General features: G+C 39.8%; 4 protein-coding genes across 8 annotated transcripts; 1 reads left to right on the top strand and 3 right to left on the bottom strand.

Annotated features, from left to right (window-relative positions):
• The first annotated feature begins 3841 nt into the window (after positions 1 to 3841).
• Positions 3842 to 38196, top strand: sntb1 (syntrophin, basic 1). The gene is made up of 8 exons (XM_080500446.1): positions 3842 to 4420; positions 15876 to 16128; positions 21207 to 21324; positions 21475 to 21564; positions 24161 to 24297; positions 24410 to 24606; positions 31740 to 31969; positions 34552 to 38196. Exons 1-8 carry the CDS (start codon positions 3880 to 3882, stop codon positions 34642 to 34644), a joined length of 1659 nt encoding a protein of 552 aa, XP_080356572.1. The 5' UTR covers positions 3842 to 3879; the 3' UTR covers positions 34645 to 38196.
• An 18808-nt stretch (positions 38197 to 57004) lies between these two features.
• Positions 57005 to 87437, bottom strand: mtbp (MDM2 binding protein; the record flags this gene model as incomplete). The annotated part of the gene is made up of 23 exons (XM_080500556.1): positions 57005 to 57749; positions 57825 to 57890; positions 59350 to 59463; positions 61225 to 61337; positions 61850 to 62019; positions 62145 to 62408; positions 62549 to 62644; positions 63139 to 63297; positions 63382 to 63475; positions 65616 to 65768; positions 68306 to 68419; positions 71135 to 71317; positions 72019 to 72136; positions 72364 to 72430; positions 72677 to 72771; positions 79128 to 79244; positions 83569 to 83683; positions 84519 to 84663; positions 85346 to 85404; positions 85580 to 85728; positions 86823 to 86896; positions 86988 to 87071; positions 87371 to 87437. 23 exons carry the CDS (start codon positions 87435 to 87437, stop codon positions 57708 to 57710), a joined length of 2658 nt encoding a protein of 885 aa, XP_080356682.1. The 3' UTR covers positions 57005 to 57707.
• Positions 87438 to 89238: 1801 nt separating this feature from the next.
• On the bottom strand, positions 89239 to 99323 carry zfat (zinc finger and AT hook domain containing). The gene is made up of 24 exons (XM_080500557.1): positions 99271 to 99323; positions 98199 to 98357; positions 97839 to 97910; positions 97370 to 97492; positions 97060 to 97146; positions 96845 to 96967; positions 96690 to 96754; positions 96136 to 96227; positions 95946 to 96020; positions 95723 to 95871; positions 95473 to 95564; positions 95110 to 95258; positions 94132 to 94954; positions 93441 to 93567; positions 92980 to 93212; positions 92673 to 92754; positions 91861 to 91980; positions 91071 to 91244; positions 90896 to 90984; positions 90362 to 90500; positions 90143 to 90249; positions 89830 to 89917; positions 89600 to 89697; positions 89239 to 89521 (listed from the first exon to the last, which is right to left on the bottom strand). The coding sequence occupies exons 1-24, from the start codon at positions 99287 to 99289 to the stop codon at positions 89339 to 89341; spliced, it is 3468 nt and encodes a 1155-aa protein (XP_080356683.1). The 5' UTR covers positions 99290 to 99323; the 3' UTR covers positions 89239 to 89338.
• Positions 99324 to 100649: 1326 nt separating this feature from the next.
• On the bottom strand, positions 100650 to 112014 carry LOC308133901 (protein tyrosine phosphatase type IVA 3). Of its 5 annotated transcripts, XM_080501443.1 has the most exons (8): positions 109194 to 109609; positions 108688 to 108755; positions 105297 to 105746; positions 103797 to 103968; positions 103521 to 103613; positions 103311 to 103441; positions 102910 to 102984; positions 100650 to 102376 (listed from the first exon to the last, which is right to left on the bottom strand). In XM_080501443.1, exons 4-8 carry the CDS (start codon positions 103914 to 103916, stop codon positions 102259 to 102261), a joined length of 537 nt encoding a protein of 178 aa, XP_080357569.1. In that variant the 5' UTR covers positions 103917 to 103968; positions 105297 to 105746; positions 108688 to 108755; positions 109194 to 109609; the 3' UTR covers positions 100650 to 102258. The 5 variants fall into 5 exon arrangements, with proteins under 5 accessions (XP_080357569.1, XP_080357571.1, XP_080357568.1 ...); XM_080501445.1 differs by lacking the exons at positions 108688 to 108755; positions 109194 to 109609 and adding an exon at positions 111733 to 112014; XM_080501442.1 differs by lacking the exon at positions 108688 to 108755.
• Between the last annotated feature and the right edge of the window lie 3073 nt (positions 112015 to 115087).

Consider the following 115087-nt stretch of genomic DNA (forward strand, 5'->3'; position numbering starts at 1 on the left):
GTACCTTTCATAATGTTGCCTTCCTGTTGACAACTTGCACTTTTTGCTTTTTCTGTCTTGAGAACTGAACCTGTTTCCTGAGACGTGACTCCTCTGCCTGAAATGTCAATTACCATCTATGTCTTACCAAAAAAAAAAAAATCACCAGTGTGCCTTGCTGACATTTTCACAATGCAAGTCTGTCATTTTGTTTTTCACCCGAAAAATAGCATTTCCACACAAACAATTAGAAAGACCATGCACGGTGTGCACCTGCTGTCAGTTTAATGCTGTTTCTCTGATCACCAGGTGGCAGAAGTAAGAATCGAACCACATTGTGTGCCTCACACCTCCAGAGAAAAAACAGCAAAGAGCTCCTCCGGGAACGATTAAATCCTAAAACCACTGTGTTGCAGTATAATGGAAAATAATATTCCTCTGACAGAAGACACTTTGTCAATCTGTTTAATCAGGTCCAAGCTTGCAAAGGTTTCCTCCTGTTAAAAGTAATAAATGAAATGTGTATTCTGGCAACACATTGAGAGCATGGAAGCATTAGTGATGGATTTGAAATACGAAGGTCTTGACAAAGAAAGAGAAGGAGGGAATGATGAGTAAGGGAAGCAGAGAATGAAACCAAGAGAACACAATACTGCAAGTGACAAACAGTCATTTTGGAAAGAAGGCTGTGAGGAGGCAAGAACAATCTACTGATGGTCTCTTGAAGTAGATCATGACATTTCTTAGTGAACAATTCCAGTGTTGGAATTACAAACACAAATTCAAGCTCGGAACTCCTTGTGTCTAGTAGGTTAAAATGCTCTTCATGCTCTGAAATAATACAGGGCAACCAACAACAATACAAATTCAGTGAGTGTTTGTTTGTAGCCGCACCTCTGTGCAGCTGCTTTCTGCAAAGACGATAATGTTTAATCAACGTGCCCGGCTGACTGAGGATTAAGAGGAGATTTATTAGCAGCCTTTAAATACCATCACCTTTAATAAGATTGTACGTTCTGTTTTGTTTGTTTGTTTGTTTGTTTGCTTTGAAGGTCATTACCACAACAAAGAATGCACATTTGATCTGATGGCTCATTTCCATATAAAAGTAAAAAAATCAATTGTGGCTCCTACACCTCATTAAACCAAAATATTCTAAGTATTTCTGTTGCCGCTGCTTTCTTGGAATAAATAAACGAATCCCCTCTTTGGTGCAGCTCAGTAGTAATGATCCTATGTATTCAGTGGGTGGGCACATGTAACAAAGCTTTACTCCTACACACGATACTTTCCACTGAAAATACAGTCTGATTAATTTTAAAAGAAACATTATATAATGCTTTTAACTTTCAGTATTCTTATTTCTTGGCATGAGTTGAATGCTTCATTTTATTGGATTTTATTGGAAGAAAACTGACTGTAATTTGAACTGAAATAGGACTCACAAAAAAATTTACTATTCCTAAGGTAAAGAAAAGTGTTGCTGATTGCTTTTTTAAATTTAGTTCATTCCTTTTACTATTGTTGTAGAAAAACCCTGACCCTCTCTGCCTTGTTTCATGCTACTGATATTAACCTGAGATTTGCATGAATGCTGAATAATATAGCATGCAGTGAGTGAGAGTGAGGCTTGCAGGTGAAAATATCCGATTTCAATAATCACTTTAATAACAAGTCAAGCAGACAAGAAAACAACATGTGTTCACCCCCATCTGACTCACGCTACAGCAGAAAACCTGAATGAGTGAATTAGACAACTATAATAATAACAGGACAATATGTACATTATTTAGACATATTAATTGTGTGTGTGTGTGTGTGGGGGGACTAATACTAGTTACTTTTACTTCTAATAACTCGTGAAATAACTTCACAACTGTTCGTTAAATACATACTCACAACTTTAATCAAGTAATTTTTGAAACAGCGTCAATGAGAAATGAGGTCATCGTCCATGACCACAATCCTATCGCGAGTCCTGGTGTCATGGTAACAACCTTCATCATAATGCTATTTCAAAGACTAGCCCTGATAAACCAAACTAGTCTCAATCCATGTTAATAGTTGTTATTAAGACAGTGACAGGAGTTTACGAACTTGAGGGTAAAACTGTGGGGGGAGTGAAAATTAGGTGAGGAAGAGGGTACACGCAGGGTGGAGTGGATGGTGACAAGTGTCAGGAGAGATCTGGTGCCAGACAGGTTAAAGGTAGAGGTCTACAGGACGGTAGTGAGATGTTGTATAGTTTTACAAACAGTGGCACTGACCCAAAGACAGGAGGCTGAGATTGAAGTGGCAGACCTGAGGATGTTGTGGTTTTCACTGGGAGTGAGCAGAAACAGACAGGAGTAAGAAAGAATACTTTCAGAGGGACAGCTGGACAATTTTGTGGGAAAGTGAGAAAGATGAGGTTGAGCTGGTTTGACAATAAAATCATAGCTATGGAAAATGATGCTGAGGATAGAGCATCCAGACAAGAGGAGAGGCAGTGAGGGAGGACATGCAAACAACTGATGTGAGGCGGAAGGATACAGGAGGCAGAGGTAATTGGAAGGAGATCAATCTCTTACAGGGAAATGCCAAAAGAAGAAGAATGTTTTATTGTTTCCCTTTTTTTTTGCCCCTATTCCCTGTGCTTCTGTGGTTTGTATTATGCAGTCAGAGACAGTCACTATTATAAAAGTGTCACCAGCAGGTGTCGTGGCTTCTTTGCGAATAAATCAGTGTGACACATGATTTCCTGCGGCCGGTTCGTCACTGCGAGCGAGATGCCAGACAGTTCAGTGTGGCAGCTGTACACATTTCAGTCAAGGCTCTTCTATGTAAAAGTATTACTCATATCAGTCACATGCGCAACTTAGTGTGCGTGTGTTTCCTCAGTGTGGCCGTGATATTTGATATCAACACCTTCTCTCACCCTGAGAGTTAGTCTTTTATCACTTTGACCCTGGGCCAGTCCGGCTGAGGGACAGAGCGTCTGCGCGCTCACGGACACAGTTCACTCACATGAACTCTCAAGTCAGGTAAGATTTGAAAGAGCGTGTGGAGGTGAATTAAGGAGATAAAAAGAAAGAAAGGGGAGGGTGATGAGTCTCTCTCTCTCTCTCTCTCTCTCTCTCTCTCTCTCTCTCTCTCTCTCTCTCTCTCTCTCTCTCTCTCTCTCTGTCAACCGGCACAGGCGCATTCCTGCACGCGCGTAACCGAGCTCACTTCTGCGACGTGAACGCGGTCTTCTGGCACAAGAGAGACATATTTTGGGACTGATCGGATATCTAAAGACTGAAAATGAGTTGCCTGGCGATTGTTGATCACTATTATTGATTTTAATGTACCACTACAATGACAGTGCGCGACCTCTTTCACTGCACTCGTGCGCGTTCAAATAGAAAGCAAAACTAAAATACGATTTAATTGATGGAACAGACTTCTATTTGTAGTTAAAGTGTATTTAACGCACAGTCTTTCTACCGGGACACCAGAGACTAGATTATGGTAAGTAGATATCAACATGTTGACATGAAACCGATTTTCTTTATGATGGTGTGTTTCAGCGCTTGTTTCGTCCACCTCTGCAGCAGTCGTCCTGTCTCAGGCGATACTCTAGGAAATGATGAACCAAATTTGTGTATGCAGGATCTGGAGATTGGATCGGCTGACGGCGGGGGGAGGAAAACTCCACCCAGCAGATAGGATCTCGGGCAGGCGGAGCGGAGGGCTACAGAAAGGGGTCGGGCACGTTGGACGGGACGCTTGAAAAGTCCCGCAGAAAACTTCATTGGGCTGGGAAGGGGGGGGGGGGGGCAAAGTCCATCCCGAGCGTCAGGGAGATAAGGTGGTGGTTAATGTGTCAGAGGGTCAACTACATCACATGTGATTTTTCTGCACAGAAATGCTCCAAAGATGGCGGTGGTAGTCGGAGTTACGCATGGCTCTGGAGTGCAAAAAAGTGGATTTGTGGAGGTTTTGGTGCGCGAGCGGTGGCACAAAGTTTTGGCCAACTTGAACGAGGAAGCGTTCACGTTGAGCTGCGAGGAGAGCAGCGGCAACGACTCATTCAATGAGAATTTCAACTCCAACGGTGTGACGAACGGATCTTACCACGATAACAGTAACGCCAATTCCAATAATGGCCCCCAAATCGTGCGCACCGCGTTCACGGACCTCCCGGAGCGAGTGCCCGAGGCGATCGCCAACAGAAAGCGGTGCGTCAAGGTGACCAAGCAGGAAGTTGGGGGACTAGGGATCAGCATCAAAGGAGGAAAGGAGAACAAGATGCCCATCCTAATAAGTAAAATATTCAAGGGGCTCGCGGCGGATCAGACCCAGGCTCTGTACGTCGGGGACGCCATCCTCTCTGTGAACGGAATGAACCTGCGGGACGCGACGCACGACGAGGCTGTGCAGGCGCTCAAACGAGCCGGGAGAGAAGTGACCCTGGAAGGTGAGCAGACTGAAGAGACGTGTGTGACGATACAAACAGGTGGAGGGAGTAAAAAACAAATAAGCAAACTTTATAATCTCACGATCCAATGAACTGAATTCTTGTTTTGGGGATCCCACATGAGAGAGTCCGTGCATAGAACCCTGTTAAAGGAGGATTGTGCATCACACCTGTTGAGACATCAAAAACGGATTACCAGGCTTAAGTGTAAAATTAGTCCAAGCACCACCATGAATATTTTTTTTTCTTGTGCATGGGTTCCTCATTTGAATTTTAAGTAAACGTTCAGACTCTTCATCATCCAGGCCATTGTCCCACTGGAGTAATTCCGAGGCTTCAAAATAGATTTACAGCTTCAAAATCCACATAATTGCCTATTTCACACTCAATTCTTAAATTGTTCAGTTCATCTTTCCCAGCACTGTAGGTTAATGGTCATCAGGATACTAAGACTTGTACATTTTCTCTCCACCTGCAAGTTGATTAATTCATTTAGCATGTCTGATGCAAATCACCCCTTGAAGGCTAATGCAGCAACAGAACAACAGCTGGGCTCTAAGTGCTGAAGTAATTGAAAGCCTCATCTGGAAGATGTAATTTACTTTACATTAAAGAGTGGAAGCTGATGTGGTTTGTAACAAGAAAGAGAAGGCCAATTACTATAATTGTAAGAGTGTATAAAACGTTTTCACATCACTTTAGTTATTTTTAAAAATCTATTTGGAATATCAGTTTGCTGGCACTATACAATCTCTGAACTGAAGCAAAGCCAAACTTTTTATACCCATGTAATACACAGCTTAAAAAGAGAAGACAATCTATTCAGTATTTTATACACTGCAGATCAGATGTGAGCACATATGAGCTTTATTCCATAACTGTGGAAACAGGTGATTGAAATCAGGTCAGCTATTGAAAGAAATGGTTATAATGCATGTGGATGTACCATTAGAGACTCCAAGATCAAAATCAAATCGTCTCACTTCCCCTGACTCGTCTCTCAAGGCCCTTTCCTCAAACATTCTGCCAATTTGGTGTTTTTTAGCCATAAGATGTGAATAAAGATTAGACTGAAAGCATTTTGATTCCTCCGCGACGGCTGGGCATCATTTACCCTCTAATCACACGTACAAAATCGCAAACATTCATTTATGCCAGACATTTTTGCACATTTTTTATTCCCACCCCTGGGAAGACTTTTGGACTCAAGATATTAAAACAAGTCTCTCTCTCTCTCTCTCTCTCTCTCTCTCTCTCTCTCTCTCTCTCTCTCTCTCTCTCTCTCTCTCTCTCTCTCTCTCACTCACTCACTCACTACTCACTCACACATACTCACGCATGCAAACTCTGATGATCCTCCCCATGGGGGACACACACCGGTTACAGTACAGAGGGGACTGCAGGTCCCAACTGAAAACGTATTGAGATATGAAGGAAAGGGAGAGAGAATAGAGCAGGGGAAAAGGAGGGGGAAAAGTGAGATGGGGGAACGGGAGGGGGTAGGCATGAAATGTGAATTTAATGGGGTAAGTGCTGGGAGGGAGTGAGATACAGAGCGAAACAGGAGGAGAGCTAACAAGGGAGGTCAAGAGGCTGATACGAAGATGGATGCGAGGATTAACATGCAGATAACGGAAAGACAGAACTTTCCTATTTCTTATTTATTGCTTCTCAATAAAATGTCTTTTGGAGTGTACAACATGCAACACCTACAAACAAGCATGGAGACTTTCATCACAATTAAACTAACATGAGTGGTAATATGTAGATCCCACAAGTCAGTGATTCATTTTTTTTTCTATTCTTTTATAGTGGATGCAACCCTGTATGATTTGAGAGAAGCAGAATGTATGACACAAGGAAAGAGATCAAGCATAAGCATCTGATTTATCTCTTAGGAGATTGTCCCCGTCTCATGGGAGAGAAGTGTGCTGCTGCATTTTTGTGCTTTTTGTGTTAGTGGGTTTTAGTGTGTGAATGAGAATTCGTATGCACGTGTGAGTGTGATTTACTGAAGCAATGACAAGTCATCCTGAAAAATCATTAGGAGGATGCAGCAGAGATTCAGCTCAGATAGGAAGTGGCTACTTATTCCTGACTGATACAGGCTGCGAGAGGGCAGAAGTTTGATCTGATGGGTTAAATATGCCCTCCAACCAGAGAATCAGGCTTCGAGCCTCAGGGTCAGGGAGCATCCACTTTGTTAAAGTGTCTTCAGAGCGAGATTCTGACTCTCCGCTGTTCTTTGCCCAGCATGAGGTCTGACAAGCCAGTGAGGAATATCTCTAAGGAGGATCAATCAGGGCTGTGCAGCAGTATCACGCAGCTCCTAGCAACCACAACCAGTGATGGTACAGTGGTCCAGAGGAAGACTGCTGTGCACAAACTGTTTTCAATTACATACTGATGCAAGGAAATGTAGAACAACAAAAAAAGAAATATCACCATTTGTATTTCAGTTTGCACAACTTAGAATTACACTGAATATACGCTTATAGCACAGTGTAATCAAGCCATTTTTAAATCACAGTTCACTGTAGGTCATATTTGCAAAGGCCATGGTTTTATATATTGTGTTGACACAAACATGTTGTTGTGTTCTGAGCACAGGAAACACCTGAGTTCTGAAATAACTGCATCTGAAGCCTCAACCTGTGGCGGGGAAATGGAATTCACACATAGAATCTGATCTACTGAAGGCTTGAGCATATCAAAATGGTCAGATAAACATGTGGAAACTCATATATTCACAGCATGTATTAAGGAATGTATCAAACAGATGATAAACCACACAATTTTCATTTAGAGCCTTTGCCTTCTTCAATACGGAATATTGGGTGCGTGCTTCAAATCTTGCAACATACAGAGAGGAACTCATACCACTAGATTTCTTCATATCATGCAATATGACTTACAACATCTGAAAAAGCATGTTCATAAATACTGTTTTGATGACTTTGGTGGAAATCAGTTCAGCCCTTTGCTGCTGTTATTGTATTGAGAGATGTTTTCTGAGGTGGCTCTCCAGCACATTTATTTACAGACTTTGTTATGAGATATTTTTCTGTATTTGCCATAAAGCTCCGATGTGTTTATGAGTTCCTCCACCAACACGTCCAACTCCATTGTATCACATTTATTTTTGTTCCTGTCCGGGTTCAGCGCTCCACCCAATTATTCCATCGCAAATGCAAGCAATAGCAGCCGAACTCATGCAAACCAAAAGTGCATAGTGTTTGCAGGAGCATGCAATTCAACATGCGTTACAAAGGATCAGAGTAAAGTAACCAAGGTGTCTTTTTGGAAAAGGCCAAATGGATGCGTGTGCAGTTTTCGAGAGAGCAGGAATGTTAGGGGATCCTCTTTAAAGATTTCTCCTTTCTACTACAGCTACTTCTTCTTTCGGATGCCTTTGTGAAGAAACGTTGTCCCATTTGCATGGCTTATTTTGTGTGGACAAAGGTTTGCAAAAGTTACAGCAGCAGAATTCTTGGAGAGAGGTTTGGAGGCAGGAGGGAGCTGTGACAGCAAAACTTTCTTTCCCCAACAGCACTTTTGCTTTTAGACACCATGGGACGCCGTGTTGTATCATCCAGTTTCTTTCGAGTGTTCCGAGACCTTACACGTTGCCGAGGGATTCTAGTTGCCCTTCAAAAGCAAACACATAAGCCCCAATCTGCCTCATCTCCAAATATCAAGCCCCCATAGGAAACTTGTGAAACATCCTGGTTAGCGACATCAAAGACGTGACCACCATTACCCGTTGTTGTCAACAACAATGAGTGAGCTTATTTTTGGCTTTCCTATTGTTTCAGTTTTGTCTCTTTCATGCACTGACGATTGAAACTTTGCTCCATGTGGGTGTTGAGTTTATTTTTTACCTCCACATAAAATGTTGTTTGGTAAAGATAAAAAGAAATGAGAGCCTTTCCTTTGGAGAATTGAGCTATTCAGTTCAATAGTGCTTGTAAACAAAATATTACTGTCCAACATGCAGAATGCTGCCAAATTAAAAGCAAAATTATGCAACTGTCAGACCTTAAAAACAACGGCTAACGTTGTGGTGATGAGCTTACTTGTAATAATAAGAGTCACACCTCTTTCATTCCCACCTTTTCTGTCTTTATGGTGATGGTGAAATGAGCTGAAAGCTTCACACCAATGGGTCACACAACAACATGAGTCTTTAGACAGTCGGAGTATGATGATTGCTTGTTATTACTACTACTACTGAGAATATGCCAGGGGCAAGAGCATAGGATGTTTCAGCTAAAAAGCAGCTTTGTTCTTAGTTCACTCCTGTTCACTGGAGGAGCATTAGTGTCATTGTCATCATGTCATCATAGACTTGATTTTATCTTTCTATGCATCAACAGTTATTACCATGTCTGTGTGTTGGTTGTTTATCCCATCTGTTATTTACTGATGAGAATACTAAAGAGACAATAACTCAAGGAAACAGGAAATTTTCATATAAATATGCAACAATGTAAACAATTGATACGTGGCTGCAAAAAGCCCACAAGGACGTGAAGAACACAATAAAGACAAAAGTCGCGGAAAAAAACCTCAACCCTTGCACAGAAACAAAATAAACATGAAGAAGCATGACGAGACGCACATCTGCACAACAGACACCCAATTTTATCAGCTTTGAGTGTTATCCCCACCAGTTGGGTCACTGCCGTCTCCAGCCATGCATAAATAGAGACTATATGCTGTGTTTTTGAAGGCGGCATAAAAAACACATTGTGGTTCGCAAACAGTATTAAAGCAGCATCCTGAATGTTGATCTAATGTTGTTTCAATTGTGTTTGCAATGTGGGAACCCTCCAAACTATTAAATTGGCAGACATAGACATAGCCTACCATGCGAGATACTACATTACGTGTTTCGGTGCAGACACACAAGTGTTTAATCTGTAGGCATCCCATTGGAGGGAAAATTAAGTATAAACTGAGAACACAATCGAGAACACCTGCTTTTTTTTACCAGGCAGGAAATGAGTCAGTGTCCTGTAAGCTCTCCTGTTGAGCTCTTAACAAGCCGACCCTGTCATCAGCTGACATCTGGATGAGCGTGTGTGTTTGTGCGTGTGTCTGCTGCTGTCAGCAGTGTGAGCTTCTGGCATGTGCTTACACTTGTGTCTATTCATGTGTGCCATCACATTTAATCAACAGCAGTGGAGTCTAGACAAGAAGGTTCAGTCAATATATGATGGTGTGTGTGTGTGTGCGTGTGTGCGTGCGTGTGTGTGTGTAAGACAGAGGCAGAGTCAGTGTGTCTACCAGCTGAGTGTTTATGTCATTAGAGAGACTATCATCTCCTTCGTTACAGCGTGTGCAGCCTGACTGAGAGCGGAAGACAATAACGACGATAATAACAGCAATGTAGCGTAGCGCTAGTGATTGTTCTGCTGGTGATAATAGATTGAAGCATTCATTTCTCTTCCATGTGAGTGAGACCCGGAGTTAGGGCTCATCTACTGGCTTCGTTTGAAGGTATACGCAGTCCAACGCAACCGTGGTGTGTTTTTTATTCATCCGTATGATCGCCATTACCAAACGTAACTTTTCTGTTGACAAAACATTATCAGTTTAGTGCTTGCATTTGGGTTTTAAACCCAGTTTTATTCGGTGACCAAGAATGTCACATAGTGGTTATGCAGCTTTAGTGACTTGTATTGAATCAGTGTCATGGTAGATGAGACTAAAGAAGGCTGGAAACTCTACCATCTGTTCACACTGTCTGTGGCTGTGGTTTTCAGTAAATGTGGAGGTTTATGTTGCCGTTTATGGAACGAGGGAACATGAACCGATCGCTTTATGGTTTTAAGTCTAATGAAACTCAGTGAATAAAGTGTATCATCACTTTTATTATAGTGGCTCGTGAATAAGTTATTTCCGAATTGTAGCTGTAAACATTAAAATGTTGGACAAACACGTACAGAATAAAATACAACTCTTATAAAAAATTAAAAGAAACCTGTAAATTAGTGGTTAACAACTCCATCTTTCCTGGTGCATTCTGTAATATGAATAATTGTAAAACTACAGTATATAATGACATCTTGTGTCTTGAACCTTAACATTATGCTCAAAGTTTGAATCAGATGAAGAACAACGTTATTTTATTACATTGAATCAACTACGAGAAATAAATAGAATACGTGTGCAATAATGTATGAATGTGAGCTATAACCTATTACACATTGGGGAACGTTTTACACAGTCGATGTGCATATAAACTGAACCTTGTGTTCCAAATACTCCAAATTACAATCTTATGACTCCTGGTTGTATTAGAGAGTGAACTTCCTGGTTCTGACTTTCATACACACTATTTCAACATGTGAAGCTTAAGCTCGACAGACCTGCTGTATTTATTTAAGTTTGCAAAGTCATCATTGAACAAATATTATTTAGGGGAGGATAACTCTGGATTAAATACACCAGCGAACAAATAAATGTGATGTTATATATTCACACTTAAAATCTCAAGTGTGTCGTGGCTCACCCTGCAGTGTAAAGGTGTGTATTTCCAAAACTTTGCACAAAAAGTAAGAGAATCTGTGTATTGTTAATCGTTTCTGTATTGTATAAATGTTAATAAAAAAAGAAAAAACATCTTATTCCACTGAAAATTAGAATGTATTTATTTACTTTATGTCTCTTTAATTTGAGTCATATTTGTGGGACGATATCTGGCCGTCACCGATTAAAGAATCTTGATGTTTCTCTGCATTGTGAAGTGACAATGACAGACACTTGATTGTCAGCACCCAAGGACACCAACGGCTTACACGAGGAGACACTGGCAAAGAAAATCTGTTTGGCAATGGCAGCTGCTCATCCCACAAATGCATGTTCCACATACTGTATAATTTATTCACAACCAGACAGCAATATCCCCACTTCTTCATAGAACGTCTCTTTCTATGGTCAATACAGACGACAGATAAGCTGTTAAAATTACCATGAGTTTAGTTATCTGCTGAATTCAGCATCAGTTGTCATTCACCTAAAAGGTCCAAAAATCAACAGTGACCTTGCTTTTATTGCTTTTTCCCCCCGCCCACCTGTGGAATATTTTGTGCCTCCAGAAGGCTGCTGAATGTATAAGTGACCTGTCAAGAAGTTCTTCTACTTGAGCAAAATTTGCAGTTTCAGCACCCAACTCCCGCTTTAATAAAGACCTTCACTTTTGCCACTGTCTATTGTTAAGCGAAGGCAGTATTTTGGATCCTCCAGATATTGTTTGAACTATAACAAAAACATGCCGTGAGGTGAGATTTGTTAAAGCCCTGTCCAGGTACCAGCACGGGTGTGAAAGAATTCATTGTGCAGTCTGAGGAGCCTCTTCTCTTCCTCCTTACTTGGGGTTGTTCGTTTCCCAGCTTCTGCTGGTATTAAACAGAATTTCTCCCATCGGCTTAATAGGACGAGATGTTTTTTTTTAATGTACCTTGGTTGCACTTTCTCACCAAATGAAGAATCCCATATGGTGGAAAGTCCATTGAATTCAGACTTCATTAAGTTCCGTTAAACTCCATTAAATAAAAGTACACAGTGAGACAGATATGTTAATCACGTCTGATGCTATTGAGCTCGCAGTGTGTGCTTGTGAAGCTGGCTGGCACTGCACAAACACACTGGCTGTGCAATGCTACTGAGCAGATGTATGCTTCCTTCAGTTGTCATTGTAAATGTGTGTTATCAACACAGTAAAACCCATAAACTGTTTAAACCGAGGAGTTTCCCCTCTTCAGATCAAATGGATTTGTGTTGTATCGTGAAGTATTTTATACAGTTTCAAACTGAGATGACGAAGTCAGACCGTCATCAGTCGCAGTGAATGAGAATTGACGGGGAGTTAAGCAGCTATTTCTCAGTGAAATTAATCTGAGTCATCATATAAAAAAAGATTTAATCGCACGTGCAGGCTCTGGCTCTTGTCTGAAGCAGACGCCAAATAAGTGGAGGACAAATTCAAACAGTTGGGGGAGGGAAGCAATTCATTCGGATCTTTTTTCTTTGACTTATGTAACAGCACCCCAGCTCGTAGCCTCGTTTCAAATGAAGGTTCAAGAAGCACAAGACTTATCCTCTCCGAATTCTGCTCCTGCTATTGAGGCTATTGTGCAAAGTTGGCTTTGTTGGCCCAGTAATGGAACAGAAACACGACCCAAGGGACTGTACACACACACGCACACACGCACACACACACACACACGCACTTCCAGTATAATGATGGTGTGATTGCGTGCATCCCACTTGTTTTCCCGTCCAGTAGAAACAATTACAGCTCCAATTCTGCACACAGTGGGCACGCTGTCTTTGTAAATGTGAACAGCAAACATATCAGTATACTAAACGGTACACGGCGAGTTCAGAGATGCATCTGTGAGTTTGTAACTAACTGCAAACTGTTGTTTTCTCGTGGAGGGAACACAAGCACAGGCCTGTGCCGTTCAACCGCAGTTCTTGTGGTTTCCTTTGTGGTTATATGTGCTTTAGCAGTGTTGCAGATACCACAGCTTAATGCATAACCACTACCCCTGCGTAGGGTCGTGAAACAAATCTTCACAAATCTTAGATCTCAGTTTGACTGGAAAGAAAAAATGTGTTTTATCAATGTAAATGCAGTATTAACACTGTTAACACTACAGCATAACCTTTAAATTGTATATTGGACTAGTTGAGAACCGGACAAACTGCATCCTCACTGGCATTACAAAAGATGTACAGTACTGTTTACCTGGTCAAATGTTCTATTTCAAAATAAGCAACACAATGGCTTTAGTTTCAGTGAATTAAGTTTGTTAAATGCATAAAAAGTTGCAGAGCCGTTGTCTCTCTCTGCATTGCTTACTTCACTGACTTTCAGCTTTCAAGTAGAGGCTGCTGTCTAAATGCTATTTTTCACTAAACTTCTGTTTACTGGAGAAATAACTAAGTCAAGCTTTCCAACGGCAAGATGTCTAACTGTAAAAGACACAATGGGCTGTACTTCCAGTATTTTAAATGGGTTTTCTTCATGAGATCAGTTTTTTTCTTTTGCTGCAGTTTCTTTTTGTCATTAGTTATTAATTAGTTCACAAATCTATTTGCAAGGACTAATAACAGCCGCATCACAAAGCATCTTCCTCACATTGATGTATCATCAGCTGAATGAAGCTGTAAGCTTCACTGTCGTGCTGCTGTAATGCAACGGCGATGTCTCATTGCTGGTAGTAACACCACTAGCTCTTATTAAAGAAGCAACGAGAATTTCTCAACCACGACTACATTTTGTGTAACTTGACTAACTGATCTTCACTGTGATTACGATCAGGGAATGAATTTGGACCTTAGGTCTAAGATGTTTGTTGAATTTCTTCTGCAGCATTTGCACAAATATATGGAAGTAGACAGTCTGTGTTTGTGTAACCATCTTTATACATGAACAACTTCAGCTCAAGTGTTAAGAATATTGGCCGTTTTTTCCTTCTCATTTAAATCCTACGCATTCCTTTATGTCATTTTGGTCTCAAATTGCGTGGCCCGAAACAAAATACCACTATTCTCAGCATTCAAGTGCACCATATTCAGTCATCTCAATCCATTGAATTTGCTCTGATTGTGTCCTGCTATGATACATTTTAAGACATAAATCTGTATTTTGTTCCGTGCTTTAACGTGAGTGTGGGGTTTGTTCTGAGCAGCGGGCTCATGTCTTCGCTGGAGGTGCGTTGACCCTCCAGTGTCTCCACTGTTATGTGTCGTCAGCCTGCCATTCCCTCGTCCACAGGTTGGCGGTTAGGCTTGTTACACCGTCTCATAGGGCTCTATAGCGCTTCTACCGAGGATAGTTCACATGCCGGATTACAAATGCCACCAGCCATATGCCAATTATACGCAGCTGTACAGTGAGATATGCCAATTACACATTTGGGCCATAGCAAGAATTCAGAGCATTGAGAAGATATAAAGCAGGGTGAGCACCTACTTTATCGCTCCAGTTCTTTTCTGCCTTTCACTAAAACATGTGTCCTGTCTTCCCCTTTCAAACCCGAGGACATGAGGAATTTAAAATAGTTGTCAAGCCTCCAGTGATTCCATTTGACTTTTACAAGTCGACTTTTCTGTTTCTCTGACTTGGAAAGTTTTTTTTTGTTTTTTTTTGTTCAGGTAGCCCTGCAGCTCCAGCTGTGAATGACCTCTCAGATTTGTTGGAGCGGGAAGGGAGAAGCTTTGTAATTGTTCATGCCACAACTTCCCTGTGGCTGCAGAGATTTACTGTCAACACATTTTAACAAATTAATTATGAGGTGAAGACCCACCTCAGCCTGTTTTGGCTTTCAGCATGTTGGCATTTGCCGTTATAATTTCACTGGGAAGCAGAGACTGACTGCAGCTCAATGTGATAGAAAGGACCTGGAGTGCTGCTGTCTGTGCTGCAAACCGAAACGTGCAACATTCAACGAGAGCACAAGATCTTTACAGATTTATTTTACTATAGCAAGCCATGCGTAACTCATTGAGTCATGCTTATTTTGCAGATAGAAGATGCACTCTGAAATATATTAATAAACAGACACAGGTTCTTAACGCTCATCTCCATAGAGGAAAATGACTCCCTGCAAGTTTTCATATTCTGCACACACACACACACACACACACACACACACACACACACACACACACACACACACACACACACACACACACACACACGCGCACACACACACACACACACACACACACACACACACACACACACACACACACACACACACACACACACACACACACACACTCTCTCTCTCTCTCTTGGGCCTTTAAACCAAAGTTCAGGCATCATTAATGCACAAAGCTGTTGTTGAAAATTATTTTTCTGCTGCTGCCCCATGACAGTTTGTAATGCTTACCCAACGCTTCAGCTGTAGTATAATTAGTTTAGATTTTGGCTGTGTATTCAAACATCTGCGGTACACACACACACACACACACACACACACACACACACACACACACACACACACACACACACACACACACACACACACACGCACACACACACACACACACACACACTCACACACACACACACACACACACACACACACACACACACACACACACACACACATCCTTCGTATGACTTGTCACACTTTCAGTTCAGCAAGTTCCAGTCTTCTCCGTGATGCTGCAATGTATGGATTTTCCATCACAAGATGGCCATGGGGTCAAACACTCTGGCGAGATTTTAATAAGCACCAAATTAAATGGGGTTAATATAATACAAGTTGGTGCCAGTGTTATGCACTGGGTCTTGATGTACAGTGTTTTTAGACATTAGTATAAGAGAGTAAAATAATCTTTGAAGCACTTCAGAAAATGGAGTCATGTGTAAAGTCAATAAAGATAATTCCCAGAGTTTAATACTATGTTCCTCTTTCTGCTCTCTCTCCAGTCAAGTACATGCGAGAGGCCACGCCGTACGTCAAAAAAGGCTCTCCTGTGTCAGAGATTGGCTGGGAGACCCCCCCTCCTGAGTCTCCCCGCCTCGGCAGCCCACCCATCACCTCCTCATCGTCGTCCTCCTCGCTTGATCCCCCAAGCCCGTCCACGCAGTCCTCCTTGTCTCTGAGCGGAGACCGGAGGTGCATACCACTGAAGATGTGTTATGTAACCAGAGCCATGACCACACCTGACCCCGAGAACAGGTAACTGAGACACACACACACGCACGCACGCACACACACACACACACACACACACACACCTCACAAACACCTGACTCTCAATACAAACTCTTTATCTTTTATTTCATCTGTGAGCTGTCCTTGTACTTGTTGCTATAATTTTTCACATCATCAGTTTTTAAATGCATACATGTTTTTCAATTGAGTTCCTCAAGTTTTAAATCGTTAAAAAACTGTAGAGTTGGACCTTTTTTTAAGGGATTTAAAGTCAAATTAATGAAAAGAAGAAATTGATTAGCTTTCAACCATCCTCTCTACCTAAAAGGCTCACCACTACACAACTGCAGCACCCATGATGCTATCTCTTTTTTTTAACTCTAATATGAGATACTGCCTTTCAAATATCAGTATGCCAGTACTCAGGCCACCATGGAGTCACTATTTCAATATCCACACAGAGAACTGGATACATGTATGTGCACTGCAACCATATAAAAGGTGCACAGCACATATATTATGAAGAGAAATGTTATGTGTGTCATGTGTGTGCGTACTATGACTGGTCTCCCAGGGCTTCTTTCACTGTTGTCTCTGGCAACTGTCCCGCAGTTCAACCCTGAAACGCCCAATCGATGGTTACTTTAATTAACGAAAGCTTAACCAGTTCCTCTCGTCTCCTTAACTCAATACTGTGACACATGGAGAATGGAAACATCTGCCCCAGGCGCTGATGTATTTCACTCCAATCCTAAAGGGATTACTCAAATGTGTTTTTTCAGATTTTTTTGGGGGGGGCCGTTTTTAGTTTTTCTTAAAGCCAGACGTTTGAAGTAGCGCTTGGATAATGCTGAGCTCGCAGGGGGTGGTCCGTTAGGAGGTGTCATCAAGCTAATTGGTTGGTATTATGACAATGACCCAGTCACACAGCAGGGGGGCAAACAGTGATTTACTCTGTCTCTTTTCTCTCTTTCTTTTTTTTCTGTATTTCATTTCACAATCCATGTGCCTTCTGGCCCGTTATCTCTACCTATTTATCTCTCTTACTGGGTCGTATTTCTTCCCACTTGTGATACATTCACTGTCACTGCTTCCCCTGTCTGCTTTTCAATCTTCGGTACTTGTTTGTGTTTTTCTGCCCTGTTTTGTCTCCTCACTCCTTTCTCCCTTTCTTTTCTTTCATCATCCCTCTTTGTGTTTGCAGCTCTGTGTGTTATCTGTCGTATGTCTGTATCAAATCTTTCTTCTATCTCCACTCCCTTCCCATCGTTGTCAGCTTCTTGATGTATTCCTTTTTCCGCTCACAACAATTCTCTCTACCGTTCTGTCCCTCCATCTGCATATGTATGATTTTCAGAATTTCAAACTCGCTAAAGCTGAAAGCTTTAGATGATGAAGGCATCATTAAAGTCAGGTCATAACAGTGAACTGTGACTTCAAACTTCCTCAGTCCTCAGTTTTAGACTCCTCAACCTGTGAATTCCAACTGTAAATGCACACAAACAAAAAAATGACCTGTAAACAAAGTGGAAAAAAAACAGTTTATCCAGAAAACCGATTGTTTTCTGGATCTCAATTGACTTCAAACTCAATTGAATCTGATGTATATTTTCGGTACATTTGTTCACAAAAGAAACATACAATTGGTAAAACACAATCACCTTCCTAAATAACATTTTTTTTGAGATACAATAATATTTTTCCTAAAATGATAATGTTTACATTCAGATTTTCCTATTTTTTCTACTTTGTTGAGTGGCTTTACAGCTGCAACTGAGCCTCATTATGCCAGAGTCAGAATAAAGTTTTTGTTCAGTAAATTTGTTGAACTATATTTATTGAGTGAGGAGCTGGTTTTGAAACTAGGCTCTATGATGAGCTACAATTTATTTTATAAATATGAAAAGAAATCAGCTCAGCTTAATGTGTATTGAAAATACAGGACGAGGCTCGATACTGCCTGCTTTTTGAAAATGTCTGTGGAGCTTTTTAACTTTGAAACAATATATAACAGGAACTAAGTAACATCTCAATGTGTCTTTCTAAATCGTAGTTTTTGCACTCAAGAGTTTTCATGCCTATTATTATCCAACCTGAAACCATATGACAACTGTGGCAATTCCACCCTGTCCAGGGTTGGTAATTCACTTTTGGTCACATAGGATGATTGAAAGATGGTCACACTGCAATACAGAGAGCAATGTCCTTTGAGTTTGTGACTCTTGTGGAAAATCTGTAATAAAACATGGATAATATATTAAACCATCTTGAGCACTCTTGAGTTGAACATTTACTGTTTTGGCCATAACCTTGGATTTAATGGAAAGCTGGTTATACAAGAGCCGGGTCAGTATCTCATCCAGTCACATGGGGGAAGTTTTGCCACCTAAAGATAACACTTTGTTTTGTGGTTTGATAAAGTTCCCGGACAGAGTCACAGACACAGCGAAAGTTCCTCGTTGAATTTAACTTGACGAGAATTGTTGTTTGTTTTTTTTGAAGAAGTTTTTTCCTCATCCTTTGTACCAGGAGAACTTCCTCTTTGACTCACCCTGTAAATGTTTGGTAAATGTTTGCATAGCAGGAAACCCAAGTTGAAATACCTTTGGTTAGGTTTAATCTATGAAACTTGAAAAAGGGGCTCACATCCATATAGGAAAGTTAGATATTTTTCAGTGTCTGTCTCTAGAGAATAGGCAGAAGTTGGAGATTACAGGGTGAGACCAAACTTACTCTCTTTTTTTTTTCTCATTTTGGGTGCAGGGATTTAATGGTTTAAGAGGCTTTACGTTAAGTGACAGGGAAATCTGGCTTATCTTTCTTCACTAGACTCAGTGTAATGTTGCATTCCTCTGAGGGCTTTCTCTTCATTTTGGCAGATGTTGTTAAAACTGTGTTTAAGCCTGAGACAAGTTCAGGAAGCATGGGATATGAGGGACACCCAACAGTGATAAAGAAAGATGATAAAAGACAAAAAAAGAGATGAGTAGATGGTGACAAAAGAAACGAGACCTAATTCATGTTTATTACCTTTTGTTTAGGATTTCCTCACCCTAAGTTCGATTGCGTTTGCGAGCATGAACATTAATCTTCTGTGACAACCATGACAGTTTGCACTGTGGGAATATGTAACTTGCAGAAATCAGAATTGGCTGTGCTAAACTACTGGCAGAATCAGCTTGAAACTTTTCAGTTTGACATTTTTCTATGGTACAGTATTAAATGTCAACCTCGACAGATTATACACCGTTGCTTCAATTCACAGGTTAGAGATCTTAAATATATACAATATAAATTTGAATGACTTATCTATGCGGATGGATTCCAGGCAAGTCAGTTTTATTCATATTGCCTAAACGAGAATCGAAGTTGCTCTATAATTAATTCAATATACAATAGCGTCAATCCAAAGCATTGTTGTAGAAAGGAGAACCCTCAACACTTTATTGAGATATAGCTCCATGCAAAGGAAGTCATTTAACTAGAACATTTTGACCTGGTTAATGACAAGAAAAAAATATATACAGCAACAGACCGAATATATAATTATAAGAACTTCAAATCATCTGTCACACACATCCAATTATTTATCTGAGTTTCATTCCACTTTATTTGATCAAAAACTAGAGTTTTCAGCTACATCATTACCTGTGTCATTGCTTTGAAATGGCTACTTGGCAATCAAAACATTCCTTCCACGGCACTGTTGTGTATGCATACAGAGTCAATCGATGAATATTTATAATCGTCACTGCATGAATCAAATCTGTATGCTGGAACCAATCTCCCGAGCTTGAAATCACACTATATGTAGTGATAATCCTGTGAGGACAACGATCCTTTGATCAAGTCAGAGATTGAACCTCATTTAAGCAGAAGCAGACTTATATAACTCCATATACAGTATACATGGGGGTCAACTTCAGGTTCTGTTTCCTGTGTCTACTCTCCACCATGCATGCAGGAGTTGGTAAACTGAGCTTTAAAGTAACACTAAACCAACCAGGAAAAGAAAAGCTCCTCTGTAGCTCATAGCAGTAAATATTACCTCCAAAACAAACACAAAGGTACTCTAAAAAACACACATCTGGACCTGTACCCCCCCACCCCCCGCCCCCACACCTCTGCACTCCCCATGTTTGTCCTCAGTCAACTTGTATTTTACAAGCAGTGCCTCTATTTTTAACTCAGAGTAACACCTGGAGCTGATCTACTGTAGACCGGTTACTACCAAGGCTTGACAGAAGAGCAAATTCATCACATTCACTGGGGCTTTTCCAGGTCTCAAGGGTACATTATAGGGGAAATTTGCACGGAGAGCATGTTTTTGCAGAGCTGGTTTGGAAGAGTGTCTGTTTAAAAACCAGGAACACCTGGTCGGTGACCTGCTATTAACAGAAACTCTACATTGGTTCAGATTTGGTAATAAAGTCACCACATCAAGGATAGATTTTCACCGTTTCCATCTTCCAGGGTGAGGATGATCCCTGACATTTCTGCTTTCTGTATTTTTTTTTTTTTTTTTAATTCTTTAACTTTATGAAGCTGAGCACTTGAGGCTATGGCATAAAGCAGCGGTGCTCTGCTCCACGCATTGCAGGCAGCCACATGTCGCTTCAAATGCAGATTCACCGAGCACACAACCAAAGAGCCATTCAGAGACATCGAGAGGCATATGCTTTTCTCCCAAGGCCAGAAGCACTCCCATATGATATAAGCAGATTAGTTATGGAAATTGACTGGGAGAGAGCATTGTGTCATATGGCCCACAGAAAATGCATGAGCAATGCCTGTTTCATGTTTTCAATTGACTTGAATAAACTCACATTTCAATGCACTTCATTTCATTGTGGCAACTGAGTGCCCATTATCGAGTGGATGAGACAAACGAGCATCTGTCGGAGCTAAAACAAAAAAATTGCGAGCATTTGGTTTCCAAAAGACCAAATCGGGGTTACCTAATAAGGCTAGCAATTTATTCTAAATATACAAAAAGGATGTGTTTTTATTCGCTTAAGGTTGTGAATTAAACAAGTTTTAGAACTCCCCTGTGATAAGACAGAGGTTGAAGCTGTTTTAACTTTTCTTATCTCCTCCTCCAGACAACTGGAGCTGCACTCCCCTGACACCAGGCACACCGTGGTGCTGCGATGCCCAGACCAACCATCTGCCCTGTCCTGGTTCGCTGCCATGCACTCGGTCACATCAACACTGGCACAGGTCTGTCTTTAATTCCACTGATTTAAAGGTAATTCTCTTCATCAAAGTTCTATTAGGTATTGCAGGGAGTATGATTCGCCTCCTTACAACAGCTCTGAATGGGGTACATCCTGAATAATCATGTCGCCTAAACCTGTCACCCGACCACAGCGAGCGCTGGCAGAGGTCGTCCAGAACACGGCCAGAACAGGAGTCGCTGGCAGCAAAGAGATACGACACTTGGGATGGCTGGCGGGGAAGGTAGGCATGTTTTTGGTTGTGTACTTTTGTTACTCAGGTTTTATTATTTGTGTAATCAGCTTCAGCTTCTTCAAGGAACATAAAAGTAAATTCGGTCTGTATTCAATTGTGTGCCCTATATTCGGATTAAGGTTAAGATACGGTTAAGTTCAGGTCAAGGTATGAAAAGACAGCAGTTGTTGAAAATGTTGCATTCAGTTATTAAATCCATGATATTTTTTCAGCACTCATTCAATAAGTGACATGAATCATTGTGTGGTGAAGAACTCAATAAAGCTGTTCAAATCCTGTTTTATTCTGCACCTTTGCACTTGTTGTGTAAACAGGAGCTTTGACATGGCCTGTGTTGGAAAGACATGGCAATTATCTGACAATGATGCTGCCGATTCGCATGTCGGCAAGAAGTAACCCTGAATGTATGAGGAGGGCAGAGAGATGTGGTCGGACATTATTGCAATAGCAGCAACTTATCCAACTATGGAAATACAAAGATGGTGATGTGTGTGTACACGTACCTGTGTTTGCATGCATATTATGCACTGTGTGTGTAAAGCAGGCACACATCTTTGGCAATCACTAAGCAGGTACACAAACAGCTAAAGCCCCACTTTCTCTTTCATATACAGTCACACACCTGTGCAAACACACACACTCAGTCACACACGCATACCTCTCCAATTTAGTCCTTGCGAATTTGCCAATATTTGATCCTTCAAATACAGTACAATATGCTGTTACTTAGCAACATATTCCCATTATGTTAAAACGATGACCTTTGACCCTCTAAGTCTCACCGTATGATTGGTTGAGGCAGAACTTCAAAGAGCAGCTTAGGATTCCATGGCTAGGCTGCAGATAAGCTCCCATAATGAGAATAGTTATGGAGCATTGTAAAATGAAACACCGGGCTGCATCAGTGTGTGTGTGCGTGTGTGTGTATGTGTGTGTGTGTTCTAAGTGTGGGGGCTTAAACGGGGCTTGGGTGGTGAGGGGGCACCGCAGAGTAATGGCAAAAAAATGTCTACCTGCATGTTTACAGCTGCCACATTTATTTTTTGCAAACCTGATATACAATAGTGAATACATGATGTCTTTATACATTGAGCACACACATCGATTTTCTCTCTGGCTCGCAGTCTCATGAACCTGACTGCTACCTATCAGCCAAAAAATTGCTTTATTCTTCATCCACCAGAGCTTTGCAAATTAGTAAAAATCAGTACTTGGTTACAGTTACTTATTCAAAACGTATTGCAGTTACTTTACAAATTCACTGGAAAAAATTTTTTTTTACTACCAAAAAAATTGGTAGTATTCTGGATATATTTTTAATGGTCTCTCAGTTTGCACTCTTGGGTTGTTGTTTTTTTATGATATGCCGGTTTACTCCAAGTTACTTGTCGGTGTGACTGTAACTGTCACTGTGCTTGTCTCTCTGTGTTGGAGTCTTGTCCTGTGTTGGACTTTTGTCCTGTGTATCCTGTCTTAACTCTGCTACCTAAAGTGATGAAGAAGATGACTGCTGCTTATTGTAGGGTTTTTGTGACACATTAGGTGAAGTGTCAGCACTGTGGGTCAATCTGATAACAGTTACTCAATCAGAAAGTTAAGTAGATGTTACTTGAGTTAATTGCAGGGAGTTATGCTATAATCTTGCGGTTAGCCCATTGTTGAAAGAAACGGATTAATATTGACAACAGACGAAGCAGCAGCATATAAAGTATAAAGTGACGCTCATGTTCAGTCATGGTTGCAAATACAGTCCATTGTCACTATTCTTCACAACTTAATGCTAACATCACTTACAGTCTGACATATTTCACGTCACTGCAACATTTATCCTCCACTAAATTAAAGTTAAGTGTTAATAGTCACTGTTTACATAACCTTGAAGCTAATAATTGGCTTGTGTGCAGCGTAACTAGACAGCAGCTCCCCAACTGTAGAACAAAAATGTCATAGTAAAATGTTTCTTTTAGTTTCTTTAACACATTTGTTTTAAAAACCAGAGAATGACTTTCGTATCGGTTAAAATGTACAATGTGACACTGGAGTTTGCCAACCTTGTGAGCTGATTAGTTTATCAGTATTGGATTTTTTTGTTCTTCAATTTAAATTATTTCACCATCATTATGTATCTGCCAAGTCGTAACAATGCCATGAGCTGCTGCCCAGACCCAGCTTTCAATTTTGATTTATTACTTCACATTACGGTTCAATCAGACCAATCTGCCTCCACTTCTCATCAGCGTGCGCCGTTAGCAGGTGCTTTTGTCATCCTGGTAATTCTCCTGATTAGTACAGCCAATTTGATGAGAATGCATCAAAACAAATGAGTGTTGAACAAGAGAGCTACAGTGAATAGAAAGAGGGCTGAATTACACAACACAATTCATGCTCCGGCAGTTTGTGCACTTCAAAATGCCACGCAATAATCCATTAAGAAAGTAACTGGTATTAGGAGTCGTTTTTGTTTCTCATCTGAATTGCAGAGTTCTCATTGACTTACACAGAATAAGTGGCTGCAGCAAATGGAAACCTGTGATGGAAAGCCATGAATGGTCTGGCCTTTTCTCATGGTTTATCTGTGTTTCAGACTGAGAGCGAGAAGCAGTGCTGGAAGCCGCTGCTGGTGGTGGTGACGGAGAAGGACCTGTTGCTATTTGATAGTTTACCTCGAGGCAAAGAGGCCTGGCAGAGCCCTGCACACAATTATCCACTCTTAGCCACTCGGTAAGTCACCGGTAGCTTTTTCCCAAACCTAGACAATTTGATATCTGTGTACAAATAAAAAACATTTCTTATTCCTCTCTGTGACTTTAATGCGTGTGAATGATTCCACCAGTCTGGTTCACTCTGGTCCAGACCGGGGATCGCCTCACTCAGGTACGGAGCTGTTCTTTGCCACACGGACCGGCACACGACTCGGCATCGAGACGCACCTGTTTCGAGCCGAGACCACCAAGGACCTCTCATTGTGGACCAGGCAGATCGTTAACGGATGCCATGCATCAGCTGAGATGATCAAAGAAGTCTCCACAAGTGAGTTTCGAGACACAACATATCAACATTGTGTCTGAGTGACACAAGCTCCTTAAAGACACATATGCAGTCAGAGCCCACGGAGACTTGGAAGAAATGCAAACATGTGGCGGCGTATGGCGCACAGAGAGCTGCACAGGTCACTGCGCTGGCTTATGCAATGCATCCTCAGACATGTTCAAGCATGCTGCAGCTGAATTTATTCAGGGAGAATTTCAGTGGCTGCAACAGGAAGCACTGCCTGAGGTGTTGTAAGCTTAAATCCAAAGCACAACGCGGAACAAAAACACGCACAAAGGCGCCACGCGCCTGCTCGTACATGGAGATAAACAGTTTGTGACATAAGTTGACAATCATATGGAAGATGTGAACGAAATGCTTACGGATATTTATAGTAAAGAATGCAGTGCTAGAGTGTGTTCGTGTGTATTGGGCATTGGTTGTCTTGGGAATTCCACCAGTATAACCCCTCCTCTCTTCCTCCTTCTCTTCCTCCTCCTCACTCTATCTTGCTCCCTCCTCTTTTTCAAAGCACAAAATGTCCTGGGAACTGCACATCTCCCCTGGGTTCCCCCTTATCTCTCCATATATAACACTATGTCTAACAGAATTTCACTTCAATCTACTCGCACGTATATGAGACGGCATGAATCCAGCAGCGAATGACATCCAACCTCAGCAGTGTTGTCACTCCACTCTCGGCGTTGTGGATCATTGAAGTCTTGCTAAAAACTTCGACACCCACTGATCCAGCTGTTGTGACATGTCGCTGAAGCAGGTCTTCTTCATTCACGTCTTCAGACCTCAATTAACACTTTGTTTTGTGTAATAACAATAATAATAATCAGAATTTGTGTGTGAGTATCTGTGAAATGTGCATGTAATCCCATGAGAAAATGCTGCTCAGACAAGTTGTGCGATATCAGTTGCTTAAATGTAGCAGTGGAATCAATAAACAAAGTCAAAGGGTCTTTGACTGTTTACTTCTACTGAATGATTAGAGAGCTTCACAGAGATGTGTGGGTTTGTAACACAGTGTTCCTCCTCATTTCCCTGTTAGCATTTTTGAAAATACCACATTTATGTTTCTTTTTGGTGCGTGCAATCTCTAGTCTCAGTGCTGCTTGGCCCACCTCCAGCCCAAGCAGAGGTCTAATCAGATTATTTAAAACGGTGAAAATCTGAACGTGAAAAGGAGTTTTTCTGTCCAGCATTATGATTGATATTTTTAGGCAATTAGGCGGAACGTCAATGTGAAATGAAGTGGGAAAACTACAAGAAATACAAACGATAGCTTCAGAAGAGCCTAAAGAAAATTGGCAATGATTTTAACATTTTGCTCAATTAGTTTATTCAACATCTGCCAAGACAACACAACACAAAGTGAAATTTCCAGTTCCACAGATGGAAATAGTTCAATGTAAAGATAATTTATGTAGTTGCACAGACAATATAAGTTGTGGATAGACAAGGTTTGATCAAATTAAAAACTATGGCATGACTGCTTTGCTTGGCTGAAACAAGTATGAACTTTGTCATTTGAATTTGAGCCAGAGGCTGCTCCACACTTTATTATTGTCCTTGTAATTTAATCCTTCATCTCACTGGGCAGCAACAAATCTGGAAAAACACTTTCCAAAATATATCAAAGCAATCTCTGGGGTTCACAGTTTCCTCGCCGTGAGTCGCAAAATTTTTAATTTTACAAGGGAACAAGACAGCTTTAATAAAAGTGTGAAGACACCCTGAAGTGACTATGTTCACCCTGCATATACCCATCCTCTGCAGATTATTGCTAAACAGACAGCATCACATGATCAGATCTAACTCAAAAGATCCTTTATCACAGTTAATGAAGAAACACATTTCTGGACCAGATAATCCAACCAAGAGCTGAGCTTGGCAGATCACAAATGTGAATAGAAATACTTTTTTTGTGAACCATGAATTTAAGAACATTGAATGACAGTGCAACACTTTTGGCTTTAGACTGACTGAAGAACAAATCACCACCACTAATCCATATTTCTGTAACTTGCCTCCGACAGAAGTACAGGCTGAAAAAGTATGGTGTAGTTTTTAATCTTTATTGCTCACTAGTTTGAAATGGATGCATTAACTTTTCTGAGACAGACTGGCGTTCACAGTTTATCACTATAAAGGTTGTAATGTAAGTTACGCTTCCCTGGGAAAGAGCACGATACTGCATCCAAAGCTTATTAACCCGTTCTTCAGCAGTTGCCGCTTGAGAAGTCATCACAGTGACCTTGTCAGCTTTTCATCTTTTTAAATCGTGGTGATGGTTTGTTCACTGTTGAAGCTCGTGATAAATATTAGCTCTGAAGATAGATTAACACTCAGTCGCTCACCGGCTACTAGGCCATTCTTGAGGGAATTTAAAGGTGAAACTAATTTGTTCGGCTTGCTGTCAGTTTTGTCATTATTGAGTCCAATATGACTTAAACCTTTTGTGTAGGTATTTTGACTAGTTGGCTCTGGTTGTTTTTTCGCAGCAGTGACATTAAAATCTGCTCCCATATGGTGCAAAATATCTCTCTCTTTCTCTCTCTCTCTCTCTTGCTCTCGCTCTCGCTCTCGCTCTCTCTCTCTCTCTCTCTCTCTCTTTCTTGGCATGTGTTGCTTCACTGCATGCTCTTCAGTTTATTGTCAACCATTGTCATAAAAATCCATAATTGAAATCACTCTGCCCTATCCACTTCAAGGAAATAGACTTTCTTTTGAAAACTGGGAGCCCACGCTTGTAAAGGCCAACTTGTGGGGGATAAAATGCAGATCATCATACTGGTTTAAGGGGTAGTTAAGATTTATGTTTAGAGTTAAACATTTATAGCCTGATCTACTAAAGGTTTGCACATACAGTATATCAAATTGTATACTAATACAATACAGAAAAGAATGTCCACTATCCATTTAGTGATTTTTCTGCATGAATAGGGAACATCAGGCATATGTTTCATATTTCATTTTGTGGGAACATTCTGGAAGGAGTTTGTGTTATTATTTAATGGACAATGGGCAATGTGATTTATGTCTAAATATTTTTATGTTGCGTGAAAAAGGTTGGTGGAAATTGGCTCATTCAGCAGAGATGCTTCTGTTATTGTGGTGCAAAGAATTTCTTCAGCTGGCTCCCCACAGCTTTTATTTAGACTTTATTGCAAGACATTTTCCGTGTTTCCTGAATATCTTCTGTTTTGTTTCCCATGGATTTCTGACCAATCACATCCTATATTGCTTTTCTTGTGTATTTATTTATTGTTCTTTGTGTGCAACCTATTCTTAATGCCCTGATGTGTTCGATAACTTCCTCCACTAACACGTCCTCCTCCATGGTGACACCTCCCATTTTGTGGTTGTGGGGACTCAGTGCACGCAAAACCCTTATTTGAATATCCCTGTTGTACGTGATCTCACTGATGTTGTTAATCTTAGTTGATCACCTGGAAACATTGCACACTAATTAAAAATAAAGCATACTTCATTAACCACATTGTGGAATTGACTCATCTGCATTTAATCCATCCTATTCATAGTTAACTTCAAATACACATACCAGGAGCAGTGGGCTGTCACTGTGGGGAACCTATACAGGTCTTGGAGGTCAAAAGTCTTGCTTAGGGACCCACGGTGGTGACCTTTCACATAACCAATGCTATTATGCTAGGGTGAGGCACTATGTTACTATAGTTAGCAGTTAGTTAGAAGTTTAGAGGGTAAATTTGTAAATAGATTAGTTTAAGTGGGCCCCAGCAGTAATATAGTACAAGTCTCTAAGGTCAAAAACACAACGTGTGACTTCAGATTTATGGCATTATTCTACATTTGGTTTCATTTTTTTTTTCTGATTACAATCAGTTATATCACCCGCTCTGCTCATTAATGTTGCTGTCAAAGTGACAGCTGTAAAACATGTTAGATTGCATTGGAGGTCAGTCAAGCCTCTGTGATGAACAGGTAAACAGCTTAATGACTTGGAAAAAGCAGAAGCAATTTTATCTCGGCGGTTGTGGAAAATCCACCTATTAACTTGCTGCGATGCTCGAAGTCAAGCAGAGGGGAGAAAGAGATTTGAAATATGATGCATGTTCCCTGCTGCGAATGCATTTACAAGTTTTAAGACAAATGGCCGTGGGAACAACTTCTGTCCTCTAATAACCTTTTGCACTTGTTGTTGCGGTAATGGAGGTAGTGTTTTCCTCATCTCTCGCTTGTCTGTCCTCTCCCTGAATCATTAGATTGCTCTCCCTCATCCTGTCTGTGCTATCACGTCCACACACACCCCCGTCCACCCCGTCCACCCCTCCTTTCCCCTCGTCTGTCTCCTCCACTCACCATCAGGCAGAAAGGAGGGCTTTTGTTGCAGCCTGAAAAGCCCCTTTATCTATGAGTGTATTCTGGTGGGGCAACTTTGCTTTCCCCACCAGAACAACGTTCTCGGGTAGTAGAGTAGAGTTTCACGTGGAATATCCCGTCTCCAGCCCGACAAAGACCTGCACTCTTTTCCCCATTTGCATCTCCATTGACGCCATTAGGGAGACATTGGTCCCACCACACTGTTTACACATCATTAGTAGAAAGTTATACTTGATAAGACTCATTTTTCATCACTTATGGGATGTCGGGGTTTAAAACTGGATATTATATGTGGATCATTTCTCTGTTTGATCCACATTGTTTTTCTTATCACCTCCCAAAGTTGCAATCAACTTGGCCTTGTTTTTATGTTTTTTTTCCACAGATGATAAAGAGCCAAGAGATTAATGTATTGGATGTTTTTTAATACTCCCATCTAGAACTTTTGTGAAGCCTGTAATTTACAACAGATTTTGAACACCAGGGAGACTTTTATTACAAATGAAAAGGACCTGAGCTGTCACGAATGCTAAATCAGCTTTGCAAACACTACTGAAAAGAGTGATTACACTTGGTTTGCAAGATAATTCATATTTGTCAATTCACATATTGTTGTTGCCATCTAACTTTTCATTCAAAGTGGTTTATTTTTGTTTAATGAAGAAAGTTCAGTCACGGGAAAATGCCTGAAGAAATTGACCGCCTATAGCAAGTAGGTGCACTGTGAGATTCAGATATTTTAGGGGGCTCTCAAAAAGGCTGATCATCAGCAAGATTCAGGATGTTGAACTAATCCCCCTTTGAAAAAACACAACATAAACATTAATGTGTGCTGAGTCAGCAATGCCAAAAATATCACACCTACTGTGGATATGGAGAGACTCATGGCCAGGGAAGCTGTAAAATCATTGTGAACCTGCTTTAATATCACTGCATGTTATTGATCAGTTGCTAGTTGACCATTTAAGGTGACAAAAATCTGACTTTGGTGTCCTGCCTGCTCTCGACCTACCATGACATGAGCCTGCGGTTTCAGTGCTGACAGTGATGATTACCCCGAGTTGCTAAGTAATATCTCACAATCAAGTGCTAATTGCTGTGCCTGTTTGACAGCTGAAAACTGTTGCCAATTGGCCGCCACCCTAAGTCAACCATCATGTCAACTCGCGGTGTTTGCCATTGTGAATATATAATTTCACACTGTGAAGTTCTAGTGTTTCTATGATGAGCAATAAAGTTAGTGATGGAATTAGGTTAGGTTTTCGCTCATGATTCACTGAGGTTAAAGACCTCTAAATCAATTCAGCGCACATCTCTATGACATGATCTGCTGTAATGTGCCAGCTGATTTATACCAGATTTATTTATTTTTTGTCACATCTGTGTATGTGTCTTACCGGATACACATTGTTTTTCATTATTTAGATTAAATTCTTATCGCCATGTATAGTGTCTGTCTAAGAGAGGATAGAGAATTGTTGGCCTGTTGGAAGCTGACGAACCCAGATTGCAGCAAGTCATGGAGAATAACAATGTCAACGCATAACATATGTTGTTAAGGGAAATGTACAAGCGTGGATATTCTGTAGCCCATTGAGAAGGAACACATTCTTTCATGGGTCTCTATTTTTCTTCCACATAGCTTCAAGCAAGAAAAGTTTTTATTCAGGCTGTACAGAGTGCACACACATGCAAACAGACCCTGGCCTCGAAATGAAGGCCGCATGTACAGGTCCTCATGCATGAGTTGTACTAAATTGGTTCCCCAGCCTCTAACTAAAACTTTGACCATCACATGTAAGAATCTGACTCTAACCATAGCTATCCACCAGCATGTTCTACTCTATGGCGGGTATAATGCACACAAAACCCCAACACTTCCATTAGTGTTTGATGTTACTCGTGTTTTTATACTTATATAATCGCACTAAAAACGGAATCTAATAATCTAATAATGCGAGCATAGAATTTAGCATACTTTATTCACAATCTTAAAAATGGCCCATGGTGTCTAACCCTAACCAGAACATAACCACTTTCAAAAATCCATAGAAACCCGTGTTACACCCTGCATTTGCCCCCCAAATTAAGTTGTATACTATAGGTATAGATTCTCAGTTCACACGCGGACACAAACACACACACGCCGCCGAGACTGGAGCCGTCAGCAAACAATTGAAAGATAACTATCTTCTCCCTTGCTGTCTCTTTGTCAAACAAACACAACACCCGGTGGATCAGACGCTGTCAAGACAGAGCAGCTTATACTGCAGTGTGGCCTTCATGTCGAGCCCAGGGAGGATCAGGGGAGTTAAGGGGACTCTGCAGTTGATGCACTGAATACGAGAATTGGCATATCTGGATGAAACTGTGTGGTGATGAGACAAAGCAGATTGATGTAATAGTTCATGACGGTAGCACAGGCAGCTTTCAGCTGAACTCGGTCTGTGAAGAGAGGGAACGGAGCAGGGAAGAAGATGCCTAGAAATGTTGTTGAACAGGAAAACGACACTATGTGCCTTCAGCAGGACAGTCGATACATGAAGAGGAGTCACGTTATGTTAAACGTCAATGTGGTATTGAAGTAAACGCACAGGCAGCACACGAGTTATGATAAATATACTTATTAGATGATGCAAGACATTCAAGCCACTCATTGTGTTTAAGTGCTAAGACAGGAGTCCATCTGCAGTCCACATTGATTTATCAATTATTACAAGAAAATGTGTTAATCAGAAATTATAATGTTCGTGTTGCAGGTTGTCTGTATCGGGGGCAGGAGTGCCGGCTGGTGATTCACTACGAGCAGGGCTTCTCAGTGCTGTCTGACCCCAAAGCAGAGGACGGCGAGCTGAACGGGGAGAGAGTCGTTCACACTCCGAGCAAGCCTCGAGCGCTCCTCTCCTACCCCTTCGAAAAACTAAAGATGTCCTCGGATGACGGCGTTCGCATGCTCCTCCTCGACTTTGGAGGGAAGGAAGGGGAGATTGTGAGTGTTATTTTCTTTCTCAAGGCATCTTTTGACACACAAAATGTAAGAATGTGTGGTCTCACAAAAGCTTGTACTCAGATGGTTCCCAAATGCAAACAACTTGAAGAGTGTGTTTCTTCTCAAAGCAAAAATATGTGAAGGTACAGTGAAATGATAATGCATAGGTCTTATATAGTGCTTTTCAGGGCACCCAAAGATGCTTTACACTGTATTATTCATTCACTCCATACTCGATGGTGGTAAGCTATGTGTAAAAAAAATCATATTTTATGTTTAGTGTCATTATCAGGTGTGACGAATCACTTTGCAGACTCAGCAATATTAAAGAAGGAATAGATTAAGCTGATAGTCTTCTTCAGTATTGTATTACAACAAAGTAAATGTAACTGCCTGCCACCCTTTATTTTTTACATCAAGTGCTTTGCTTTGTGCAGTTTGACGTGGTCTGATTCATCAGTATGGGCCAGAAATATTAGTAACTTACATAAAGTAATGCCAAAAAGACTGTGAATCTTGCAACTCAGCTATTATCAACCATTTCTCTGTCTGAGACGTGGAATTAAATGGTCTTCAACTTTTAGTGTCAATGACTCTGCTAGACATGCTGGTTTTCTTTGCTTTCTATCAGCAGATAGCTTATATAAAACGTTGACGTTAAACTCATCTCAACTTCCTAAATAGGGCTGCAACGATGGAGCAGTGGTTTGCTCTCATGCCTCACAGTGAGAAGGTCTGAGTTTGCATGTTCTGCCTGTGTGTGAGCTGTCCAGTGTGCATCGAGCACTCGCTCATAGTAAACTGAGATCAACTCCTGCGAACCTGCACAGGAGTAAGCAGTGTGCATGATGGATGGATGGAACTTTCTAATTAAATAGTCACTCAAATTTTAAAAGCATTTGTGTGCAATTCCTATTTGAAGAATTTTTGAGGGGATTACTTACAAAGTTAAACAGTGCTTAAATGCCTCTGTTTTGGCTCCTTGTTTGTGCTTTTTAGTTTCGGTGGCAAGGGATGAAACAACGATAAACATGAAGCAGATTTTGCTGTGGTCATGTGCGGCTCACAGTAAATAGAACGAGTTCATCCCCGCTCCTGGGGGAGTTTCACAACACCTCTGGGAAATGAAGCAAAACTGAAATTGCAGCGCGAGCGAACACGGCAGAAGGAAGGAAAGTGGCACAATGGAGAGGGAATTACAGCACTCCATCACACAGTAACACCTGTAATGAATGAAACTTCACACATACGTCAGTCTTTAGGAGGCAGGAGCGTTTGAATGGAGCTCTCTTGGAACAAAAAATACCCCATCGCTGATTGTAAGACTTTTAATCTGTTTAAACCACTCAGCAGGTCAAAGAATAGGAGTCCAGACACCTTGTGTTTTGCAGCGGGACTCAAAGTAATCACGGCCACATGATGTACCTCAACAAGGACCAAATGCTACCACTCCCACAATTCAGTGTGCCCATTACTGAATTTAAAGTTTCACTTTTCAGCCTCTTGTATTTTAACTGACTCGCAGCTTGTTTTTTACCTCCCTTCCTGGTCTTTATGTTCCCATACAAAGTGTTCCACACAGAAAAACCACCCCACATTTTCATCACTCAGAACCTCCGTCTTACTGTATGTTGGGAAATAAAGTGGCCGTGAAAGCTTTGGGGGATTTGGAAATTGGATACTCAAGTGTTTTACATCAACGCCGAGATCTATTATGACAGTCCACATTCAGCTGTTGTGTAAAATCTTGTCAGATTCCACTCGTGTTTGACAGCTTCACTTATGCTGAAGGCAAATAAGCAAAGACTTTTGGAGCTTTGATTCAAACCCCTTTGCTGGCTACCTTCACAGAGCAGAATCTAGCACTTCTGAATCCCTGCACAGCTATAGGCAAGGCTAGAAAACAGAAAATAAAGAGAGAGCGATAGAGGAAAAAATCCCATGGCACTTGTGGACAGCTCATTAGCTCAGGATTTGAAAGTCGAATCAGCTGGGCCTTTTTCTCTCAGTGTTGACTATACTCGCAACTTGGCAAGAGCTGTGTTTGTCTAATTTTGTCCCAGTCCACGCAAAGCCACCCGCACTGAAAGTGCATTCTCGCTGCTGAGTTGTTGTGTGGCCCAGTCACATCGTGTGGAGCCTGACTTAAGTTGCGCCCATGCAAGCTTTGCTGATGAGGTTAGCCTCAGACATTTTCCTAGTGTCAAATGTGGCCAGCGAAGCAGTCGATTAGCTGTGAATTTATAGGTTAAATCTCCCCGTAGAGCTCGGGAGCAGGATGTGAGTCAGAGCTCCGGTGAAATCACCTGCTGTTGATTCAGGCTTTTAAAGAGCCATGTTCCTGTTTGTGAGCATACGGAGCTCTGCTCCCTCTAGGCTCTTCTAATCCTTGCCACACTGTTGAATGTGGAGTTGGGTCTGAATATATTATTATGGTTTTCCGTGCTTTTAAAGACCTCCTTTCTTCTCCTTCCCTCCTATGAATCCTACAAACTTCAATTCTACAGCTATTGCTTTTTTCTTATATTCTCTCTTTGTGTTCTGTTTGTTTTAATGCTACTGTTCTTTCCTTCTCCCAACAGCAACTGGACCTCCACTCGTGTCCGAAGCCGATCGTCTTCATCCTCCACTCCTTCCTCTCTGCCAAGATCTCCCGTTTGGGTCTGGTTGCCTGACAGGATCTCTCAAAAGGGACATTTTCCTCCTCCTTTGAAAGCAGAAAACCACCATGTTTTTCTACCTATCTGCAGCCCGCGTGCAGTAAGCCACCACAAACTCCAGCTGGTGGAAACCCAAGTTAAGTGAATGTAGCCTTTGTCTGGAGAGACTTTTTTGGGGCCTAGAGTTCGATTTTGAAAGGAAAAAAAATAGAGCGAGAGCAGCTGAGATTGGTCATGCTTTGAGCTCTTGACAAGTGGCTTTTTTTAGGGAAAATGATCCCTTTAACGACTGCATGGACTGAGATGTCGACTGAAGAACCACATAAGGAAGCTTGGACTGGACTATACGCAGAAATGGAATAGAAACAGATGGACATGCTGAAGACACTGAAAGGAGCAGCTTGGGCATTACCGTCACGTCCAGGATTTGAAGGACTTGCCATGTGTAGCAGGGTTGAGATGAATTCACTTTTAATTCAATCAAATTGTAATGGCAATCTGCCTTCCATTTACCAATTATATAATTTATTTACCACTCCCTCTGGAGGGACATTCAGAGTTTCAATTGTCATTTTTCTTCTAGAATCACTTGACATACTGTGGAAAAACTTTGTGCATTCGTCTTTATTAGCATCCCCTGAGATGTCTGGTTAGCAGCGTCAGCATTCATCATTGAAACTGGGAGTCACACAATTGGCTGCACCGATTCCCTCAGTGTGACAGCTCACTCAAATCCAAAATGTCACAGTGTTTGTTTGTTTCGTTTTGTTTTCATTTCCTCAACAGGTCGTTTCCAGTGGACATATGCTGGTCAATACATTTCACCAATTGAGCAAACAGTTATTTATGCATATGATTAGTATGCAATCAGAGTTGTGGTTTTCAGAGTGTAGGGCGGGCAGAGAGCTTTGGAGGTTCAGTATGAAATTTCTGAGTAAGATTTTTTTTTTCTTTTTAAACCAAAAAGTGGCAAATTTTATCCTCTCCAAACACCAATTTTTAGAGCTGTATTTATTATGTGATGGAGACAAACAGTGCAAAACCAAATGTTTAACAACAGATGTAGACGATAGCCAAGATAACTAGCATCAGACGAGAGACATGTTATATTGCTGATGGATCCAATGCAACAATATATTGTGCCATCAAAAACTAAATATATAGATATAAATAATAAATAAAACAAATTATTATCATTATTATTATCATGAGGTTTGAACTCTGTGGGAGGCGGGTCATCATCCCACACTTTGAAAATCTCTTGGCGTAAACTGAGTAATAATTGGATATTTTGGGTAAATATGTTTTTTTTCATTTTCATCTGTTGCAATTTTATTATGAAATCCTTGTTACATCTCTGCATATGTAGATATACAGTGCAATACTGTATGTTACAAATTCTATGGCATCTATAGAAGTCAGTGACAAAAAAAAATAAAACATTGGTAAAAACCCTCTTCTGTGGAACCCCCGAAAGTAAAAACAAAAAGAAAATAAATAATGATTTGACATGTTCACTTCCACTTTGCATTAGTTATATGATTTAAAGGGAAATTTCAAAATGCAACAATATAAAGCAAACACAGCGCTTCAATTTTGATCTCAGCAAAACAAATGTTTCTGAACACAAGCTCATTATTTTTTGTACAGTTTCGGGCCTGAACATTCACAGTCAAGTAGAACATTTTGCTCTATATTGTAGAGAGTGTCAGGCTTTTGTTTGGCATGACATAATATTGATTACCACAGAAGAGCTTAAAAAATGTGTCATTCACTGTAATATTGGTAACATTTCTACCACAATTGTTAACAGATATGGTTGCAATAACATCAATATAGTTGATTTGTGGCATCATGGTTTAACAGTGTGACAATGTCTCAGCACAACAGCATATTTGTAAACCTGCAAGAACAGTGATGAATACCAGTCAAATATATATAAAAAAAAGACAGCTCAGTATAGACTGATTTTAATTATGAATTTAAAACATTCCCAAAAGAACATACCAGTAAAACTTGCAGTGACCGGTAATATCTGACCTCTAAAAGAAACATGACCAGTGTTGGAAACCACGACATTTCTGTATCACCACAGACTCTTTTGAACTACATCAAGCAGATGAAGTTTCTGACAACATCAAGGAAAACATGAAAAGTAGCCATTACCTTCAAAGAAATAGAAAGTATAGTTAAGCTGTAATGTATTGCAGAGGTGTGCATAATAAAGTGCTTGTGAGTGTCCGAATCGACAGCCAGTATCCAGTAAATGGAGCTTTGATGACTGACGGCACAGAGGAAGCAGTGAGCCTGGCTCCGCAGTGTGTCGTTTGATCTATCCTGGGTTTGTAGGAGGAGTTTGTGAGCAACTCAGGCTCGCTGGTTCCAGAAAAACAGCTATCCTGAAGAGAGATCAATCCAAAACTGAGTGTTGTGTAATACCAGGAATCCTTAAAGTTACTTGACCTTGTTTTGAGGAAACTATTTCAACAACAAGGTCAACTTAGTGGTGAGGTTTTTTGGTTTTTTTTTTTTAGATTAATAAATAGCATAGAGACTGTCACCCTCTCATGATTTAGCCTGGCACCTAACACAGACATTTCTTTCAAAGTTGTTTTCTTACATAACGAACTTCTGATAAATCGTGTGTCAATTATTGAGCTGGAGAGATGCAGTTGAGGGAACAAACTTTTTTCAAAGATCGAAACAGATTCAAGCAAGCTGTTTCCCTCGTCGCAGTCTTAAAGCTCAGCAGCTGGCTGTTGCTTTCCTTTCACAAAACAGATTTCTTCTTATTCACATTTCAACACGGAAGTGAGTAAGCATATTTCCCGAAATTGTTGAACTGTGCCTCTGAGGGCTTCCACTCGAATCAGCCATGACGGTGCTGTTCCCTCCCTCTTGTCTTCATTTCAGGGAAGATAATTTACCGACTCGAATCAGTCCAGATCATGTTCGCCTGCTCGTGCTCAGCCTTGTGGAGGAAATATCTGTCATGACTGATTTGGCAATCCTCGGAGATCATATTGGAAGCAGGGCTCGATCAAAAAGATGCCACGAGCACCTGTAGCAGCCGCACTGGTCTTTCTGCCGGGTTTTTCCTCGTGCCTTCAGATGACAGAAGAAAATAAATGACAGAACCTTTGAAGAAATGAATCAGAGATCCCCGTTGAGGCAACGTGACTTCTACGATGTCTACATGACTTTTGTTTACAAGCTGAGAGATGTTTAGCCAGCAGTTGATTTATGTTCCTCCCATGTGTCATAAACACCCCGAGACATTTCCAGTGGTCATTTAAACACACTGTGAACAATAATTTACAAGTTGTAATCTCACGACACTGGAGAAGAATGATGTATTTTGTTGCTACTAAAAAATAGCGGAGACATTGTAACACAAACACATACCGGGAATCCAGCACTTACTGATAATGTCAAATCGAGAGAAACTCTTTGAACAAAGGCTGCTTTGATATGTAGAATAGTTTGATGCCTTGGTCAGCTACTGTACTTTCACTCAGAATGATAAAGCCTAGTTTTTGATTCAAATGGTGCACATAAATCATGTAATTAACAACAATGGCATGATGAGTTTGGTTTCTTTGGTCCCCTCGCCTCTTTTGATTTAATCATCACATCAAACAGAAGTAGAACTCAACATTGATGTCCCATTGGAATGTAAATGACATTTATGAGCTGATGGTGCTTTTTTTTTTTTTCACAACTGAGCAGATCTTGACCTGTAGTGTGTGAGACAAGTAGTGTTTTACTCAGGGAGCAGCTGAGATGAAACACAATGCGTTAAATTACGGCACATTAGTGACAGTTCAGCGGGGCTTGGGATGTGTTTTATTGACCAGTTCAGCAGAAAGGATTCATGAAGCAATCGAGCTGCAGGCAGAGCTCAACGCAGCCGTAACTCTCAACGTTGTTTACCCTGGCTCCTTGGTAATGAGTCGCCATCTTTTCTCCCACACAAACAGATGGATGGACACATTTATGTTATCGAGGGTAAAGAGTTTTGACCTCAAGCACAGTCACAGATGTCAGCGTCATTTATGAGTCGACATCCTTCACCCGGCAGACTTTCCTACCCTTTTCCACCTTCTTTTGTTTATCCCCGTTTCCTCACTGAATCACGTCAGATGCTCAGTGGGACACTAAACGTCTGCAGAAGGCAACGGTTGCATCATGTGGAAGCACAATACAAAAGAAAAGCCTCCAGGTCAGTTTTCCCATTGAGGCACACACAAGAAACTACATTTGCTCCAATCTCAAGACTGGAAAACTCACCACAAAGGGACCAGCGGGCTGCTGTTGAACTTTTAACACACAATTCCACCCAAACGTGCCACTGGCTCACTCATAGCCAGTTGGCTCGTTGAGAGACAAGACCGTATTGACTGAGACTGCCGGCTTTTCATTTTAAGGGTCTGGAAAGGAGCCAGATCAATTAGCAATCAGTCATAAACTCTATGCGTGTGTGTGTGTGTGTGTGTGTGTGTGTGTGTGTGTGTGTGTGTGTGTGTGTGTGTGTGTGTGTGTGTGTGTGTGTGTGTGTGTGTGTGTGTGTGTGTGTGTGTGTGTGTGTGTGTGTGTGTGTGTGTGTGTGTGTGTGTGGTGTGGGTGGGTGCGTGCATGTTGTCCTACGCTGTGTTCATGTGCACAAAGTGGATTCCGTTCTCAGTGGCATGCAGGCACATTCTGCTAAAGTTTGTGTGTGTGCGTGTGTGTGTGTGTGTGTGTGTGTGTGTGTGTGTGTGTGTGTGTGTGTGTGTGTGTGTGTGTGTGTGTGTGTGTGTGTGTGTGTGTGTGTGTGTGTGTGTGTGTGTGTGTGTGTGTGTGTGTGCGTACGTGCGTGTGTGTATGTGCGTGCGTGCGTGCGTGCGTGCGTGTGTTGAGAGAGGACATAAGTGGGACCAGAATGAATAGCTTTCCTCTTGGCTTAGTCTCTTGTTGCATTCCTCGGCTGTGGCAGGTCCTCACAGGTTTCAGGGCCACTTTGTTTACGTGCTTTTTTGTGCTACATTCTAAGCTCCCACCAGAGGACGAGGACGAAAAGAGGGTAGCCAGAGAAAGGGCAAAGTCAAAACAAGTGCAACAACAAATCAATTAGCAATGATTGTCTGGTCGGGATTGTTCGTCTCCACTAGCTGTTCACAGGGTGGACGGCGTCACTCGGCTCACCCATTACAGGAACATTTTTGTTCAAAAAATTGTTTTCAACATAGTTTTAAAAGTCAGAAATGTTTAATTCATGTGTAATCACAACAGAACAAAAGACAGAAACTGAATCTCACTTTTAAATGTTCTAAAGTTCTGAGTTTAAAAAGTACAGGTTATAAACTCAGCAATAGCAGAGCTACTGATCAGCAAGTTTGATTCAATGCTCCAGTGTAATTGCCTAGTGGGACATAGTGAGAATAGTGTGATTCAAAAGGTAGAATGATTGAATAACCAATACACTTCACTTTATTCCTCTATTCTAGTGAAATATTTTATTCCCCTGCTTCTGATTTTCTTCAGATTTTCTTTTTTTTTTGTTTAAGATTTTACATGTCACGGTACAATACTTCATCTCCCAATGTGATATGCCTCATGAATTTCACAAATCAGATTTAAAGGAGCTGCAATAACACTCTTGTCTGAGGTGCCCCTTTACCAAGGCACGGAGGGCTGCAAGACTCCTACATTAAATCGGTTTCTTCAATCTCCTTGAAAGTCATGCCTAAGAAGCTGCATCACTCAACACTATCAAGCCAATGAAAACACATCTGAGCTTCGGGTGCTTTGAGTAATCTAATTGCACTCTTGCAGAGCACAACAGAAATTGGACAGAAATCTTCTTTCATTACGCAAGTCCAATCAGTGAACCACCTGAAGATAACCCTTAATTGTAAGTGTGACAAATGCATTGGTGAAAGCGCTTCTTTACAAGTCCGGCATACAAAAAAGCAGCTTAATCAACCACTGGGAGCTGTTTGTGAATCGCGTACATCAAATCAACTGTCGATTCTTACTCTCTTAATTTTAGTCTCTAGGTTTGGTAGTTACACTATAGGTTTGGCAGTATCCATCCATTTATCAAAACTGCAAATCATCTAATCATTTATCCATCCATCCATCCATCCAACCATCCATCCAGCCCATCCCACTAATCTGCTTGGTTATTTTTCATTGTAGAAGCATGTATCAGGCCACTGACTTCATGCCAAATCTATTCTTAATCATATCATGACAATTCTTACGCTTGATTGAGATGAAGGCTCATACTGTCAATCTCTACAGTGTTCAATTTAATGGGTGTTGGTGTTTTGTAAACTGTGGTTCCCCGCTGCAATGAATTCAACACTATTAAAGCAACTGTCTCGATCAGTAAGTGACACATCCTGGACCACCGGAAGGCCACTGTCTCGTGTCCTCTGTGTCTCCTCGAGGCAGTCAACCAAGTCTCATAAATCAATCATCACAAAGCTGCACGGTATCAGCCACCTATTACAATAAAAAACACGCAGGACTGTGGCCTTCCAGAACCATATCTTGACAGCTCAGAGTTACATAAATAATGTTTCGATTACAGCTCATCATCTTCTTTACTTGTCCACTCTCAAGTCTTCTTGAACTTCTTAACAGAATGTATAATCAGTATGTTCAGGCGGAGATTAAACAGATGCAAAGCAGGGCTGAAAACTAGCACCCAGTGACTTCTCTTCATTAAAGGAACACATTTGACTGCTGTTGTATTTCACTGCAGTTTCTTAAGCAGACATCGACAACTGGTGGAGGCTGATGAGAGGAGGGAGACCACTGAGCTGTTGTTGGCAAGGCTCAAGTGGGATATGAAGGAGAAAATTGCACCCAGTGGTGTTTTCAACCATCATGTCATTATTCAAACCTCCATCTCAGTGCATGGCAACTGTGAGTGGCTCTTATAGCAACTTATAGCTTATGTCATATATGCAGTCTTTGGCAAACGCACTCTCACTGTGCTCAATATTTCAACAAAAAAGAATCTTATCTTTTTGGGCTGTTTTTTTTTTTTTTCTTCTTTTTTAACAAGTCTGCAACTTCAACTCACACAAAACTAGTCAGAAACGAAAATGATTTAGGGGTCGGTACAGTTTTTTTTTTATCAGATTCAAAATCTGATAAACATGTAGGATGTAGAGCAGAATAAAGATAAAAGGTGGAAAGATCAACACAGAATGTTGAATAATGTGTTCACTGGTGTTAAAAAAGCATTTATAATGTCAAGCATAATTTGAAGAATACCCTGTTCTGCATATGTGTTTGGAGATATATTGACTTTGCAGGAGGAAATCAGCCATATTTCTGTTTGAAAGCTCACACATTTTTCAAGGCAGGTAAAAGTGGAACCACAAACCCACAAAGGAAACCGATCAATCATTGATTTAAATGGCTGTCTGAGAGTTTTGCATCCAAGAGGTGAAAATATTAAATAGCATTTTTTGGAAGAATACAAAAATCCCTTTACTTCCACTGAAATAAATCTATTGCAATTAAAAATAGACAAAAGAAAAGCGTATCAGTGAAGCATGGAAAGCATCAGTGTTCAGCAAACAGCCGAGAGACACCATGGTCACAATCTGTTTTCATGCCTCTAGTTTAAGATCCTGGGTTAATTGCATAAATAGTCCCTATCACAAAAAGCCAGTTATTGTTGCATTGGAATTTCATTAATTAATCGAGTCATCCATCAGTCCCATGTTTAATGAGAAGTTTAAACTGTAATTTTCCAGAGGAATGCAGTTTTGTGATTTCTACTAATATTTACTGAACAAAATTTATTGGAACTGCTTCACATTAGCTGCATCAAATGTTACGTTTGCGAAACAAGTCTGGAAATTATATGAATATTTGCAAAAGAAATGGTAGATATCTGTTTGGAAGTGGTCTCTCTGAAGCGCTGCACAATCTCCTGGGTCTGGTGTTATCAGCACAGCCAAGGCGATATCTGTTCATCCAGACAAAATGAAAATGTTATCTTGAAATAGCAACACTTGTTATCTTGAGGGAAAAAGATAATCATTTCATTTAGTCATAATAATATAAAGGTGAGGAGATAAAGATAGTTATCTTCATCAGGTCAAAACATGAAGAAAAGCCTTGTTCTCTGTTTAAGTGAATAAAGTGAAACATTTTGGAAATAATCCATGGTAACAATCTGTGTGCAGAATCATTTGTTATTTACTTTGTTATTTGAATGGATTTTATCAGCTCTTTTTTAAGTGTCACGGCTCATCGAAATTAATTCTAATCTAATTTCATTTCCTTTCTCAAAGCCAAAACTTAATGTTTTTGTGTTACTGTAACCACCACCAGACTGTAATTAGAAGGGACAACTAAATGAGATGGGACTAGAAGTACAGGCCGTAGCAGGACGGTTTGGACTCAACTGCAAAAAGAAGAAGTTCAATGGTTCAATCACCCTCCTCACCTGGTGTATATGTTGATGTATCAATGGGAAAGACACTGAACCCCAAGTTCCTCCCACATAACATACAAGTGAGCTAATTTACCATGACGTCTATTTCAATCCAAACACTCCTCTACCATGAAATGAGAGTTGGTGCATTGACCAGAAATCTGAGGGTCTGATGACAGAATGTGGTCCACTGGAATTGAAAAGTTGAAATTTAAAAAAAAAATTATGAAAAAGAATCAGCTGCACAGTGACACAGCTCCCTCTGTTATTTTAGTATTCGACATTCAATGCTTCCCATGACATAGAATTGATGATCCAATCTCATTGTATTACTCACTATTATATTAACTAAAGGTAAAATGCAAATAGTATGTAGGGGATTAATATTGCTATTCTGTGTGAAGGTGTGGGGTCAAATCATTTAAAATTCCCTTAATAATGGTTTTCCAACAGTAATATACCTGCATACCTGCCTATTATGCCAGAGAAATGACTTGTTTCAATTATTAAAAAGTGTGTTGGGCGGAGCCAGTCCAGTTCACACAGACAAAGCAGATTCTGAATGCAGCTCATATGATCCAATATTCAAATAGATGAAAGCTAGATTAGGGAGAATTAACTTTGAATGCGACGTTTTTGGACCAATGAGACCATGTGAAAGTGTTGAACAACTGAATAATGTGACACCTTTTCGGGCCAAGTGATCTGATGCCATTTGTCAATGGTTTGACTCTCTCTGTGGTGACGACATTCCCAAGGTTGTGTCCCTGAACAGGACACTTTGATGTATTTTGACCTTAGAGAATGGGACTTTTTTGAGTGCCCGAAAAAAAACCAACAACTTATAAGCAGTTTTAATTTTCTTTCACATGAATTAAACATAAATTGCGTTCGACTCTGAACAATATTGTGTGCTGCTGGTGAAATGAAGTGAACTAAATTACATTAGTTTAAGTTAGAAGATACCAAACCCGAAGTGAAAAATGTTTAATTGTAAGGTTTGTATAAGACTGAAGCAGGTTACAAAGTAACTTCAAAGACTTGAGGTATTCACATTTCCACATTAAGTCAGTGTCTACAAATAGCACCATTTAGCTGCTCTCCTCAGAGGTTTGAAGGACACCACAGGGAGAACACGCCGCTTTCTCCTACCATCATCTGAAAAAATAATTTAACATGTGTCGTTTAAATGCCTTTTGGATGATTGAACTGCAGATGGCGAGCGTCTGACAGACATATCAATATGGTAATCAAGTTCAAATCAGATTTAAATACAATCTGGATACGAGACATTTTAATAGCAGATGTGAGTCGACTCAGAGTAAGAGATGACCCTGAAAAAAAAAAGACAATGTTTGTTTGTGTAAAGCACTTTGAATTGCTTGTCCATACAAGTAAAGTTTCCTTGTCCTCATAATGACACACATTTAACTGAAAATGTTCTTACGCTCTGGCAACATGACTTTATTCCTTCATTCCTTTTGAGTCGCACAATCGATTTTCATCAGCAAAGGTTACTCATGGACAAAAGAGACACCTCCCAGGATGAGTCAAACTCTGTGCTTGTTATTGTTTTGATTGAGATCGCTATTTCAAAGAAAACTATTTCACTTAGACAAAGTCAATGCTAGAACGTCTTCACATTAAATATACTTTTTGCTTTTTTTTTTTTTTTTTTAAACTCTCCCTATTTTTTTTTTTAACTACATCCAAAAATAAACATATTTCACTTTTGTATGTTACACTGGAGTCCCATGTAGATTCACTACCATCTATAAAGTCCTATTTCTGACAGATTACTTTCTATGCTCTTTTTAAAGTAACCTGCTGGGGCTGAGGATCCTGCGGCATGTCAACAGTGATATGTGCACTGATAGCTCAGACAGCTGTACAACTTTCTTGAGCTGTTTTAAGTGAGCCTCAGTAAGAACAGGAGACAGAAGCACAGTTTGCAGGCTCTGCAAGGGAGAGAAACTGGGTCATCTTTTCACACTGTCCCTGTTTTAATCTGTTCACAAAAGGAGGAGGATGAGTAACCTTCCCTGTAACAGGCAGTGTTGTGAATAACATAAATAACATGTCACTGTAATGACACTACTTTTAGCAGTAATGCTCAAGTAACACGTTTTTTTTTAAGCTTGTTGCTCTTTTTACTATTGTGTTAATGGTTACTATTGCACTAAACTGCTGTTTACTGGAAGAAGAGCGCCTCATTCATTAACGTTGAACTAAGTAAGTTCTGTTGACAGCAAGTGACATTAACATTTATCAACCTTCCTGTGATGGATACACATCCTTAAATAAATATTAGTTTATCTTTTTAAAGATTGTCTGCTGCTGTCTTTATGTGTCAGTTTTATCTGCTGATTTTTGTTGGTACTTTCTCTTATTCTCATTATTTCATGAGTCTGTTTCATGCTGGTGCAGACGTTACGCACACTTCTGCATGATTACTAAAAATCACTCACCCCTCACAGGAGCACATGCAGTTTAAGCACTGGGCTTTAATAATGACTTATAAAATGAAACAAATCAAAATAATGTGTCAGCGCCACCTTTTCACTTTTAAAATAAAGGGGATACATTTATAGACAGGTCCTTGAAGTTATATGATCGTGGTATTTAACACTGAGTCTGACAATGCAATTGTCACTCGTCAGCCCGATGTCATAGCCTTTTACATCCGGTAAGTAAAGCAAATTCCTCAAACTAATTGTTTTAAATTCAACTGAATGTAATGACATGTGGCCCTTGGATGTTGGTTGTTATTTTTGTTGTTATTGTTTTTTGTTTTTTAATGAAAGCAAATGCTTCTTTTTACATTTGTGCACTCGGGGCTCTGTTTCAGTAGCAGTAAAGGACACAACAAAATAATATCACCCAAAAACTAATGTCTGGGTGATGCAGCAGTGAATGGTACCTTGTCAAGAGCAAAGTACCTTTCGCACCAAAGCCGTGAAATATGCATGATAAAGATTGTAAGATTATCCTGATCTGACATACAATCGAATTTGTTTTTTTGTATCAATAGTGTAAAATTGCATTGAAAGTAAACATTTTCAGGCTGTTCCTTACATTACAAGTGAGAAAAAAGTTTTGAGCATTCAGTATTTACAGGCCATCATGCAGATTGTCAAACTTTTTGCCAGTTGGGTCTCAGGATAGTCAGAATGACAAGTATGCAGCCCATGAACTTAAATGAGTGTGCCCCGTTCCTCCATGAGACTTACCTAGATTCAGAGAGCCACACTAAGACAGGTAGACATATATGCATATAGCAATTGAGTAAAGGAGTAACGAGTAACTAATCCTTTATGAGGTGTTAATAACATGGCCAACTGAGTAGAAATGTACAGTTACTGTTTTGACACTGAAGAACAGATGGAGGCATGTTTTTGAGGTGTATCATTTGTTGTGATTCTCACACTTGACAATAGCTGTGCTCATATAGTACCACTGGCTACCTGCACTTTCACGCTGCCAGAAAGGGAGACACTGTGTCTGCCCTCTGCATTGCTTCTCACAAGAAACACAAAGTAGCAGTTTCTGGGAACCCATTATAAAAGAGATGCAGGGTGAGAAAGGGGTGTATATGTGTGGGACGAAGGAATGTTTTTGGATGGCCTGCCAAGTGCCTCCAGTGCCCCTCAATGGAAGACTGTTAGTCTTTGAGGTCTCTTTTACACTGGGAACCTGGGTAGGGGGGGTGTGTGTGTGTACGCTTTACTTTCCTACACATGTCAATGGATCCCACAGGTGAGGCATACTGTCACAAAAATAGTACCAACAGGAATCTGAGGCAGTGATCATCCCATCTTGTTTAAACAACATGGGAACGGCTTGTCATTACATGATTTGATCAGTGGAGCTCAATTTCATCAGAGACTGTACGACTGTCACAAGAAACCGTCCTACTATCAAGCAGGGACCGGAACCTGTTCACCTAGAATCCTTATGAATAGCTCCGAAGGGACGCGTATGCTCTATTTTACTTTCTTATGATCAGTATTATAGTCTAAATTTGTATGATGTGACGTGGGAGGGGAAAAGGCTTCAAAAAAGACAAAACATCAGACAAAAACCTCAGAGAGAGGAAATTTGATATGACAAACAAAGAGAGGGAATGTGCATGAATGCAGGAGAAACGTGACAACGTTACCAAAACAAATCATTACTCTCTCACTGTGACAATGGCAGGATGCAATGCAATAATAGGCTTCAAAACAAGCTCTGGGAGACTAAAGAACTTAATGGAGAAAGCCATAGAGAAAAGTGGATCGTTATTCACATGAAAGGATGCAATAATGTTGCATTTTAATGCTCCACTGATGAATACCTTTATATCCGCAATGTTTTCAAGTGTGTAATGTGAAAAGTGGAGTAACATGTTTCTTTTATCAGCTGATCACATGTCAGTGCACTGGAGTAGATTTGCTCAAATATACAGAGCTGTGTTTTACTTCCCACACTCGTACTTCACCGACATCAATTAAATTTATGATCAACCTTTTTGGTGCTACCAGTGGCTCCGACCCTGTTTCACTTACCTTGAGACACCTACAGATCATCCTGATGGGTGTTTACAACAGTGGCCATGCTCCAAGTCTGGGCTTATTCAGGGTCAGTCGCCTCATTACTGCAACTTTTCTGCAAATACACAACAGTCGTGCAGTTTTTCCGCAAGCTTTGTACCAGTGAGCCTCAGGAATTGTGTAATCTACAGTAAAACCATTGATTCATTGTCATCTAAATAAAAACATGTGCTCTCTGATTGCCAAAATCTAATCTGACTGTGATGTGATGTCACAGCTGGATGAATTATTTATATCCGCAGGAACACATGTTGCTGTTGAATGATGGACAACCTTCAGGAACAGCACGCAGGCTTGGTCCTTTTCAAATTGTGCAAATTAGTCACGGAGGCCTGAGAAGTGTACGTCATCCCTGGGGTGTAGCTATGTTGTCCCCGAGTGACATCTTAACCATGTCTGCTCCATCTCCAAACACTGGCTCCACCCCCCTCGCCTGAATATTGATTCCAGCCTCCTTTTAATTTACAACACACTCTGTGGTTAGCACAAATGATGTAACAGTAGAAACAAGGACATACAAATCATTTTTCATCCATTTCTGTTTAATTATTTCAGGTTAGTGGAATTATGTTGAGCTTATACTACTACTACTACTACTACTACTACTACTACTACTACTAATAATAATAATAATAATAATGATAATAATAATAATAATAATGATGATGATGGTGAGAGCAACTGAAAATGGAACTTTTTCAAGGTATAACAGTTTAACTTTTTGAAAACACCCTTGACTCCATCTCTGTGTAAACTGGGGGAAATGCATCTTCCATACGAATGTTAATGTTTAAAGCTCATTGTTCTCTGCAGTCCTGTCTGTCTGGTTCCATACAAAATCAAATAACGGCACCCAGTACTGGTCCTACCTGCTAACTACATAATATTTTGGCGTATCTGCAGTGTGAACAGACATAATTTTCAAAGCATTGATGTGTAAACACAAGACTTTTCCAAAACGAAAATGCAAAATTTCAGCTTTTTCAATTGAAATGTTGTGTTTGTCCTGTGGCGTATCCTGCCTTTGCCCATAGTTAGCAGGTTAGCTCCAGTGTCCCACAAACCCTGCACATAATGAAGCAGCATAGAAGATGGATAGATAGACTAATATGAATATTGGCAGTGGTGGAAGTTGCATAATCAAAGGTGCTCAAAATAATCCAGCTGCTCTGTTTGCCAGAAAGTTGCTAACATTTGAGGAAGTGTTTAGTGCTCCAGTTAGTCCACTACTGATCTAACTGTGACAGGACAAATAAATCCCGAACTACAGGACCAGGGAGAGGCTAGGGCGGACTCATCCTGCTGCAGGAGGCAGAAGGACTCCTTTCAAGCCGAATCACAGATCCACGGCTAACACAGACAAAAACACACCAAACACGGCCAAGCAGCTCTCCACTCGACACAATTAATCTATTGTTGTGATCTGCTTTGATTTGTGGTTTTCGTAGGTATTGGTTATGTTTCACAAAGGCGTTGGGCTGCATACTCAGTAACGATCCTCTTCAATCCAACACACACGCACGCGCACGCACACGCACGCGCACACACACGCACACACGCACACACACACACACACACACACACACACACACACACACACACACACACACACACACACACACACACACTGATGTAAACCGGACTCACGGAGCAGGGAGTTACATTTCCCTTCACAAATTCTCTTCGTTCTGTCCAAACACACACATGCACACCTCCACACATGCACCTCCACACACACACACACACACACACACACACACACACACACACACACACACACACACACACACACACACACACACACACACACACACACACACACACACACACACACACACCTGCATATGTGGGAAACAGAACAAAGGAACTCACACACTTTGTGGCGCGGACCCCCATCTGTGCACACGGGCTCACACAAAGCCTCCCTACTCTCACTCATACACACTGCGTGTTGTAGTGTTTGGCTTTTTGGATTAGATTGGACATTGTGTGTTTTTAATCTGTTGTAAATAAATGTTTTTGAATACAAAGGCTGGTTTGTTTAATGTTGGATAAGTGTGAATACCAGACATGAGCCTCTTCTGTGCAAAACTAGGAATCTTTCAACCTTTTCTTACTGCTCAGTTTGTAATTATGGTTATAGATATTGATCTAATTATTACTCATAAACACCAATTAGTAGTTATTCATATTTTCATGGGACTGAGTAGACCAATCAATTCATACTGTCAATTTTCTCAGAGGAACTGAAAAATAATAACTAAAGCTATTATTTCAGTCATTTGATAGTAGCAAGTTTGGAATGCTGAATTTATCTTAACATTAAACATCAGCAGTGTTAGTAGTGTTATTAACAGAAGTGGCATGAAAAATCTGGTGATCAGGGAGATGTCTTTTCACAGAAGATGAAGTTATTGTAAGTGGACTGAGGTGCGTTGTATTCATAATAAACAGGTTTAGTGCAACAGTCACAGCAGGCGAAGACATTATATTAAGATCAGATTTTTCAAATTGAGACCATTCAGCTCACATTTTGCTTTTTGTTTCAATTGGATTCTTAACATAATTCCTTGTATGTGGGATGTGGGGCTCCTACCTCCACAGAAAATCTCTTATCGAGTGGATTACCCCCAGTGATATACTCTAATTGCATTGGAAACTGTTCGTCAATGTAATGTCCTTTGATGTGATTGAATACCATTTGTTTTGTGTGTGTGTGTGTGTGTGTGTGCGTGTGTGTGTGTATCTACTGAAATTAACTCTTGATTGACTGTTGTAACGTGTGTAAATCCACTTGTGTTGTTGTGTTTCATGGTGTTGTGTAGAAGCAGTGTGTAGCTGCAGTAGTGTGACAGAAATACTAGTCATCTGTGTGTGAGAAGCCCAGAGACCGGAGGAACTGTTAATGACAAAAGATCCATCAGCCTGAAACAATTGAAACAATCGAAGAGGTCAAGGAAATACAATCCGTCTTTAAAGGCAATCAATAAAAGCTTTCTTCCTCCAAAGAACAAAGCATTTAGCACTCGTAGGTGGTAAGAGTTAATTCCTCCAGCTCCTTCAGTGTCTAAGGTAGATAAATAACTGGATAAAGTTATCCGCTGACTGTAGAAATGTATTCAATCAGCCAGAGACAAACACAAAATCATACCTTATGTCCAGATTCCTGATGTACAAAACGAGACAAAATGGCATTAGAAAGCCAGGTTTCATATGTGCAGTGGTGCTTGACATTCATTCGACGATATAATATAATGGAACAGAAACAGTGTAGATACACCAAATTAGATCACAGTCAAGAAAAGAGCCAACACCAAGCTCTCCATCACACGGTCCAGCAGCCGGACGTCAATAGCTTCAGAAAATGAGACGCAACATTAACCTCCAGAGCCCTGACTGTTGATGGAAAACACAAAATTAAATGATGAAACTGATACATACAGAGAGAAAGCTATCACATGGTTTACTCTACAGTCACTGGAGTGGGCCAATTTGTAAACTAGGTACATCTACAACAGGGACTTATTTTAGTTGTGGTAGTGCAAGTCAATAATTTGAAATGATTTCAGTTCATACCTGGTTCATATGTGTCTGCTTTATCGAAGTATGAGTCATTAATTTACCCCAAAGAAAAGCTGAATAAGTCAGAATCTGCTGCTGCTTTTGCCTCATGTTCAAAACATTCTTGTTTTTCCGAATTCTTGTAAAGCCCTGGAATGCCTTGTGCAACTGTGCTAACCACTGCACCACTGTGTCAGCCCCACTGATACATATCCAATCTATAACTCCGAGTTGCATAATAGAAAAAAAAAATGGGATAACAAAGGACTGAAATTACAATGCCTGGTGTAAGGCAGATGGGACAAAAATTATTGTTTATTGATCAAACTTAGTAAATGAGGGGAAAATGGCTGTTGGTCATAAATTGGCAACCTGGTATCTTGTCACTCAGTATTTTCTTTTGGATTTATCTCACTGTGCAGACTGGTTGGCAATCTGGGGTCCAATAGCTGCTAAGTAACTCCACAATTCTCCTCATCTTTATTTGTTGCAACCAAGATGAGCAAGCCATGCACCGACTGAAAACCAAGCACCTCGGTGGGAATCCTCGACACTAAACTAGGCTGTCTATCAGAGAAACTTAATATAGTCCGTCCCACACTAATTACCGTTCACTATGGTGTGCAGACAGTGAGCCCGATTCTCTCGGGACGTCTATTTCTTCCTACTTACTGCTTTTCAAAGTTCTGGGCTGCGCATTGAAAATCAGCTGTCACAGTGAAAGTGATTTTGCTACAAGACACTTTGCCACCTCAATAAAAACATCATGTGTCGCTGATTGAAGGATAGGAAGTGTCTGCTCACGTCTGGTATTGAGACCTTCTGTCTTTTAAAAAGCTGGGTTTTTTTTTTTTGGGGGGGGGGGGGGGGTGTCTTATTTTATCAAGGGAGCAAGCTCATTCTTGTGCATGCAACAGACATAACATATTATTATCTCACAATGCAAGGAAATGGTGCCATTGTTTGTATTATAATACAATACAGATTTCTGGATGCAATTAGTTTTCATGAATCTAATGAATCTGAGGACTTAATAAAGGCGGCTCTTCGCTGGTTGAGTGGTCATGCAAAAACATGAGAAATACAAAAAAAAAAAAAAATTAAGTCTGTATTGTAAAATAATATTGGAAGTTATTTCAAAGCATCCATTGGACAAAGGAAGAGCAGTTGAGCTTTGAAGACGCTGAATGGTGACTGGATCCAACCGATGCTGCAAGTACAACCTGTCTCCAAACAGGATGGCATTTCTGTTTTGTTTTTTTTAGTGTTTTCACAAAAAGTGTCATAATTATTTCTATAACAGCAAGAAACACATTAGTTTGAGATGTGAGCAGCAGGATTAATTAAACCTGCCTTTTCGCACTGTAGGGAGCGTGCCAACTGCACTGAATAAAACGCTGTGGTGAACTCGCTTACCTGCAACCAAACCCAAGCTGAATTGATCCGGCATAACCAGGACAGTTGGACTTCTTCTCTCATGCAGCTTTTGTGACACACTTCTCTGAACATTGTTGGACAAAATAAAAAAATAAAAAAAATACATTCAAAATGTTCTTCTACATATACTGTACATGTCTGATAATACTTCCAGTCTCAAAGTGATCTCACTTACTGCTCCCCTGCAGAGAGCAAACCTGCTCTCCAGAGAAGGAACACTTCTTTTCAAAGAGTCCATTCCAAGTCACAGTCATCATTATGCTTTAAAAAAAAAAAAAAAAAAGAGCTTCATTATTCCCACCTACACTAAAAAACTGGAACAAGGGATTTCTGTTCTTTATTTTTTTTTTTTAACCAGCAATTTTCTTCCGATTGGTCTAGCACTGAAATAGTCTGAAAAGCATTTGTTGCTGTTCCTTTAACAGTTTATGTTGAGAATAAAGGTCTTGTTTCCCTGGGTTTGTGAAGGGACCGTATAGGCTACTGTGTTTCTTCTGAATTATGAGAAAAGACAGCTCAGAAAAGCAGGTGGGAAAAGCAAAGAAAAAAAAATCTAATATTGCAGTTCACTTAATTAACCTGCATGTATAATTTTGATAATCTCAATTAAAAATGGATGACTATGTCGCTATTTACTGATAATGTTGCACAGCATGATTAGCACAGAGCTATCAACATTAGCATTAACTTAATATTTTAATTAAAAAAAAGGTTTCAGGTACATTCACAGAATGATTAATTGTACTGTATGCGTGCACGCACGCACACACGCACACACACACACACACACACACACACACACACACACACACACACACACACACACACACACACACACACACACACACACACACACACACACACACACACACACACACACACCAAATCCAAGGTTGGAGTCCTTTGAAGTCTTTGTAACACAATTCCAGTCTAATTTCTTGTTGCATTCGTAAACTTCCTCATGTGAACATTCCAAACATTTAGATACTGAGTGCGTGCAGAGGATTAAATCTGTTTTCTTAGGAAGGTCTGTTATTTAGCATTTGCAAATTAGAAGTTCCACAATATTTGTTCTTTAACTGTACTTAATAAAAAATTTTCAAGTATTTGAATTTGCCTCCATACCTTTCTGAAACTTAATCGTAGCATCAAAGCAGCTTTTGACACACAGATGTGTGGCTCCATACTGAGGCTGAGGCCAAATGGAAACACTTCCTTTTCCACTTATGTCACTTTTAAATGTAGTTCATGGAGTTTCATATAAAGTCCAGTTGACGTATTTCAGAGATTTTGTTTCTGAAGTGTGATCATGATCTGTGTAAGAGTCAGCTAAATTCCAACAAAAGTTGATTTTGAGGACAATGTGAGTGCTTGTGGATTTGACCAAGCAGACACAAAAAATCTTTTAAAATGAACCTGATCTTTTTGTTTAAAAATCAACATTTACTGACATTTTAGGTTTGCAGCCAGTACGCATCACTTTCACTGTCCTTGGTGAACTATGAGTCTGAGCTGCATGATTGTAATAATCAGTGTCTGGATTCAAATAGAGATGGATCATTATGGCGCAAACAAAGATTTGCACCATTGGCTTTTTCTGACTTGTAGATTCATCATGGGGACATTTCCTGGATTCACTTTCTTTTGGTAAGAATTAATTTACTGCTAGCTAATGGCAGGTTGGATATCGCTTACCTTTTCCATGTCATTTTTCTTTTTTTTTTGGGGGGGGGGGGGTAAGGAATGGAGGGAGTGATTTCCAGAATCTTGATAATATAATTATTTACAGAGTATATTGATTTCATGTGAGGATTATATTCTGTGCCTTTGACATAGTTTCTTCGATGTCTTTTCACGTTTAAGGACATTGCTGAACTCGTGGAAGAGGTGAAGGTCTAAGGTTTCAAGAAATGTAAACACTGAACTCCAGTTCTCCCACTTCCTCTGCAAGACTTCATAGTTATTAGGAATGGATTCATGAAAGAGAAGACGCCAGAGGTGCAAGAATAAAGATTCGGGATTTGCTTTAAATTTGGCGTCTGTGATGTTAATGCACCTAAGAGTCACTGTGCAACATCTTACATACAAAGAAAAAGAGCAACTGCATCAGATATTCAAGCATGTGACTTTGACATTTTTGTCTCTGCAACTGAAACATCCTCAAAAACTTGATCTGGTACTAACATTTGCTTTTATTTCTTGACGTGATTCCCCGACAGAGTTAGAGACAAAGCAAAGTATGAGAGTTTCCTTTGGCTGTGGGAGTTAAAAAAAAAAAAAAGCTTCAAGGTGCCACTGAAAGGCTTGTGAGGGTTTTGCGTTTTTTTTTTTATTAATCACGGAGTCTGCAAAGAATTCTATGATGGTGATTCAATTAAATGAAGTTTCTTTAGTTTTAGCAATAAACTTGTTTTCAATGTTGAAAATGTGTTCTTTGTAGGGCAGAGCTGGGTGATGTAACCAGGTTTGGTCTCCCCTAATGGAAAACATGTTACTTGACTCAGTATAACACAGGCTTGAAACAATCATTGTAAAGCGTGTGATTGGGTCCTAAACTTGGCTCTGCAGCATCGTTGGATCCTGAGGCTGTGAGCCCCCCTCCTTAAATCTCAGTCCATGACCTGCAACACCCAGGTCAATTTATCCCTCCACAGGTGCTCACAGTCGGCTCTCACCGACTGACCAACCCATTTCAACATAATGAGGACGCCTTATTCCCGCTACAAGATGCAATTTCTGTACCACATTTTCCTCACAGTATGTTTCCTTTAGTTTAAAGACATAAAGATGAAAAAGTAAAGCCTTTATGGTTGAGACAGTTTCATAATAAAGCTGCATTATCACAAAATGACTTTAGAGAAACAAACTATTTACAGCTTCGGGTTCTCGTAATGAGACACTTCAGGAGGAAGAAGTCTCCTACCTCTTCAGTTATGTAAATTGGCTTCAGCCTGCTTTCTCACATCTTTCTTTCTTACTTTCTTTCCAAAGTCCCCGGAACAGGAACGACTCACGGTCATTAATAACATTTATTTTGTGCGGTACAACAGATGGCCACCTCATTTTTAATCTTCTGCAGTGTCCATTTCATGAGCATGCAGAACAACTGTAAATCATTCTAGGTCTAGAATTTAACACATTAAATGTTTGCTACAGAAATCTGGGAGTTGGTGTTGTCCTTTTTATAGGGAACTCCGACAATGGCTGGTGACTTGAGTGTTTGTTTTACAGGCACAGTACATTTGAAGTCACCATACTAGGAAATCAGCCTGAGTGACTCTTATCGTTTTAGTCCAAGGACTAATGATAAGCGTCACCATGCAGCGTCTCCTTCTCCCCTGTGCAGCCACAAAGACTTTTCCTTTTCTGGTCATTTTTTTCCCCCCTATCAAGGACTTTGTCTGACGCAGACGTGGGAGCTACAATGTAAACTGTTTTATCTGTTGTTGGTCCACTGATACTGGCAGTACGTACAGATAATGCACTCTGTATCATCGAACACTCAGTGACGTTGCCAAAGACTGCTGCTCTCTTCTCACAAAAACACATGTTTTTTTTTTCCCGTTTACGAGTAATTTAACACTGTAAACAAGAACTTGCTTTTGAAAGGGGCCAGTTGTGTTTATTAAAATATTTCTTCATATACAAGTGCAGCTTTTAGGTTCCTCTTCAATGAAATTCATGCTGTTAAACAAGGTTGTTAACAGGAGCTTTAAAATCTAATGATGTAGAAAAATAGAGGCGGTTTGTATTTGGCTTCTCTGAGCAGCCAGTGTTGTGAAGGGGGTGGCTACTGTTCTTGGGAATGGTCTGGATCATGCTCCGCATCCTCTTTTCCATCCGCTCATCGACCCACCCAGTGCCCACCCTCCTCCCCATCACCGATCCACACTTCCTGACCAGCTTGTCCAGTCGGTTCTTCTCTCTGGCCGTCATGCAGTTGCGCCAGCATACAACAGCAAACAACACTGCACTCGCGACAACAGGTTGATGAAAAAGGTACAGCATTTCATTGCAGACTTCAAAGGATTTTAACTTCCTGAGGAAGTTTACGTCTGCTCTAAATCTTGTGAATTACAAAGTAAAATATGTTCAATTGTTTCACACCACAACTTTACTGTGGTCATGTTGACGGATTTGCACAGAAGAATAATTTACTCCAGTGAAGTTCTCGAGTTGGACAAAGAGAAAGTGAGTTGATTTAAGTTAACTTTTCCAATTTAAGAACTTTATTTTTTCCCCCTATGAGAAACCTGTGGTCAGCATCTCCTGGGAGGCAGTTTGATTCCTGTGGAGAAAAGCTCAGCACGAGGCTTTCTTTACACAGTTGAGATGGAGAAATCTGAGCAGTACTTTCCCGACGCATCTGGACTGAAAGCAAACTTGTACAAACAGGACAAATCTGTCAGTCATAATCAGCTCTGCATAATGTGCTGCTCTGCTCGTGGCTTTGTTTTCACCATCTGAATTACGGCGGCTCCGCACACAGGGCTGTTTGCTGTCAGCCGTGGTAATGTAAAACATATTTCTCAGACACAACATACACTCACATCTCTTTCCTGAGGACACCTGCTCAAGCTGAGATGCACTGAACAAAATAGGATCAAATACATTTATTTGGTTACAACCAGCGAATGACAATAAACAAATAAAAAGATGCACATCTATGACTATAAAATTGTTGTACGAACTTAAAAAAAAGTGGTGAAGGATTTAAAACTATTAAAATAAAAATGCTGCAAACAGAAATAAAATGCAGTCAGATCAACGTGTGTTTTTGTCTGTATGTTTCCTCTTTTGAAGCTCAAGCTGTGTGAGGGTATCAGAGAGGACAAACAACCAACCAAACACATAGAAAAGCTTTAAATGAGAGAGTGCAATACAATCCTCTGAGGAGTAAAGAAGCACTAATTGAAATAAAAATGGATTATGGCAATTAAAACAGCCTCAGAGGAACAATGTACAACTAATCTGAATGGCTTAAAAATAATCAAACATTCATTAAAATGTGACCGTTTTTGGAGGCAAACGCTTATTCGTCTTCGTCATTGTCTCTTTGACATCTTCTCCAGCACCCAGTCAATCACCTACCGCAGAAAATAAAACAATGAAGAGCGTTGAAGGGTCAAACAAATAAGCGCCGGTTGTCTTGTGGCCTTTACCTGTTTAACATTGCTGCTGGCTGCTTTCTTCATCTCGTTGTGCAAACCCCAAGACGTCTTCAGGTCCTGTGACGGAGCGACAGTAAATTGGAATTGTATTGTACAGATTAAATAGGTAAAAAGGTAAAAGCAAACAATGAATTGAGCAAATATATTTAAAGTCTAGCTAAGTACGACCATGTTGTCCTTTGTATTCCCAAAGACCTTGGAGCAAACAATAATGGAATAAAGCCAATGACATCGATGAGTTGCAAATAATGTAATAAAATATTAAAAGATTTTTTTATGGCTATAATTGAGAGAGTAGAGCATAGTTTGCATACTTAAAGAAGGAATATGATAATTAAGGCATTTATTTTAATCAGATCAGAAAACTGCAAAAAAAAAAAAATCTGCCAAAAATGCTTTTACAAGTTATTTTTTATGTACTATTGTAATATTGGCTCCACTTATTAAATTATTTTAATTATGTTGTTTAAATGCTACTTAATCTTATTAGATTAATTAGCAAAATGTTGTTAAGATAATGGCTCAAGTACCCTATTGTTTATTTACACTACAAGTACACTGTGTTATCACATTTTTGGCTTTATCACATTTAAAATGGGTAAAATTATTACATTATTGGTTGTTGCAGACCTTCACATTTCTAAGAATACTTTTACATAGAAATAAATCTATGTTCTGCTTGATTACATTCACAACAGCTGAAGCTGCTGATGCCAGAACCTCAAAATGTGGATTTTTCCCATTTTTCCGCTGTGTTTTATCGTTTTGATTTTGTATTTTGCTTCCTTTCTGGCCCTGAACATATGTTTGGTCAGTGGGTTGGTGCATGAACCAGTGATTGACAAGATTTTATCCTTGAAGTACATTCAGACTGTCTAACAATGGCTGTAAGTGCTAGTGGCCACACCAACTTTCAATTAACCACAAAGCCACTGGGCAATTTCTCAGATCCTTAGATTCTAGAAAGAGTCCCAGTCTGGTTTTATTTGCCATATGAAAAACTAATTTTGACAACATCAGAGCAGAACATGTCATCTCAGATTCACCAATGGGACTAATGGGATTTAAGGTGGTCGTGTTTCCTCAACAAACCTCAAATCTGTTGTTCTTGCTCAGTGTTACAAAAATAAAGAAAGAGCAATTTTTATGACGGATTTCACAACTGAAGTCAACGACCAATAGCGGTGCAATGATCCTTGAAACAAAAAAATATTTGATTTTGTAACAGAACAACTTGAGGATATGCTACAAAAATGAAGGATCTGAGTTTGTTTTCCTCCGATGTTGGCAACCTAAAGCTGTTTTCCCATGATATTTACATTCCATTCGAAATTACAAGGTCATACTAAAGTAGATAACATTACAAGCAAACACAGGAAGACAAAAAAGTCTCGAAGGACTCATATTATCATGATAATTTCTTCTGAGTGTCTGTAAGAAAAGACAAAGCAGCTCCTGGATGAATAGAGGAAATGAAAGCACAATACCGACTGTGTGAGGGCAGTAAAAGACAAACCTTGAGATAAAATTTGGAGATATCAAACAGTCTCTTGCTGCAAGCCTCAAAACTCTCATGCTCGGGAGGGATCCCATGGTGTTTGAGTGTTTTAGTTACAACCTCCTGCAGCATCTGAGGACACAAAAGACAGAAAAACATATTTGTTTGTAGCACAAGTATGTACCGAACCATAAAATCTTTCACTAAAAAAATAAAAGGTTGTGTTAATCTCAATCCCACCAAATGCTAACCAGCTTCACAGAAGTTAATTTTAGCACAGTTCCTCTCTTTAAAAGTAATAGATGTCAGCATGTCTTGACTTTGGAGGATGTCCTTGCAAACAAAAACATGTCTTTACAATGGAATGAGTGCACAGGTACAAACACACAAGTATTGTTTGTGACGGCCGAGGGAACGGATCCCTGGAATAAACAGATACCCCTTTAATCTTGTCACAGCGACTGTTATGAGGAAGCATCACACAATATTGTGAGAAACAATCACTGCCATTCAGTCTCATGAGGAGAAAAAAGGCAGCTTTCAATCTCCGCCCTGAATAAACTGCTATCATTACTTCTGAATAAGACCAACTGTTCTTTCCTGTACTCAGATTTGGTTGATCAGCGTGTTTGCATAGTAATCACAAATCAGAACAAGTCAAGGACAGGATGCAGATTGTGCACTGTGCATAAGGCAGACCTGCTGTGTGTGGGTGTGTGTGTGTGTGTGTCAGTGGATATTTACATATGTGTCCACACACTGTGCACAGCAGTTAAAAAAAAAAAAGTTTAAAGAAAGAGGGAAAAAAGTGTATTGGCCTGTGGAGCCAAGCAGCAGGTCGAATAACAGTACAGATGTTGCAAATGTCACAAAACTCCACATTATGATGCAGCCCACACTTCAAAATCACACATGGTAAATTTTAAATATCTATCTTTGAAGCGATGACACCTATAACAGAAAAGCCTTTTTGTGCGTGTGTGTGTTTTACATCGGACCAAATGTAAGCTCACACTCCCACAGCAAGCACATCCCCCCCCTCCCCCCCAACTCGTGTCCAGTTGGGCACCTTTCCATGTAAAGTTTGCATTTTCTCCCATTGCACTTCAGTACTCAAGAACTTTAGTTTCCTCCCAGTTAAGAAACACATTTTTGAGGTTGATTGGTCACTATAAAATGTCCAGATGTGATTGTGTGCCTGTCTCCTTGTGTTGAGGAAGTAACGAGTGTAGTCAGCTCGGGTTCTCTCTAGAGCTGTGTTGGATAAAGTGGTATTGAAGATGAGTCTTTTACAGAGAGCCAGGAAGCTGCATATTCAGTTGTTTCTTAAAGTCTGTAACGGTGAAATATTAATGTCATTTTGAAACCTGCCCCATTAACTGACGCTGTAAGGCGTCTTCATGGCTGCCATGTGACTGGCTACAAGTTTCAGTGAGTATGAAGACAGGTGTGTCTAATATGTCTGTATGACAGCAACTTCACCTGAGAGGAAAACACTGGGGGGGAGGGGGGGGATCCTATATTCAATCAGCTATTCAGAGTAGCAAGTTTGCTTCCCTGTTCAAATAAAAAGTCGTGAAAGAAATTAAAACATTACTGTATCCACTTCAGTTCAGACCTGAACCGAACAACCTTGTAAATCTTTGTAAGAAGTCAACAGTAAGTGCTCTTCTGTGTTTCTGTAAACTTCTGACTGAATAGAAGCAAACTTGAAACACATAAACTAGAAAGCTTGGCATGCTGCGACTGGTCCCTGTTTCCATGGTAACCATTATTCTGGATTATATTTATTTGATTGTTCATCATTTTTAAAGCATAAACGTGTTTTCCAAAACAATTACTGTAATTGTTCGACGGTGTGTCGCCCCATTCACAAATAAGACACGCCCTCACCCTGTTGTGCTTCTGTGAGCGGGACTCCTTGGAGGGTTTGTCCTCTGCGGGTCCTTGCTGCGTCTTCTGCAGTTGGGGTTTCGGTTTGTCGGCACAGGGGGGAGCCGCCAAGCCTGAGGAGTCACGTAGGAAGTGATGGGCACAATATCTCGTACGAAGCGTAAATCATTAAAAGAAACTCTTAAAAACAACTGGTAAAGGAATGGCGGTGCCAGAATAATAGAAAATGCTCTCTACAGGCCGAGTTCCACACAAGACAGACTTTCTCTCAGGACTGCTTATGGCCTATTGGAATGACATCTCCCCAACTCTGCAGTCAGCTCTGACACCCCCCCATGTAGCTCCCAGCATACTGGGAAAGTATAACAATTAGGCCATGAAGTCTTCAATTAAATAATTTTGTTTCTGTAAAATATGCTAATGAGTTTGTAATAAGTGTGATGGATAACCAATTCTATTTAACAGATTTTTGGGGCATTTATCAAACACGATGTGCAGTCGTCTATTCCATTAAGTGGAACTATGCCATCTTGTTCTTGCCTTTTGCTATAGACGGTTTACTGCTCTACCTAATATTGTCTTGTAACACCAGAAGCCAACCTCACAGCTCCAGTAAAGACTTTACCTGAAGTGCGTCTTGTGGCTGCAGACAATGAGGTGCTGAGGGAGGAGGAGGAGGAGGAGGTGGACTGCGACCTGCTGGGTTGTTGCCGTAGTGACCTAATGATGGGGTTAGTGCCGCTGCTGCTGCTGCTCTGAGAGCACAGCGAGTCGCTGCTCTCCGACTTCACCAGCCTGGCTCATTCAGAATCGGATATAAACACAACAGTGATGACACGTCGGTATGAAGATTCAACAACCTTCCATTCGTGCACTCAATCGTTCCTGCTTCGAACTTGGACGGACGCACTGCTCCGTACCTTTTGCGAGGGTGTCCTCCAACGACGTCCGTCTCCCAGGACCTTCGCTTGAGTCGTGCGACATCATTATTCTGCAGAGTTTCTCCATCGGGAACACTTCCTGGCTCGGACAGTACAGCTGGTGAAGGGGCGGGGCTAAGGGCAAAGGGGAGGGCGCAAGGTTCCTTGGAACAGGTCGTCTGGGTCTCGAAGCGGATCAGTCGCGACTGCAGCCGCACAAAGGCCTGATCCCGCTCCAGAGAACGCTGGTTATCCAGGCAGAACCTAGAAGAAGAAACAGATCAAACACTGTGGCAGAAAATTATGTCAAGTTAGAGCCTTTGCTCACAATTAATGTTTTATTGCTGCTCGTACTAAACGTACTAGTTCCTGTGATTCAAGAATCTATGTTTTCGGAAACTTACTCTATGCCATGGTAATGAGAGGCTGATGCTTTGCTGAAGGGCAATTTGGTGATTCTCCCGGGGGAGAGGTCTGGTGACAACTGAAACACATTCATGCTGAACAGAAGGGGAGTGAGGATGAGGACAAAAAGACAGAAAAGGAGAATGGATGTGAGGATTCTTTGTCTTGCTTCTAAATATAATATTTTCTTCATTAGGCCACTTCAACAAAACCTATCTAATTAAAGAGATACAATGACAGAATTATTCTTAGTTTATTGTTTTGGGTGTTTTTGTTTCCCTTTAACTGGAATCAATAATGTTCGTCTAAAGGTTGTGAGCGCTCTGTGGGCTAATTATCACAATCAGGTTCTAATTATGGACTCTTTAAGTGTTTGTCATTAAGCTCCATCCTGAAAATAAATATGTATAACCACATTTACACCCAGTTGGAGTAGGAGTATGTTCATCTGAACATGTTATGCAAGTCCAGTTAAATGTTTGAACAAAGTGAGAACTGTCAATGTAAACAGTTTATTAATAATAATAATAATACTTTATACTCTATCAGGCGTTGGGAGAGATCTTTGAAATGTGAATACTGCACTTACCCTCTGTTGATAGCCAGTGGTTGCAGCTCGGCAGTAGGCATGCCTTCTAAAGTGAAGTGTTTTAGGAGTTCTTTAGCATCAAGTAAAGCAGAGGAGCCTCTCTGACTGTCTTTAGGCCCCAGAAGACTGTCACTGGAGGCTGGACCTAACAGACCAAACCTAAGAAACAAATTCAGTGTCAATTACACATTTCATGAAGTCTATAAGAGGTGAAACTGGTCTATATGATCAAATGCAGAGCACCTTTTCCTCTGCCGTCTCTTCCGCAGGCTCTCTATGTTGAAGAGGACGCTCCTCTCAGGCCAATCTGATGTCTGCTGGGAAAGAGTCTGGAAACCTTAAAAAAAACAAAAAAAAACAGGGCTGAGTCTGGCAAAACTTGATAAGGCTTGTTTTACACCACTTAAAATTGAAAAGGCTTTCAACTTGGACCTCCACCAAAACTAATTGCAGTGATATGAAACATTCTGTCGGCAATGCAAAGATGAACATTATCGAGCGCAACGCTTAATTAGTTGGTTTTCAATTAAAGCTGCAGACACAAAGGACTTCAGATTAGGAAGCGGTGAACAATAAAAACACAGTACATTCCCAAAGCACAAATAAACATGTCTTTATTTCGAAAAGGAAGGTTAATAGGTATGACCACGCTTAAGAAAATAAAATAATGTTACGTCTCTGATGCATTTTGTTACATTTTTCCTTACTTGATTGGGAAGCACACAGAACTTGATGACATGAAAGAAGAAATCCATCATGATTGGATGATGATGAACAGCATCCACAGCAATAAATGTATTATTGTTCAAGGCAAAGGAAATAAGGTGGCATTATATATTACATATACATAAACCATTTGGAATAAACTTTTTTTGTAAAAACCTCAAACATCCTTTCTTAATCGACTGTGTACTGCCTTCACCACCTGCTACAAGTTCAGATAGGGTGGATCTTAATTTTCACTTGATGCCGGTTGTAGCAACCAATAAAGTTGGTCGATTACGCTTGCCTAATTGGCCATATTTAAAAAAAAAAATTATTATTATTATTTCTGAAGAAAATGGAGTTAAAAGTGCGTTACATTTACACTATTGATATGCAATACAGTTATTACATTTACAAATAATTATTTAATGGCAGCCAATAATGTAATAATCTGGCAATAAAATGATCATTGGCTCAAATAGTTTATTACACTATAAACTTCAAATTGTCAAAATTATTACATTATTAGTTGCTACATGGGTTACTTCTTCGAACTCCTAGCACACAAGGACTCAGAAAAGATGAACTCTCCATTTCTCTTTTCTTGTGTTCAGATGGAAATTATATGCTACGCAAAAGACAAAAGAACTGTAGTGAATCAGAATGCAGCAATGTTAGAGAGGATGCAACTGTATGAATAGAGTGAAGCTCTTCGCCAGCGGTTTGACAGCCCACACACTCATCCACACCGCTGGGCATTGCTCGCACACACAAATGCAAGCGGCACATGACGGTTTGAAGTAAAAGACGTTTCCATCTCCAGAGCAGAGGGTGGGAAACCATTATGGGCAAAATAACCTGATTTATACTTGTAAATTCATTTTTCTCCATGATCCAACATACTATTATCTCCATTTATGAATTTCAGGTTTATCCTCAGTGGGAGTTCTGGGGCAGATGAATACATATATATGGTATATATATATGATATGACGAGATTAAATCTCGGAAATATACCTCGAGATGAGGGCCAGAGAGTTGGCTGTTTTCCTGCTTCGGCAATGATCTGTTACAGTTTCTGCTGCTACTATCGAGTCAATGCCACAGTCCACAAGCACTTACACAATAAACGTGATGGACAATCATGTGCAGACACTCCAATCAATTTCCAAATGATGTCACAGCATTTATGACATGGAAACTGCTTAACATGCGGGACAATTAGCCCAAAAGCAATATTTTTAGAAGCAGCAGTGCCCTCACTGTGCACTTCTAGTTGGAGCTGCAAGCTGGGATTTGTTTTATTGCTAACAATTTATCTGAGAATTATTAGTTGGTATTGTTTTTTTGGGGAAAACTGTCATCCCATGAAGGCAAATACAATGAACGCTGATGTATACCACAATTGATAGTGTTTTGTTAAATGGATGAACTGCCTCCAGTTTTCTCCATGTTGTGCGAGCAGTTTGGCATACACGAGGTTTCTGTCACATTGTGTCTACTATGTAAATCTGGACAGTGACTGAACTGACACATGTCTTACAGAACTATGTGTACAGTGAGCCAGACAGTTTACCGCCTGTAACAAAAAAAAAATTTGTTGCATTCATCCATAATAGGTGTGGTATAAGTAGAAAAAAAAGGAGCATTTACCATCACAGTATATTGTAGAAACCGATCTGGAACATAGAGTTGTTTCATTGTGTCTACATGATGGTTGGTTCAGCTGTATCCAAACAGTGTTTTTGTTTTTTGTCTTTTTTCTTCCTTACCTGGGCTTTTGGAGGCTTTATTGTCTGTCAGACAGGTGTCAGCTGTGGGAAGACTGGAGTCTACCATCTTCAGATACTGCTCTCGGGCCTGGTTCAGAATGACCTTCAAGTCATTGACGGGTATAGAAGTTGAGGCAGATGCTCCTCTTCGTCCTGATCACACAAACACACTCAGGTTTCATCCTGGCAGTAGTTTTGAGTTTTTGTGTAAAACTCATTGGCACAGTTACAACTAGCGGAACTGTTAGCGTAAGTGTAAAAGTTACATAATAAACAATATTGATAAATTTTTTTAATTTGCCAAAACAGGAGGCATTTCTTTAATTACTAGTATCTTAATGCTCTACCAAGAAAATCAGATGATTGCTCTCAAAAATGAACAATTAAATGTAAAAGAATTCAAGAAAAAAGAAACATTAAAATCAGAATACGTGTGAGAGTGTGTACACTCATCAACAGCTTCTTGAGATTTAGTAGTCCAACAGACAGTATGGCTATTCAAACTGCATAATTTCAAAAGTGTTTCTAATACTTTGCCTCCTTCACATACAAGATCACATTAGTATGCGCAAGTGTAATGAAATGGTGCATATCAAACTAAAGCTAGTTCCTTTGTTTGCTGAATCACAGATGTCTTATAATAAAACAGATTTTCAACATGCTGTGATTTCATTTATAAGAGTTTGAGAAGTACAAACAGAAATATTGAGACATGCACTTCCTGAGCAGGCGCATGTACGCAGGCACGCGCGCACAGACAGACAGACAGACAGACAGACAGACAGACAGACAGACAGACAGACAGACAGACAGACAGACAGACAGACAGACAGACAGACAGACAGACGTCTGTGCTTCACAATACACATTTCACAATAATCACTAAAACTTCCAACAGTCCCCAAAACTTAAGCAACTCACACAGGCATGTCTTTTTCCAATTTAATGCCAAGTCAGAATAAATTGTGATGAATTTCATTAAAGGACCGTAGTCTGTCAGGACTTTACACTCTGCTTGTGGCCTTTTCAAAGAATAGCCTCACTGCATTTCCTTAACTCTGAAGTATTTCACTCCACTTCCTTTAATCTGGCTCCACTCTGCTGGTGTTTCTCTATCTTTGCCTGCCAAGGGAACATTATGTGTATCTGTAAAATAATGGGCTGAAGAGAACTGAGACTTTAAAATAACCACAGTTCAGGACACTATCCGGACTCTACACCGATACAATTTGAGTCTGTTTCAATAAATCTATATTGTCAGGCATCACCGGCGACGTAAACGTATACACTGTTCAACCCTTCCTTGGCGTAAAACAATGGAACAAGCATGTATTAATAGAAACGTCAGTACATCAGGCAAATAAGAAACCCCTTTCAATTACTAGGTTATTACTTGTAAATGTCAGTGCTGCCACTACCAATTGTTTTCATTGCTGATGCACTTCTTAACAGCCAAAACCCCAAGCCAAAATTAGTGTGTTTAATTTGGTTGTTTAACCGTTTTAATTGAATTCAGTTTATCACAGATTTTTTTGGCATCGCTCTGTGAACAAAGTTGCTAAAATCCCAAAACACAGACCGTATAATCATTATAAAGGATCACCATGGCGGCAATGTGAATATCAACATAATACATGTATGGCGGCTGCGGATCAGGCGGCGGAGCGTTTTCCAGTCCAAGCAGGGGTTAGTGGTTCAATACCGCATCTTGTCCTGTCATGGCACCAAGCTGATCTTGGGCGAGACCCCAGGTTTCTCCTATTGGTGAGCGCTGTCTGGCTATATATGCACTATTGTATATAAAGCATATTTATGACCAATGAAGCTGTAAAATGTGCTAAATAGGTGAAGTATATTAATCATTGACATGTTACAGCATCAGATCTAAAAGAAAAATATGATGAAAGAAAGCAAAAAAAAATTACATGTTTTAGTAGTTGTTCTCAGCACAAACCTAACAGAACTTTCAATTTCTGTAGGGTTACTGTTCATTTAATTTCCTAAACCTTTCAACCGTAATAAACAAAATTTTTTATTATCAAATGACATCATACTAATTATACTGCATCTGTTTTTAATCCCCAATCCATCAAGAGGACTCTGATTTAATATGAAGCCACTGTGGTTGTGTCAGGTTGAATGACAAGAAAATGATGAGATGGTTAAAAAAATGGTAATTAAAGGAGATGCTGTTTTAGAAATCAACACTCATCTTAAAAGATAGAACGAAAATCCTCTCAATATATGGCTTGACACTGGAAAAGAAAAAAAGTAATTTTGCTTTGGATAATCAGTGTTATTCTCCTGGTAAGATTTGAAACTATGAATTGTCAGGGAAGAATAAAACTACCCAATTTGTACCAGTTTTGTGAGAGATCAACTATAAAACTACAAGATCACTTCTCCTCTCGGTGAGATATTCCTCGTCCTCAACTCACTCAGAGGCCTAAAACCCCGAATCTAATGACGTGGACTCACAAAACTACACTTGGGCCCAATCCAGGTCATTATCTTACATTAGCAAGGATGCAAAGCACCATGGTCGCAGTAAATTGGGATAAAAGGTGTAAGTCTAAATTACAGTGCAATTCTCTGCTTCAGTGTCAATGTACTGTTCCGGTCTGCACTTTCACTCCCCCCCCCCCCCGAGAACTACAATGAGCTCAGAGTATTCATGTTCTACTACTTACTGAGATATTCTTTGAGGGCCAGCGTCTGAACTCGGGCCACCTTCCTCTCTCTCTCCAGCAGGCGGTCTCCTTGGAGACATGGAAGAGGGCGGAGGATGTTGCTTTCAGCTACTCCTGATTGAAAGAAAATAAGTAGTAAAACAAAAACAACAACAAAAAGTAGAGATGATTAGATGTAGATTGTAGACTATATTGGTATTTCTCAAGCGGAATTGGGTGCAACCAGGGATTCAAAGGGCACTCCTCAGAGTTTACAGAAAAGGTCAGTTTACTAAGATATCTGACAGAAAAGCAGTGGTACTTCAGTTAAAGGGCATGAAGATGGAATGACGAAGGGATTCAATGAGCAGAGACCAGGTAATGAAAGATGCTACTGAGCTGCATGATGGAGTTGGAGGACTCAGTGTTTTAAGCAGCCTGACCCCTGACAGTGAGACAAGAAAAAAATACTACAATTTCATCAAGAGTCACAACATTTTCACATTATATTTAAAAATAATGTAACTGAGCAGAACAACTGTTTCCTTAGTGGAAGTCAGAGCCCCCTACAAAAGAGTCAAAAGCTAAACCTGAGAGATCACATGCTGGTTTCTTAGGCACAAAGCAAGGCAAAACACTTCTGATACAACACAATAGAATGTTTTCTCAAACCTCTCCATTTATCCTACACACAGGCTTGCAAAGAGATAATAATTTGCAAAGATTCATTCAGTGAACGTCGCATAAACATGTTTTTGGTGATATTTGTAAAGTTGTTGCTGCCAAACAGCAAATCAACTCACAATGATTCAGTCGAGCACAAAGAAATAAAGATGTAAGGAAATACCGAGGATTCTGCTCAGGTGGGTGTCATTGAAGCAGCTTCTATAGTCTTACTTTGCATTTTAAAACATCTCAGGAGAAATGTTATCTGATGGTTACATAAAATGTTAAAATCAATACAAACTCTACAGAGGAAACATGGCAACAGTCCGTACAATCATCTAGAGAGGCGATCAACAATGGACTTTTTGGAGAAAAGAACAATTTTGTAACCCCCCCCCCCAAAAGAAAAGCTGTTTTATTTTATTTTCCTTCTTGGTCAGTTCCCCTTCTATAATAATCATTTTCAACTGTATTCTATAATTTTGCTTCTATAAATAAAGAAGCTGTTAATACTCTGCTGTGAGCGTGCAAGAGGGAGGGAATCGGAGAGGAAAAACAGTCTATGAAGAGCTTTAATAAAGAAAATCTCTTGAGTGCAGATTGCCAGCAGCAGTGAGCACACCGAGTGTTTGTGACAAAAGCTACCATGACGAACGTTGACAACCAATCAGATTCTGTCAATGAGGCCATCAGGGTTTCTGTACTAATCAAGCTAAGGGGAAGCTTCAGGAGAACTGTGCACTCAAGAGGGAATCTTCTTCATTATATGGAAAATGGCCACGAGATGTTCTCAAACCGGCAAATGTGGATGAATAAAAGAGTGTTCCATGAAACTGATTATACCACCAGTGAGGTTTTCAACAAACACTGACATAAAAGGGAGGGGGAAAAAATTATTTCAAGAAGAATGGTGACATTTTTAATAATTATTTAATAAATCATGCCTCCCAAACTGGGGTCGATCTATAAATCCCTGTGGTGGGGTACAAGAGATCATAAAGGGATGCTGAGGTTTGTCTGCTCTTAGGTGGATCAAATTACATTTACACACAGCAAAGAAAGCCTGAATAGGATCATTTCTAAAATCTAAAACTGATGTTGAACAATCACAAATTGTTGGTGCGAGGTGGTGTATCCACCAGAGTTTAGCTTCACTGTAAAGTAATTCTTAAAAATTCAACAATAAAAAATTCAACAATAACTACTCTTCATTTTTCTTTGAAGATGTACCGTCTATCCATCCACACATTTTTGCTAACGAGTGAACTTTAACAGATAGGAGGTTCTAGTATATATTTGAACTTCAGCCAGGTTCTTCACTCGGTGTGTTGGAGCAGAAGCGGAAGATGTGATATTCAGCTTATGGAGGCAATTATATTTGGTTTTGTTAATACAGGTTTTAAAGGTCTGCAACACATGTCTAAATCAAGACTAGGTTTACCACCAATGTGCCTTGTATTTGAGTGGTATTGTGTCGTATTCAGCTTCCTTCCTTCCCTTTGGTCGAAGCTAATTTAACAATGATCATCAGCTTTCAGCAGTTCATGATGCACATGTTAGACTTGGCAAAGGTTTTAAACTGGATGCCCTTCCACCCATCCTGAGCTTTCATGGGATTCAAACCCTTAAACCACTCGGCTCCCACTGCCACCCACTGTTCACATACAGAGTAGCTAATATAAGAAGAATCGTACATTAATTACAGAGCTCAGACATACAACTTCAACAGGAGGCTGCAGAAACATTTCTATTTCATTGTCATTGGTTTGCAAAGAAGTAAACACATTTAGGAAAGCTGTGTTTAATTCACTTTAAAGAAGAGACACACCGACAGACTTTCAATGCACCTGGATGAAAATTACAGCAGAATTGATTGAGAGTGAGGCATTTTCAGTAACAGCGGCAACACATTAGTACAGAAGCACTCACAATATATAACAATGTCTTTCAGAAACTTTAATATCCCGCAGTTGAATTTCAACCAGAAATGCTACTTCCATCACTTCACTAACCTTCACCCAACTTTAAAACATGTTTTCATGTTAACATTAAATAATTATTCTCGATGGAAATTTGGCCTTTTTTCCCTACATCTACAAAAAAGCCCTAGAATGTCGAACATGTAAACACTTGTAGGTGTTCATAATAGTAATACTCATACAGGAACATTATCATTTAACATACCTGATGATGATGATAGAGACTGCTCTCTCAGCAATCCGGAGACGGTTGCCATGGCAGCAGCTCCATTAATTTGAGTGTCTGAGTGCAACATGCGGACCCGGCAGGCTGCACGACCAGTATCATCTGAGCCTTGGACCAACAGGAAGTAGATAGCGCTCTCACCCTTCACCTCGACATCCGGCACTTCAGGACAGGGTCAAGAAGACATGGATGACAGCCAGTTCAGTGAGAGCAAACATTTATTCAATTTCAGTAACTTATACTCAATTTTTTTCTCATGACAATGATAATGCTAATATCTATTATGACTATTATCAACATCATTATCAACAGCTGCTATAATCTTGTTTTTACAATTGTGGTTGTTTGCTCAAATTGCAGTTATATTGTTGAGATTACTTTCATTACCAGGCCAACTCGTCCCTTAATTCACGTCTGAACCAACCAACACTTAAAAGAACACTTCCCAATCCACCAGTTTTCTTGTCACTGCATGCATTATTTTCACTTCCTTTGGAAATATGACACAACATTATTAAAATGTTGTGATGCAATACTGCTGAGGTAAAAACTTAATTTGACATTTTGTGATATAATTATTTCATCCATTACAGGTCATCACAGAGTACTCTTTACTGAATTGAAGCCAGGTTATTTGTTCAAATAACAATCCCTCAAATGTATGGTTGTATCAACTCTTCGTTAATCATGTTTTTTGCACACTTTTCCAAATCTATTCAGTATCCCATCTGGATATGACTCGTATGGTAGAAGCAGGTAATCCATTTCACTCCACAAGATGATGCGGTTACCCTCTACTGCTATAAAAATATGATTTATTGAGCTACTTGTTAAGAAAGAATATGAAAAGAAGGTACTCTTACCCTGTAAGGACTTGGGTCTCCTGGCGAGAGTCTCTCTCCACCGCTGGGAGCCAAGTTGGCTGGAAACCGGCTGGGCAATGGGAGTGATCACACAGGACAGGGCGAATAAAGCGCCAACCTGGAGATGGACACATAAGAGACAAACATGTACCCATGTACTCCTCCAGTTCAATAAATGGCATACAAAATTAATCTGTTAATTTTCACGTCTTATGAACATTTAACTGAAGGCTAAAGTAAACAGAACTGTGTCTCAAGCCAAGACCCTGAAACCATTAATTAAAATGAAGCTTGGTTACGTGTTTTGAATACAGTGCTTTAACAAAGCAGAAATCTTTTCAATACCTTCCCACGTAGTGACCTCAGCTGGTCCAAAAGAAGCTGAGCTTTCATTGACTTCCCAGACAAACCACTGTTTGTTATGTATGAAGGAAATAGACAATAATAAAATAATTAAGACCTATGAGTCATTCAACACTTTCAAATACTGATTAATTCCCATCATATAATAACAATAAAACATTTTTTTTTCATTAACAACATATATAGTGCACTTTTAGAATAATATGGATAATTAAACAGCTCACATTATACTAAAACATGTAGATCCTGTAAAATGTATCATGCAACATGCACAAATATATACAAATAAGGATACAGCTCAAACTGGGTGCTGGACATCAAGAAGCTGGGCAGGTCTGACAGATTAACCATCTGAACCAAGTCTAAAACGGGGGCGTAGTAATGGAAGACCTGTGAATACAAAACAGAAGATTGAGTGTGTGTGTGTGTGTGTGTGTGTGTGTGTGTGTGTGTGTGTGTGTGTGTGTGTGTGTGTGTGTGTGTGTGTGTGTGTGTGTGTGTGTGTGTGTGTGTGTGTGTGTGTGTGTGTGTGTGTGTGTGTGTGTGTGTGTGTGTGTGTGTGTGTGTGTGTGTGTGTGCAGAAGGAAAGAATGGGATCGGAAACCAACACAGGGGGAAGGAGATAAAGAAATAAGTGGGTTATCACATTAAACAACATTCAAAAGAAAAAGAGACCATCAATTGTGAGGAAACAGCTTCTGGACTTGGGAACAATCCACCAGTTGAAAGACTGAGATACAACTAAAGTGTTTCTATGGTGTTAGGCCTGGTGTTATGCAAATTCTCATAAAATCTGATCTTCGTTTGTTCGACATCTGGATTTGAACTTTCTGCATATTGGAAGTACAACAATGGCAAAAGTGCCCTGCAGTTATGTACCATTTCAACACAGTGAAACTAAAAATAACAAATGTGCATCACAAACAATTAGGTATCGTATTGACAGAATTCTAATGTTGCATCCAAAACAGTAATAAATCACATGGATATTGTGTCTCATATTTAGCAAGACAAGGTTTTCTATCAAATTACTTAAAAAAAAAAAAACAGTGGTTAAATAACAAACGTTCATCTTCGACATAATTTTATTCAATTTAGCATCATAGGGCGCTATAGCCAATCTCAGCTGACAATGGGCAAAACCTCTCAAGCCAGGGACATTCTCACCATTATACATGAGTACTCGCCATTACACCACTCTGTGGCCTTAGTGAAATAGCATGTTTTGTTTTTTTTATATTATGGATGTGAATTTAATAAAGGGTAACAAAGCTTTGGAAATGAGCATCATGTGCATCTTTATGTCTGAAAACACAGTGGATTCAGGTACTGAATATTGTTTCATACATATAACAAGACCTACATTTCAACAATCTGCACTTGTGCTATTTCTCTAATGAGCTCATCCTATTATGAACAAATCAATAATATATTAATCATGTGTCACGTGGGGGGAAACGAGTCATTTGTTAATTCAGCAAATTACAAGCATGCCAACATCTTGACCTGTTTCACAGAAGCGACTGCTCCAGATTAAAAGCTGCTGCGGATTTTAATGATACTGGGTCAAAATCTCACTTTTATGGCAAAGTTGGGAATGCTCATTAATCCTGAGTCCAGTCCAGTGGAGACTCTGACTAATGCAGTTCTGCACAGCGGAACCATTAAGACCTCCAATATGTAATTACTTTCAACCACTTGTGAAATCAAACTTTGTGATGATTTTAAAGCCTGCGGGGTAAAATGCTTTGGCATATTTCAACTTGGGTGAATCGAGGCAAAAATAATTGTGTCCTGATTGCGGTGTTGTGTTCAAGCTCGGTAAACAATGAAGCAGGTTCAAGCGCTCTTCATTAGCTCTATTGTTCACACACTTTTCGATGGTCGTTGCAGCAGTGAGCGACACACAACAGATTACTCTGAAGGTGCAGACGCCTTCGCCGCCCGCTAACGGGCACCATTTTGACAAGTATGGAAACATGTATTTAAAACGGTGCCTCGAACTCTCTCGGCAGCTCTTTTTTTGAAGCCGTTGGTGCAGATTCATATTTGAACACGGCCACATGTAATAATGTACTTTTTGCTGCTCCTCTGGCAGGATGAGGAGTTCTTTTGAGATAGAAGGAAGGTATCCTACCCACACAGCTCAGGAGCAGAAATGCCTCGTCTGAAGCTGGAGGAAATTCATTATTGCTATAGATAGATCTGCTAAGAAATGGTGTCGGGGGGGGGGGGGGGGGGGGGGGGGGGGGTCTTACATAGAATCTTCTCACACAAGACTCTGACACATGACTCACCAAGTCACTGTAATTACGTCTGTAACCATACTTTAATTTTAAAAAAAAAAAAGTCATTCGTTGAGCTTAAAGCTCATTGATGTGTCAGAGGTGAGGCTTGTTCTTTACTTTTTCTGGTTCGTTCCATGACCTGCTTCAGCAATGACATTTTGACTGCACATTACCTCTTTGTCTGGAATAAGTCAAATAAAAAAAAACTAAAACAAAGCCTTCTTGGCAGTAAATCACACATTATTGTAAAGCCTGATTATTTTCCTTTATAATGGTGTCAAGAACAAGCATTTGTGGGATGAGTGGCAGAGGCAAGTTTGCTCAATCTTTTCAAACAGCTTTTGTTTGGTGAATTTCCTTATTGACAACATACATTGGAACATTAATATATAAATATTTTTTATCAAGCATCCAATCCTCATATTCAGCTTTGTTACTCATCCCACAAATGCATGTTCCTTACAAATGTAGCACAATTTAAACGGGATGGAATCAGGATCTCCAATAGTACACATTGTTCGTATATGTTTTTTTTTGTTGTTGCATGAATTAGAGACAAAACATTAAACATTTCCCTTGTGGACATTAAATGCATCCAAATCAAACCCAGTAGTTACATCTTGTTACTAATACAAATATTTGCACCTGTAACATTTTTTTCAAAAAGGGAGTGGACTGCAGTGAAAACCCTAAACCCTAATCCAGATTCGAGAAGCTTTTAAATTCCTAGAGATCTTGCAGTGAGAAGCTCTTTTCCCTCTTGACAAACAAGACAGAAACACTCAAATAGGAGACTTGGAGACTAAATGTCAGCATGTGAATATGCTGTGGGGCAGAAGGATCCGTCTGAGAACATTCACTATTAATACTTTCTGATAAGTGACTCCCTGGGCAATAAATTCAAACGACTTTTAGTGATACCAGCCAGCAAATTGACCTCTTTATACTTTGAAGTGAGTCAAATGGATAATGCTTTTCTAATCTGCGGGTGACACCAGACAGGAAGCACACATGTCGCCCATGTAGTCTTTCCTGAATTCTCAATTATATTTTTTTTAATCGTTTTCAAAATACCTAACCTTGGTGCACTTGATCTTCCTCCTTGTTGGGAATACAAATGTAAAAAAAAAAAAAAATCACAGACCGTCTCTGCATCAATAACAGACAGTGGAAGGTAGATAAATGGGCCCCCACAACTCTGCACAATAAACACATCAATCATGTTCTTCTCAAGAGTTACAAATTGGTCTGCTATTCTCATAATCTGTCTCAGTTTGGTGTTATAATACATTCAGTTGGACTTTACCTTTTCTTAATTGTGGAAAACTTAATTTTCAAGTTAAAGACGATTAAAAGCCAGTCGGTATTGACATGAAGCTCCATTGTGCACAACATCAAATTGGACTGAAATAAGTTTGGAAGTGAGGAGGAGAGATCACTTTAGGTCACTGTATTATCTTTGTAGCTTTAAGATCACTTATAGCTACTAGATTAAACTAAATTATTCATACCACTCCGCCTCAAGTTGAAATCAACGTCTCCACATATTCATATCATATGCTCCCAAGCGTCAATGAGATAGTGAAAAGTTGAGACTATCATCACCTGATCCAATCAGTTCACCTTTGAGTGAGACGTGTGCCCAACTTAAAGAAAAGATTGTATAAATGGGACAAACACTGATGTTGATACATGAAGATGCCTCTTTCTGACTGTTGCCAGATAAAAGTAGCCAAACCAATAAGAGTTGTATGTAAAGTCCAAATTTTAACTTTGTGTGTTCCTGTACTTCCCCTCAGTTTCGGGCGCTCCAAAAGCGCTCAGTGACCTCCATCCCACTGAGGCTATGCACGTCTGCGTCAGAGTAATTATCATGTCAGTTACTGCTGACGGTGAAAAGACCCGATAGTTTCCGTCTGAGACGGTTTAGACAGTGTGTGTGTGTGTGGAGAGCAAGTCATTATATACTCATCTAAGCAGTGTGGAGATGTGATACTTGTGTTGTTCTCAGAGTTTGTTTTTTTTAATTGTGTGCCAAAACAATCATCACCATCTGCTTCTGTGTACAGGGATCTGATGAGATCGCACACGCACACGCACACGCACATGCATTCTCTTTGGACGTGTAAATGAAGAGCCTGTACAAACACACACACACACACCTAAACTGCAGTGGTCCACTGAGTTCACTTAATAATGAGCACCCCCCCCCTCACCCCCCAAAAAAACACACACAAAAAAAAACCCCAACTCAAAGTGAAGACAATTTCATGCAGCAGCACTTGCGTACCACTGCAATTACGCTTGTATTTCCAAAATTTCTTTCATTTCATCAGACATCATTTTACCCGTCTTTATTGCTCACTCTATGATTGCTAATAAACGCTCCTTGTGCGTGTGTATATGGCCCATATCACGTCATAAATTCTTAGGGACAGCGCCTGTGTGATTTTATTATTGTGCATATTATTCTGAATAAAAAATGGATTACTGAACTACACTCTACAATATAATAATGATTACAAAATGTGCACACTCTCGAAATTCATAATTTTATTTTACAACACACTAACAAAAAAAAGTTAGCTGTGAGTTTCATAACTTCTGGCTTTTTTGATAAAAATTTTTTTACAAGCTATGCTTTTATAATTGGTGTGAGGTAGTGAAAAAAAAATAAGTGTGCAAGCAGCAATTTAACAAGCTAACAACTAACAATTGCAATTAATATGAATCTAATTCTAATTTATTGCTTACACAATTGAAAAATTGATTAGTTGTTTGACAGAAAATGAGTGCGCTATCGTGCCAGTGTTCCAAAGAACAAGACAACAAATCCACAGCCAAGTAAGCACTTCTGTGAATCTGCATTAAGCACAACAAAGCAGACAGTGCTCAGGCTGAGCGAGCAATGTCCGTGCATCCATCTCGTCTTCCACTTATCCACATGGCATTGCAGTGGCAGCATGACGAGCAAAGAAACCCAGACGTCTCTCTGCTCCGACTTCTCCAGGAAGACCCCGGGCCACTATCACAGGGCAACTGAAAAATATCATCTCTCCAGTCGGTTCTGGGCTGACGTCCAGGTCTCCTCACAATTCGTGGTGACTGGTAGGCATTCAACGGGAGGCAGTAGGGTCAATCCTATTTAAATACACAAACCACCGACATACCAACTCCCCTCAAAAGTCTTGTGGTCACCACAGGTTCTCTGATGAATATTATGGTGTATTATAACATTAGCATTGCACCAATTACAGGACTATACTCGTTATGTACGTTTTGTAAAAGTACAATTACATCAAGAATATTTAATTAGACAACACATAACACAGCGCCAACTTTTCTTCTGAGAGTTAGTGGTCTGAAAGAAATACTTGTCGACACTATTTCAGACATTAGTAATCACTGCGTTGGATTTTATTCGAGCGAAAACATAAAAGTAATTTTAAAAATGTGCTGTGTAAACGCACAGTCTGACAATTTCTGAATAAATGATGAACGACAGTGAATACTTGGCATAAAGTTATATCTTACCTCTTTATGTCAATAGTGCAGACATAGAAAATTACTTATTGCAGCTCATTGCTGGCCAACAGCTCACTGTACGTTTTCAACAGCAAGTCGCTGGTTTTGAACTAAATCCATTATGTCCATTCAAATCACTCGCTCAAAAAGTTTAACATACAAATTACGACAAAGCAAGAAAAACAAATGATAAATTTGCCTAAAGATTTCTCTGGAAATCTTCGGGACTATACGAATGAGATGATGAATCTATTTTTTAATATTATTTTATGGCTGGAAGGTCGTCAGATGTATGGAAAGTTGACACTCATTTGGCAGACGAAATAGAGTTGATTTATGTAGCCGATGGTTCTTCTGTCAGAGGTTCCACAGTATGATTAAAGGGCAACCAGGATCTGACCTTTCTGAACTCATTTCCCTCCAGCCACCAGAACTCATTTGAAAATGGGACGGCGAGGAGCTCTTTCAACTCTATAGCTCAGAGGTAAGAACGGGGGTGGGGGTTGGTTTACAGGGATAGCTCTATTGTAAATAGAAATTCAGTCATTCCCACCTCCGTTCCCATCAAAACCTTCCCTGCAGCTTGTATGGATGCACTGATAACACTCCATCATGGTCCTTTTCCAAAGTGATGAAATAAACAAGATGTCAACAATAACAGTGTTGAGACCAACCAATGGGACAGCGGCTCTGCAGGGCAGCTGGTCGCATGACGGAGAGGAACATTATGCCACAGGGAATGAAAACAACAATAATTTCAGACTGAAATAATCATTCAGTCTGATCAAACTCTTGAGCAGAGGAAAATATCCACACTCTGCATTCGGTGTGAACCGTTGCCAGAAGTTAAGTTTGAGGTTGTTGGAGGTGAAATAAAACAAGCATAACAGAGATGCAAAGTTTTAGAGAGACAGTGAAGGACTCTGAACTCACCTCCGAGTGTAGTTTGTGGTCTGTGGTCGTGCAGGGAGCTTGCAAAGGATTTGACTCTGATAAATGATGCACGGGAGCGCGCAGAGAGAAGCCATCAAAGCGCAGCTCTGACACATACTGAGGTCAAGAAAAACAAACAAACAGAGGAGAGAAAACAACAAATTACCCAACCCACTTTCACAATCAGTTTAATGGTAGTTAGAAATTGTCTACACAGACTGCCATTGACATGAGGGTACAGCGTGCGGCAATCAAGCCGTTGTTCTCACAGCAACTCTGAAATAGCCATGTTTTGCTCTAGTTTGTCCAAGCGTATGCTTGGACAAAACACACACAGACACATCGGTCACACGTCGGTTGTACAACACAGCAGTAAAATCGTGCTGGTTGTTCTCAGAAGGGATGTATTTTTATTCCTTTGAGAGTTCTCCCCTTTGTTCCACTGCTCTCCAGCTGTGAAGCTTTTTACCTACCGACTGTGGGAGCCCGCTCACTTCTGAAGGCAGCAGCTCAGAAAAGGTCACTTCAGTGAAGGAGAGCTGGCGTGCTCTCCTCAGCATACTTAAAGCAGAATATACAGAGCAGAGATCCCCCCCCTCAAGATCAGTCATTACCCATTCTTAATGTTCCATAACCAATAATACAACCATACATGAACCAAACAGATTAATGCCTGACCCCAAACCCATGTTTTTAGACTGTGAGAAGAAACATGGAGAAAACCAAAGTCTGAATGGAGAAAACAACAAGAACAACAAAAGACAAGAACCTGAGATTTCTCACTGTGAAGCAAGAGCACCAACTACTACGCCACAAAACTGTTTGGGGCTGATTGCTGTTGAAGTTAGTTTTCAGCACATGAAGCAGAGATAAATCTAGTATCTTCGCTGTGTAACTGACATAATCGTGGCAATTAGTTTCATGATGCCCCACTGACAGATGCAATGCTTTTTTAATATGCATGCAGGGTGATTGTGATCTGCCTTATCAAGTTGATTGTTGCATATTTGGGCATAATTAAAACCTTCATTTGCTTGTGAGTGTTTGAAATGCACATATTGGTTCAATTCAGATTTTTTCGTGTGCCGTGTAGAGCACAACCACCTCACAACACTTTGAAGTCAAATATAGAAAAGCTTCACCTTGATGCAAATATTCTTCAATATTTGACTTAATATTACAACTGATCCCCAATGAAAATAACTAACAACATTTTAAAAAGAACTGTCTCAATATGAGCAAAGTGAGGTGAAGATGTGTGTTAAAGCTCTCTTTCTACCGAACCAACTATTATAAGATGCTGTTTCTGAATCACACTATTAAAGAGTCAAAACATTTGCTGCATCCTACAATCGAATATTTATGATCCATGTTCAGTTCACATGACAGGGTTTTTATACATTTGACTTAATAACACACATTTTCCAAGGAGAACGCTTCGTAACATTTGTTAACGATCGCCAGAGAAACTGCAAGTAGAGATGAAAGTAGATATTGCAAACTCACGTCACCAAAAGCTCGCTACACCTCTCCTTGGACATTCCTAATAAAAAATCTGAGAGTTTGAAGACATGGTTAAGCTGTTCCAAAATACCCCAGATATATATTTTTAGACATAAGATGATCAATCTTTAAATTCATTACACCAAAAGTAGGAGGCATGCAAGCCAGCCACAGTGAAACAGATTGCTGATTCTCCCCAGAGGGCCATGAAAGAATAGCACAAAATTGGCCAATTTCTGTCCAGAGATGGAAAACTACTGCACCTGCCAGAGCCCTCCCATAATGAGAAACGAGAACAGGTAGGCATGAAGTAATCTCCAGAGTAGCCACAAAAATAAAACGCTGTCATCTCACCGATCCAAAATGATGATCATTAATCTGCTGCTCTAACCGAATCTACTCTTTAAGGGGGACTTTCGGCGAAACTTTGGAAGCCGGCTGCAGTAATTTGTTAAAGATCAGTCACAAAAGCATCAGAGGCCACGCTGAGGCTTGAATTCAGGACTTGGAGCCGCGTTGTTACGGACACCACTTTGAGCACTGTGTTCAAACAGGAAAGGGTGTTCCCAAAACTGCTGTTGAAAGAGCAAAGAGCTGTCTGATCAAAGAACCCCCAATATCCCAAAGACATGAGTGTTTCCTCCGTGAACTACTGTGTCAAGAATCTGCATATAACAATATAAATATGGTTAGAATTATAATAATAGCATTCCACTGGATATAATTACCTCAAATTACCTAAGAATGAACACTTGTTATCTAAATAGGGGGTATAATCTCTTCCACAGAGCCCATCATGTTTCTGCAGCCACCTGACACAGACAAACCAAACATCAGCTTTGGAAGAGAGAAAAAAAAAAAAAAGCCTTTCACATCTTTTAAAGCAAATATGTCATTGTCAGGTTTTCTCACATGCTTGGAAACGGAGGTATAAAAGAGAACATTCAGAGAACTGCAATCTTGAACCACGCTCATGAAGGTCACTAAATCCATCACTCTTTATTCGAATTTAAGGAACTGCGCATGTTTACTTTGGCGAGGAACACTTCAGGGTGGTTGCTCTCGTAAGGCAGGTTATGTGTGCGAGTCTCTAAAGCACGTCTCGGTCCAGTTCCAACAAACTTCCAAACGCGAGCTGAACACAGTACAGATGAGCGATGTCTGAAAAGAGGAATCAAAGGATGTGAGCAACGTTGGAAAAGCTGTCTCCTAGCAGTAGATCTTTCTCGGTGAGCTTATCACTGGAGTTACTGCCACTATTGTAACTCTAACTCTTATTACATTCTATAAACTATCTAAGATGTAAGCTGACACCCCCCCCCCCCCCCCCAACAAAAACGATTTTAAGCATACACCTTTCAAATGCAATATATGAATCAAGACGTCTATTGAAAATTGGAATAAAGACTTAGAAACAGAAGAACATTGCTGTTCCTGGCTATCAAAAACAAAAGAACTGTCCTTCAATGGACACAAAACTACATTAGCCTATCTAACAAGTCCATTCAAGTAAATGAAGTCCAATAATCAGTAGCAGCCAGTCTCTTGAGGAGGAATACTGGGTCAGAGCAAAGGGCTCGAGCCAGGCCAGACCGGGCAGCGATGCCAGCAGGACAGAGCTGATTTCCCATGAACCCCTGATGACCTCCAATTATTCCTCCGCCTTCATTCTGCAGCAGAGAAAGACGAGACCCCCAGAGAGTGTAAAATGCACTCAAATTAAAATGAAATATGTGAAAATTTACCCTATGGCCCTGTCCGCGCAGCGTGAGTAATTTTATATGGACAAGATAGAGGGAACAAATGCTGAGGCATGAATCAAGTTTTCCAACCGTGATTAGCTGTGGTACTGAGGGCTCTTAAGGAAACTCTGTCTTCTCAACTGTCTTTCTCCGAGCCTGTCAAGTTGTGTGCTGCAGCCCACAGAAAACACTTCATATTAGAAAATTTTATATTAAAAAAAAAAAAAAAAAAAAAACCCTGGGCCAGCAAGCTGGTAAGTTCAAAAGGACATCGCTTTTTCTCATGCCCTCTCCAGTGCTTGTCCAGAACACATAAGAAGCTCCTTCCCTCAGCAGCTTGTACCTAAGACAACAGCCTGTTTTCAGCTTCGCAGCGTTAAATGAACTCAGTTTGGAACAGTTACAAGCTCGTATTTCCAGATTTATACCAGCACATGCAAAGCCGTATGGATAAATCTTTACCGTCCAGAGTTTGGCGAGCGACACAGCCCCCGCATACACACATACATCTTCACTTTGTTGTAACTGTCAAACAGCTAACATCAAAACTGCTGAGGCATCCACATACACTGTCACACACTCGACACAATCTTCTTGGAAATCTTTATTCTTCCTCTCGCTAATAAGCCAGTTTATGTGGACCCCCCCAGGGTTCTGTGTCATAGAGATCCACGTTGCTCTTTGTTAATAATTGCTGTGTTTTGTCATCACAAGCTAATAGGACTGCCCAGGTCATAGCGTGCATAAGGACATGGAGATGGAAACAAACAAAAAACAAGGAGTATAGCTCCTTGTTGATATCAAGCTGCTTCTACATCTTTGCAGCAAGGAGAAATATGTAGAATAAAATATGCAACAACATCTTGGTCGCATCCACGTTTTTTCTAAACCATTATAGGTTTTCAGAGCTCATTATGCTGCTAAAATGTCGGGTCAAATAGGATGAATACCTATGATATCCATCCAGGTTCGGAAAGAGTGAAGGGAAGCCTAGGAGCTGCAATTTTATGGAGTTGCTAAAAACCTACAGTGCAGCATTTACTGGCCAGATGTGCAGCTCTATCAGAGCCAGATAATCTCTCTCTCTCTCTCTGCTTTAACATTCACAGCTGATTGTGCCACATTTCACACACTGACTGACTTTGTACGAAAGTGTGAACTTTAATTTCTTCACATAAACATAAAATCGTTCTCACCTTCTTCTCTCTGATAAGCAAGCCACCCCGCCACAATTCTGTGTGGTCGATACAGCTGCCCAAGTCAGCTGGGTCCACCAGACCAGCACCCAGAGCGGAGGCAATTTTCTGCCACCTAAGTGAAGAAAACAAGCATCATTCAGTCCTCAAGTGTCACATTTAGAAAACAAACTAATTAAAAAAAAACAATGTGGCAGCAATAAAATGCCAAGATAATAATGAATTTAATCATTCAGAGCTCTTGTCAATGAACATTCAAATGTACTTTAAAGCATCTGCTCATATTTATTCACTTACCGCCCCCTAGTGTCAAAATGGGGGCACCGCACAACAAAATCTGATAGAAATGCACAACTTTCGGGCAAATACAGCTGCATCACAAAGGAATTTTAAATCAATCGATTGTTTTGTCACTGATTTCTACATAACCTATAAATCTACATAACATACCAAGCATTGTTTTTTTTTACTTGAATCATGAAAAGTAGCCTCTAATTTAAAAACTTGGAAAAACATTTGATCCTTTTGAAATTCCATATATTTTACAGATTTTTCTTTTTGTTTTAATTTCCTGACATATACTCAAAAACATCACTAATAAAACTAATCAGATGTGTTTACTCCATGTGAAACAAATCTGTGATGGACTGACAACCCGTCCAGGGCTTATCCTATAGATGGGTGAATAGAAATTATTTTAACAATAGAAACAATAAATAATAAGTAGTGAAAACAAATTTAGTGTTCCATAAATATTTCTGACATAATATTAAGCTTATTGGGGATTCTCATCAAGCACACAAGCACATAAAACTGTACTTCAATTTTCACTAGTATGCAGAGTTTTACATTATTCTACTGACAGTAACTGAGCAAAGACTTTGATATATTGCACTGCTAGCTTTGTATTTCTACAACAAGAGAATCTATGTGTAATTTTATCTCCTCACCCAGTAGCATGCTGCGTAACAACACTGATCTTAGCCGCGTGCCAGCAGGACATGTGTTTCAGGGCTCCCAGCAGAGGCAGAAGGTCTTTCATAGGAGGGGACTGTTCAGTGGAAACCAACACCAGAATGTCCACCAAAGCTTTACCTGGGGGGATGGAAAGTGGGATTAATTAGAGTTTATTCCTTTGATGTTTTCTCCCCATCCATATGTCTGCAGGATTTAAAGAGAAGAGTCAGCAAATGAAGTTTTGTTTGGACACAAACCATCTTGTAAGTGAGTCAGTGGAGTAACTTGTTTTCAGTTTGAGTTTTCTGGAAGAAGCAGTGATTTGCAACTCCTCAGACTCTCCCCGCACTCCTGTGGAGGTGGTGTTTTACAAAACTGTTTTGTTTTTTGGTTTTTTTACAAGCAAATCCTTGTTAAGAAAAATCTTCACTGTGGTGCCTACATATTTTTGCATTACAAAACAGGAGGCAAAGCTCCATACGACACCGAGACATTCAGATTTTAAGAACATAATTGCATTTGAGATTAGCATCAGCTAAGAATTTCAGATTAAGTATAGATTTAATCTGTTGCTCCTGGTGGGTTTTGACCAAGATAATCACAATTTTGCTTGTTGATAATAAACAAAAGAGGCAAATGTTAAGCCAATCTCCACAAAGATGAAAATAACACCAACGTCATCTCAGAAGCAGTGTGTGGGAGCAGTTTGGGTTCAATGGCTGAAATCATTTCGTCAAATAGTTTCTCTGCTAACCTTAAAGAGAAAGTAAATCTCTTTACAATGTGGGACATATTATGAAAACATTAGGGTCAACCATACCTGACGGTGGCAGCTTGTCTGACAACAGATGGAGCCCTTCTGCAGCTTCCTCGATCAACCTGATCCAGGAAGACAATACAACAATAAAATGCCACATTTCAACTTAATGTTTCTGTGAGACTTGAGTACTAACTTTCAATTATAATGCTCACCTTTAGCTTATTTGTACAAGTTAAAATTACTTGTTCCTTCTTAACCCAAGGAATAGAAAAAAAAAATGTATCAGTTTCTCACTCATTCAGTGTCGCCTGATCAGCCTTTTGATCTGGTGCCTCCTGAAGACTCAGTGAAGTCAAACAGGCCTCCAAAGCAGTCTGCTTCTCCTCTTCACTCTCACTTTTCTGCTGAACTGTCCCCAAGTCTTCCCAGTCAGAGCTGCAAAACTACAAAACAAATATCATCAATTATCATGACAAAAACCTGCACACTTAACATTGATTAATTATATAGATACTAAAATATCTGGATCACATTTTCTTAGTTAAAGAAAGTTGTATCATGTTGTAGGTACAGCAGATCGACAAATCCTTGTAACATTTTACTGACAAAATGTGACTCATAGAAACGTCCAAGGAAAACCATGCATAAGGTCTTTTTGGAATCGTAAGTACATATGGGTTCTATGTATTTGACATCTCACTGCATACCAAGTTTGAGAAGAAATTGTCATCTCTGTAAAACATAAAAAATATATTTTTTATTCTTCAAGTTTGAAAGCTGATCTTTGTTTCTTGATATGGAGGGCAGCTCATCATGGCTCTGAGCTATTCGTTGTGATCACAGCATGAAAAAAATTACCCAATATGTAATATAATTTGTAGTGTGTACTCACAGAAAGAGAATACAGGAAATGTTTTTGAACAAAAAAAGAATGACTGTATTGCATGGGTCACAATCTATGCTTTTGTTTATCAATAAAAGTAGTGCATGAAACGCTGTTTTCCAATAATTACAATATTCACAGTTTGAGCTGTCATATCAGGAGGACTTATAATATTAATATATCACAGAGTGCTACTGTTTAAACTATTTATGTATACATATTTTGTTGTGAAGTGTTAGACCGCAATCTGTTAACATTTTTACTTCATTTGTCATAGTGGAACAGTGGTTAGTGCTTTTACCTCACCGCAAGATTGTTCAAATACTGTGGCCGAGTGGTCTGGTTAATTGGTGACTCGAGGTTTAAATGCGAGTATTTGCGGTTGTCTGTCTGTGTTTTTGACCTATGATGGTCTGTTGATATGTCCAGGGTGTATCCTGGTCCTCGTACATAGTATAGAAGATGTATAAAATCTCATTTATAAACTGAACAGCCTTGTCAGGTCTGTGAGTATTTATTTTTTCATTTTTTTTAAATCCATGACACATTTTGCACTTTATACAGCTGTAAGGGTATGCAGATGTATATGTGTGCAGATCGTTGCAACACACATCAAGTATTTATTCTGTTCGGAATCTTCCTAAAAAACCTCACCTGTGTTTCTCCATGGCAAGCCTGGACTGCAAAGTACCACCGCTGAGCTGCTGGGCTGCCACTGAGAGAACAAGCTGGGGAAGCATGGGGCAAGAAAGAAGCAACATGTGTGAAATAACCACATCTGAGTGTAAGTAACGTAGGATGAGGTGACAATTACTATACCTGGAAAAGTAGAGATGCTGCTCACTGATTCGTGAGCCGAGATGTCCAGAAGGCTCTCATATAGCTGCTTTAGTGGCTCCACAGCTGCAAACAGAGGAGTCCGCTGTTATCAGTCAGTTATTATTGTACTACTTCGGTTAGCATGTGATGGTCCATCTGTCATTTAAACACGTTTCTAAATAAAACACAAGACTCACAACACGTATTTTCCTTCTTCTAGCATGGAACAATCGTGTTAATAGCTGGCTTCAGAAGCGTATTACAATAATAATAATGCACGGATGGGTGAGATATGTTTGAAGCTACATGCTAACTTTACTAGGAGCAGTGTTGACAACAGCTGATCGACTGACTCTTTGTTCCAAAGTTGAAGTAAAACCTACATTTATGCAAGTCCGCCGAGTTGTCGTCAGTCTGACAGAAGGACGTGATCAACACGTAACGATCCATGGATCGATATTATAAACAGTTTGGTATTTGTTTGTCTCCCGCACTGTCAAATTTCCCACCAGTTATCCGTCTTCTTCTGTGCATAGTAAAAACACCGTGACACAAGCACCATTGCCACCTACAGGCTAGAGAGGGAACCGCATAAAAAGTTTGAGTGAACGGTCTCACGTACAAGTAATACACAGATATTTGTCTTCATCATTAATGTTATTGGCTATATTATATTATTTGTCTAAAATTTCTGTGATTACCTTAATAAATAAAACAACATGAAATATATACACCACAAAACACTTTCCAAACAAAAAGCACTTACACAAACTATCCTTATATCCTGTAATAGTGGCAGCACTTACTGAAGGTGGTATCAGTTAGCAGCAGGAGGCAGGCACACAAAATTTCCTCTGGAATTTTCTAGTTTTTTATTTATTGTTCATGCAAGTAAGAATCCAAAGCGTGACAGAAACAAAATCGTCAACATTTTATGTCCTCACTTCCACACACTGATGTGTTCCAATAAATTACAACGTCAAGTGAAAGTTGAGTCTTTGAAAATGGAATCACCTTTAAACGTACTTAAAATTATGACTTCTTCTTTTTTATATATATAAATCAATATAACTCAAACTAATACGGTGGAACAAGACGAGAAACTGTACAGAAGCTGTACTGTTGTCGTCTCAGAGACAGCTTTGTCAAGTGTTGTTGTATGGAGCAAGGTTATTCCCAGCGCTTTTAACCTGGCAGTGCAGGTTTGCACCACAACTCACGGTACACATCTAAAAATTCAGTTTTATAAGTGCCCAAACCTTTTTCACCAATAATACCTCCATAGTCAGGAGCAGACTTTAACATCCAGACACCCAGTGTATCTGGATATATTCACAAGCTCTGCAGCAATCCGTTATCTGAGACTGATCTATTCTGATGAGATGTGCAGGGGAACCAGGTGTCAGGATCTGCCCAGTTTGATGGGCGAGTTTGACAGATAAAATTAATTTGTGAAGCCGTGCAACACCGGACCATGAAATCATTAATTAAATAGTGAAATAATTTCATGTTTTTACTTAACATTAATTCTTTTTTATTCATTTAATGACACATTTGTATATTTAATTCCAATGTTAATTATTTAATGGTGTATTCAATTATTTCATTTTGGCACAGTCAGCCCTCCATACCATTCTTCTCCATTTTTTTTTTTTTAAATCTTTAACTCTGCTTCCCTTTTTTATTATGTAAAGTGTTGAGTCTTATCTTCTTTCTCCTAAGGCTTTGTAGGCAGCCGAGATGACCAGCGATCAATTCTGGTTGTCGGCATCCACCATCACATCAATCAGCTATTCTAAATTTGTCTTCTTACATGGTTATGGTTAGGTTATGGTACATACCTCTGCCAGGATTTCAAGTTTGTTCCAAATATTCGGCAAAAAAAATGCTTCATATACAACTACTCTATGAGCATGTTGGAGTAGTGGTTGACAGTCTCACCTCCAAGTGAGGTGAGTTTAGTTCAGTTTGCACATTCTCCCTCCACAGCCAGAAAACCAAACTTGCATGACAGGTTCATTAGTGATTCTAAATAGATGATTGTATGTCACTCAATATATGCTCGCCTCAGTGGCCCTGAACTGGGTAAAGCAGTACTGAAGATGAATAGATGAAAGAAATATCCCTGGAAAAAAAGCTTTGATCGTTTTAGAAATTGAAGGAAGAACCACACATCAAACATTGACTGAACATGATTTTATCATTTGCAAGCACAGAAAATACAGCTTTGCCATATAATGTTGTTTTAGTTATCATTTGACAGAAAAATAAATTAGGGAAAATCTTATTGAGTACCGGTAAACTTTCATTAATCCATAGTTATTGTGGTTGTTGATAGATTATGATGAATTCTAGTTGATTTCGACTGTGTGTTCTTGAACGTAGACAATGTAGTGGTGTGCATCATCTCCCTGAGTGAGCACTGTCAGAGCCTCCAGGCCTGCCTCCTCCACCACCATCACCTGGTCACCATCCAGACCCCCGTTGGCATCCAGCACCATCAGCTGGCTGCCGCAGTTATCCACTTTCTGCAACTGCAACCACAGATCGGCATCAACACTCTGCTGTGAAGAGTTATCACTTCCTGAGAATTTCACGCAATGTTGTTTTACCTGTTGCACCACAGTTACAGTGCCTGGCGCCATGGCAACCATGGACGTGACGGCATCCTGAGTTTCTGAGCTGAATTCTGTGATCTGCTGGACATTAACTGAACAGAAGAGACATATGATTACTGCTAAGCATTAAATTGTAATCATAATGTAACAGAAATATAAGTAGCAAGAAGCACAGGATGCAGCTTTGTCTGAAGTTGTATGATTAACACTGATGCTGCTGTTACCGGTGTCCTGCAGGGTGGCTGATGGTGCTTCTGTCAGGTGCTCTTCATCCTCCACAGACACATAGTGAGCCTCTTCCTCCTCCTCCACCTGGATATTCACATACAACTTTAGAACGCCTCACAATGTTCGAACAATAAAACCTACTAAATTAAACCTCTTTTATATTGAAGACCTGGCAAACTTTCAGAATTGATCATAATTAATTAGTAATTGTTACCAGTAGCAGGTGAGATATTTCAGTTTGTGGCAAAATGCCAAGCAAAGTGAAAAGGTTATTGCAGTGTGTCCACTCTATATTTTTATACTGCCTACCTTCCAGGGGCCTTCCACGACTTTCAAGCCGTGTTTGCTCTTCAGATGACGGGTCAACTCCCACTTTGTCCCATAAACAAAGTCACATTCAGGACACTTCATACCCCCTAAACACAGGCACACAAAACTTGTTTTAAACTGTAATAAATCCCAATGTACTGATGGGATGCTGCAGGCAAATAATGCGTTCTAGAGCATGGCATAAGGAGGAGAGCAGACCTTGCTGTTTCAGTGCATCAGAATTAGGCAGTCCAGGTCCGGCATTCTCGTATTTCTGATCAGGGTGTTTCATGTTGTAGTGTCGCTTCAGAGCACCAGCAACATTACAGGAGTAGTGGCAGTGGGCACAACGAAATGGCTAAACAGACATAAACACACACAGAGTCATTTGCATGATTACAAGCCTGAAGGAGAAGTAGAAACACTTGAGGGACACAAAAAAAAAAAAAATACCTGCAAGCAATTTTGCAAGTTTCGGTTCAAATATGACATCACTGATGAAAACAAATTTAAATTCTGCTGTTTTTTAATTACAGGATGTGATCACAGGGAGATGAAGTGATCAGATACTATAACTCTCCCAAACATATTGAGATTTCTTTCTTACACTTTAATTACTCCCAAAGATAACAGGCACAGGCAATTTATTTCACTTCAGTGATACACTGTTGTCCAGATGTGATACAAAAGAATTTAAATTATTCACGTTCAGAGTGTGAGTTGAACATGTGAATGTACAGTGCGTTTTCTGACCTTGAACTCAGCATGTTGCTCCATGTGTCTGAGCAGGGACGGTCTATACGCAGAGGTATAGTCACACTCCGAACACTGAAACCGCCTCCCTGAACAAAATACAGAATTTATTGATTTTACACTTGCGTTTACTTTGCTCTTTCCCAGATTTAACACAAAGACAAAAGATACGCACCTTCATCCGTGTGGCTCAGCCTGTGGCTTTTCAGCGTGAATTTGGATTTGAACTTCTTCCCACACAGGTCACACAGATGCCGCCTCTCTGTGTTGTGTCGGTTCATGTGAGTCTTCAGGTTGCTTCTGCTGCGCCCCGCGTAGTCGCACACACTGCAAGTGTATGGTTTCAAACCTACACACAGTGACACACGTTTATCAGATTACCAAAGTTTATAAAAGACTAAAAAGCAAGTACTGAGCAGCAATAAAGAGATTTTAATATGTGCGATGTCAGGATGTGAAATGAACTGTTTTATTGTTGTTTTACTGAAAAACTGAAACGTTGCATATACGTACATATAACTTTGTGGCTCAAATATATTGGTGTAGTAAACACACCAAAAGCAGCCAAGCAAGTAGAAATGTGTGCAGTTAGAAAGAAGAAGAAAAAGAAATGGCATAGCAGACTAAAAATGTGTTGGAAAAAGTTGCAGACAACAGTAACACTAAAAAAAAAAAAAAGACAGGTATAGGGCACATCTTGTCAGCATGGACAGCCTTGTTTGTTTGTGTTTTCATCATTCTCCAAGTAACATGACCAATTGGCCACTTTCTTTCCACAACATCTGCGTGTCTGTTTTCAGTCTACTCCATCTTCCTGGAGAGCAGCCAGGAGGAAGAGAGAGACAGATGGAAGCTCGCTTCTCAAAGTAAAGATACAGAGGAACGCCGGTGGGGTCCAGATGTTTTGCTTCAGCCTTGTGCAGAGAGTGTTTGTGTGTGTGTTCGAAAGCAGGGTGACACCTCACCTTGGTGGGCCCAGATGTGCTGCTGAAAGTCACTGCTGTTCTTCAAGAAGTAGGAGTCACAGTAAGGGCACTTCTCTGCTCGCTGCACCATCAGGCTTTTACCCTGAGCAGGGAACATGTCTGTGCAAAATGGAAGAGAAATACATGTTGGGAACTATGGCAGTACGCCAGTCGGTGTAAAAAAAAATCGTGTCTCATCAAGTAAGTGACTAAAACACTGCAAATGGACAAAGTAAATATTGCAGAGAAGTCAGTTTTGTGATTTAGATTTTATTGTTAGTGTGAATTTGGTTCTCAAACTTTAAAAGGGAGGCTTGAAAATAGTTTTCACAGCGGGGGGGAGCTCCAAAAAGTTTCAGGAGAAGCTGAGTGTAATGAAGATAAGAGATCAAAAGAACGCCCTAAATGTGGGTTATTGTAGCAAATAAAGTATCTGGTTAAAGATTAAAAAAAAGAAAAATTATGATAATTATATTGTGATATACTTCATATTTTGACTCAAAACCAATTAACCTTGAACTTGTATGATGTATTACATTTTTATAGAAATTAATATAAAAAGCAATCAAAACCTACTGTTGCTCATTGGTTGAGCATTTTGAGAATTAATCTGTTAACCATAAACCTAATGTCATTCCCAAATTCAACTAAAGTTAGAATCATTATGTGACCTTGTTTTTAATAGTTTCGCTCACTGCTTCACTGCCCTCACACTATAAATCCTTAACTTGGGCATTTTCATGTTGTGTGGATTTATGTTTTCAGTCTGTTCATGTATTTGAGAGTTTTGTTTTGTTTTTTGTTTTTTTTACCAGGGTGGGATGACTTGATGTGGTTTTTCAGTCTGTGCTTGGGATAACTTCTTCGGCAAACTGGACAGGTGGCGCTCCTTGTCTGAAAATGTCGAGAAGATAGAAGTGTCAGAATCTTGATGATCACCAAGAAAAAACAAGAATATGTTTTCACTTTCCTCTAAAAAATAGTAGATACAGAAAGTGTTTTTTTGCTGATTAACACATTTTGTACAATTTGTGTCACATCAAGTGAAACTGAAATAAAGAAAATCTATTAAACAGAAACTGCATATCTATTTATTATCATTATTATTAATTAGCTTACCTTTTCGTGCTGCGTCCTCTGATGGGCTTGGAGTTTGTATTTGTCCGGTGTGGTGTATTTACATTCGGGATATGAACAAGGCAGCAGCAGGCCACTGTGCTTCTGGACCTGATGTCGCTTCAAAGAGCTTTTAGTGATGGAGGAGTAGCTGCACTTTGAACAGTAATGCGAGTACTCCTTGGTGTGAGTCCGCACATGGACATTATAGTGGACTTTGTACCAGAAAAGTTTCCCTGTGTGGCAGAAAGGCATGATTAGAGACAGCACAGATGCAATCTGTGTCAAAATCAAAGGAATAAATATAATATAATTTATCTTGTGAAAACAGAAAGTGGAGCATTGAGCAGGTGTGGCAAGTAAGTTTAGAGTTCATTTTCTGGTGCAGTCTGCAGACCCACCCTGTGAATACATAAACACAAAGCAAAAAAAAATCCTAGCCTAATTGAGGTTCAATCTTTTACCACAGTATTGGCATTCCAGGTCTCCGTAAATCTTCCGGAGTCGGCGGAAAGTCTCTATGTTGAGTTGAGTCTTCTGAAGAGATGAAAATACTTGTTGAAAGGCACTCGGACGGACAAGATCCAACTCCTAGCAGCAGAGAAGGACAATTCAAGGACAAAGCTCAGCAAAATGATGGAAAGCATAAAAACTCTTGTCATGAGGAAAGAATTTGAATATCACTATAAATGTAATTGTTCTGTTAGTTATTCATATCCCCAAAACATGCAAGCAAAGCATTCTTTTTTTTTTTTTTTTACCTTTCTGCTAATAACTATGGCTTCCAGTTAAAAGAAGACTTCTGAATTATAAGACATATTGATGTCTACAATATAATATGGGATTTTTGTGACTTACAAACAAAGGCTTGAGGGGTCTTATAGCCAGCCCAAATTAAATACAAACATTTATATCATTGTAAGTAATAAAGAAACTATTGAATAGTCCCTAAACAGTTAAAACAAAATGACATGAAAGGCTTTATGAATAGGACAACTATGAAACTATGAAATGAAGAGAATATATATTTTTTAACATTATAAAGTAGACAAATCAAATAGACAAAAGTATAATCCATTTGAAACCAATGCCTAATTCATGATTTCTTCACAGTTTTGATATTTTGTTAAAGTTTCATTCTTGCCTCTACTTTACCTTCTCTGAATCTGGAGTCAGGTCAGACAGGTTTGTGTCACCCACAGAAGAAGGCGCCTGGATGTTTTTCGGAGCCAAAGTATTCTCAGCAGCTGGGTTTGTTTTGTCTGGAGTCTTTTCCTCCAAGGTATTAAGTACATGAGTGCCCTCTGGTGTTGAAGAGGTGTGTGCGTCTCCTTCATGTCTGCCTGTACTCTCAGGGGCAAAGGTACATGACTCAATTTCCTCATTGACTCCTGTTTCATTTCTTCTGGCTTGTGCACTTTGGAGATCTTCCTTATTTTCTAACTGCTCAGTTCCCATCGCTCCTTCTACTTCCTGCACTTCATAAAATTCACTTTCTCCCGTCTCCATGTTTTCATTCACTTTCTCCACTCCTATACCGCTTCCTTCCCCATCGTCTCTCACCCCATGGTCTTGGCACTCTTGAGCTACTCCATCCGCTTGCCTCGCCCCCGTCTCCATGCCCCCGATGTCCTTACTGCCAACCTCTTCCTGAATCAGATGGTAGCTGCAGTTAATAGAGTCTGTGAAGGCCCGGTCCTGGTCCAGCCCAGGGTGAGCCTCCAGGTGGCTCTTCAGTCTCTGCGAACTCACAAACTTGTCATCACAAACGCAGCACACGTACATGAAGAGGTGCTTCATGACGTGAGCAGCGAGCGCGGCCATTTTGGTTGCAGCGTGGTCGCAGAGGAGGCAGGCGAAGGGACGCCTGGGTCCGTGAACCAACAAGTGTCGCTCCCTCTCCAGCTGGTTTTTGAAGTGCCGGTTGCAGGTGGAACAGTGGTACAGGAGCTGTCTGAGGCCCTGACGGGTCTTTAACCTGGAACAAGTAGACAAAAACACTGATTAGGTAAAGTAGTGTGATAGTTTGATGCTTCAATAGCCTGTTTCTACATAACCGCTTTAACCTCTCCTATACACCCTCTCATGAGGAAAGGCCTCACAGTTTAAAAACGTCCACACTGTTGATCAAACCTCAGTTGTTGGTAGCTCTGCTGAACTGCAGGGTCTTTACAGTTGTGTCGTGTCTCCATGTGCTTCAGCAGGTTCTTCACATCGGAGTACTTCTTCTCACAGAAGCCGCAGTGCTGCTTCACCTTTAGATGGACTCGCTCTACATGGACCTGCATGATGACACAACACAGAATTATAATCGCAGCCAATAAAACAATGCCATTTCACATAATCCCATACATTTCTGTATTTTTGTACAGTAAATGAAAGGGAATTACATCAGTATCTGATAAAAGGGAGTTTACAAGTCACATTCAAGCTTGTGTTAATGCCAATGATAGGGAAGCAATACTGTTAATAACACTAAAGAGGTGACGACAGCACCTTGAGGTGTCCTGGGCTGAGGCAGTTGAAAGGACATTGCTGACAGCTGAATTTCTCTCCAGTGTGCTTCCGCAGGTGAACATTCAGGTTAGCTTTGAAGGGGGGAAAAAAATCCCAAAAGAGAAGTGAGTAAAAACACAATTTCTCCTCAAGAATTTTCTGTAAATACTTTTCATTCATTCCGATTCAAAATATATGTTTTTACTATTACTAACAAATATAAACATGTATTAACTCAGTGACTATTTACCTTTGATGGAAGATGCGTAGTCACAGTGTGGACACTGAAAGGGTTTTTCCTGGGTGTGCGTCCTGAGGTGAGCAACCAGCGAGTGTCTGAACTTAAAGATCTTATTACAGAACTCACAAGTGAAGATCTTCAAATGGCTCTGAGGTAAACTGGAGAGAACAAAATAAGAGTGATTATAACACACTGACCAGTTTGGAGGAACAGAAAATTCATCATATATTACTTGATAGAGTCCTGCTTGATAGAATATTCCTGGAAGCCTTTGCTGTTTCTTGTTGTTGTGGTTGCGGAGTTGGCGCTAAATGGAAAAAATACAAAAAAAAGTAATTATCTGAGGAAATCATGGACATGTGTGTGCATTTATTTTTCACTGAAAGAATTGGAAGAAAAAAAAAGCTTTTTGAATGTATCACCTCGAACACTGAGCTGATTGAGGGTCGTCCCCGCAGGCAGAGGCTTCTTCACTGCGAATATCTCCCGATGCATTCTGGGAAATTGCCGAGTGCTGCACCCATGGAGATATTTAATTTAAAAAAAACAGACGCATATGAAAATAACTAAAAATTACAAATAAATCACAATATTTTGATAGTAAAGGTCAGACATAATGATGATATTTTATCTCATCTTTGTTCGATAGTTTCACATTTCTAAATGTGAAAGAATCGCTTGGCTTTCATAGAAAGAAATTGATCTATTGAAAATAGGAAGAATTATTTGAGTAATTTTCTGTTTAAATGAGGTCTTCCAGTTTATTTTGTTTTTTTAATTAACTTCTTCACTGTGGTGAGCAATACCAAAGTAATAGTGATAAGATATATTGTGGTTTACCTCTAACATGCAAAGCAGAGGAAAAGTCAACAGTATAAATGATTTAGAGCAAACTCCAGGAGAGAAAGGTCAAGAAAATAGTTTTTAAATTTGCGCGAAACAACAGTTTGACATTCTGCATTATTCATGTGCTTACCTGAGTTTGAGTTGCAGACTGCATTTCAGCAGAATTACCTTCAACAGGAACCATTTTTGAAACACCTGTTGAATGCGAGGTCACCTCTAAATGTCAGTTTTTATACAGTAGTTAAAAAGAAAATGGAAAAAACACAAACGTGTTTTGAGGCAGACCTGGAAGAGTTTTGTCTTCTGTCAAAACAACATCGATCACAGTTTTCTTGATTCCTGTTGCTTGTTTTCCATCTTTGGACTTGTGACCTGGTTTTTTTCGTGGTACTCTTGTGGTTTCCACACCTGCAAACAATAAGCAAGAGAATTTTGAGTTAAAGCCATTTGTATTCTCCCCCAAAGAGGTTGATCTGTGAATGGTCATGTCCTCCTCATACCTTTCTCTCTTGTGAGTGCATGTCGTTGGTTTTGTTTGATCTGGTTTGAATCAGCACCTTCATTACAGCTCTCCTCCGAAACCAATTCTGTTGATAAATCAAAATGCAAGTCGAATAAATACAGTATATGTCAATCATACTCATGTATCAATAATGTATGATCTTCCCCAATAGTGGATATTAACCACTCTTTTCCATACTCCATACATTGACACTCAACATATTTATGGTCGTTGAATGCATTTGCATTTGATTGAACTTCATTGTACTGCAAATACAAAATTCACTTTTGTCCCTTCTCTGTTCTCACCATCCTCCTCTTCGCCGTCTTCTTCTTTGATGCAAATGTGCTTAAGGATCTGTCGTCTGTTACTGAATGAGCGATGGCATCTTTCACATTCCAGCCCTGGTACCTTATCATGATTTTTGTCTTCTAAGAACAAAGCAATCGCAATTAGTTTGCCGTTAGTTAGTTTGTTTAGCGTAAAACACATGATATATAGAAAGTGATGAAAAAAAGATGTAAATATGTACGCCACAATTTGGTGAAGGTTAAATTAAGTTTGGTAACTAACTCGGAGAGTAAAATCACATCCTCAAACTATTGACAGTTGCATTAGTTTTAAGTGGCCAATTAAGACAAATATGAAAAAAAAAAATATGAATCAGTAGGACACCACCTTCATCTGAGCTACCAGGTGAGATTCTCTCCTCGTATTTTTTCTTTCTTCTTTAAAAAAAAACAAAAAAAACATCCACTAAGGTATGAGTGGCTTTACCCTCTGGTAAATCCTTGTTTGTTTTCTTGAAAGAGCCCTTTGGCCGTCCTCGTTTTCTCTTCACTGGACCCTCTGTGTGGCAATAAAACAACAGAACAGAAGTTTTGAGTCACTGCTGTTTTTAACATATTTGCATTCACCTGTAAAGAAACCTGAATTAGTTTACGCTAATCAAATAAACCGAAAAGTTATTTTTAACCTTCTTTGTTCACAATTTATGTTTGAATTTCAATCATTAAACTTTTGTCCTTTTTCCTTTTCCCGTTTAACCTTTCATTTTTAGACACTTCACATGAACTGAGTACATTTTTGTAATACAAAAATATTGTGACAGTGACCCTTGTATGACATCATTCTCACCTGCCAGCTTCTCCACAGGCTCTGCTACTAGAGGCTGTAATGCAACAATGATGTCATCTGGAGGCTCCTGCTCAGGATGCAGGCGGGAGCAGTGGTCCAGCAACTGAGACTGACTGTGAGAGAAAAGGTTGCATAGCCGACACATGAACACAGAGCCAGCTGTGGAGTCAGAGGGAGAGAGAGAGAGGGGGGGGGGGGGTTTCAGAAACCAACATTACTCTCAATTGAAAATTATATTCATGTCATTTGAATACAATTGGTAAAAGGTTTTGACAATTCTTAGAAAATTACTTCACTATCTATCTATCCATCCATCTATCTTTTTTTTATTTTATTATTATTTTTTTTTTAATCCATCTTTTGGACTGGTGTAAGCAGAGCCCAGACACGAATCCATTATACATACTGTGTAGAATAAGTTCAGAGAACCATTTACACCAGACATCCTAACAATGCGAGTCTCTCCATTGGTGAAAGTTGAGGAAACTTGTGTTTCGAGGATTATAACAGGACGATTCAAACCGTCTCTGGTGTATTGGGTTGAAGACAGTGTGTTTCTCTATATTTTAGACTTTAGAGTTGATTGGATGACATTTAATATCCACTTCATGCAAACGTTCTATTGACAGTCCAGTTCATCTGAACAAGTGTGCAGGGTATAAACAGTTGAATACATTCAGTGAATGGTGAGAAACACGCTTCATTAGACTCTTTCTATTGCAGTTCCTAAACTAGTTGCTATCAGCAAATGCGAAAGAAAATTACAATTATTCGCAACGTTCGAGCCATGTTGATTTGTTTGACTTGTGTATTCCACATCGACTGGAACATGTTTCACATGAACTGACTTCACAAACTAACAGATCGCAAGGCGCGTCTGTGTCAAAGTTGTTAATTTTCCATTAGGAAAAAGGTTCCCAAGGTTAAAAACCCTGTTAAACAGCTACGCAGAGTGCACGAGGGTGAATTTAAACCCTCGATATGAGCGCAGAGAACACGTTTGTTTGTGTTGATCTGGCTGGAGCTAACATGAAGACGCCACACACATATTCGAGCTAAAGCTAATTCGTACCTGAATTCTGTTCATCCATATTTCCCACTGTCCAAGACTCAAAATGGCACACGTTTAAATATCTATAAGAGCTACTACATACAAAACGCAAAAACCAAACTTCAGATTATCTCCTATAGTGCATATTTCTGTCGAATCTGCGACGTACATCCTTCCAGGCAGTGGACGCAGGAGAGTCCGGCTCAGTAAAGCAAGACAGCGCTCCCAGTGGATGGAGGACAGTCCTGCAGCTGAAACATCGGCGCAAAGCGAAAGTTGAATACAAAATAGAATACAGTTTTTACTATTTACTATTTACCATAATTTAATATAATTTCATAGTTAAATTACATATGTCTTTCTTTTCATATGCTTCTGCTTTACTTGCTGTGTTTGTTAATTGTTTAACCTTTGTCATAGTTTGAGTGTATCAGCGCAGTCCTAATTGCTCTGGGTATATTTTTGTTTTTATTTTATGAACGTTTTATTCTTTGGAAAAATCACAAAGATAACTCCACATGTTTTGCAATATCCTTAATTAATCGTTCATTTCTATTTTAAACTTTAAAAAAATTGATGGGATTGGGATAAAACAGACAAAACCTTCGTCTCAGAATTCATCCCAGCAATTAAAATCGTTTTTTTCATTACTGTTCATTTGAATTTGTCCGGCAAATTACAAGTCATTTTGAATTGTCTGCTACTGAACCACATTATGTTGTTATAGGTCATGGATGTGTACAATTACATAAGCCACTAGGGGGTGACCTTCACCAGTTGAATGAACCTTTAGGATCCCTTGACACTAAATTTACAGTAGTTATAAATACATGTATTATCAGCAGTAAACACGTGTAGACTCATAGTTCAAGTTGATTATTTGATCACTTGATACTTGGTTGTGTGATTCCAAAACAAAACAGATAGATATAAGAACACATTCTTTAAGAAAGTGCATTTTCTAATGAAAACGCTTTGATTCTTCATTGAGGAAGTTTGCTTCATTATCAGTATTCCCATCAAAAAAGGCCTTCCCTCTGATGGGACTTGATTTCATTTACAGTATGTGTTTTGGATTTTACAATGGTCATGTCAATATTTAATTTTCTTCAATTGTCTTTTATGGATAACTCAACATTTTAAAGGTTATCACTCTAAATTTACCTTTTAATATATTTTTTTAAATTTCCATTAATGTCTTGTATTTTCTGTTACCTTCTCCTTTCTTGTTTTGTCTTGATGTGTCAAGCTCTATAAATCTTCCCTTGAAGTATCCCCCCCCCCCCCCCCACCAGCCTGCATCAGGTGTGCTATCTCAATAAAGTTTGATTAAAACTGCAAAATAAAAGAATGCTGTGTAAAACTAGCAAAACATGCACAAAAGGAAATCAACATATAAAGACAATGGCAAAACCTTTATTAAACAATGCAAAAATGTACAGACATACAGACATTTATAGCTTGTTTCATACATTTAAGAAAGTGTCAGTCACAGTGATCAACATCATCTAAAGATCCCCTGTCGCTCACACACAAAGTCATGCACACATTACATGAACAGGAAATATGTCATCCATTTGTTTTTAAAGGTTTTCAGTAAAGACTGTCCAACTTTGTCCAATTTACACTCATTGTGAACATCTGTTCAGGTTGAAAACATGTTTTAAAGGTAGATGAATCTATGATTAACAGCAGACATTAAAAACAATGCATGCTCTTTGATGTTGATGTTTTACCACTCTTTTTAAAATGAGCAGTCCTTCACTCACATCATTCAAGAACAATTCACGTAAAATACAAGTGAACACCTCAATGTGTCTGAAACTTTACTTGGTCTAACCAGTGTGATGATGCACCTCCAATACGTGTGTTCATTTCAAATCTAAACTGCGATCTCTGCACATTACAGTCCTAAATTGGCTGTAGATTAAAACTCATAACCAGGCAAACTCGTCAGCTGATGATCAAAACAAAAGCTTCCACAAACAAGCAAAGACATATGCACATACATGTAGTCATTGAAGGGGAAGTTTACTTCATGTTAATCTCAAGTAGAATAAAGTGGTCAAATACTTAACTCATATAATATTATTTACAACTAATTTACATCTTTTTGTAAATTTATAATGTATTTAATATACACTTATTTCCTGTTATATTACAAACCGTCAAAATTTGACTAGAAATCAGATGCTGCAAACAAACTAACTCTTTGTCAGTCAACAAAACATAACATAATGCACGCACAGATATGTAAACACATGAATTGAGCACAGTGTATAAAGCCATTATGAAGGAGTGAGTGAAAAACAAAAGATTCATACTGCTTTTTGGAAACTGACTATTAGTGTATTTGTTGCCCCAAGGCAGAAAGGTCTGCGCTGAAGCTGAGCCCTTATGTTGTTTTCAATGCAGAAAGACAAGAGGTACTGGAAGGAATAATACAAAAAACACGTCTTTCTAAAATGTAAGTGTGTCAAATGGTTTCTGTTGTCAAAAGAGATTATTAAAAGTGGCTGTTAAAAAAAAGTTCATACCCTGATGTTCAAACATACTGAGGTTTATTTGGGTTTGAGGCGTTGACAAGCAATTAGCTTCAAATAAGAAATGTCTCAATCCATATCTTTTCTTGCGTCCCTATGGGTGCAGACATGATTTGTGATGCTGAACATATGTAATCCTTCCCTTAAATTCATTGCACAACACCAACTGTATAAAGCAGCAAACAAGCCCCAAAAATAATCACAAGAATGTGATTATTTCAAGCAAGTAACCAAAAATTAGGTCTTTAGAAAACTCTATGAAAATAAAATTTTCAAAACACACGTGCACACAAACACACACACACAACACAACACAACACACACAAGCACACACGAGAGCTGATGAAGGTTCTGTATATTTGAGTCTGTGAATGTCACTTATGGTTTGTACGATCAGATTCCTGAGAAGTTTATTGAAGATGACAAGATTAATGAACATTGTGTGCGTCTGCGTGCCAGTGTGTGTTCACATGATGCAACACTTATTCTTGTGTGTGTGAGAGTCTTTGAAGCGCAGTCTCTGCTTCGATCGGTATTTCTCCAGATAGGTGAGTTGTTTACTGTTGATGGCTCCGCGACGCTTCCTAAAAGGTATAGAAGGTTTCATACATTATCATCGATGATAACGCTGATATTTCTCATCGAGTATTACAAAAATATTATTTCCCTTTTTCTCTTTGGAGCTACATCTTATATTTGTACTTTATATTCACAATGTCATGTTTTTATGAAATATACTTAACCCTTACAGTATTTAATTTTACAGTAGGTATTATTTTATTTATTTTATTTACACCTTTCTCAACCACAAGGAATCCATATCTGTTAAAAGTTATAAACATTCCTCTATAAACTGTCTATTGTCAAACTGTATTTTTATTGACATATAACAATAATATGTCAAGATAAATACAGTTTTCAAATCACATTTAAAAGATTGGGGAGAAATTGTAAGGACCAAAAATCATTTACATATAACTTCAGCTATTTTGTTCGATATTGTTTCATAAAAAAGAAGCTGCTTTATTAACCTTCAAACTTAATCTGCTGCCTCTGTGATATTAGGTATTTCTGCGTTATAAATGTTCGACGTGTTGTAGTGTTGAAACGCACTTACTGTCTGATGAGTTGAATGGCATCCTCGTACTTCATCCCACTTTCGATCAGAGCCAAAGCAACAAGCACAGGAGCCCTAGAAGCATTCAGAAATACATTGATATGCTGGCGTCTGTAGAGCCTGTTGTGTAGCCACAGCTGATCCGTGTGAAAAACTGTCACAATTGTCTCTGTTGCAGATCGAGAACAATCCTGGTCTATGTGTTGGATGTAAATTAGAAAATGATTGTGCTTTGCTTTTTGCTATTTTTCTTTTTTAAGCCTGCATTTGCTATTAGTTACCCATCCTTTGTTTATGTGTCTTCATCACACACACACACGCACGCACGCACGCACGCACGCACGCACGCACGCACGCACGCACGCACGCACGCACACACACACACACACACACACACAAACCTTCCCAGTCCTGCCACACAGTGAACAGCGACACAGCTTCCCGGATCCTCCTGAAACTTCTTCTTCAGCAGACTCAACCAGTCATCAACCAGCTTACTGGGTGGGGGGGCCCCATCATCAAAAGGCCAGTCCTGAAATAAAGATCCAGGGCACATGACTGTCTCGTGCGTTTTTATTTTAGTACAGAGGAGCGGTGCATTGAGTCCTTACCACCACAGTGATGCCGTCTTTTTCCAGGGGGGTCTTATCGTAGGTGACGTCACAGACCCGGACCACCGTCGTGGCGCCGTATTGCTTCAAATCCTGGAAGGAACACCAGGAGGGGAGATAGTTCATTCCTCACCTATTGTTAACCATACCAGAATTGAAAACTGAAATTTGTAAAACTATATTGAACAGGCTATAAGATGTTGTGGATCAGGTCTGTGGCAGACATTATCGATCTACTGATTGTCCTCCTGTCATACAGGTAAACACATTTCTTACCTCTATAAAGGAGGTGAGGGTGTTGTCTGTTGGGTTGTGTGTGATGAGAAATCTCATGTTTTTGTGGCACAGTTCCACCGGAGCCGGACGGTTCATGGTGGCCAGTGCGACCTTTGACATCCAAGGAGAACCTCTGACCTTTGTGTGTAAACAGTTTGTGGTCAGCCACCAGCTTCAAGACAGAGAGAAATGTTGTGCAAATGAATTATAATCAGTATTGGTTTTAAATACATGGGCTACATTTTAAGTACTTTATGTTGATTGTGGAATAAATGAGTCTTGGCAAAACAAATATTTATCATAGTTAAGTTGCCCAAAGGGTTGTGCAAGTTACTTTAATTAGTGCATTGTGGTTTAGATTATAGTTATTACTTGCTTCCATAGAGGTAGTCAAAATTTGAAATGGACTAAAAAATTATAAGCAATGTGGGAAATACATTTTTTGCATTGAGTTGTATTAATCCCTGCACTATTACACTATTAATCACATTCTCACACTAATCATGATAGCTGCAGGTGCTCGACCTCCATTAGAAGCAAATTAGGGTTCAATGACAAGCTCAAGGCCACATTCAAGTATAATCAGGGCAAGATGGAGGATCGAACCACCAACAGTGGAAGTGGAAGACAACTCACTCTATCTAGAGACACATCTATACACAAATAGATTATTGCAAGATCTTATAAAATATGAATCTGTAAGATACATAAAAACAGCAAGCAAGAAATAGGATATCATCGTGTTGCACAGCTTCACTAATTAATGCTGAGAAACAAACACTGGGCATGTGCGTGACTTGTGTATCCATAAACTGGTATGCAGATTATTTATATCTCTAACGACACAAAACTGTCTGCTTCTGCTGCCACTTTTCTGTAAACAGTGCTGAAAAAGCATAAAGAGCCAATTTTCCACTCAAACTCTTGGCACAAATTCAAAGAAAGCTTTTTTCATTGTCTACAGCAACTTAACAATATTTGAAAACTACATTATGGAGTAAAATCTATGCTGTGTTGTTTAAAGGGGTTTGTGCGTGTGTGTGTGTGTGTGTGTGTGTGTGTGTGTGTGTGTGTGTGTGTGTGTGTGTGTGTGTGCGTGTGTGCGTGCGTGCGTGCGTGCGTGCGTGCGTGCATGCATGTGTGTCTGTTTTCCCTGAGATGGACTGGTGACCTGTTCAGGGTCTGGCCTTCACTTATATTCAGCTTTGATCGGCTGCCGTCCAGAAGATGAACAAACATGCAGCAACTTCTTAAAACAAAAATCAACAGTGGACTACAGGCAATGATGCATCCTATGTGGGACCCGCCACAGTGAAGGATTCTTGAGTGTGAACCCTGAAAGCCGATTTTAGTTAATCCAAAAATAAGATGGAATCAAAGATACCCGAGAATCCGTGAGCCAGCCACATGAGAAATATTATGGCGTATTATTGAAGTGGTGTTAATGTGTTAAGCATTCCTATATGTCGTCCAGATCCGGTCCTGGTGGTCACTTCTCACCTTTCGCTCCGGCTGCAGCAGTAAGCTGCTGTGTCCGCAAAGTTTTTTTGCTCTTCAGGAACGTCTGGACTTCCTGTCAGTTCTCAACCTTTGTAAGGTATCTTCTGATGTCTGAAGTCCTGCAGTTGTGATGGTTTTCCCATCAGTTGACTGTATTATATAGTCCAGGAGGCTACAATGTGTCAGTTTTCTCTTTGTTTTTGTTTCACTGATTGTGTCCTCAGTTTGTCCCAGGAGCTCCCGCTTGCCGTCACTCGCCAGTCAGCTTCTCATATGGAGGAGCTGCTTGTTACCCCATGAGCTAGCAGGTCCAGAAGACAAAGGCCAGCGGTCCTTGAGGGTTTATGGCCCCAGGTCCGCGTGGTGCAGCATCATCCTAAAGAGGGTCTAAATGTGTTGGGCGTGGCAGTAGTCTCCACTTTGTCGCACAAACTCCATCAACCAGCGGTTCTAAAGAGTAAAAGGAGAAAAGAAGACTTTAGTTTGTCAAGTCATGAAAACCATAGATTAAAAAGGCAAACGCAGATACGGACATCTGCAGCATGTAAATGCTCTATTTCAAGCCATGTATGTAATTATCTAGGTTTCTACCTATCTGCCTTACCTAGAGCCTGATCCATGTTTTCCATTTAATATTGTTTTTATGTTATGGCTGTAAAATCTCCAACACAGATGTCTACACCCATTCACGCACACATCACTGGTGACAGTTGTCATGTGAGGCACCGAGCGTCCCTTAGGAGAAACTTGGGGGTTAGTGTTGTGCACTTTTGAACCTGGAAGAGGTGGGATGGGGCTCAAACTACCAATATATGGTCTGGAAGATGATCTACTCTGCAAACTGAGAAACAGCTGTTCCTATACAAAAATCTGGATATTTGCAATAAATATCCAACTCTGATTTATCTGGATGGGCTTCTTTAGAATGTCCCAACTTCAAAGATGTAATATTTAAGCATAGGCAACAAAGCTGAGAGAAATCTACATTATAAGGTGGCACATTATCACTTTAACTTATTACAACATGTTGTTACATTTTTGAACAGAGAAGAATAAAATCTGCAACTAGTGGTCCATTTTATATTTTCTTGTGTGGGTGGATTCAATCTATGTTCAGTCAATTTTTCAGCAAGGAGATGTTTGTTTGTGAATCCTTTTGGAATTTAAAGAAGTTTGTTCTGCATCATTTTGCCTTTTTTTTTTTTTTTTTTTTCCAATATATGAGGAAAAACTCCCTAGAAGACAATAATTTGTTAAGTAGTATGCAGGGGACCAGCTGAGAAATCAATTCAATTTAATTCTTAATTGCACTATAAAAACCCTGTTTTAAAATTGAAAATAAGGCATTATTATCTATAGGACAAAGGGAATGCATAGTAATTCAAGGGAATGATGGTTCTGTTAGTTCTGTGTGATGGTATTTGATATATCTTCTGATTGTTTACTTTGTTTCTTTTCTTAATTGATAAGACAAATGTCATACTTCAAGAGCACCTCAGACCCTGTTTGTAAAATGTAGCGAGGAAACTTTAAGGTAATAATAGAAACGTCTGCTGAAGATATAGCCCGACTATAATAACTTTCAAGACAAACAATCAGAGAAAGCCGGGAGATAATCTCAGTAATCTGCGGCCAGCTCTTCACCTCTTTACTCCAGACACACGCACGCACGCACGCACACACACACACACACACACACACACACACACACACACACACACACACACACACACACACACACACACACACACACACACACACACACACACACACACACACAGATGCATAATTCTATGCACTGACTCAAGGATAATGTTCCAGTTTGTTGACGTGCTGCAGTTAGAGATTTGTTTTCTTACCATTTTTTTAAAGAATGAGAATCATTTATAATCTAGTTTAATAAAAAAAAAATCAGGCGTTATGTGACACAAGCACAACAACATTATGTCTAAACTACAGGACACAAACTACTTCGTCCACTGTTACAGAGACAAGACAATTCTTTCTTTGCACAGACAATGAACTAAATTTTGCTCTACAAGACCAGAACATCAGAAAAGGTCAGATTTAAACTTTTCCCAGATACTGCACTCTCTATAGGTATATTGTTGGCATTCATGTCAGAGTGACTTGATAGCCTATAAAATGACATTATTGGTTACAGAGGCATACAAAAAGCACCCAAACAACAGCAGTAATTCCAATTAAAACTCAGTAAAGCTTCACATTTACCTTGGAGTGTTGTCTAGTTTATAAAAACAGGTATACCCGCAGGCTGGCTGCCAGTATTGGGCTCAATCAGGTCCAAAACATGTTAAAGGGATAGTCTGGATTATTAAAAGAGAGGTTATGTGAGGTACACATTGATAGTGTACTGTCTGGAGGAAAGGAGTGTTAACACCACTTTACAAGGCCAAAAACAATATGTTTTCAAGGAAATATAATAAAGTGAATCACTACGAAAGTGATCTGGAGCTACACTTCAAATATATTTGACTTTATTGTAAGCCAGCATTGCTTAGGCAGAAACCACAGTTGTCTGTATCTTCATAGCAACCAAGGTCCACTTAGAAAGGCAGTAGTTTTCCCCAAGTAAAAATCAATTACTGCTCTTGTGCGGTCTTACTGAAGGACAGAATTATATTTGGGGGGGCATTTATCTCTTTTTCCAAGGAAGCTGTGTCCAGACCCTCCCTGTTTCCCCCGTGATTTACCATTGGGGCCTCACACGGTTGATGTTACTCTGTGACGCTGGTGATTCGGGGTCACGGCATACTCTGGTGATGTAACATAAAAACTGCAATAAAGCATCCGTTTTCAAGATCGGAGTAGATCAACAACTCGTGTTAAATCAAATTTATGTCTGACAGTTTTGAGGAGCGCACTATTACTGCTGTAGCTCCTCGTGGAAAAAAAGCTCATCTGATGGCAAAGAAAGGGGCTGAAACTACTCCAAACTTGTAAATGTTGCTGTTGTTTAATTATCAAAAGACTGTGTTGTTTCCCAACACGTTGTGAAACTTTCAGTTTCTCCAATCTGAAAACAGGCCAACCCTTATTCATGACACTAATTTTCCCTCCTTGGCAGCAATCACCTTATCCAGTTCCACTTTTAATGATCCAAACTATTCTATTAGAATTAGTTCCTGATCTAGTGTTAGACACGGGTCCTTTCACTGTTCACAAAGTTTGCTAAGGTGCCTGCATTGTAGTAAGCCTTTAGGTTAACAGAGAGGCATGTTAGTAGTAGCCTCAAATAGGATAAACCCTACTACAGGGCATTCACCTCTACTTCCAGCTAATACGCAGAGACGAGCACATATAGCCATTCAAGTCACTCTGCAAAATAAATGGTGCTAAATACCTAAATGTGAGTCATTTCCCCCCTTACCTCAGTGGACAGCTTGGCTGCCGAACAGGGAAATCCACAAAGTACCGACTGGCAGTTACACCAAAGTCCTGCAGAAGCAGCAGTCCTACAACAGTTTGAGTGCTGACATACAACCAGCTGACTGCCTGTTATAGTAAACTCATGTTAGACACTGAAGACCCACAGCTGTATTTATAGCTCCATCTATACTGGCAGCTGATTCTATGACACATCAAATTTTTGTGAGGAGGACCGTCTCCAGAGCGAGGACACTCCTTGTCCTCTCAGTCTGTGCCAGTGAAGTACTGTTATTAGCTTGATTACAATCTCTGGATGCAAAATACTGGAGTGAAAGAGATGTTTATGGATATGTCCATGGTCCTAAGCTCTGTCACATTAAGGGAAATATTCTCAAAAAGGTTGCAAAACTTGTTCAAGCAGCAACACACCTGTGATTTTGTGACAGCACCGGAACAGTAAATATCTTTCCAAGAGGAGCAAACAAATACACAAATGTATGTCCTTACCGCTTAGCTCTTCAATGTCATCTCCAAACACAGACTAAACATCACTTCTTCTGCCTCTCTGCCACACTAAAGTCAACCAGCTGTCAGTGTTTTGATCTGAAAAGATCTGGACGTCCACCAGTGAGAAGGTAAAGTCTGCAACAACCTGTAGCTGGGCTTGAGTATGACACTAAACTATGCACCTCTCTCTCTCTCTCTCTCTCTCTCTCTCTCTCTCTCTCTCTCTCTCTCTCTCTCTCTCTCTCTCTCTCTCTCTCTCTCCCTCTCCCTCTCCCTCTCCCCCTCTCTGCTCAGTGACCACTGCCATGTACTGTACGTGCCACTTGGTTGCTCTACCTTGCTTGTGGCAGTTCAGTGTGGCGGGCTGAGGATCTGCTGGGAGCTGGTCTAATCAGGCTGAGCAGCCATCTGACCCTGACAGTCCTGTCACCACCAGAACACTCCACAGCTAATGCTCTTAGACACAGAAGAGAGGAGGCTCACCCCCCCACCCACCCACCCACCCACCACCCACCCCCTTCTTCTTCCACTCCTTCATCCACTCTCGTGTTTTCTCCTATCCCTCTTCGAGAAGCCACTTAAGAAGGGGTGGGCTCCCTTTCTTCTACTCCAATCACCCAATAGGTCAATAATTACAAGGTTTAGTTGAGGAGGTTCAGCATGCAAAACAGAACATAGTTAGGAGGAGCCATGTTTTTTTTTTTTTTTTAGTTCTTGGCCATTTTGAAATACCACCTCAGAAAGTTTCTAAAATAATTGGTCTCACACATGATGCAGGGACAGGTCTGGATGAACTGTCTCTTGTTTTTCCTCCCTGCTTCCCTCTCTTCCCGCTTCTCCTCTCATGAACTGTCTAAAAATAGACGGTCCTTTGAGCCACCGGTCAGATTGGACAAGGCAACTTGTGGAGTGCCAGTTTCGTAGAATTAACTTTCCCCCAATGTAACAATAGTCCTGAGTGTTTTTGTTTTCATAACAACCAAGTAAAGTCCAGTCACAAGTGAAGTCACTGTGTCATTGCCAAAGCAAGTCAGTCCAATAAGTGCAATTTGAAAAAGTGATTATTATTATTATTAACAGGTATCAAGAAATGGCAATTAGGACCATTCTGAACAAATATTCAAATAGTTTATCTGTTGTTGGCATTGTTTTTAAGTTAGTTTCCATTGCAAGGTGATGGTATGGATATGTGAGTCCATCTAGTCACAAGACAGTCAGGGGCAGAGACTTTTTAAAGCAGAACAAGTATGGGCTTCGTCTCTCTATCAATCACTTGGAGAGGAGGTTAACAGAGAGTCCACCCACACAGCACAGTGAAAACAACCTCTTGCCAGCTAAATTTAGCTGAAGCACTACTTGAACTATTTCCAGTGGATAACAATAAAGGTTGAATATGGCCTTTTTCTGAATAGCTTCTTGTCACTGGAGCTGTCTTTGAGCTTTAATGGTGACAAGTATTTGGCCATCGTGTCACGTTCCACTCTCATTTACTTGTCATTATGGTAACCTCTCACCTTTGTTGTTTCAGAGAAGAAGCACAGATATAGACACAAGTGAGGACCAGCAGATTCCAAACACTTGACAAAGGAAAAATAGAACAAGTGATAGAAATAAAAGACTGTGCCATACTCTACCATGGCTGTTAATTGGGAAATGATGGCAGTGCATTCAATATCTAAACATAGAAGTTAGAATAGAAGTTGGGATGTATTGGTAACACACTGTACAGTACACGAGCACAGCTGAGAGAAATAAGAACATGACAAGGTTCAGAGCCTGAGTTTAAGACCTGCATAACTGAGGACAGAGATTGCATTTATGTCTCAAGTTTTATCTTCTGCCTTGGTGTTTGCTTTTTTTAAAATTCCAGTTTAATTCCAGATTTTCCAGTAAAATCTATTTCGTAAACAGTTTAGTCTGTTATGGGTGGTTTGTATGTTGTTGTATAAATATAATAAAATTCAATGGGAATAAATAATTGGGAAAAGTGCCCCCATTCTATTTACACATACCAAGGTAAAGAAACACATGGCAAATGGTTTCCAAATTCAATACCGTTTTATCAAACTTTGGGTCATGTGTCATGGGAGGCTGCGTCCTATCCCAGCTGACTATGATAGAAGGAAAGGGTACAGCCAAAATATATCCTCACACATACCTGCAATCACACCTACGGGCAATTTACCAATCATTCCAAATGCGTGATTTTGGACTATGGGAGGAAACCGGAGCACCTGGAGAAAACCCAGACGTTCACAGGAGTAAATCACAGCATAAAGGCTCCAAGCTAGAATTAGAACCAAGGATATTTTATTTTTGCTGTGAGTTGTTTTAACCCTGCTAATTATATGTTTAAAGAAAAGAAATCTGCTACTCAAATTTCACGATATTTAAATATGACCTTTTGAAAGTTACAATAAAGCAAAAAAAAAAAAAAAAAAAAAAAAAAATCTCTAAATAACTGATATGTCTCAGGCCTGTGTGGCCGACTACAACAATACTTTAAAATACAATGAAAATTATAACCTTGATCACATACCTATATGCCAGACAATTTGCTCCAGCTCATTGTGGACCGCTCATAGATGGTAGTTTGCTGAATATTTCAACAATAGCAAATATCTTCATGGGTTACATACAGAGATACTGCATACATGGCCTCCTGATGCAGCTGTGGTCCAATGCTGAAGGGTCTCCTATTCAGTTATGCTCAATCGGTTAACAAAAATACCACATGGCTGCCGCCCCATTTCGAATTGTTTCCAACTGTGTGTCTTTCGTCCCCGTGAAAAACAGGTCTGCTCCAGTGTGATCGTGTTTTGATGCTACCCGCTGTACTGTGCTGGTCTAAACAGGGTTACTGCACTGGTTTCTGGAAATATGAGCTGACATCCAGTAGGTCAAACCTCAGCTGGCAGTCTTGTGCTTTTTGAGGAGCCTAAAGGGCACTTTGGGCTCTGTTTGCGGCGCCTCTCCTGGCTACATGAGAGGAGTGGGCTGACCTACAAAGACTTCAACAGCAACAACAACAAGGAAATGTCAAAGGAAACATTCAAGCATTGTTGTCATAATCCAAGCTGTCGTGACGGAAGGTGAATAAGCATGTCAACAGGAGTCAGTATGAATATTAAATCAATGTGTCAATCACGCACTGAAATGGGGTAGTTTATCACAAGAAACTTGGACAAATATGTGTTGGTTTTGACTTTGCATATATTTGTGTGTGCGTACGTGGGTGTAAAAGTGTAAAAAAAGGACCTTCATTGTTCCATCACAACCACTATTGAGAGTCTAATTTTACGTTTCTCAAATAAATGAGTAAATGTTGTAATAGTAGATCCTTCTCGGTAAGCTATTCTGGGCATTATGCAACTATTGGCCGTATTTAAACCTCCTATCAGCCCTATTGAGCAGTTCTAATCTGGCTCATTAGCTCTCTGGTCCCAACCGGTTGTGTCTGATACAAACAAACTCCCCTGTCAGAGTAAAAAAAAAAGAAGCTAATTGTTGCAGCAACATCTATCAGTAACACTTCCATCGGAGTGGCACTTCAGATTAAAATACTCCTGACACTCAAGAGGGATTAATGTCACATAACAGCTTTTACACAATCGTAAACAGCCAGTGTTTATTTAAACCACTGGGGCTACTTTTCGTGAAGCCACCTCTTAATCAGTGAACATTTGGTTCTGAATCTTTCACTCACAATGAATGCCTGAAGTGGGAATTCTGGCCATCACAGTATTTACACTGATTTGCCACTTCAATATACAATTACAGCTCCTCTGGAGCAGTTAGTAATTCTGCCCCTCTAGCACAGACACAGTGTACCAAACAGTGTGTCATTTTCTCAGCCATTAAAAAGAAACTGGATATACAAACAAAGTGTCGTTTCTAACATCATTTACAAATGATTAACTGTGACGTGCTGTTTCATGTTTCACACACAGGTGTTAATGGTTTCTCAATAAGACATACCCAAGACTTAAGTCATAGTCCACCTATTAGAGGCTTGACATATTAGATGTGCTAATATTACCAAGTTCAATCGAGATTATTCGGATAAACAAACAATTGGACACCACACTGTGAAAGTATGCAATGCAGGGTCACTTTGCAGCATTGCTCTGCAATAATTTACAGACTACTCTTTGAATGATCTCATTTGGACTTAAAATGTTGACTTCTCTGGAAACTTTAAAATCTGAACTTACACTAGTATTGCATGCTTTTACAACTAATTATGCTGAGAGACAAGAATAAAGGCTTTGTGTGTGTTTTCCACAAAGGCTCAAAAACATGCTTACAGGATAACTGCAGGATAACACGTGCACGCGCGCACACACACATACACACACACACACATACGCACACACACACACAGAGTCAAGCTTGTGGCAAGCAGCAGCAGCTGCTGTGTGTATAATTAGACTGTTTTTGAAAGCGAGAGTTGGATGGCAGGACATTCACCTGCAGACTGAAGAGTTGCCATGATAACCACCTGTCAGCATGACAATTTAGCTTTTCCATGCTTGCTCATGTATACAGTACATATGAATAGGTTATGTATGCACTACGTATGCAATATGTATAGGCATGTCCGAATACCTGAAGTGAAAACAATGAGAAAGTAATAAAAAAATAAATAAACTGAAAGAAAGTGTGGGATATTACCACTGGATTTAGAGATTTTGCACTTTCTCTTTGTCTCACCGTCCAACCTTCAGATTGGAGTGCAAAAACAAAGTTAAAAAGTTATCAGATATACAGAAGAAATACAATATTATCAGACATTTTAAAAACATCCATCCATCCATTCCATCCATATCATCCTCCATCCTCCACACCACTTTATTCCGCCAAGGATTGGCGTAAATGTCAGTTTTCTGGTAAAACCAAAGCAATGAGAGGGAATCCAGTTCTTGTTGGTGCGATTTGGCAAGAGGCTTTCAGAAAGTTGACGTGAGACTCCATCTAGTGGGCACTGTTGGGAAACCAAGCAAAGGTGCAGATTTCCAATCAAGAAATCAAGAAATCAATAAACCAATCAACTTTGATATAATAATAATAATAATAATAATAATAATAATAATAATAATAATAATAATAATAATAATTATTATTATTATTATTATTATTATTATTATTATTATTACAGGCTCAGGAACAGCTTCTTCCCCGAAGCTGTGAGACTAGTGAACTCGAGCCATGTTCCATAGACTCCCTCACAATTTTGCACTACAAACACTTTACACTTTACATTTCTGCTCTTGTATATGTATATATTTTTACGCTCTATATATTTTTATTACTGGCTTACCGGGACCTGAGTCCAAATTTCGTATCATTTCTTTTTGATATGACAATAAAGAATCCTTGAATCCTTGAATCCTTGAATAATAATAATAATAATAACATTTGGTGGTGTTTATCATCATACAATATGCAACCAATGATTTTATAAATAAATTATACACACTCGCATGCACGCACATGGGCACACAGTGAGAGAGGGAGGGAGGGAGGGAGAGAGAGAGAGAGAGAGAGAGAGAGAGAGAGAGAGAGAGAGAGAGAGAGAGAGAGAGAGAGAGAGAGAGAGAACTGGATTTATAAAAGACGACGGGAAAAATAAAATCCCGTTCCATGTGTTGGGTTCTCTCTTTCACTCTGTCTCTCTCTCTATCTGTCTTTGTGTGGCAACTCGTCTGGGTCATCTTCATCTATAATCAGCTAGACTGAACTAAATGACGGAAGGATCTCATAATAAAGTGACAAAAAAGGTGCTGGAAACCCTAACCCTACCTCAAACATGCTTAAAATACAAAAATATACAAACTAACATATCATACTTTATAATTCTCTTGAGGAAGTTCCTTTTTTTCTACATTGACCCG

This window comes from Blennius ocellaris, assembly GCF_963422515.1.
Source record: "Blennius ocellaris genome assembly, chromosome: 8".
NCBI lineage: Eukaryota > Metazoa > Chordata > Actinopteri > Blenniiformes > Blenniidae > Blennius > Blennius ocellaris.

What these genes read in the sequence shown, in the direction of transcription:
- LOC308133901 (XM_080501445.1), bottom strand. Translation starts at nt 103,916, where the DNA reads ATGTCAAAGGTCGCACTGGCCACCATGAACCGTCCGGCTCCGGTGGAA. An exon ending in TGTGTGGCAGGACTGGGAAG is followed by an intron (nt 102,985 to 103,310) that starts GTTTGTGTGTGT and finishes GAATGCTTCTAG; the next exon opens with GGCTCCTGTGCTTGTTGCTT. An exon ending in GCCATTCAACTCATCAGACA is followed by an intron (nt 102,377 to 102,909) that starts GTAAGTGCGTTT and finishes TATACCTTTTAG; the next exon opens with GAAGCGTCGCGGAGCCATCA.
- sntb1 (XM_080500446.1), top strand. Translation starts at nt 3,880, where the DNA reads ATGGCGGTGGTAGTCGGAGTTACGCATGGCTCTGGAGTGCAAAAAAGT. An exon ending in GAGAGAAGTGACCCTGGAAG is followed by an intron (nt 4,421 to 15,875) that starts GTGAGCAGACTG and finishes CTCTCTCTCCAG; the next exon opens with TCAAGTACATGCGAGAGGCC. An exon ending in TGGGATGGCTGGCGGGGAAG is followed by an intron (nt 21,565 to 24,160) that starts GTAGGCATGTTT and finishes TCTGTGTTTCAG; the next exon opens with ACTGAGAGCGAGAAGCAGTG.
- zfat (XM_080500557.1), bottom strand. An exon ending in AGAGGACGCAGCACGAAAAG is followed by an intron (nt 92,755 to 92,979) that starts GTAAGCTAATTA and finishes CGACATTTTCAG; the next exon opens with ACAAGGAGCGCCACCTGTCC. An exon ending in TCGTGGAAGGCCCCTGGAAG is followed by an intron (nt 89,918 to 90,142) that starts GTAGGCAGTATA and finishes GTGAATATCCAG; the next exon opens with GTGGAGGAGGAGGAAGAGGC.